We start from the raw sequence: 114,228 nt of genomic DNA, 5'->3' as shown, positions 1-114,228 counted from the left end.
CAAAAAGCACTTTATCTCTTAAAGCTCTGATGGGCAAATATTTCTTAAAAAACTGCAGATATATTCTCTCCTCAAGAAACTTCTCTTGAGGTTGAGATGAAACGAGCCCAGAGCCTCAGAGTCTGCTGCGTTTTGACATTTCCCCATTTCCTCCCCTTCAACCAAAGCTCAACCAAAACGAGAGCGGAGACCCAGTGTGCATGTCGTGAACAGCTTTGGAAGGTCTGCCTCCCTCCTTCTACCTCCGTGTCTGTTCTCAGTCATCTCGGTCCCCTCCTGGGGAGGCTGGGTTAATCCTCCCTTGTCCTCTTCAGCTGCTGAAGCCTTGCAGGCCTCTGCCATCCTGGCGGTGCCCTGGTATTCCCATGCCAGCTCCTGCCTGTTGAAAGGGATGCTGGCGGAAGGCACAGTGGCTGAGTCCTGGCATAGAGCTGCTGTTGAGTTTTCTGGGTGGCAGTGGGGGGAGAAGGCGGAGCATGGAGCAGAGCCACCTGCCCACTGCTGCCTTTGGAGTTGGAAATCGCTATCCTCCGTGGACCAAACTTTACACATGAAAGTGCATTTCCACCAGCTGCAACTTTCACTCCATCTGTTCAGCAGCCCCAGCCCCTTGGCTCTCCAGATGGGCGCCCAGCCTCCTTCCTGCGCTGCTGCCTTCCCACCCCCTGCACCCAGCCTTTCAAGCCTGGCTCAGTTGCACTCGTCTCTCTCTCTTGGGGCCCTGGGTGTTACTGCAGCTCTGCCCTGAAAGGCCCCCTCTCATTTTGAACTCCTCCTTGAGAAAAGAGGTTTTAAATGCATCTGGCTGAACTTCCTTCTTTTCTCCACCCCTTTCTTTTCTCTGTTTCTCATCCTGAAAGTTGCATCAATTAGCTCCTTACCTACTGGACTGATAGTTCTTCCAAACTCTCTTCTGTGGATTAGTTAGGCAGTGAGAGCATGTTACCAGGGCCAGGGGCCTATTTAGCAGTCCTTACCTGGGCCTGGTGTTTCTTTGTTTTGGGTTTTTTAAAAATAATTGTTTGTTTATTTGTCTGTGCTGGATCTTAGCAGTGGCACGCAGGATCTTTAGTTGCAGCATGTGGGATATAGTTCCCTGACCAGGAATCAAACCCAGGACCTCTGCGTTGGGAGCATGGAGTCTTAGCCATTGAAGCACCAGGGAAGTCCCTGGGCCTGGTGTTTTAACAAGAGACATTTTCCCAGTTATCAGGCCAGTCCCGTCCACCTCTACCCTCTGCCTTACCCAACCAGGGGTCTCAGGCACACCTCATACTAGTCACCAAGAGAAGGAAGGATTTCCAACAGCTCAGCATGGCTCTCACCTGATACTAGAGCAAGGCTGTCCTATCCTCGGAGAGCCAGGAGCCCAGTTCTGGTATATTCATTCGGTTCTTTGCCTGTTCTTCTAATCCTTCTGTATGCCACATCCTATGGACATGCTGGGAGTTCAAAGTTGACTAGGATCAGTACTTACCCTCTAGGGTCTAACAGGGAGTCGGGTAGATAAACCATTGCATCTCAGAAATGCAGAGCTAACAACAAAGGTGTCTGGGCAAGGTGAGGCTTGAGCTGGGTAGAGTGTGGGAAGATGAAAGGAAGTGAAAAGGGAGGTTTGGCTCTACTGCCAATTGGGAAATACGGTTTTAAACTGCCTGGCTTCTCCCCATGCTCCTGCTCTTTTTTGTCTTACAAACTTTTAATTTTATATTGGGGTATAGCCACTCAGCCACACATGTATCCAGTTTCCCCCAAACCCCCCTCCCATCCGGGCTGTTAGCAGAATTCCATGAGCTATACAATAACATTAGTAGGGTTCCATGTTCTATACAATAGGTCATTGTTTATCCATTTTAAATACAGTGCTGTGTATATGCACTCCCTGTCTTTCAAACTCCCTGTCTTCCCCCCCATGCTCCTTCTAATCAGCTCAAGTGAGAGCACAGGAGCAGGTGAGTGGCTCTGCAGTGAGGCATCATTTCAGCTCAACTGGAAGATATTTTAAAATGTTGTGTAAGCTGCCAGCTTGTTCGGGGTGGTGTACTCACCTACAGGATCACAGGAACTGAGAGTGCCAAGTCAGACTCTCATCAGTAACACTCTGCTAGGTTATTATGGTACTGATAAACGTGAAATACCAGGCAAGTTCAAACAAAAGTATTGTTGATCACTAACCCTGGGCGGCCTGATGCTTCAGGTTTCTAAACATCAAAGGACTTTGATCTGCAGTTAATTCTCAGCTCTGTGTAGAAGGGAGGGAACCAGCACACACATTTTCCCAAGCACTCTTTTTCATTTAGGATGTACTGTGCTGCTATTTTGGTCCACCTATCAGGCTAGCCTCTTTAGCTGTTTGTACTCAGGCTCGTGGTAGAGTGGTTTTTCCATTTCCTGTACACCTCTTAGTCTAGGGCAAGGGGAGTGACGCAAATGTGATTTGGGGGTAAAAACCATAGGGAAAACTATTCTGGAATTAATCATCATAAGGGAGAAAAATTGTAAGTTGTTTTTCAAATGACTTAAAGGGGCGCTGTGGATCATCTCCAAAGTGGGTTCTTTAGCATTAGGTGATGTGTTTCCTCAGCCCTGTAAACCCTGTCAAGAGGACTAAGCACGCATTTCACCTTTTGGAAATGGAAGAACAAGTTAGGGAAGGGGGGCAGCTTGCAGTGGGTCCCTGGGTGTGTCCCAGGGAGATTAATGAGAACTCAAGTTTCCCCAGTTATGGTTGTGTCTTGGACCCATGCCCTCGGAAGGGCAGAAGGCAACCTCCTCAGGAGACCCATTGCCTCTGCTGTCTGGTCCCACTTGGCGGTGGAACAGTTTGCACATTTTATAAGTGGTGCTGGTCACTCTCCCCAGATGTCCTGGCAGAGAAACTGTCCTGGGTCTCTGCGGGATCGTTCAGCCCTTCCCACTGAAAACACACCAGCTGTCTTTAGGAACAGCAATCTCATATTTATTGAACTCCTCCTTTCCCAAAGCTCTTTAGTTCATGACATTTTATCCTTACAACACTCCTGGGGAGAGCTTAAGCCAGAAACAAGTCTCCCCATATCCAGAATAGAGAGCCCCAATTCCACTGAAGTGCATCAGCTGAAGGTCAAATGACTCCATGGGAGGACAGGGCCCAAGTGAGCTTCCACTTAGCACATGTCAGAGGTCAATGAGCTAAATCAGTGGTTCCCTGATTTAGCTTTTGGATTTCCTGATCCAATAGGATTTTCAGGTAATTGGGGGTGGGGGTTGTTGATAATAGGTATACTGGTTTTTTATATTTTCAAGTAAGGACTTAAAAATTTTTTTAATGTCATATGGTTTATAAAAGGACACTTTTGTAAACAAAAGTCCAAAATTTTAGGAAAAGCTAGCCACCTCAGAATAAAGGATGCTTCTTTAAGAAATGATAGTTGGAAATCATATCACTATATAGGTAATAAGAAAATTGATTAATTTCAGAAAATGTTCAACATAAAACATCCTATGGCAATACATTGTAGGTGCATCATTATGACTGTTGGCTTGAAACACCCTGGTCTGTTTGGGGCTTGTATTCCATAATGCAGTCTACTGAAACTCAATGTCACAGAAGCACGCTGACAAAGATGGAAGCAACCTGCAATGAGGTTTTACATCATCTAGAACATTCTGAGAGAGTCTAAAAACAACATCCTCCCGACCTGAGCCACTTCTGCCTTCCCTCTGCAGGGCCAGGAAGAGAGCAGGCCATGGGGGCCAGAAGGCTTTCCGCAAGGGCTGTGGGAGGGAGACAGACTTGGCAGCTCAGCTCCGAGGTCTGCTGCTCCCAGGATGTTTGGGCAATGGCTTCCATCAGCCAGCTCAGGAAGCTTAGAATTGACTCTTGAAGAACTTCCCCCTACTGGTGAGAGCTGAATTCCAACAGGCACAGTCCTCAGACTGGGAGCCACAGGGCTGTGCCTGCCACAGCATGAAAGCTAGAAAGAAGAACAAAGAGAGTCTTGGAATGAGGAGTGGTTTCATCCCGTGCCTTCCACCTGAGCAGCAAGTTCATGAGGGCTAGTGGTTTTCTGTCCAAGTATAGCTGACTCCCTGCTATTTCTGGGGAGAAGTGGAAGAGGGCAAGAGGTTCAAGACATTGTCCAAGAGGAAGGACAGAATATTACTTCCTGCCTACTTGCGTGTTTTGTCATGATGTGTGGGTGGCCAGAGCTAGTAGAAGCATCATGTTTCAGCTTAGGGACTGATTAGACACCATTTCCTCCTACTTGGGACCCTGAAATTGCCGCGTTCATACGGTAGTCCTAGACAGAATGTGTCACTCTTTCAGGAAGGCTGAGAACTCTCTGAAATTTTAATGTAAGTATGTGGGTATAAAACAAGTGGTCACACATATGTCAAGCAAGTAGGTTAATTTTGCTGTAAAAAGGGCCCACATCTCTCTCATATTCTCATAGGGGCCCACTGTAATTATATTCTCATTTAATGAAAACTGATTTCCCAATCAGAGTTACTGTATAACGGCACCACTACAGAATATGAGAAAGCATCATCTGTTTAGATGGAGGGGTGGGATCGAGTTTGCAGAGAAACCCAAGAAGAGTAACATACCCAGTTTCACATCTAGCTTTCTCTAGGCCCCTCCAACACACTTTATCTAGAGTTGTGAGGGTTAGCAAATAAAAGTACAAGATGCTCAGCTAAATTTGAATTTCAGATAAACAGCACATGCCTTCTTAGTATAAGTATGTCCCATGCAATATTTGAGACATATTTATACCGAACAATTTTGTCTTATTTATCTTAAATTCAGATTTAGCTGGTGTTCTGTGTCTATCTGGAAACACAGCCTGTGGCATGAGTCACTGTCACTTGTTTTCATGGGCCCCTCTTTTCCTAGAAAAGAAGACAATCTCAGATGCATCACCACTTGCAATTCTGTGCCCAGGGCTTCCAGGTACTTTTGCTCAGAGCCAAACATTTTGTAATTTCCCTTTTGGCCAGGGTGAGATGCAATCCCAGACTTGATCAGCAGGGGGCACCATTTTCTTAAAATAGATCCCCAGTGACATTTCTAGGGACTCAGAAAGGGGACTATTGAAGTTTCTGTGGCTCTGTCTTCCCTCTGGAGCTTCCCACTTCTCCCCACATCACCACCCTGCCAGAGTTATCTCTGTGAAACAAGAATCTGATCCTGTCGCTTCACTCCTTAAATCACTTCCAAGATTCCATGATTAACTCCCTAATACACTGTAAAAAGCCCTTGGGGATCCCACTGGAGTCTTTTCCCTGCTTCATCTCCTGCTGCTTCCACCCTACCTGATCCCACACTCCTCACACTTCTGCCACCCCACCCCCACCCCACCCCATTCATCGTGAGCTGTTTGCAGCTTCCCACTACAGTATTTGCTGTCATGCCTTTGTACTCACAGTTCCCTCCGCTTGGAATTCCATTTTCCACTTGATGCTTCTAGCGACTCCATTCATTCAACACATTTCACAAGCGTGCATTGAGACCGGTCCTGTACAAGGCACTCTGCTGTGGGCTGGAGACACTTGCAGGAGGCAGCTGACTGGCGCCTTTCCCTTATACATCTCATGATCAGGGCAGGGGAAAAACAACACATAAGCAACCAAATCAACAACATACTCAGACTTAGCTCGAGGGATAACTGCTTTGGGTCCTCTGATGGCTTTCATTTTAAGGGTCCCAAATTCTGCCCAGTCGTGTGGATAAACATGGATGAATGAAAAGAACAAGCTTAACTCAACAGGGAAGCGGACGAGGTGGGCAGATATGGTGGGTGGATATGTGGCCTATGAGAGCACTGAGGGTACATCCCACCTACAGGGGACAGTGGCTTTTCACCTCCTCTGGATTGTAGCCAGATTGGTTATTTCAAAAAAAAAGTCGGCAATATTGACTTTTATGTGAACTCTGACAGTTTTTAAAATTCTTTGCCTGCTAAACTAAACGTGCCTACAAGTCAGATTTGGCCTATGGCCACCAGTTTGCCACCTCCCTTATTGCAACACTATATCACTGTCTTACATCTGGTTAGTATTTATATGAATTTTCTCCCCGAAGACTGTGTCCTTATGTCTTTATCCCCTAACACATAGTAACTGACACAGGGTAGATGCCAGTCAAACATCAATAAATGTCTATTGGGAATTTGGGGAGGAAGAAGGAGACAAACTAGAAATAAGTTTGTTGATGGAAATTCTTAGTCCCACTGCTTTAGGCATGGGACAGATGGAACAAGAAAACCTGAAACAATTTATTGCTGAGTGTGTGTGTGCTCATGAGTGTGAGTTCCCATGTTAGCAGGTGTGATAGCTGGAAAATATGTCTAAGAACCATCAGCTCCTTTCTGAGTGAGCTCCCAAGCCATCTTTCCCCATTCTTGGCGGATGAGGGGGAGGAGAAGAATGCAGGGCTCAGGGTAGACTCCTGGCTTCCTTCCAGGACCTGTAGTCACTGGCACAGAGATCAGAAAGAGCTTATAGAGGTTTTTGGCACAAACTGATACATCCTCGGGGGAAGGTGTCTGGCAGCTGCTGCCACCCACTGCCTGCCCGCTAGAGTGCCCACTGCATAGCAAGCAGTTGTAGGGGTCAAAGTAAAACACTTTCTCTTCTCACTTGTCCAAAGTGAGATCATCAAAATGACCTCTCATCCTACATTGGGGGATCAAAACTCCCAACTTAAAGAGAAGGGTGAGGATGGCTTCGACTCCCCATCGCAGCCTCCAGAGACAGAGAGGAAGCCTGACCCCTGGAGCAGTCTGCTGATTCTGCTAATGGTATGCTGTCCTTTTTATCAAGAGAGGATGCTGCCTTGTACCCACGCAATGGAGCATTCTTGCTGCCCCAATGAATAAGGACATATCTTCAGAAAACAGAAATCTGAGGCTCAGAAAGTATATTTTTTCTGATTCACAGGAGAAGTAACCAGATCAATCAGGAATCACAACTTCCATCTTGGCCCCGAAATCTCTTCTGGGACCTAAAAAACTGTAATTTTCTGGATCATGGAGGGTGGAGAGGCAGCCTAAAGTACATTGGAATCACTCTTTAAGCTGGATTATGGAAATTTTTGCTGCACGTTTCTCTCTCTGGTGAGAAGTATCTTGAAAGCCAAAGATCTATCCAACCTCCAGTGTGCCTTTTGCACCCTACCAGAGCTTGGCCAGCCAAAAGCTTTGAAGCAAGACCTTCCAGGAAGCAATTTCTCCCACAGGCAGTGCTGACTCAGCCCAGACTCCAAGCTCTCAGGCTGGACCCTGGCCCAGAGTAGCCAGAAGGGGCAGAGGTGCACAGGGGGCTATGATCCTGGGTTGTATGATGCTGCCTAGAAGGGGAGATGGGGGTGCAAGACTAAATTGCACCCTAAATTGAACCCTAACTTTGAACCCTAAATTGCTTAAGCTTTTGCTAAGGATAAGGGGAGGGAGACTCAAATAGTGGCTTGAGTCCTCTGGGTTCCAGCATCCTTGGACAAAAACTATCTTTCCTCAATTCCCAGGGGTAGGGATGATGGCAAATTTAATATCTTTAATCTGGAAGTAAGACCATTCCCTGTCTCATTTGTAATCTGCCTGGGATCGGGGGTGACTGACCATCTATCTGGGGCCTCCATCTGACTCTCCAACATCCCCTTTCCCCAAAGGACCCCATTTGGATTAAAGGGAAACGTGCGCTCCCTCGGTTCTCTTCACTTTCTCTACAAACTGCCTAAGATTCCTCCCATCTCTGCCGCTGCCTGCCACCCTCCTGCCACTTCCCCTTCAGTCCTTCATGTCATTTTCCTCTCCCCATCTCCTTCCTTCTCTCTCTTTCTCACTCTCCCCCAGTTCTGACAGCGAATCTTTTCCCTGGCACAGACCCTCAGCTTGCTTGCCAGCCCTGCTGGGTTACTCGTCTCATTTCTGTAGCTTCTGTCCAATTAGCTCTCTGGCCAGGCTCATCGGGAGCCCTCTCCTCGGGCCCTGCTGCCTCCTTCCTTCCTGCTGCTAGCAACGCTATCACCTGTGATTCATTTCCATTTGGGAATGGGGGTAGAAAGTTGGTTGGAATAACCTGGGATGTGTTTGGCAATCTATTCTTTGTTCTTCGTTGAGGGCCCCAGCAGAGTTAAGAGAACTTTAAGGAAGAGAACACCCTTCTCTGGACCATTAAGGACTCCAGGATCTAGTTTTAATGAATGGGAGATCAAAAGCTTTTTAGAGTCAGCTGTCCTGAAAAACAAGGGCCCAATGACCGCGACAACTGCAAGCCTTGCCACGGAAGACAAAGCTGTGACTCAAAGGCATCACGTAGATGCTTTCTTGCTCATCCACGTTCCTGAGTTTAATGTCATTGGCTTGGGAATTAACTTTGAGACTTTTCCAACATAGATAAAAATAGAGCTCATAAATGCCATCCCAAGCACTTTCTGATAAGGTGGCCTTTTAAGGGAAGACTGGGCTCCCGGTGGATGGTGTGAGTCAAGGAGCCGCTCTTGCATTATGTTCAGAGTTTTTACAGGCTTCTGACCAGCCTGTGGCCAAACAGTGGATGCAGGAAGAGGAAGCTGATGGAGGCTTCTGTGCCTGAAACTATAGGATCCAAGTTCCTGAAAAGAATGTTTGCTCCTCTAGCTCATTCATTTATTCATCACACAAGCACTTATCTGAATACTCAACTATGTGCTAGAAATGTTTCCCTGTACTGGAAACACAATAGAGGAAAAAAATGGAAATTCTTGCCCCAAGGAGCTTATCATCTAGTGAGGAACAGAGAAGGAATCAGGCAATAGCAATACAGGAGTTGCAGTGAAAAGAGAAATATGGGAAGGCCTAGCTCAGGGCTAGGTAACATGCACAGCTTTCTGGAGGAATAGATAGATGAATTGAAGCTGGAGAATCAGCAGAGAATTAACCAGGAGAAGATGAGGTTAGATCAGGGAAAGGTGTGGAGGAGACTGTTCTGGGAAGAAGTAATAGTATGTGCAAAATGAGAGAACTTGGTGTTTTCAGAGATGAAAGCAGTTCTTTGTATGACAGGAAACTCAGTTGCTGGGTACGGTGGGAAGCGTAAGACACAGCCTGGAGACTGAGGCATAGGTCACTGCTAAAGAGCCTCTCACCTCTGTTAAGGTTTTTATATTGAGGGCAATGAAGGGTGGAATGCAAAGAAATTACTTGATCAGATTGGTTTTTTAGAACTCTCAGTCTGGCTGCAGAGCATAGAATAACTGGAAGGGTGAAGACCTTCCATGTTTTTTCTGGCTTTAGGATCTTTATCTGGTTGGTCTGCTTTCCTGCCTCATAAATAAAGGTTGGAAGCCCAGGGAGGAGGCTGCTGTGATCCTGGGAAGGATGAGGGAAGTGTCAGAGAAGATAGAAGGAAGTAGGCAGAACTGGGAGATAACTAAAGTATAAAACTCTCAGAACTTGGTGCTGAATTAGAAATGGACTTGAGACGTCAAGGATTCTTTCCAGCTTCTAGGCTTGAGCTACTTGGTGAGATGAGAAAACACCGAAGAAGAAGCAGGTTTTACATCTGCTGGATATTATGTGCCTATGGTCCATTCAACTGAAGATATCAGGCTGATAGTTGGATATGTAAGTCTGGAGCTCAAGAAAGTCCTGGCTCAAGATAGATTCGGAATATTCTTTAGCAGATGGATGGCAGTGGAGCTGTGAGGGGAAAAAAAGGAGCCATCTCAAGGCAAGTGAGGACAGTGTGAAGAGGAGAGGAACTGAACATAATCCAAGGAAAGCTGATGTTCAAAGGATGGCCAAAAGAGGAGCCTGTAAAGAGGCTGAGAAAAAGTAGCCAGAAAGAAAGAAGGAAAACCAGGAGTAACGGTCTTCTGTCATTGGCCTCCAGCATTCATTTCCTCCTTCTGCCAAGAGAGCCCTGAATTTCCTCTGGGGAATTCAATCCTAGCCTGTTCTCAGTTCCACAGTTTGGATCATAGGGGAGACATGCTGGCTGGCTCTTCCTCATCCACCTGACCCCCTCCCCACAGCCCTCCCACTTGCTCTCTGTACTCCAGCCACACAAATTTTCCTTGAGTTCCTAAAAAACTCCATGCTTTTTCTGGCCTAAGGGATCTTTATCTGGTTGGTCTGCTTTCCTTCCTCATTCCCCTTCTGCACACTCTTTGCCTGCTAAACTTCCTTACGTACTTCCAACCTTCTTTGACATTCCTTACACGTCTAGGGTTTTCTGTTGTACGTTCACTCATTCAGTATGTACTAAGCACCTTCTGTCTATGAGTCAGTACTGTGTTGAATTCTGGGACATTACAGAGAGCCAAACAAATGGGCTGGAGCCAACAACTGATTAGAGGAGACTGATGGTAAAAAAGTAAACACACAACTACAAGTTATTGTTAGTGCTGTAAAGGAAGTAAACTTAGTACCAAGATACCAAGAAGGTCCTGACCACTGAGGCTGGTGATCAAAAAAGGTTCTCTGAGGATGTGAAAATTAAACTGAGACCTGAAATAAGAGGCAGAACCAGCTAATGCGAAGAGTTAGGGGAAAAGCGTCAAGGCAGGGGGAACAGTAACGACAAACGCTCATGGAGGGAAAGAGCTTGATGGGTTCCAGGAACTGATAGATGGCCAGTATGGCTAAAATGAAGATGGGGGAGAAAAGCAAACAGGGAACATAGTTGACATGGTGAGACACTTAAAGGCGGTGGTACAAAGTCTGGGTCCAATGGGAAGTTATTTAGGGTTTTTAAGCAGGGGGGGGGGCAGCATGATCTGACAAGTTTCAATTAGATTGCCCTAGTTGCAGAGTGAAGAATAGATTGAAGGACAAGCATAGAATTAAGAAGGCCAATTAGGACCCTATCACTGGGGTTAAGGCAAAAGAGGATGTTGGCTAGAACTTGAATGGGACTGAGGAGATGGAGAGAGGTGGACAGATCCAAGGGATGCTTTGAAACTAGAATTAAAGGGAATCCCTGATGGTTTACATGTGAGGTATTAGAAGAGGACTCAAGGATGATGCTCAATCTTTGGCCTGAATGAGTGAAAAGAGAGCCAGATTGGCTTGGCTTGGACTGCCCCAGCCCCCTTTGCTGCTCCCCTCTTCCTTGGAAACCCTGAGGCAAATCTTCAGAAACCCAGAGCTTGAGAAGCAAGCTGTTTAGAAACCACTGGGCTGGAGACTCTCAGTGTGGTCCCTTCTAGTTTTGAAATTTTAAAATTCTAAACTGAAAACTCTTTGTGACTAGGGACAATATTTCTATTCTTTTGACTTCTCCTGTAGTTACCTTGGTAGAGCTCCGTACCTGGGGAGCATTCAGTAAGTGCTAGTTGACTGTTCATTTGGGCACAGATCTTCCATAATTGAATTTTAGATTAAATTCCCCCTTTAAAATAGGATTCTGATGTAGAATAAACTTTCAATTGAAATCAATTCACCTTGATAAAGTAGAGCCATGGCAAGGATAATCTAAAATTACAAAATCAGAAGTAACTTCTATTTGAGTGGAGACAGAGAAAAAATTGTTTTTGCTAAACAAATTATCTAGATTTAGGTAAATGTTATTTTAGGGCAAATAACATCAGGTAATGGATCAAGCCCGTTCAGAATAGAACCAAGAAACCACTGAAAATAATTCATAACACTGAATATAACCTATATTTTATTAATATATTCTTTGTTGAAAACAAATATTGACGCTTCAAAACTTATTTTGAAAGAATGACTAGGTAATTCTTAAAACCATTTTAAAGATGAAGGAGGGCCTTTAATGGTGGTCCAGTGATTAAGATTCCATGCTCCTAATGAAGGGGCCATGGATTAGAACCTTCGTCAGGGATAAGATCCTTACATGCCACATGGCCAATAATAAATAAATAAAGCTAAACAAGATGGAGATGGAGCTGTGTGGCCAGTCCAGGACAAAAATCAAAGACAGGCTGGACTGAAACTTGCCATTTCCTCTCCTCTCTTTCCCACTGCATCTGCTCTGCTTGATCCTCCACTGTTCAGACATCATCTTTCCTAACCATTTCTCCAGGTTAAAAACTCAGAATTTCAATATCTATAAGCTCATTGATCAAATCCTCGGATAAGTATACCATTTCAAGTCTTTTGTTTTATAAAAGAGGAAAGTAAAGTAACAGAATGTCTTTTATACGCCAAGCATTTCTGAACAAACATGTCCTTCAGTGCTGCTTATTGCCCTATGATGAATGCCCATTTCACAGATGAGGTGGCAGGGTTGGTGGTCCAGCATCTGACTCTCTTCCTGCTTGGGATAAGTACCCTGCTGTGGACAGCATCAGTGAAAAGAAGTGCTGAAGGTGACACCATGGACATTATGGCAGCGACACCTTTTTCATTTCCCACCCCCGACCCCCAACACCACCACCACCAAGGTGGTCAGGGCCTGGGATGTGGTCTAGGATTAGTCAACAGGGTGCCACTGCCTGGGCTCTGGGTTTGCAGCCTGAGGCATACAGATGGAAAGAAGGTTAGCTGTCCTTTGCAACAGCCCAGCAGGGGCAAACGTGTCTGGTGGTGGCACTCTGGCAGTGCTCAGTGGTTGGACCTCCTGGCCATAAAGTCCTGCTGAAGAAGATTTTGTTCTTCCTCTATTAGTCCTTGGTTTCTGCTGAATTTCCGATTCTTCCACTCCTGATAATTCTGGGAGCCAGAGATATGTCTTCAGTAAATTCCAGCTGGGGCTGATGTAGCCAGCATTCGGGCAGTTCTTGCAACAAGAAACCTGACTGTCTCTGAGGAAACAGACTCCAGGGAGCTTGTCAGGGGCCCCACCTAGCAAGTGTCAATATTCTGGCCGAGAAGCCCATGCTGCTTCCTTGGTTCCATGCTTCCTGAACAAATCTAAAGAAGGGCATAGCGGAAATGAGCAAGGATGGCACACCTATTAGAGTGAGGCTTGAAGACCAGCGGGCATGTGAACACTTACCCCAGATCCACATTCAGTTACACATCCAAAAATAAGTGGGGTCTATCCTAGTCTGTGTATAGTGATTGTGATATGTTCAAATATGATTTCAGACAATTCTCACAACAACATGGTGTGGTGGACATTATTTTCTCCATTGCTCATATGGAAAAACTGAGACTCAATGAGGTTTGTCCAAGTTTATATTTAGTAAGCGTTAGTGCTGGGTTTGAACTTGAGTCTCCAGGCGAAGCGCCTGGAGCTCATTCATTAAGCCACAGCTGTTGCACTATGAAATTTAATCAATAAATATTTTGTCGCTGTCAATTTTCTATTAACCCCATCGCAGCCCTAGCACGACCTAATCAGTGCGTTCTTGTTGGTATGCTTCCTTGAGTGTAGTCTTACACCTGTATCTCAGGGGGTGTCATCTGCCTCTTTAGACAGGACTATGCTGGCAACCCACTCCAGTCTTCTTGCTTGGAAAATTCCATGGACAGACAAGCCTGGTTCATGCGGTCACAAAGAGTCAGACACACTGAGGGACTGAGCACACACACATGCCGCTGCTAAGGATCATCCTTCCTGCATTTCCCTCTCCTACGCCTCTACTCATCTGTGCATTCTTGCCTGCTTCTACCTCCCCTACCCCTTCAAGAGAAACCATGCCTTTGCTTATTGGACTGTAAAATGGAACTGAAGGTCCTCGTAGGCAGAATAAATACCAGACATCTTAGGGGTCTTTGGGACAGATTCCTTGCCCAGACCTGGCTCATGATGGCCAAAGAACGCTATGTCATTTGAGTTTTGGATTAAGAAAACGAGTTCTGCGTGTTTCCTACCATCACAAAGAGCAGTGAATTGAATTGGTGCCACTGTAAGCTTGATTGTTGTGGCATAGATAAAAGCCTCATTAAGTCCCTCATGAGGAAGAGAATTTTATTTTGAGGATAGAGGAATGGGGTAGGGGGTTTCTTGCTTGTGGTTACAACAACAAAACAGTCAATGGAGGAAATAATTAAATAACTGGACTCCCCCCGCCCCAACCAATCCTCGTCAAGAGACTGGGTGAGTTTTTAATTAGTGCTGCATTTTCAATAAATCCATATCTGTACGTGGTGCTGATTCTTTCCTGGATAAGGAAAGATAATAATGAGAATCCTATTTTTCAGTCCCACACTAAAGGGATGCCTAGTATATTTAATCATGCTGTAGAAATCCTGGCAGCTTTCTCTGAGCCCAGCCTCTGCTCTAATTACATTTCTAGATTTTAGTAAATTGAAAGGGAAAATGTAGGAACAAAATAATTAAAACCGAAGAGGAAGTGCATATTAAAAAGGAGAAGCTGTTTAAAATTCTTCCACATAGTGCTTCCAAGGACGTCTACAGTCATTTAATCAGATCCACACCAAATCAAAGCCCTTTGTACAGAGGCTGGTGAGATCACGTCTCAGGTGGGCGGTATGGTCCACACAGAAGAATGGGAGCCTCATCACACCAGGCTACAGATGGGCATAGACTTGTACGTCCTTCCAGATCTCTGAGATTCAGGGCCAGCTGGGACAAGCTGCTGGTGCAGACTCACCAGCTCTGAGGAGTCACTTCCCAGGTCCCAGGCAGAATCTCACTAAACTGTAATGATCAGCCCCAATTGTGAGGTAGCTAAAGTATGTTGACCATGCCTCCAGTTCTCTCCTTCTGCACCCCTTCCCCACCTCCATGCTTCTCCCCTCCAAGAAGTGAGAGTGAAAAGCAGTGAAAGCGTTAGTCACTCAGTGTCCGACTCTTTGCAACCCCATGGACTGTAGCTCACCAGGCTCTTCTGTCCATGGGATTCTCCAGGCCAGAATACTGGAGTGGGTTGCTATTTCCTTCTCTAGGGCATCTTCCCGACCCAGGGATTGAACCCAGGTCTCCTGCATTGCAGGCAGATTTGTTACCCTCTGAGCATCCCTTCCCCACTTCCATACTTCTCCATCCAAGGAGTGGTACACTTTTTCTTTCTTCCCTACCATCCTGTGAAATCTGAAGTCAAGAGAACAGTAAATTAACAGCTTCAGTGACACTAGGAATCGATTCTTTGTAACTGGTTACTGGGTTGCCTGTGGGGCACTCTACATTTATTCAAGGACCAAAACCCTTGATGCCTTCAGATAATGGAATGAAATGTTTGTTATGATGATTATGATGAGTGAGTGAAATCTAGTTGGAAAGTTTCAAGCATCAGCCTAATAGGTGACAAAGCACTTCTTGTTTTAAGTGGTACAGGGATAGTAACCACATCATTGTTGAATTTAGGATCTCCATTTAAAATAAAATTTTTTGGCTGTGCTGGGTCTTTGTTGCTTTGTGTGGGCTTTCTCTAGCTGCAGTGAGCAGGGGCTACTCTTCGTTGTGGTGTGCAGGCTTCTCATTGTGGTGGCTTTCTCTTGTTGTGGGGCACAAGGCTTTAGGAGCACAGGCTTCGGTAGCTGTGGCGCACAGCCTTAGTTGATCCCAGGCACGTAGAATCTTCCTGGACCAGGGATTGAACCCACATCTCCTGCATTGGCAGGTGGATTCCTATCCATACACCACCAGGGAAGTCTAGGATCTCCATTTCTTGATCATTTTGGCTAAAATATGGGTTGAGGAAGCTTTAGGAGTGTTTTGTCTGTCATTCCAAGGATATTTTGTAGGGTCTGCTTGTGTATTTGAAAGTGGACAACAGTCTGGCACTGTCACAGCCTCCCATGTGGTTTGGCTCATGTACTTTCCAGCTGTCCCTGCTGAACAGACTCACCAGCCAAGGGGCCCCAGGACACATGCGGCAGGACATAGTGAGCACTGTGTCCTGGAGACAGTCCCACAGAAGCAGAGCTTCCAGAAGCTTCCAGTTTTCACAAGGCAGGGTTCATACTTTGTCACCCCATGACCCACAGGTTTATCTGGTTGCTTTTTTGGATAAGACGCTTCCTCACATGTTTGTGTGTGTGTGTGTGTGTGTGTCTACATAATGATACAATCTCAGTATGGAAAAGAGACAATGCCTGCTCCAGATTATTTGGCTCGATTCAGTAAGAATAAAATTTTTAAAGTTTAATCTTAGGCAAGAATTGTAGCAATAACAAATCAAATATTCCATCACTGGTGAAGGCAACTTCTTTCTCCCAGGGCCCAGATGCTCTGAGACCTTTTTTTTTTTTAAGGTTTTTTTAACTGCACTATGCAGCATTCAGGCAGAATCTTAGTTCCCTGATCAGGGATCAAACCAGTGCCCCCTGCAGCGGAAACACAGAGTCTTTCTTAACTGCTGGACTGCCAGGGAAATCCCTGAGATATATTTCTTTTACTCAACTCAGCAATCAATGATAGTCCTTAGGAGACAGGATGTGAGACCAACTGGGGACCCAGGTGTCCAAGAAAATAAATTGTTCGTGAATCAGCTTGCTATCAGTTAAGCGACCTACATGCCCACCTTACCGCAAAAGAATGGGCCTTTTTGTTTTTGTTTCCGAAAGCTCAACTTTTTAAGTTACTTAAAAGTCTCTAACATCATCAAAAAGTTCAAAATATTTTACTGACACAGAACTGATTAGAAAAATGAGGTAATATATGTAAACGTCTTTAGTAATCCACAAGCTGCTAGTGAATATAAGGTGCTGTTGTTAAATGTCTTTATTGTTACGCTCACCCGACTCCCAATCTTGGTGAGCCGCTGTTTCGTCCTCGCACCTCCGCGCAGACTGCCGCGCCCTACACGCGACCCTCTGCGAGTTCCCGCCTCTTTTTTCTCAAGCCCCTCCTTCCCTTCAAATCTTCGGGCCCTGGCGACACAAGGGACGCATGCGCAGTAGGAAAGGTAGGCGGAGTCTTGAGGCAGAGGGAGGAGGAGCTGGAGAACCTAAAAAGGGGAGGGGAGTCGGAGTAGAGGAGGCGGAGGCCGCGCGGGGTGGGGCCCCGGCGGGTACGCGCTCGCTGCGTCGACGTGCTGACGCCATGACGCCCCGACCGGTGTGTTTCGGTGTGTGTGTGTGTGTGTGAGTGTGCGCGCTCCTTGTGTGTGTGTATTTGTGTATCGGCGGTCTCGCAGGTCCCGGATGTTGCGGACAGTATGAGGCGAGCGCAGGGGGACGGGGACCAGCAGCTGTCGCCGCCGCTCTCAGGTGAGTGGGGGGAGGAGAGTCGAGGGAAAGGGTTGTCCTGTCTGAGTGGGGGGGGGGGTGTCTCCCTTAAGAGGTGACTGACCCCCCACTCTCCGCCCCCCCACCACCCCGCGCCGCACATAGACTGTTTTCTGCCCCATTTCCCACATCCCGGATTACATGGCCCGCGAATGCCAGCAGTCGTGCCTTCTCCTAATCCCAAGCATTCAGGAGACACAAACGCGCCCCCTGCCTTCGGCCCCCCCCATGATTTTCCCAGTCCCATCCCCCTTGCCAAATAGTGAGCTGTCGCCTGCGGCGAGATGGGTGACTGCGCATGCTCGAGTGTGAACAAGCTAGGGGTGCTTGGTCGCTGCCCTCGGGGCGCATGCGCATCGCTGTGTTGCAGGGACCTGCGGGATAAAGAGCCACTTGACCGCGCGCCCGCCTTCTTCCTAGGCAGTGGGCTAGACTTGGTGCCAGATAGTGGGCCTGTTGCTTCTCTCCAAAAGGGAGGGTTTAAATTACTTGAGGGAATTTGTGACAAAGCACCTTTCGCGTCTTGTGTTGTCATAGGGATTCCCAGGCTCCAAACGCCTCCGAGAGCAAGCGTTCCCTACGCTGACCCTTCTTTGGAAACTGCCATTGGAACTTACAGTTCTAGTATTCCTTTTCTTTCCTCGGATTCTTCCATCGTCATGTTGTATCGCTAATGCAAACCTCCTCTAAATTTAGGAGTAGGTGGCAATTGTTCTGGCAAGGGATTTTGGTAGCCTTTCTAAGGAGGACTAGGGCCATAAAAAAGAAAGTAAGGGGGGTTTCCTTTTAGTAAAATTACTTATTCTCACAGAACCAGATGAAGTAAAGAGTATAAGGCTTAGCGTAGTAACTGTACATCAAGACATCTATGTACTCTGATCTCTAGCCCTCCTCGGTGTGACCTATTTGCCTCTTTTTTGGTAAAAGATCTTTTTTAGTGCTTTCGTTTTTAGCTGTACATTATTGATGTTTTGAATAGCACATGAAAAAAGCAATCTGAAACTACTGGTGAGCGATAACTTAGCCAGTGGAAGTTTTAAGTAACAAGAATGGTGTTTCTTTCACATTTGCAAATAACAAAGAGCAATTTTTAAAATGAACTTTAAGGTGCAGTAATATCTCAGTGATCTAGAACCTGTGTTTTCAGTTGGAAGATTATACATGGTCCCTTGATTTGCTCCTATGTTGCCACTCTTGAATATTCGCTGCCATCAGAACAGGGTGAAGAGATGATAAACTCTTAGAAGCAAAAGGTTTGCTGAATAGCATTGAAATGAATAGTTAAATTGTTGGCGGGGGTGGTGGTGCACATTTTCTGTGTTCTTTTAGTTGTCTTTGCCAACCTTGCTTCCTGTCTGGATAACTTAGGAATGGGACATATTATTCAGTTCAGTTCAGTGGCTCAGTCGTATCCGACTCTTTGCGACCCCATGAATTGCAGCATGCCAGGCCTCCCTGTCCATCACCAACTCCAGGAGTTCACTGAAACTCATGTCCATTGAGTTGGACATATTATTAGGAAGCCTTATTTTCTCTTTTCTTTCCTTTGTGTTCTTTCTTTGATACTCATCTCTCAAGGCTTTTTGGGGGAGAAGGGGTTGTCATTCTTAACTCTAGGGCCTTAAGTTCTTGGGCTTTAAAGTATATATATATATTTTACTTCCTCATTTTACTGTGGCCTTGGCATGGTTCAGCTGTCTTTCATGCTGTTTTCTGTTGTAATGGTTACAGCTGGAGCCAAGCAATGACATAGGAAGCACAAGAATTTGGGGGGCATATATCTTCTTGTCAGAGAAGGCAATGGCACCCCACTCCAGTACTCTTGCCTGGAAAATCCCATGGATGGAGGAACCTGGTAGGCTGCAGTCCACGGGGTCGCTAAGAGTCGGACACGACTGAGCGACTTCACTTTCACTTTCCACTTTCATGCTTTGGAGAAGGAAATGGCAACCCATTCCAGTGTTCTTGCCTGGAGAATCCCAGGGATGGGGGAGCCTGGTAGGCTACCATCTGTGGGGTCACACAGAGTCGGACACGACTGAAGTGACTTAGCATGTATCTTCTTGTATCCTTTGAAAGAGCTGGACATTCATCTTTTTTCTTGTGTGAAGACTGAGAAGTATAAGTTATTGTGACCACCTCATGCTTAGGCTGGGGGTGGTTGATGTCCATTTGATACTTTGGGACTTATCCTTTTAGAGCTCTTCATAGTGGTTAGTTTAGTGCTTGGAGATGTTCAATGTTGCCTATGTCCAGACTTCTGTCAGGTAGTTTGGTAAAATCTTTTTTATTTCTTTAATTTTTAAAAATTTTTGGCCATGCATGCAGCATGCAGGATCTTAGTTCCCTGAGCAGGGATTGAACCTGGGCCACCTGCAGTGGAAGCACAGCCTTAACCACTGGACCACCAGGGAAGTCCCCTAGTCTGGTAAAATTTGGAAGTAAAATGGAGGTAAATAAATGTCCTTTTTTCTTCTCAGTAGACTTCTGTCATATAGGGTGCTTTCTTTTTATCTGGTTGAATTTACTGAAGTCTCATAAAAAAGTTGTATGGTGTGAAGACATGAAATGCTTTTAGGTTAAGATAAGTATTAATTAAATAATTCAGATGGGTGCAGTGTGTTCAGTTGCTCAGTTCTGTCTAACTCTTTGCTGCCCCATAAACTGTAGCTCCTCTGTCCTTGGAATTTTCCAGGTAAGAACACTGGAGCATGTTGCAGTTTCCTACTCCAGGGGATCTTCCTGACCCAGGGATTGAACCAGCATCTGTTATGTCTTCTGCGTTGATAGATGAATTCTTTACACTAGCGCCACCTGCTGCTGCTGCTAAGTAGCTTCAGTCGTGTCCAACTCTGCGCGACCCCATAGACGGCAGCCCACTAGGCTCCTCTGTCCCTGGGATTCTCCAGGCAAGAATACTGGAGTGGGTTGCCATGGGAAGCCTTAAATTGGTGTAGAGCCTTGTTTAAAAAAATAACTCTTTAAAATGGGTAACACATGTACACACATACGATACAAAAATCAGAAACTACATAGAGTATGTCCTCCTTTCATCCTTCTAGATACCTCCCTTGAAGGAAATTGTTTCCTGTATCTTGTTTACCTTGCATAGATAAGGCTTTTACATGCATATGCAACTATATATTCTTTGGTGTTTTTGTTTTTATTTGTTGTTTACATAAATGGTAAGATTCTATACCTACTATTCTGCACTTTGCTTTTTTCACTTAGTATATCTTGGCTGTCATTTCATACAGTACATAGAGTACCTCTTCCTTTTTTTTTTTTTAACCTCTTCCGTTTTGAAAGCTGGCAGATATTCCGCTGTATAGATGTGCCATTATCCAGCCAGCGTTTATTGGATAGTTAGGTTGTTTCCAGTGCTACAGTTAATTCCTCATGTGTCCTTTTTATGTACATCGATGTCTGTTGGATTAATTCCAGGTGGAAAGCTATATGGATTTTTAATGTTGTTAAATATTGCTAAATTGCTTTTCATAAAAGTTGTATTAATTTATATTCCTGCCAGCAGTGTGAGTCTGGCTCTTTCCTCACCAGCACTGTACTATCTGATTTTTTAAGTCTTCCTGCAGGAGACTCCCCTGGCAGTCCAATGTGGAAAATCCATGCTTCCAGTAAGTGGGCATGGGTTTGATCCCTGGTCAGGGAACTAAGATCCTGCGTGCCTCACAATTCAGCCAAAAAAAACAAAACAGTAACAAAAACAATAAAACTTCGTGCACTCTTTTGTGTGAGATTTTAAAGTTCATTATGTACCTTGTTAAGCTTCATTATCCCCAGGAGTTGTGGATAAATATTGTCACTGTTTTGCAGACCAGAGGTAGTGGTGAAAGATATTGTTGGACTGAAGAATAATCTCATGAGAATAAAGTCATATGCCTGGATAACGTGGCTTTTTAAAAGCAATGCTAGGAAGACATGTACAACTTGTATTCTAATTTCTCCCTATCACACTTGCTGATTGTTTCTCCATGGGAAATTCTGTAACCCCATAAGTGATGTTTGATGATCTCCCTTTGAGAGCTGTGACTCAAGATTGTTTATACAAGTGAACTGCTACTCTGTTGAGAAATTAAAAGACTAACTCAGTTATTTGAGATGCTTTTCTGAGTGCCTGCACAGAATATTGCTGCTAGTACTCTGAAAGATAGTTGCAGAATGTGTGCTTCACTATGAATTGTGAGCAAATAGAGGAGAGTTCATTTGGGAGGCCTTCCTGGAGGAAAGGAAGTGCATTTTGAGCTGTCTAGGTAAAAAATTGTAAACATACAGAAAAATGGAAAGAATAGTACAGTTGTCATCTTTATACCAATTACTTCCTAGATTCCAACAGTTTTTCATGTTTTACTGTATTTGTTTTATCTGTATATGTGCATGCGTGCATACTCAGTCACTTCGGTTGTGCCTGACTCTTTGTGGCCCTATGTGTAGCCCACCAGACTTCTCTGTCTATGGGATTCTCCAGGCAAGAATAATGGAGTGGGTTGCTGTGCCCTCCTTCGGGGGATCTTCCCAACTCAGGGATTGAACCTGGGTCTCTTGCATTGCAGGCAGATTCTTTACTGCTGAGCCACTGGGGGAGCCACTTTATATGTGCATATGTGTTTGTATATAATATATAAATCTTTACATTGTAGACATCATGACACTTTAATACTTTAAATACTTTAGTGCATCTTTTTAAAACAGACATTGTTTTAGTTCATTGATCTTACAATACATTGTCACAGCGGAGGCAATTAACAATACTTTCCCAGTACCATCTAATATCTAGTTCATGTTCAGGTTTTCCCAGTTGTCTCCAACACAACACTTGTTAGCTATTGGTATTTTTTTCTCCAAAAATGTTTCCTTAGTCTCTTTTTAAATCTAAAACACTTTATTTAGGATCAATGCAGTCTTTCCTTTTGAAGAGACCAGGCCATTTGTCTTGTATAATATATCACTTCTAGAGTTTTCTGAGAAACTGGAGATTCCTCTCAGTTTCATGTAATTTGTTCCTTTATCCCTGTATTTCCTTACAAACTGGCAGTGAAGTCTTGGCTAGATTCAGTTAAACATTTTTGGTAATAATACTTCATAGGTGATGCTGTGTACCTCATGTCACATCACAATAAGAGAAACATCATGTCATAATGTCTGACTGTTAATGGTGATGGATTTGTTTGTTCAAGATGATAAATACCAGATCTCTCCATTGTAAAGACTTTGTAATTAGCAGGTAGAGTAGTGACACTTTGACACAATACTCTTATGCTTCTTCAGCAGCCTTTATCACCTACTGATAACAGTCTTTGCCTGAATCAACTATTTCTTTGGCTATTACAAAGTGGTAATTTTCTAATTCTAACATTCCTTTTATATTGATTAGCCTTCCATCATCTGTAAAGATATCTCTCATCAGTTAGGAATAGATTATAATTTCTTCCCAAAAGTTCAGATAAATTCTTAATTTACTCAGAATCCTTTAGCAATTTTCTGAGTAAGAAGTTGGTATACCTCTAATGATAGGAAATGAATTTTCTTTTTTTTTTTTTTTTGCTCTGTTTTGGTATCTTTATAAACTCATGGATTTTAATTTTCTCTGTGTTTTACCAATAATCACAGACTTTTTTTTTGGATGCTCAAAATGTCCCATGTTTGACCTTTGGGAGCCTTTTACACTTGGTGTATGAGCTTCTAGTAGAGGAAGTCGCTGAATGACTTTCTTTTTTCTTGTCTCAGATGTCCCCTCACCTTACCTCTGTATGCTTATATATCTATACTACACTTCCTTCCATTTTAATAAACTGTGTTGTTAATCTCCGTATGGAGCTTCTGTCCCCAAATTCTAACAACTAAAGGTGTCTTTTTTTTAACACAGTGCACCTAGTGTTTGATTCATTTCTGTGTCACTGGCATTGTTGGATTCTGAATCTTAGACCTCACAGCTTTCTTATCTTGAGTACTCTTTGTGAAAAACAGCTAGTATCTCTCAAGAGAGCATTGCTTCCCAACCCCACATCACAAATACAAGGTTAGCTATAGAAGAGACTGGATTTCCCTGTCGGCTCAGACAGTAAAAGAATCCACCTGCAATGCCGGGAAACCCGGGTTTGATCCCTGGGTTAGGAAGATCCCCTGGAGGAGGGCATGGCTACCCACTCCAGTATTCTTGCCTGGAGAATTCCCATGGACAGAGGTGCCTGGCGGGCTACAGTCCATAAGGTAGCAAAGGGTCAGACGTGACTAAGTGACTAAGCATAGCACAGCATAGAAGAGACTGTGGAATTTCTTTTCTCATGAGCAAACTTGCTTTTTTTTTCTGAGATGAAAGGTATACAAGATGAAATTTATAAACTGATAATTTGTATATAATATTTTCGAGATGTGGGGTTTTGAGCATTATATACCTTTGTGTGTACATGTATAAGTGTGTGTGTGTCTTTCCTCCCTTTTCCTTATTCACACACATTTCTCCAACACAGTTGGAGTGTTATATAAGATTATGCTGTAATAACATATATTTTTCATTATCACAAGATTTCATCATGAAAAAGTGACAAATTGTTCATAATTAAGGAAAATTTTCAGATAGGCCATGAGCTCTAATATCTAGCTGTCTTAACACAGGGTCTGGAACAGTACTAAATCCTGTGGATTTCTGTTGTGTGCTGTGGACTCAGAAATGTTGATGCATCCTCAGTGTTTCCTGAAAACCCATCACACTAATAAAAGTTAATACAAGGGAAAGATACAGTGGAGCTGTATTCTAAACCTGTTTAGGGTCTAAACTAATTCCTCAGTCAGTCAGTTCAGTCACTCAGTCGTGTCCAACTCTTTGCGACCCTATGGACTGCAGCACGCCAGGCCTCTCCCTGTCCATCACCAACTTCCGGAGTTTACTCAAACTCAAGTGCATAGAGTCGGTAATGCCATCCCACCATCTCATCCTCTGTCGTCCCCTTCTCCTCCTGCCTTCAATCTTTCCCAGCATCAGGGTCTTTTCCAGTGATTCGGTTCTTCACATCGGGTGGCCAAAGTATTGGAGTTTCAGCTTCAGCATCAGTCCTTCCAGTGAATATTCAGGATTGATTTCCTTTAGGAGGGACTGGTTGGATCTCCTTGCAGTCCAAGGGACTCTCAAGAGTCTTCTCCACACCACAGTTCAAAAGCATCAATTCTTCGGTGCTCAGCTTTCTTTATATTCCAACTCTCACATCCATACTTGACTACTGGAAAAACCATAGCTTTGACTAGACAGACCTTTGTTGACAAAGTAACGTTTCTGCTTTTTAATATGCTTTCTATGTTGGTCATAACTTTTCTTCCAGGGAGCAAGCATCTTTTAATTTCATGGCTGCAGTCACCATCTGTGGTGATTTTGGAGCCCAAAAAATAAAGTTTTCACTGTCACTGTTTGCCCTGTTTCCCCATCTATCTGCCATGAAGTAATGGGACCAGATGCCATGATCTTAGTTTTCTGAATGTTGAGCTTTAAGCCAACTTTTTCACTCTCTTCTTTCACTTTTATCAAGAGGCCCTTTAGTTCTTCACTTTCTGCCATAAGGGTGGTGTCATCTGCATATCTGAGGTTATTGATATTTCTCTCGGCAGTCTTGATTCCAGCTTGTGCTTCATCCAGCCCAGCATTTCTCATGATGTGCTCTGCATTTAAGTTAAATAAGCAGGGTGACAATATACAGCCTTGACATAGTCCTTTCCCTATTTGAAACCAGTCTGTTGTTCCATGTCCAGTTCTAACTGTTGCTTCCTCACCCGCATACAGATTTCTCAAGAGGCAGGTCAGGTGGTCTGGCATGCCCATCTCTTGAAGAATTTTCCACAGTTTATTGTGATCCACACAGTCAAAGGCTTTGGCATAGTCAATAAAGCAGAAGTAGATATTTTTCTGGAACGCTCTTGCTTTTTCACTGATCCAGCGGATGTTGGCAATTTGATCTCTGGTTCCTCTGCCTTTTCTAAATCCAGCTTGAACATCTGGAAGTTCACGGTTCACGTATTGCTGAAGCCTGGCTTGGAGAATTTTGAGCATTACTTTACTAGCGTATGAGATGAGTGCAATTGTGCAGTAGTTTGAGCATTCTTTGGCATTGCCTTTCTTTGGGATTGGAATGAAACTGACCTTTTCTAGTCCTGTGGCCACTGCTGAGTTTTCCAAATTTGCTGGCATATTGAGTGCAGCACTTTCACAGCATCCTCGTTCAGGATTTGAAATAGCTCAACTGGAGTTCCATCACCTCCACTAGCTTTGTTCGCAGTGATATTTCCTAAGACCCACTTGACTTTGCATTCCAGAATGTCTGGCTCTAGGTTGGTGATCACACCATCACGATTATCTGGGTCGTGAAGATCTTCTTTGTATAGTTCTGTGTATTCTTGCCACCTCTTCTTAATATCTTCTGCTTCTGTTAGGTCCATACCATTTCTGTCCTTTATTGTTCCCATCTTTGCATGAAATGTTCCTGCCTTAGCAGAAAATGATTTATAAAACTCTTAACCATTTAGTGATGTTTTGAGTAACTTACGGATTTCAGGTTACTCAAAGCCTGACAATAACAGTATTCTGATATTTATCTGAAATTCAGTTTTCTTTTTGCCATCTTGTCATATTTACTTTCAGATTTTATAAGCTTATTCTCAACCTGGTTTCATAACAGTACTGGCTCCTTACTAAATTTTGGTTGTGTATTCAGGGAAGCACACCTGTTTCTTGTGTTTGTTTTCAGTTATGGTGAATCATTCCAGTAGCTTCCTTTACTTTTGTTTTTGACAAGCTCCTGTTATAGTAAAAAATGATTTTGAAGCTTAGCCTCTTTAGGAAACACTTGGCCCTTCATTCTTGCAACTATGGTCATGTTTTAATAGAATTGGCAGGAGTTGTACAGTTGCTGTGTGTGGCAAAGTTGGTCATACAGCTTTGGGAATGCTGGATGCAGACCTCAAAATGGGAGTTATACAGTTGGACAGTAACCCTTACTTGACCGTGAAGACCTTTATTCTTTTTTTTTTTTAACAATTCAAAAAATTAAAAAAATTTTTTTACTGTGCCGTATGGCGTATGGGATCTTAGTTCCCCAACCAGGGATCAGACCTGCACTCCTTATAGTGGAATCATGAAGACTTAACCACTGGACCACCAGGGCAGTTCCCGAAGACCTTTATTCTTTAGTGTTGCTTTCTAAGAAGCTGTTGGCGTAAATCTTTGGGCTGAGGCACCAGCTATATCAAAGAAGAGCTTGCAGTAGTTCTCTGAAGGCCTCTAATTCCTCCTAGCAATCTGTTTATTTGTAAGGAAAAAGATATATATGTAATCATTCACTGTGATTTGAGGTCTACACAGTCCTTTTCTTGGTATTTAAAACAGGTACTACTTTCAATTTCTATGATTTTGACTACTTTAGATACTTCATACGAGTGGAATCATGTAGTACTTGTCCTTTTATATCTGGCTTATTTCACTTAGCATGATATCCATGAGGTTCATCCATGCTGTCAGAATTTCCTTCCTTTTGGAGACTGCATAATACTCCCTTGTTTGTATATAATTACATTTTGTTTATCCATTCATCCACCAGTGGATACTTGGGTAGCTGCCACCTTTTGCTCTTGTGAATAATGCTGCTCTGAACATAGGTGGACAAATATCTCTTTGAGACTCTGGTTTCAATTCTTTTGGGTTTATACCCAGAAGTGGAATTGCTGAATCATATGTTAATTCTATTTTTACATTTTTTGAGGAACCACCACACAGTTTAATGTAGTGGCTGCACTGTCTTACATTCTTACCAGCAATGTACAAGGGTTCCAGTTTTTCTAAGTCTTTGGCAGTACTTGTTATCCTATGCTTTTTTTACAAAAATAGCCATCCTAATGGGTATGTTTTAATGTGTTTTTTAGCCTTATCTTTTTTTGAAACTAAGTTTAAACTTTAAAGATTTTTTTTTTCTTTTATGATGTACGTTTTTTGTGAGGTAATAGTTATATACTGTGTTTTCTTCTACAAGTTTTAAAGTTACACTTTTCACATTTAGGTTTTTAATCCATCTAGAATTTATTTTGATGCTTGGTGTTACATAGAGATCTAATTTTTTTCATTAGGAAAACCCAAAATAGGGTTAATTTTCTTTCCATAAAGATCACCTGGTGGCCACCACCGTGTGTTGAATATTGATGTTTGCCCACTGCAACTTTATGATAACATTTCAGTTCAGTTTAGTTCAGTCATGTCTGACTCTTTGCAACTCCGTGGACTGCAGCATGCCAGGCTTTCCTGTCCATCACCGTCACTCCTGGAGCTTGCTCAGACTCATGTCCATTGAGTCCGTGGTGGCATCCTACCATCTCATCCTCTGTCATCTCCTTCTCCTGCCTTCAGTCTTTCCCAGCATCCAGGTCTTTTCCAATGAGTCAGTTCTGAAGCTCAGTCCTTCCAATGAATATTCAGGACTGATTTCCTTTAGGATTGACTGGTTTGATCTCCTTGCAGTCCAAGGGACTCTCAAGAGTCTTCTCCAACACCACAGTTCAAAAGCATCAATTCTTTGGCGCTCAGCTTTTTTTATAGTCCAACTCTCACATCCATACATAACTGCTGAGAAAACCATAGCTTTGACTAGACTTACCTTTGTCGTCAAAATAATGTCTGCTTTTTAATATGCTGTCTAGGTTGGTCATAGCTTTTCTTCCAAGGAGCAAGTGTCTTTTAATTTCATGGCTGCAGTCACCATCTGCAGTGATTTTGGAGCCCAAGAAAATAAAGTCTGTCTCTGTTTCCATTGTTTCCCTATCTATTTACCATGAAGTGATGGGATCTGATGCCATGATCTTAGTGATGGCATGAAGTGATGGGACCAGATGCCATGATACCACTTAACGTGTTTCCAAATATATGAGGGTTTGTGTTTGTGTTCTCTGTATTCTGCACTATTGGTCTATTTGCATATTTTGCGCTGATACTACACTGTCTTAATTGTCATAGCTTTATAATAGTTGTTCTGTCTGGTAGGGCAGGTCTCACTACCTTGTTCTTTTTCGGTTCATCAGCCTCTGTGACAAACCCTGTCAGATTGGTGTGGTTTAATGATACCATGCTGCTGCTAAGTCGCTTCAGTCGTGTCCGACTCTGTGCGACCCCATAGACGGCAGCCCACCAGGCTTCCCCGTCCCTGGGATTCTCCAGGCAAGAACACTGGAGTGGGTTGCCATTTCCTTCTCCAGTGCGTGAAAGTGAAAAGTGAAAGGGAAGTCACTCAGTCGTGTCCAACGCTCAGCGACTCCATGGACTGCAGCCTACCAGGCTCCTCCATCCGTGGGATTTTCTAGGCAAGAGTACTGGAGTGTGGTGCAATTGCCTTTTCCGAATGACACCATAGGCTGTCTAAATTATATTGACATGATATATAAGGGCCTTCTCCAAGAGAAAGAAAATTATCAAGCCTCTCTTATATAACAGCTGGTTATTAAGTTTGTCTCTTAGTCTGAATGAACCAATAATTTCCATTCAGTTTTTAATTTTGTTGGAGTGATATTTACTTTGATATAAGAATATTGTCTTCAAATGGAGGGGAGCCTTGTTATAATTTGTTGTCTCATATAAGGACCCAAATTAAATGGTTTTTGTAATGACATTGAGGTTCTGTGGTATTAAGACTCTCTTGATCATAAGAAAAATAAGCCTATTTAAAATAGCTCATATAAAAGATTTATCAAAAGGAAATAGCTGTTATAGAATCCAAGGAAAAGCTGACCAGGGCTTCAGAAAGGGCTGGCACTGAAACAGTTCAGATATTTTAAGCAGTTAGACTTAATAGATTCTAGTGTTCCACCACATACAGACCTTAAGATCCATGAAGCTTAATTCAGATTCCCGAGCAATATTTGATTTCATCAGTCTAAGGCTTGACTTCCCCCAGACCAGATATCTGCCTCAGGTTCAACTCTGGTTGAGGATACACAAAGCAATTTTGAGGGTGGCTGGAATCAGAGGCAAGTTCTCTTAAGCAGTGGTTCTCAAAACTTTTTGGTCTCAGACTCTTTACACTCTTAAAAATTGAGTTTTGAGTTTTTCTTTGTGTAGTTTATATCTGTTCATAGTTACTAAATTAGAAATTAAACATAAAGCATTTAAAAATATCAACTACTTTAAATATGTTAATACAAATAATATATTTTTATGAAAAACAACTAAAAAGTTAGAAGTGGCAGTTTTGGATTTTTGTGAATCTCTTAAATATCCAGCTTAATAGAAGACAGCTAAACTATCATGTCTGCTTCTGTATTTAACCTGATGTGATAGATTGTTTTGATTGAAATATATGAAGAAAATATGTCCAGAGTACTTGTAGTTGGAAAAGGAGCGTTTTCAGACAGCTGTGCATATTCTCTGATACTACACCAAAACTTGATAATCAGTAGTTTCTTCATAAGTTACATTGCAGTGTGGAATCTGAAGTCATGTTGTATATTAAAATTCATTGGTCTTTCTTGTACTTTAAATAGATCTTTAACTGATACTTGATTTTATGATATCATACATTGGTTGTTTGGAAATGCTGGTTCATTGAGTTAAACATCTTCCAAATGACACATTTCATAATATGATACCAAAAAACCCACATTAGCTAATATTCTCCTTCTTATCAGAAAAAATTTTAAGTATTGGGAATCTATGCAGCTACAATATTTCCAAGATTTTAATTTTTGATTAAAAGCTTTTGTTTTGCCATTAGTTACAAATATTGTCAGTTGTATTTGTATCTTGTATTTGTATTTGTATCTTGAAGTGACAGAATCAATTCATTTTCAAGAAAACATCTGCTAAATATTCATGTCTGAATAACCACAGTTTGCCCTTTGTTCCAAGTAAAAGTAGTATTCCATGAAAAAAGCAGTTAGGTTAGCTCACAAATCAAGAGTCACAAGAGGTTTTCCTGGAGACTGCCAATGTACTTGAGTATCCTATAGAAGTGCTATCTACACACTTCCCATTTCATCATGCAGAATATTTAAAAGACCCATACAAGGGCTCAGATTTAATAAAAGTAATACTGCTTCCTCAGGAATATTTTCAAGTGAAATTGACTTTTTAAGAAGAATAGTCCCTGATGGTAAAAGACACGCATGACTCTAGTACAGTTTGATGCTGTTACCTTTCTTTATACTAAGGCACTGATTTTGTATACCAGTGCAAATGCCAACACAATGAAAAAGGCAAAAATTTCTTAATACTGTGAAAATAGTTTCAACAAACTCACTGAAAGGGACTTTCAGGGATTTATGAACTACACTTTGGGAACCACAGTGGGTAGGATAAAAAAGGTCTATTATTTGAGGTACAGCAAGTGTTTCATGGTAGAATTTTACTGGATTGCTAATACTGTTACTTAACAATATTTAATGTGATGGAGAAATGAAGGGATACTTCAGTTCAGTTCAGTCGCTCAGTTGTTTCCGACTCTGCAGCCCCATGGATTGCAACACGCCAGGCCTCCCTGTCCATCACCAACTCCCGGAGTTTGCTCACTGGTGTCCGTTGAGTCAGTGATGCCATCCAACCATCTCATCCTCTGTCGTCCCCTTCTCCTCCTACATTCAATCTTTCCCAGCATCAGGGTCTTTGCAAATGAGTCAGTTCTTCACATCAGGTGGCCAAAGCATTGGAGTTTCAGCTTCAGCATCAGTCCTTCCAGTGAATATTCAGAACTGATTTCCTTTAGGATGGACTGGTTGGATCTCCTTGCAGTCCAAGAGACTCTCAAGAGTCTTCTCCACACCACAGTTCAAAAGGATCGATTCTTCGGTGCTTAGCTTTCTTTATAGTCCAACTCTCACATCCACACATGACTACTGGAAAAACCATAGCCTTGACTAGAGGACCTTTGTTGCAAAGTAATGGGATACTTGAAAGATTCTAAAAAGTTTCAGATTTTTTGTTGAACAGAAATAGTTTCCTAGTAATTATTGTTTTCAAACAGCAGAATTTAAGGCATTCAGATTTTCAGCTAGTCCTTCAAACATGTCATAATCGTAGGGTAACCAATTTTAATATGGCTTACGGAGTTTCCCTTGTGGCTCAGCTGGTGAGGAATCCACCTGCAATTCGGGAGACCTGGGTTCTATCCCTGGGTTGGGAAGATCCCCTGGAGAAGGGAAAGGCTACCCACTCCAGTATTCTGGCCTGGGGAATTCCGTGGACTACAGCCCATGGGGTGGCAGAGAGTAAGACACAACTGAGTGACTTTCACTTTCAGTTTTTCACTATGGGAGTTCAGTCACATAGTAGCACGTGTAGCTTAACACTTTTTTTTCAAGCAGTTGAATACATTAAAAAATCTGAGCTGCCAAATCTGGTGCTCTGTGACAACCTAGAGTGGTAGGGTGGGATGGGAGGGAAGTTTAAGAAGGAGGGGGCATCCGTATACCCTGTTGCTGATTCGTGTTGATATATGACAGAAACCAACACAATATTGTAAAGCAATTATCCTTCAATTAAAAATAAATAAATTTTTAAAAAAATTCTGAGCTGCAAAAATTGCTTTTGGGAAGATCTTGCCTTTCCAGAAAAGGCATAGAAGGGAAGGTTAAGGCTGGGAATCTGTTATTGCAGCTTTAAATCTTTTGGTCATTTAAGAGTCTTGTGAAAGAAAACACCCTTCCCCCCAAATTTAAATATGTTTTATGACAGAGACAGGACTGGTGGTGTTAACTGACTTCAACAGATACCTATTGAGTGACTATAAACAAAAGGTTTGGTAAAAGGTATGTTCTGAAAGGAGTGGGGAATTAAACCAGTATTATATATTCTGTTGTGGTATTATATAAAGCACTGTATAAAGTCGTTCAAGTTTTTCTGTAAGATGTTATGGAAAAACCCGAATGACCTTTTAGGCCAACCCAGTATTTTGGTGTTTAGAAAAGAAAGAGGGACTTCCCTGGCTGTCCAGTGGTTAAGACTTAGTGTTTCCACTACAGGGGGCACGGTCCCCCATGCTGTGTGGTGCAGCCAAAAAAACAAAAGGAAGACACCATTCAGTTGGGAAAGTTAGGGTGGAAAGACTGTCTTTGTAAAGGGTGCATTTGAACTGGGCTTTGAAGGGTAGGTATTTTAAAGGCAGGAATTTTGATAGGCAGAAATAAAAAGTTAGTTCAGGCAGAAGGAATGTCAAGAGCAAAAATGTGGAGGTGGGGAAATGCATTGTTAGTATAGGGTGTGTACTGGAAATAATGAGCAGTGTAGTGTAGCTGAAGGAAAAGACACATGGGAAAATAGGAGATAAGAAAGGAAAGTCAATTGGCTCAGAATATGGGAGGTCTTCCCTGGTGGCTCAGAAGGTAAAGCGTCTGCCTACAATGCGGGAGACCTGGGTTCAATCCCTGGGGCGATAAGATCTCCTGGAGAAGGAAATGGCAACCCACTCCAGTATTCTTGCCTGGAAAATCCCATGGATGGAGAAGCCTGGCAGGCTACAGTCCATGGGGTCGCAAAGAGTCGGATACGACTGAGCGACTTTTGCTTTCTACCAAGACTAGGCAGTTAGGGTTTAATATGGTAAGTGATGGAGAGACTTTGAAATTTTTTGAAAAAATAATATGATCAGAGTGTGCTTTCAGAAAATTTATTTGGCCTCAATCATTTATTAGTTCATTCATCAAAAAAATTTTAATAGTTGCTCTGTGCCACTTAAGCATGAGAAATGCTATATATAATGGTGAACCAAACAGAAAATCCATATTTGAGAATTTCCACTCTAGGAAAGGAACTTCAATAAATAAAATATAATTACAAATTACTGTAAATGTTATGAAGGAAGGGAGTAAATTACCATGGGGGGTAAATGGGGAAATTAAGTTTAATTGAGGAATCTGGGAAGGCCTTGCTGAGGAGTTAAATTTTTAATCGAGTACTTGCCTTGTGCAAGATGATGTTCTAGGTGCTGGGGATATAGTGAAGGAACAAAACAGATAAAAATCTCTGCTCTCATGAAGTGCATATTCAGGCAGTAAACAAGATAAATAGAATATATGGTTATGTTAGAAGGTGGTAGGTCCCAAGGAGAAAAATAAAGATGGAGAAAGAGATACTGAGTGTTTGGTTGGAGTTGGGTATTGCAAGTTTAGATAGAGTGGCCAGGGAATGTCTCATTAAATCACTACAAAGGTAATATTTGAGTAATATCTGTAGAAGTAGAAAGTGGAGGAGTAAATCAGAAACTCCAGGCAGAGGGAGTAGCAAGGGCAAAAGCCAGGAGGAATATATGTGTCCAACATGTGCAAGAAACAAGCAGGGAGGCCAGGGTGACTGGAGTTAGGTGAACAAGGGAGAAAGTGGTCGAGATAAGCTTGGAGAGGTTAGTAGGAGTCTGGGATCTGTAGTCCTTAACTGCATGTTAGAATCACTTGGGGAGCTTTTGAAGTTCTAAAGCCTGGGCTGCACCTTAAAATACCTAAATAAGAATCTTTGCAGGTGGAACTCAGTGGCAGAAGTGATGGAGAGAAGTATTTGAGAAGTATGTCAGAGAATCTATCAAATTTTAGAGTGAATGTGGGGGTTTGGGAGAAGAAAGTGTCAAGGATGATTTCCAGGTTTCTGTCTCAAGTACATAGGTGATTAGAGATATCACTTACTGAGATGGAAGCAGGGGATAGAAATGGGAGGAGCAGGTGAGGGTTTGGAGGGAAGATCAGAAGTCAGGATCTTCAGTTTTAGACCTGTTAAAATTTGAAATGTGAATGAGGCTGAGTATAAATATATTAAATAGGCAGAAATGTGAGTGGAGCTTGAAGTAAAGTCAGGATTTCAGTTAATTATATATAACCTGCTTGCTGATGGTCTTCAAAGTATCTAAACGCATCATACAGGATACATTTGATGTGGAAGGAACTGCAAGTCTGGAAAGTGGTTACTGTTCCCGCAATCTGAACAAGAAATGGTGCTGGTGTGAACTAGGGTGGTGGCATTGGGACTAGAAAAGAAGGAGTAGGTTGGAGATTTGGAAACCTCTGAAGCCCCTAGGTAGTGGGGATGGACAGTAGACAAGGAATGAGAGAGCTTTGAGATGTCAAGCCTGGGTAATGGTCTGTTGTTGCCTAGTCACTAAGTTGTGTAGCCCACCAGGGTCCTCTGTCCATGGGATTTTTTAGGCAAGAATACTGGAGCGTGTTGCTGTTTCCTTCTCCAGGGGATCTTCCTGACCCAGGGATTGAACCCATGGCTCTTTTGGCAGACAGATTCTTTACCACTGAGCCACATGGGAAGCCCAGTCTGTTAGCAGATGTAAATAAAGTGTTTGGCTTTGCATGTATTGACATTTAAGAGAGGCTGCTTAGCAGGCAGGCAGTTTAATCTGTTGGAAGGAGCAGGTGAGCTTTGCAACATAGACCTGTGTTTCATTTACATAAAATTAGTTCACCATGGGAGTGTAAAAAATTTTGAAAATACAACATCCACAGTCTTTATCATGACCTGTCAGGCCCTCTGTGATAGGGTCCCTGTCTATTTTTTGTGACGTTTTCCTTTGTGTGCCATGTTCAAGCTGCACAGGCTTTCCTTCTGTTCCTCCAGTATGCTCAGCTAGGTCCTCCTTCAGGGCTTTCGTACTTGTTTTCTCATCGTGAGTCTTCCCTTCCTCTTGGTAAATGTAATAGAAGTTCAGAGAGAAAAATTCAGAAGTTAGCATCTGGAAATTAGAAACAATTCCAAGAGATCCTTGGATGAGAGTGTGAATGACGGCCTGAAATGGAACGGCTGTGAGAGCCATTGAAGTTGAAGTCCAGTCAGCAAAAGACAGCCGAGTACCGTCTTGGTCTTCGTGTACTTCAATATTCAAATCTGTTGATCAGAGGTGCTAAATAAGTGGATTTCCCCTCTGCCTCCTTGGTCTGATGATGGGATGATAGTGGTGGTCGTTGTTGACTTGACTTGATGACTCATTGCTGTCCTGTCACCACTTACAGAGATGTCCTCTGAATAGGTGAACACTTCCTTCAGAGAAAGTTGTGGGTAATTATTTCAGAAACTTCTGGCATGAATAAACAACATGTTATGAAAATAATTATATGTTGACTTCAGTACATTGTTAGGGACTATTTTTCTTCCTAAGCTAGTGTTTTACTTCTTAAGTGATAAAGTGAAAGTGAAGTCGCTCAGTCATGTCCAACTCTTTGTGACCCCATGGACTGTAGCCTACGAGGCTCCTCCCTCCATGGGATTCTCCAGGCAAGAGTACTGGAGTGGGTTGCCATTTCCTTCTCCAGGGGATCTTCCCAACTCAGGGATCGAACCCAGGTCTCCTGCATTCCAGGCAGACGCTTTAACCTCTGAGCCACCAGGGAAGCCCTGAGTGATAAAGAGTTGTATGTTATTTCAAATCTACCATCTATTTTTTTTCAGAGTGAGAAGATTTGCTTTTTTGATTATTAAGTTGTGGAGAGAAAAAGAGAAAAAACTTTAAAATTTTCATGTCATTAAAAATAATCTTTTAAAGTAACTACACAAAAATAGTGTTATATGGGTGCATCATATTTTATGTGGCGAATTCCCTACTAATGAACTTCTTTTTTCTCCAATTTTTGCTTATAAATTATGCTGTGATGAATTTTTTTTTTTTTTTTGGTGATGAATCTTTATACACTGATCAGATTGATTCCTTAGGATGGACTCTTAAAGTGGAAGTGGAATTACTGTGTTGAAGGTTATATAATATTCCATATCCCATAATTATTCTTTTAGTATCTTTATGGTTGAAAAGATAAACAGCATTAAAGGACATTTTAGTAAAGGGGAAAAAAATCAATTTTATCTTTTTGCCAACTGTTTTTGTTTTGGTTTTTATGTGCCTGTTTCAAGTTCTCACTACACCTACCAAAAGATAATTGAGGGTAGGGAAAAACACATATAGTTCTGGGCATCCTATATTAATGATCATGTAAGGAATTCTAAGTAACATTTGTTAACTGCCAAGAAAGTGACAATAAATATGATGGGAATTCAGAGTGAACGGAGGTGATTAGGAAACACTTCAAGGCAAGGTGAAGTCTGACCTGGATCCAGAAGAGTGGTATTCACATACGAGGTAGGAGCGTTCCTAGCCTTCAGAATGGAATAACAAATTTGAGGAACGTGTGTATGAGCTGACAAATAGGCTAGAGAGTAGGTGGTTAGACTAATCGGAAAGGAGGGTTCCTGCTGTGCTGTAGTGAGAGGCTTTATGGGAGTAACGTTCTTTTCCAGAGGACTGCTTTTATTTTTAGTACATCTGAAGTTGTACAGTAGGGAACTTTAAGATAAAGCAGATAATGTGGTCCAATTTAAGCAAAATAAAGTCTCTTTTTACAAGAAATATAGGTTATTTATTTATATAAGTGAATTATTTGAGTAATGAACTTCCTGTAGATCTTAAAAGTTATTATCACACGCAAATTTTTTTGTGACTCTGTGATGATGGATATTAACTAAACTTATTGTGGTGATAATTTCACTATATATGTGTATATCAAATTATGTTGTGCAGCTAAAACTAACACAGTGTTAAATGTTATATCAATAAAAAAGTGATACTTAAATATTCACTTTATTATATAGCTTGACAGACATGTTGCAGCTTTTGTGTAGCTCAGTTTCTTCTGTAAAATCAAAGGGTTTAAACAGGGTGATTGCTGAAGTCCTTTCTGGCACTTGAAATTGTTACATAAACTTTAAAGAATACCTTGATTTTATGAAATAAATTGACCTGCAGTTAGATTGATACTCACTTCCACCTCCATAGGCACAATAATGCACCTACATATCTGTGGGAGCAAAACCCATGTCTCATGGCTCCCCAGGTCTAGATTCATTCACTTTTGGAAACTCAGTTGTTCTCACCTTGTATTTCTAAATGACAATTACAGATTTTCATTTGAAAGAATCTGTGGCCTAAGATTGTGCCTCAAGAGGATGCTGTGAGATTGAGAGGAACTATTACATAATAATAGTTTTAAATGATCCTCATGTAAATTATCTATAGGAATTTATCTCATGCTGGCTTTCTTTTATTCTGAATTCACTTCCATGATGTCTTTAATATATGGCCAAGCTCTGTAAATACACTTTATTATTAGTTCAGCCCATATGCAATTTTGGTTATACATCTATAGGAAAATTTACATAATACATTCCAAAGTGAAATGTTTAGGATTTCTGCTTTTTCTGTTTTGACTTATTTACACCACTTTTCACCTCCTTTAGTATAGATACTTGAAAACTTACTAGTAGTTATAAAAAAATTGTATTTAACTTTTTGGCTGCACTGGGTGTTTGTTGCTGTGCGCAGACTTTCTGTCGTTTCAAAGAGCCGGGGCTACCCTTTGTATGGGCTTCTCATTGTGGCGGAGTACAGGCTCTAGGGTGCTCAGGGCTTCAGTAGTTGCTGCATATGGGCTCCAGAGCACAGGCTCAGTCATTGTGACATAGGGGCCTAGTTGCCCCACAGCATGTGGGATCTTCCTGGACCAGGAATCAAACTGATGTCCCAATGTTGCAAGCCGGATTCTTAACCACTAGACCACCAGGAAAGCCCCTGACTAGTGCTTCTTCAGGCTAAGATTTTCTCTTTAAAGTATACAATCATGTTAAAACTAATCTGTGGTATACTTTAAGTATCTCCTGCATAGCATCACATTCTTTTTACCGAATCATTTTCGACCAGTGGTGCCTTTTAGATGGAACCAAGGTTGTAAGTTTGGCTGTCTAGCTCTTTTGACAAGCCTTATCAGGATGCTATTAACTTGGTGGGGTTTTCAGGATTTAGGATCCATTTCTTAGTTTTTCAAGTGCACTTGTTTTTTTTGGTGCACCAAAGTTGATTGGTCTCAGAGAAAAGTGGCTAGCCAAGCTCACATTGGGCTGAGGGATAAACCAGGATGCCTTTTTTTTAATTATGTATTTAGAGTTCCAAAGAATATCAAGGAGAAATAAGAAAGCCTTCCTCAGTGATCAAGGCAAAGAAATAGAGGAAGACAATAGAATGGGAAAGACTGGAGATCTCTTCAAGAAAATTAGAGATACCAAGGGAACATTTCATGCAAAGATGGGCTCAATAAAGGACAGAAATGGTAGGACCTAACAGAAGCAGAAGATACTAAGAAGAGGTGGCAAGAATATACAGAAGAACTATACACAAAAGATCTTCATGACCCAGATAATCACAGTGATGTGATCACTCACCTAGAGCCAGACATCCTGGAATGTGAAGTCAAGTCGGCCTTAGGAAGCATCACTACGAAAAAAGCTAGTGGAAGTGACGGAATTCCAGCTGAGCTATTTCAGATCCTAAAAGGTGATGCTGTGAAAGAGCTGCACTCAATATGCCAGCAAATTTGGAAAACTCAGCAGTGGCCACAGGACTGGAAAAGGTCAGTTTCATTCCAATCGCAAAGAAAGACAATGCCAAAGAATGTTCAAAGTCATCTCACAGCTAGTAAAGTAATGCTCAAACTTCTCCAAGCCAGGCTTCAACAATACATGAACCATGAATTTCCAGATGTTCAAGCTGGATTTAGAAAAGGCAGAGGAACCAGAGATCAAATTGCCAACATCCGTTGGGTCATTGAAAAAATAAGAGCGTTCCAGAAAAATATCTACTTCTGCTTTACTAACTATGCCAAAGCCTTTGACTGTGTGGATCAAAACAAACTGTGGAAAATTCTTCAAGAGATGGGCATACCAGACCACCTGACCTGCCTCTTGAGAAACCTGTATGCAGGTCCGGAAGCAACAGTTAGAACCGGCCGTGAAACAACAGACTGGTTCCAAATAGGGAAAGGACTACATCAAGGCTGTATATTGTCACCCTGCTTATTTAACTTATATGCAGAGTACATCATGAGAAGCACTGGGCTGGAGGAAGCACAAGCTGGAATCAAGATTGCTGGGAGAAATAGCAATAACCTCAGATATGCAGATGACACCACCCTTATGGCAGAAAGTGAGGAAGAACTAAAGAGCCTCTTGATGAAAGTGAAAGAGGAGAGTGAAAAAGTTGGCTTAAAGCTCAACATTCAGAAAACTAAGATCATGGCATCCTGTCCCATCACTTCATGGCAAATAGATGGGGAAACAGTGTCAGACTTTATTTTCTTGGCCTCCAAAATCACTGCAGATGGTGACTGCAGCCATGAAATTAAAAGACACTTGCTACTTGGAAGAAAAGCTATGATCAACCTAGACAGCATACTAAAAAGCAAAGACATTACTTTGCCAACAAAGGTCCATCTAGTCAAAGCTATGGTTTTTCCAGTAATCATGTATGGATGTGAGAGTTGGACTACCAAAGAATTGATACTTTTGAACTGTGCAGCCCCTTGGACTGCAAGGAGATGCAATTGGTCCATCCTAAAGGAGATCTGTCTTGAATGTTCATTGGAAGGACTGATGTTGAAGCTGAAACTCCAGTCCTTTGGCCACTTGATGCGAAGAGCTGACTCATTTGAAAAGACCCTGATGCTGGGAAAGATTGAAGGCAGGAGAAAGGGATGACAGATGATGAGATGGTTCGATGCCATCACTGACTCAATGGACATGAATTTGAGTAAACTCCAGGAGTTGGTGATAGACAGGGAAGCCTGGCGTGCTGCAGTCCATGGGGTCGCAAAGAGTCGGTCACGACTGAGCGACTGAACTGAACTGAAGTTACTTTCTAGTTGTGGTGTGCAGGTTTCTTACTGCGGTGGCTGCTTGGTTGCAGATCACGGGCTTTAGGCGCTAGGCTTCAGTATTGAGGTACATGGTCTTATTTGCCCTACGGCATGTAGAATCTTCCCAAATCAGGGATTGAACCTATGTCCCCTGCACTCGCAGGCAGATTCTTAACTGCTGGACCACCTGGGAAGGCCCCAGAATGCCATTTTATTAAGGTACATGGTGAAGGTTTTCTTTGGGTACATTGAGGGGAAGTCCTTTCCATCACCTAGAAAACTTGTGTCTGCTCAGTCCTTTCCCCTCCTAGTGTCACAGTATTTTTAAAAATAATAATAATAGCTAACGTTTACTGAGCGCTTAGTATGTGTCAGCTTCTGTTCTAAGCATTTTACTCATTTAGTTGCTGTTGTTTAGTTGCTAAGCTGTGTCCGATTCTTTTGCGACCCCATGAACTGTATGTAGCCCGTTGGGTTCCTCTGTCCATGGGATTTCCCAGACAATACTGGAGAGGGTTGCCATTTCTTTATCCAGGGGATCTTCCCAACCCAGGGATCAAAACCAAGTCATCTGCTTTACAGGTGGATTCTTTACTGTTAAGCCATTGAGGAAGCCTATTTTACTTGTATTTAGCTCATTTAATTTTCACAGTAACCTTATGAGGGAGGTATTCATCTGTATTTTACAGGTGAGGAGTCTGAGGTATTCAGTTCAGTTCAGTCTCTCAGTCGTGTCTGACTCTTTGCAACGCCATGAACCACAGCATGCCAGGCCTCCCCGTCCATCACCAACTCCCGGAGTCCACCCAAACTCATGTCCATGGAGTCGGTGATGCCATCCAACCATCACATCCACCGTCATCCCCTTCTCCTGCCCTCAGTCTTTCCCAGCATCAGGGTCTTTTCCAGTGAGTCAGCTCTTCACATCAGGTGGCCAAAGTATTGGAGTTTCAGCTTCAGCATCAGTCCTTCTGGTGGACACCCAGGACTGATCTCCTTTAGGATGGACTGGTTGGATCTCCTCGCAGTCCAAGGGACTCTCAAGAGTCTTCTCCAACACCATAGTTCAAAAGCATCAATTCTTTGGCGCTCAGCTTTCTTCACAGTCCAACTGTCACATCCATACATGACAACTGGAAAAACCATAGCCTTGACTAGATGGACCTTTGTTGGCAAAGTAATGTCTCTGCTTTTTAGTATGCTGTCTAGGTTGGTCATAACTTTCCTTCCAAGGAGTAAGCGTCTTTCAATTTCATGGCTACAGTTAGCATCTGCAGTGATTTTGGAGCCCCCGAAAAATAAAGTCTGCCACTGTTTCCGCTGTTCCCCGTCTATCTGCCATGAAGTGATGGGACTGGATGCCATGATCTTAGTTTTCTGAATGTTGAGCTTTAAGCCAACTTTTTCACTCTCCTCTTTCACGTTCATCAAGAGGCTCTCTAGTTCTTCTTCACTTTCTACCATAAGGGTGGTATCATCTACATATCTGAGATTATTGATATTTCTCCCAGCAGTCTTGATTCCAGCTTGTGCTTCCTCCAGCCCAGCGTTTCTCGTGATGTACTCTGCATATAAGTTAAATAAGCAGGATAACAATATACAGCCTTGACGTACTCCTTTTCCTTTTTGGAACCAGTCTGTTGTTCCATGTCCAGTTCTAACTGTTGCTTCCTGACCTGCATACAAGTTTCTCAAGAGGCAGGTCAGGTGGTCTGGTATGCCAGTCTCTTTCAGAATTTTCCACAATTTATTGTGATCCACACAGTCAAAGGCTTTGGCATAGTCAATAAAGCAGAAATAGATGTTTTTCTGGAACTCTCTTGCTTTTTCGATGATCCAGTGGATGTTGGCAATTTGATCTCTGGTTCCTCTGCCTTTTCTAAAACCAACTTGAACATCTTGAAGTTCATGGTTCACGTATTACTGAAGCCTGGCTTGGAGAATTTTGAGCATTACTTTACTAGCGTGTGAGATGAGTGCAATTGTGCGGTAGTTTGAGCATTCTTTGGCATTGCCTTTCTTTGGGATTGGAATGAAACTGACCTTTTCCAGTCCTGTGGCCACTGCTGAGTTTTCCAAATTTGCTGGCATATTGAGTGCAGCACTTTCACAGCATCATCTTTCAGGATTTGAAATAGCTCAACTGGAATTCCATCACCTCCACTAGCTTTGTTTGTAGTGATGCTTTCTAAGGCCCACTTGACTTCACATTCCAGGGTGTCTGGCGCTAGGTGAGTGATCACACCATCGTGATTAATCTGGGTCGTGAAGATCTTTTTTCTACAGTTCTGTGTATTCTTGCCACCTCTTCTTAATATCTTCTGCTTCTGTTAGGTCCATACCATTTCTGTCCTTTATCGAGCCCATCTGCATGAAATGTTCCCTTGGTATCTCTAATTTTCTTGAAGAGATCTCTAGTCTTTCCCATTCTGTTGTTTTCCTCTATTTCTTTGCATTGACCGCTGAAGAAGGCTTTCTTATCTCTCCTTGCTATTCTTTGGAACTCTGCATTCAAATGGGTATATCTTTCCTTTTCTCCTTTGCTTTTCACTTCCCTTCTTTTCACAGCTATTTGTAAGACCTCCTCAGACAGCCATTTTGCTTTTTTGCGTTTCTTTTTCTTGGGGATGGTCTCAATTCCTGTCTCCTGTACAATGTCATGAACCTCCATCCATAGTTCATCAGGCACTGTCTATCAGATCTAGTCCCTTAAATCTATTTCTCACTTCCACTGTGTAGTCATAAGGGATTTGATTTAGGTCATACCTGAATGTTCTGTTGGTTTTCTCCACTTTCTTCCATTTCAGTCTGAATTTGGCAATAAGGAGTTCATGAACCAAGCCATAGTCAGCTCCTGGTCTTGTTTTTGCTGACTGTATAGAGCTTCTCCATCTTTGGCTGCAAAGAATATAATCAGTCTGATTTTGGTGTCAACCATCTGGTGATGTCCATGTGTAGAGTCTTCTCTTGTGTTGTTGGAAGAGGGTGTTTGCCAAGACCAGTGCGTTATCTTGGCAGAACTCTATTAGCCTTTGCCCTGCTTCATTCTGTACTCCAAGGCCAAATTTGCCTGTTACTCCAGGTGTTTCTTGACTTCTTACTTTTGCATTCCAGTCCCCTATAATGAAAAGGACATCTTTTTTGGGTGTTAGTTCTAGAAGGTCTTGTAGGTCTTCATAGAACTGTTCAACTTCAGCGTCTTCAGAGTTACTGGTCTGGGCATAGACTTGGATTACCGTGATACTGAATGGTTTGCCTTGGAAACGAACAAAGATCATTCTGTCATTTTTGCAGTTGCATCCAAGTACTGCATTTCAGACTCTTTTATTGACTATGATGGCTACTCCATTTCTTCTAAAGGATTTTTGCCCACAGTAGTAGATATAATAGTCATCTGAGTTAAATTCACCCATTCCAGTCCATCTTAGTTCACTGATTCCTAGAATGTTGATGTTCACTCTTGTCACCTCCTGTTTGACCACTTCCAATTTGCCTTGATTCATGGACCTAACATTCCAGGTTCCTATGAAATATTGCTCTTTACAGCATCGGACCTTGCTTCTATCACCAGTCCCATTCACAACTGGGTGGTGTTTTTGCTTTGGCTCCATCCCTTCATTCTTTCTGGAGTTATTTCTACACTGATCTCCAGTAGCATATTGGGCACCTACAGACCTGGGGAGTCCTCTTTCAGTATCCTGTCTTTTTGCCTTTTCATACTGTTCACGGGATTCTCAAGGCAAGAATACTCAAGTGGTTTGCCATTCCCTTCTCCAGTGGACCACATTCTGTCAGACCTGTCCACCATGACCAGTCCGTCTTAGGTGGCCCCATATGGCATGGCTTAGTTTCATTGAGTTAGACAAGGCTGTGGTCCATGTGATCAGATTGGCTAGTTGTCTGTGATTGTAGTTTTAGTCTGTCTTCCCTCTGATCCCCTCTCTCAGTGCCTACCGTCTTACTTGGGTTTCACTTACCTTGGATGTGGGGTCTCTCTTCACTGCTGCTGCAGCAAAGCACAGCCGCCGCCCCTTACCTTGGACGCGGGGTCGCTCCTCTCGACCGCCGCCCCTGAGGTATAGAGAGGCTTTTTTTTAGTAACCTGCCTGAGATCACTAGTAACTACTGTGTTCTAAGCAAAAGATCACTTGGCAAGCATGAAACTTAGCAAAGAGAAGTAAAAATCCTTGAAGCTATTCTATCTGGATCATGATCTATTCACTCATTCCTTTTTCAACATTTACTGAGCACCTATTATTAGCTGGGCACTGCCTAGATACTTGGCTTACTAAGGTGAATGTAACACAGTTAAGTGCCCTCCTGGGACACTTAGTCTAGTGGGAAAGACATGTAATAGCAAGAGAGCTACACTTTGAGAGTGAATAGGAAGGAAGCATTTAATTCTACTTGGAAAGATTAGAGTAGCTGTTTACCTCTCCAAAGAAGAAAGAAAGGCATTCTAGGTGAATGCCTAGAGGAAACCTTAATGCAGAGATGGTATGGTCAAAACAGCTTACTCAGCAGGAATGAAATAAGAAAATCTTACAATTAAGATAGTATTGCAGTATACTAATGTTCTGAATTAATTAAATTGGTGCTTGTTCCTGGAGATCAAGAGAAACAGACAAGTTTGGGATGTATATCTGAGGTAAAATTGATAAGACATGATGATTAACTAAATTGAAGGGGAGGTGGGGAAGTGAGGGAGAGTAGGAAGCTGAAGCTAGTCTAATGTTTATAGCTTGAGGACTTAGATGAATGGTGGGATCACTGGAAGACAGTCAGATTTTTTGAGGAAGGATGGACCTCTATTTTGGATTTACTTAGTTTGAGATGCCAACCAGATAGCCATGTGATGTCTCATGTCTCATGGATGTCTCATGGCAGGAAGTTGGTTTGGATTGCAGAAGAGCTAGGCAAGAGAGTCTGTGGTAACTATAAAGCCATAGAAATTAATGAAATGGGGGTTACTGTAGTGATTTTGATTGTCTAGAAGGCAGGGGCAAAAAAAAAGACGGGCCATTATTCTTCTGTTTTCAGTAAATCCTTGTTAAATTTTTAGGTCCTTTTTTGTCTGCTTAAGTAAGTGCTTTAGTAACTCTTATTTGTGGTTATGTTAAAATGCACTCAAAAACTGTTGTTTTTTTATTGTGGTTGTGGTTACATGTCAATTTTGTCAAAAATTTTGTACACAGAAAGGTACATTTTATTGTATTAAAAATTGCTAAATAAGTAAGTGCATCCAGAGTTTATTCCAGAGTTCTGTGGGTACTTTTCTCTTGTGTCCTTTTAATGGAATCTGTTGAGAACTTTTCATAATGCCAGAATCTCATATTAACAGATGTCTCTAATCTTTCTCTCCAATTCTTTGACCTAGCTGACAAATATGAAAATGAGTATATTTAAATGTACCCATCCTTCTCCTACATTGTTTATTGCTCCTTGAACACAGAAGGCAAGAAAGGCTCTAAAGAGTCTACAGATTGTACTTACCCAGCCATTTTCCCCACCAAAAAATTGTGAATGATTTTTCACTATAGATATCTATAGTATTTTTTTTAATTTCTTTTTGGATATTTTCCTCTCCTTTCAGGTATGTGTGGTAGGAATTGAAATAAGGTTATAATTTCATTCTAGAATAAAGAATGAGGATTTGTTGTTGTTGTTGTGTAGTCACTAAGTTGTGTCCGACTCTTTGTGACCCTGTGGATCCCGACTCTTTGCCAGGCCCCTCTCATAAAAATAGTTTGAATTAGCTAAAGTAATGTCAGTTGGGAAACTCAAAGTTTATAGACATGAGATATTTATAGGAGTAATTGGGTTGATTATAAATTATGTGGAAGTCCTAAAGACACTGAACGTGTAGTTTCAATTTTTAATAACTTGTTGTGCAGCAATGGAAAACTCAGACACCTCCCTTTCTCCGTTGGACTGTGCCTTGACAATGTTGCCTTGTAGGAAGTACATGCTCGTTAAAAACTTACACAGTGGGGCAAAGAAATAAATTACTACTTACTTTTGGAAGTAATTTGCATTACACTGTCTGATTGGATAAACTTTTCTGGCAAGTATGGACAGTAACCAATAAATATGCACTTTGGTTGTCAGATTGTCTACAGCCAATTTTGAGCCATTTTCTTTTACATCACAGTAGTTTGCCATTTAACATAGCAACCCAACTAATGATTGCTTTAGTTTGTTCTCGACAGTATGTGCAAGCTCAGTGTTAAATTGAGTGTCTTTGGGTATGATTTTTGGTTTCGTTTCAAGTAGTCATTTTTCTCTTCTTGATCCATTGCCACTTAATACCAATCTCAAGTCCAAGAAACAGATTCTTAAGTGTCTTGGAAACAGTAGACTGTATTGAAGGGTGTAATTTCATCTCCACCTGAGACCTGCCTCTTTGATTATGTGATTGTAATATTTGTTTTTTCTGTGGTTTATCATTTTTATTTGAAAACTGTTAAACCTAAAATTTGTATCTACTAATTCGTGGAGTTCATTCTGTTAAATGGGACATTGAACTCCAATAGGTAGACTTTGCTAGCACCTGGAAGACTAATCTTTTTTCAGTTGCAGCCAATCTTAAAGGGCCTGTAGGTAAGGGTTTTTTCTTTTTTTGATTGTCGTTGTTAGTGATAGAATTTTGGGACTTCCCACGTGATTTTTTTGATAATATCATGGGCAGGATCCTTGCCAAGTAACCCTTATATTTGACTTCATGTCCCATTTAGTTCAACTGCTCCTTCCTTTCCCAGTTGATGCCTTGTTGGATACCTAGATTATCTGGTCTGAACCCAGAGTCTGGAGTTGGGCCCCACTGATAATTTGTGGTGTAGTCAGAGCAAGCGCTGAGAAGACTTCTCTCATTTTGAAAGATGCTTCTGGCCCTAGTGTGAGACTTGCTATGTTTGGTGAGTTTTACGTGTAGGTATATGTAAGGTTGGCTTTGATTTGAGTGCTTCCTGTTGATGCTTAAAACTGTGATGCTTTTTTATATTTTAGAGATCCCCTGGTAAAAGAAGAAACTGGTGGCAGTTTTCTTAAGAGATTTAATATTGGGTGTGGTTGATTTACTTGGGTGAGGAAAGGAAAAAATTTGTTAGGAGTAATCTCATAGTGGGTGTTCCTAAATTGTTTTCCCACTTTTCTTATAAAATTAGAGGGAGCTTCTGTTGAAAACAGACATACTGCATTAGATATACCTCATTTTCCTGGTTCTAAAATTAAAAAAAATTTTTTTTCCACATTTCAGCGAAAGACCCAAGTTGTTCCTCCCCCTATGGGATAGCATACTACAACTGCAGATGTAATAAGTATTTAAAATAGCACATTATAGAAAAGTAAACTTTTATATATATCTGTTTTTAGAAACTCATGTGTTCCCCCTGGAGTTCCCTGATGTTTACTTCAGTTCAGTTTCTCAGTTGTATCGGACTGAGATACAGTTGCAAAGATACAGTTGCAAAGATACAGTTGCAAAGACAGACTCTTTGCAACCCCATGGACTGCAGCACTCCAGGCTTCCCTGTCCATTACCAACTTCCAGAACTTGCTCAAACTCATGTCCATTGAGTTGGTGATACCATCCAACCATCTCATCCTCTGTCATCCCCTTTTCCTGCCTTCAGTCTTCCTTAGCATCAGGGTCTTTTCCAGTTAGTCAGTTCTTCTCATCAGGTGGCCAAACTATTGGAGCTTCAGCTTCAGCATCATTCCTTCCAGTGAACATTTAGGACTGATTTCCTTTAGGATTGACCGGTCTGATCTCCTTGCAGTCCAAGGGACCCTCAAGAGTCTTCTCCAATACCACAGTTCAAAAGGATCATTTCTTCCGCACTCAGCCTTCTCTATAGTTCAACTCTCACATCCATACATGACTGGTGGAAAAACCATAGCCTTGACTAGATGGACCTTTGTTGGCAAAGTCACATCTCTGCTTTTTAATTTCATGGCTGCAGTCACCATCTGCAGTGATTTTGGAGCCCAGGAAAATAAAGTCTGTTGTTTGCATTGCTTCCCCATCTATATGTCATGAAGTGATGGGACCGGATGCCTTGATCTTAGTTTTTTAAATGTTGAACTTTAAGCCAACTTTTTCACTCTCCTCTTTCACTTTCATCAAGAGTTTCTTTAGTTCTTCTTCTCTTTCTGCCATAAGGGTAGTGTCATCTGCATATCTGAGGTTATTGATATTTCTCCAGACAATCTTGATTCCAGTTTGTTCTTCATCCAGCCCGGCATTTCTCATGATGTACTCTATAAGTTAAATAAGCAGGGTGACAATATACAGCCTTGACATAGTCCTTTCCCTATTTGAAACCAGTCTGTTGTTCCATGGCCAGTTCTAACTGTTCTTCTTGCCCTGCATACAGATTTCTCAGGAGCCAGGTAAGGTGGTCTGGTATTCCCATTTCTTGAAGGAATGTTCCACAGTTTGTTGTGACCAACATGGTCAAAGGCTTTGGTGTAGTCAATAAAGCAGAAGTAGATGTTTTTCTGAAACTCTCTTGCTTTTTCAGTGATCTAGCAGATGTTGGCAATTTGATAACTGGTTCCTCTGCCTTTTCTAAAACCAACTTGAACATCTGGAAGTTCACGATTCACGTACTGTTGAAGCCTGACTTGGAGAATTTTGAGCATTACTTTGCTAGCATGTGAGAAGAGTGCAATTGTGCAGTAGTTTGAGCATTCTTTGGCATTGCCTTTCTTTGGGATTGGAATGAAACTGACCTTTTCCAGTCCTGTGGCCACTGCTGAGTTTTCCAAATTTGCTGGCGTATTGAGTGCAGCACTTTCACAGCATCATCCTTTAGGATTTAAAATAACTCAGCTGGAATTCTGTCACTTCCACTAGTTTTGTTTGTAGTGATGCTTCCTAAGGCCCACTTGATTTTGGACTCCAGGATGTCTGACTCTAGGTGAGTGATCACACCATCGTGGTTATCTGGGTCATGAAGATCTTTTTTGTATAGTTCTTCTGTGTGTTCTTGCCACCTCTTCTTAATATCTTCTGCTTCTGTTAGGTCCATACCATTTCTGTCCTTTATTGTGCTCATCTTTGCATGAAATGTTCCCTTGGTATCTCTAATTTTCTTGAAGAGATCTCTAGTCTTTCATATTGTATTATTTTCCTCTATTTCTTTGCACTGATCACTGAGGAAGGCTTTCTTCTCTCTCCTTGCTATTCTCTGGAACTCTGCATTCAAATGGCTATATCTTTCCTTTTCTCCTTTGCCTTTAGCTTCTCTTCTTTTCTCAGCTATTTGTTAAGGCCTCCTCAAATGACCATTTTGCCTTTTTGCATTTCTTTTTCTTGCGGATGGTCTTGATCACAAAACAGATTTCCCAACCTGGGGATCTGGCAAAGGGACTGAGAATCCCCAGGGAATTTGACTTTGGAGGCAGTGGGATTTGATTACAGAACTTATACAGGACTGGAGAAACAGACTCTTGGAGGGCACAAACAAAACCTTGTGCGCACCAGGACCCAGGAGAAAGGAGCAGTGACCCCACAAGAGACTGACCCAGACTTTCCTGTGAGTGTGCAGGCGTCTCTGGCGGAGGCGTGGGTCGGCAGCAGCCTGCTGCAGGGTCAGGGGCACTGAGTGCAGCAGTGTGTGCTCGGGACCTTTAGAAGGAGGTCGCCATTTTTCTTCATTACCTCCACCATAGGTTGGTCTCAGGTCAAACAATAGGGAACACAGCCCTGCCCATCAACAGAAAATTGGATGTTTACATGGTACTTTGTAAATACTTCTTAGTGAACTAAGATGATAATTTCAAAGTGAATGACACTCATTAACTTAATTAACAGATACTTTATTGAGTATCTACTCCATGCTAGACATTGTACCAATTATTTAATAATTAAAAAAAAACAGTTAAAAAATACACTAAGAGTTATTTCTGTGTGTTCTGTTAACACTTTTATCAACTCTGAGATCATGTACTATCCCATTTAATTGAGGGATAAACAACTGAGTTAATAGGGATTCTTTGCCAGTGCAAAATAAGGAGCTAAATTGATTCTCAGTGTACTGATAACAATTTTTGGGTGAAAGTAGCTAGATCATATGTGGCGGAATTTAACCATACATGCTGTTAAATCCACTTTTGATCTAAGATAGAACTTGGGTCTCCTTGTGATTCATAGATCTGCAGTCCCAGTTGCTCACCTACTCTTTGTGCTTCCTTGTACTCAAAGATGTGGGAGAATTGAGCAGTCAGTCACGGGGGGGTATATACTGGTACAATATTTCGTTGAGCAATTTGGCATTATCTCTCAAAAGAAACAATGCTTAGACTTGAGGTTGCTTGCATTTATATTCAGATACACCTGTGTGCTACATTGCAGTAGCAAAAACCCAGAAACCACACATCAGGGTACGGTGGAATTCTTTGCAACCTTTGGAAAGATTAAGGTACATGTGTGCTTCCAAGGAGAGAGGGAGAAGGAGAAAGAGTGTGTGTGTGTGTTTGCTGGCACATGCTTTCTTTTTTGGTTTTGTGTGTTTTTTACTTGTTTCTGAGGATCCAAAAGAAAACATTGGTGTCTTTAGGCTTAGGAAGAGGATTTGGGTGTCTGGAAGGTAACTTTTACTGTTCAGTTTTAGCTTCCTATAACTTTCAAATTATTTATACTGAATACGTGTTGCTTTTAGTTTTTAAAAAGCATATATGAAGAGAGGCAGATGTAATTTTAAGTTTTTCCAAAGGGTCATAGAACTTTAACTCTGGCAGGGACCTTAGAGAACCTTGGATAATTGCCCTCAATTTAAATATAAGAAAACTTAGATTTAGGAAAGTATCAGCAACACCTACGCTAGAATTCAGATCTCAAGGACTTCAAGAGCTTATGACTATAGTGATGTGTTCTGTTCTTATTCTGACAGTTTATTTAACTGATGTCCATTTCTCATTGTGAAGAATTGATTTTGAAAGACACAGTAAAATGTTGACCTTTGTAAGACAGATCTTAATGTAACTACCTCTGGCAATAAAGGTAAAGTGGTAGTGTTAACTCTTACCTACATTTGTAACTTATCCTTAAAAGAGAATTTATTTATGAGTTCTGTAAGTTTTTAATATTTGAAATGAGTTCAAACCTTCTCTTTTTTATTTGAGTACTAGCTGACTATCTAGATTTTTAAAACGATTTTACTGGGTTTTTGTTCCACCTAATTTTCAGGAGTGAATAGATGGAGAAATACTTTTTGTGTCTTCTAAGTGCCTTGCTGTTTAAAGATCAAGTATACTGAAAAAGATGATAGGGAAATTGTTTAATGGAGGAATTTCATATATTGAAGATGAATTCTCAGTTCTTTAAAATATGAGTTCTTCTTTTAACTATGCTGCTGCTAAGTCGCATCAGTCGTGTCTGACTCTGTGCGACCCCATAGATGGAAGCCCACCAGGCTCCTCCGTCCCTGGGATTCCCCAGGCAAGAACACTGAAGTGAGTTGCCATTTCCTTCTCCAGTGCGTGAAAGTGAAAAGTGAAAGTGAAGTCGCTCAGTTGTGTCCCACTCTTAGCGACCCCATGGACTGCAGCCTACTGATGCTAAGTCGCATCAGTCGTGTCTGACTCTGTGCAACCCCATAGATGGAAGCCCACCAGGCTCCTCCGTCCATGGGATTTCCCAGGCAAGAGTACTGGAGTGGGGTGCCATTGCCTTCTCCATCTTTTAACTATAAATTGAGTCTTTTAATTTTCTCTTAATTCAAACCAAGCGAAGAAATTGATAGTGCTGAGACTGGTGGTTTAGCTTGAGACTGGACATCCAAACTGCAGTCAATGAATATTTTTTATGGTTGATTGACTTTAGGGTCCAAGCAATGATTTTTTGTTTTGTCACTAAGTTCAAACAATGTTTTGTTACTAAGTCGTGTCCCACCAGGCTCTTCTGTCCATGGGATTCCCTAGGCAAGAATGGTGAAGTGGGTTGTAGCCACTTTAATTGTGTTGTAAGCGCAGACTGACCTGTGGAATTGGTCAGACTGACCTGACAGTTGACTTAAACAGTTGAATTAGGTATGACTGGAAAACAGTCATTTTACTGGATATTCATTACATCCTTTTCTATCTCTAGAATATTTTCCCTAATTCCTTTATTCAGCAGATGTCTATGAAGCACCTTCTATGTGCCAGGCACAATATAGGATTCTCTGGGTGCATGAGTATTCAGGCTGATAGCAAAGCGTATTCAGGCTCCCTTGAATCAAGTAGTATTACAACTTTTCTTGGTTTTTTAGTATCACCCAAAAGGGATTTGTTACAGTTTTTGTTATTATGTATTTCTACATCTCCAAAAATGCTTTTATGTGTACCTTTTCTTTTATTACTTGTAAGCCAGTTTCTCATCTCAGGAAAAACAGATCTCAGCTCCCAGTCAGTCCCGTTATGATCAGCTGTTTTCCTTAACTGGTAGAAAATAAACTGTGTACTATGATGCCGTCTTAGCGGTCAGAAAAACTAGTAATTTATTTTAGGCAAGATAGAATCCAGGCTTGATATTATAATTTTTAAAAAGAGAAGCCTGCTGCTGCTGTTGCTAAGTCGCTTCAGTCGTGTCCAACTCTGTGCAACCCCATAGGTGGCAGCCCACCAGGCTTTGCCATCCCTGGGATTCTCCAGGCAAGAACACTGGAGTGGGTTGCCATTTCCTTCTCCAATGCATGAGAGTGAAAAGTGAAAGTGAAGTCGCTCAGTCGTGTCCGACTCCCAGCGACCCCATGGACTGCAGCCTACCAGGCTCCTCTGTCCGTGGGATTTTCCAGGCACGAGTACTGGAGTGGGGTGCCATTGCCTTCTCCAAGAGAAGCCTAAGTGGATGCAATAAGATGATTTTCAAAGATCAAGGATGGTTTTGTTAAACATTTTTGCAGCCAGAAGAAAAAGAAGGTTTAATTGTTTCTTTTGGACATAAACAAGAGAAAGACAAGGGGACTGCTTCTGACTTTGAACTGGGTGTTATCTTCCCAGAGCTCCCATTGTTTAGGTTCTGGTTTCAGATTTGCAGGACCAGAATGTCAGTATTATAAGTGCATTCAGAAGATGATCAGGCTATATAAACTGTAGACAGTGTAGAGAATTAATTCACAGAAAACAAATCCATGGACAAATAAGGATGGGGCTGTTACTTTGATTGTGGTCACTGAACACCTTTTTTAAAAAGAGATGACTGTTGAGCTAAATGTAAATAACAAGCAAGCAATATGAATATCTAGAAGTGTCTTCCAAGCTGAGGGAAAATAGTGCTAAGGTCTTGAGATGGAAAACAGGCTTGGCTTATTTATAGAAAGAAGGCCAGTGTGTTTGGAGTAAGGGGTAGGTGATGAATTTGGCATAATGGGCCAGTTTCTCTTAGGACCCTATAGGGCTCCAAAATCACTGCAGATGGTGACTGCAGCCATGAAATTAAAAGGTGTTTGCTCCTTGGAAGAAAAGCTGTGACCAACCTAGACAGCATATTAAAAAGGAGAGATGTTACTTTGCCAACAAAGGTCCGTCTAGTCAAAGCTGTGGTTTTTCCAGCAGTCATGTATGGATGTGAGAGTTGGACTATAAAGAAAGCTGAGCACCGAAGAATTGATACTTTTGAACTGTGATGTTGGAGAAGACTCTTCAGAGTCCCTTGGACTGCAAGGAGATCCAGCCAGTCCATGCTAAAGGAAATCAGTCCTGAATATTCATTAGAAGGACTGATGCTCAAGCTGAAACTCCAATACTTTGGCCGCCTGATGTGAAGAACCGACTCATTGGAAAAGACCCTGATGCTGGGAAAGATTGAAGGCAGGAGGAGAAGGGGATGATGGAGGATGAGATGGCTGAATGGCATCACTGACTCAATGGACATGAGTTTGAATAAACTCCGGGAGTTGGTGATGGACAGGGAGGCCTGGCATGCTGCGGTCCATGGGGTCGCAAAGAGTCAGACATGACTGAGTGATTGAACTGAACTGAACTCAGGGTCAGGTAAATGAGACAGAATTTTATTTTAAGTGTGGATAAATGGAAGTGTGACATGATTTGATTTACTTTAAAAAATGCATGTATTTATTTATATGGCTGTGTCAGGTCTTAGTTGCGGCATGTGGGATCCTCATTGGATCATTCAGGATTTTCTTTGCTGTGGAAGGACTCTTTAGTTGTAGCGCATGAGCTTAGCTGCTCCACAGCATGTGAGATCTTAGTTCCCCAACCAGGGATTGAACCTATGACCCCTGCATTGTTAACACTGGTTTACTTTTTTAAAGTTCATTGTGGCTGCTCTGTGGCGAATAGATTGTCCCATAGAAAAAGCTGGAAGATCAATTAGAAACCAGGTAACACTGGTTCCGGTGAGACAAAACTGCACAAAAGTGGATGAACTTTGAAATGGATTAATGTGGAATACATTAGGGAAGCAGTACAGCTGACAAGACTTGTTGATAGATGGGATATGGAAAGACAGGGGTTTTGGCTTGAGCAACCGGATGGAAGATGGTGCCGTTTAGTATTGTAGTCATGTTAGACTTCTCAAATGAATATGATTAAGGAATGTTAGAAATTGTGCTTTTTAATTCTGTAAGCTTCTGGCAAAGGAGAGAGATCTCCTCTGGAAAAGACAGTGTTTGTTTGTTTTTGGTAAACTCGGAAAACTCTGACATATTAGAACAGTAGAGATTTCATTAAAAAAATTAACGATGATTAGGTGCTAAAATATAGAAAGTTATTTTAAAAGTATTAGGACATAGGATTTTTTTCCCAGGTTCTAGTCTTGAAAGTAGGCCTGAGCCTATCAACGGTTTGCCCAGGTGTTAATAATAATGGTGCTCAGAATTTGTTAGAAGAAAAGAGCACACTTTTCAACAGAGTTACTGCTTGAAAATGAAATCAGAATTGAAAGGTAGGATATATAGTTAGGTATCTTTTATTGGGGTGTTTATCCAATTCTTCCATGTTGAATAATCCTTGATCTAAGAATCATCTGGTCACAGGAATTAAAGTATTGGATTAGAAGCTGAAAGACTTGGAGTTCTGAACTCAGTCCACTTTCTTAATAGTCATGTAACCATGATAGCTATTTCAAATCCTGAAAGATGATGCTGTGAAAGTGCTGCACTCAATATGCCAGCAAATATGGAAAACTCAGCAGTGGCCACAGGACTGGAAAAGGTCAGTTTTCATTCCAATCCCAAAGAATGCTCAAACTACCGCACAATTGCACTCATCTCACACGCTAGTAAAGTAATTCTTAAAATTCTCCAAGCCAGGCTTCAGCAATACATGAACTGTGAACTTCAGGATGTTCAAGCTGGTTTTAGAAAAGGCAGAGGAACCAGGGATCAAATTCCCAACATCCGCTGGATCATCGAAAAAGCAAGAGAGTTCCAGAAAAACATCTATTTCTGCTTTATTGACTATGCCAAAGCCTTTGACTGTGTGGATCACAATAAATTGTGGAAAATTCTGAAAGAGATGGGCATACCAGACCACCTGACTTGCCTCTTGAGAAACCTGTATGCAGGTCCGGAAGCAACAGTTAGAACTGGACATGGAACAACAGACTGGTTCCAAATAGGAAAAGGAGTACGTCAAGGCTGTATATTGTCACCCTGCTTATTTAACTTATATGCAGAGTACATCATGAGAAACGCTGGGCTGGAGGAAGCACAAGCTAGAATCAAGATTGCTGGGAGAAATAGCAATAACCTCAGATATGCAGATGACACCACCCTTATGGCAGAAAGTGAAGAAGAACTAAAGGGCCTCTTGATGAAAGTGAAAGAGGAGAGTGAAAAAGTTGGCTTAAAGCTCAACATTCAGAAAACTAAGATCATGGCATCCGGTCCCATCACTTCATGGCAGATAGATGGGGAAATAGTGGAAACAGTGGCTGACTTTATTTTGGGGAGCTCCAAAATCACTGCAGATGGTGATTGCAGCCATGAAATTGAAAGACGCTTACTCCTTAGAAGGAAAAGTTATGACCAACCTAGACAGCATATTCAAAAGCAGAGACATTACTTTGCCAACAAAGGTCCATCTAGTCAAAGCTATGGTTTTTCCAGTAGTCATGTATGGATGTGAGAGTTGGACTATAAAGAAAGCTGAGCGCCGAAGAATTGATGCTTTTGAACTGTGGTGTTGGAGAAGACTCTTGAGAGTCCCTTGGTCTGCAGGTAGATCCAGCTAGTCCATCCTAGAGGAGATCAGTCCTGGGTGTTCATTGGAAGGACTGATGTTGAAGCTGAAACTCCAGTACTTTGGCCACCTTATGTGAAGAGCTGACTCACTGGAAAAGACCCTGATGCTAGGAAAGATTGAGGGCGGGAGGAGAAGGGGATGACAGAGGATGAGATGGTTGGATGGCATCATCGACTCGATGGACATGGATTTGGGTGGACTCCAGGAGTTGGTGATGGACAGGGAGGCCTGGCATGCTGCAGTCCATGGGGTCGCAAAGAGTGGAACACGACTGAGCGACTGAACTGAACTGAACCATGATAGATTGTAACCTCTTAACTTCTGTTTCCTTATTTGTATTGTCTGTCTTTGTTTGTTTGTTTGTTTCCTTATTTATAAAATACTTGCCCTGCATGCCTCACAGTTCTGTTAAAAAAATCCCAAAGAAAATCATGAATGTGAAAGTATTTTGAAGACAGTGAAGCACTGACTACTGCTTGTAAGGGAATGGTTATATAGTTTAAAGCACTTAACCACAAAAGGACCTTAGAAGTCCTTTTAAAGACGACAAAAAAGTGCTTGCTTTGGCAGCACAAATACTAAAATTTGAACAATACAGCGATACAGAGAAGAGTAGCATACCCCTCCCCCACAAAAAAGACAAGGAAGGTAGTGGTGGGAGGGTTCAGGTTATATCTTGACTGTGAATCTTGAGGTTATGATTTCCATTAAACTGTAGTAGTACTCAGCTCTATAAACCTATTGTATGTGGCCTTGTCATTCTTAACCAAAATGACTTGTGAAACAGAGAACCACAGATTAATGCGATGAGGATGATATAATGAAAGTTTGGTTTTGCTCTCTTATTTGGTAGTTAGAATTTTATTCCTTGCCATAATGAAAATGAAAGGCAGCAGAATGTGGTTAGTATTTTTTACTTAAAATTTTCCCCCTTTATTTGCTCTTTGGGCTATGGAGTGGGCTTTTGTTTGGTTTACTTGGAGTATCGTTTTCTTAAGAAAGGAGAAGTGTACACCTGCCAGAGGCTTGCTGGCAGCTGAAAGCAGCTGTTGGTCAGCAGGAGAAAAGCTGGGGGAAAAGCAGGTTGGGGAATGGAAAACGTAAAGCAAGAGGGAGGAAAAACAGATTTGAAGGCGTGCTCAAGAAAAAGCATTTAAATCATTTTCCAAAAGGCTCAAGTTTTCTTTTTAAAAATCTGTCTTTGAGTTCAGGTACTATTCTTTGAGGTGATTGAAGAAGGGGTTGGTCTTAGAGGAGAGTGAATGAAAGGGAAAGATGGAGGACAGGTTTTCAGGAGGTTAGAGGTAGATGATGAAGAGGAAGGAGAAGGTGCTCTGTGGAAACGTGAGAACTGACTGAGCATGTCCTGGGTTACTGTATGTTATTCTTACTGAAGTATAAAGTCAGTCCCTTTACTCCCTCTGCTTAAGTAACACTAGTGCTGTGTTCCCATTAACTGGGGGCAGTATTTAACCAAGAGCTAAGTTTTTTATTATTGAGAAGATCTGGACTGAATTCATTGGCTTTTTTGGTTTGGTTCAGACTATGTTATTGTGTATTTAATATATTGCTCTGATGTTGATTTTTTTTTTTAAAGCTTTTCTAACCTACTGTTCCCTCTGAATTTATTGTTTTTGAGGGGACGGGAAAAAAAGGCCTAACAAGAAGTAGAGAGATTGTGACACCTTCAGTTGAAGTCCTCCTGATTGACTTTCTCAGTTTCTTTTTCCCACATCACTCCCAAGAGACAATCTCTAATCTCTGACCATGAATTTCGTGTCCATCCAGTACAGGGTGTGTGCGTGAATGTGTAAATTCTATCACAGTCACTTTTTTCATTTATTCTATTTTTTTCAAGATCCACGTGGATCCACATAGATCTAGGTACCTCGTTTTAGCTTTTTACCCTTCTGTATGAATATTTCAGTTTACCAAATCCCCAAACCTCCATGATGGATATTTAAATCGTTTCCATTTTTCTTTTTGCCATTACAGACAAAACTTCACTGAACAACCACCTCATACAGTTTTTTCCTCCTCCTTCCTTGTTATTGCTTTTTTGGTTTGAGTTTTGTCCAAAATATCTTACTTTAATTCTCCCATTTTGCCAGTTTTCTTTTACTAAGACCAGAGGCTCTGAAATGTTCTTTTCCTATGGATTCTCTCTGGACTCAGATAAATATGGCAACCTTTACATTAATGTTTTGCATTTTTATTGTTTCATATCCAGTAGCTGATTTTCGTATACATCAGTGACTACTCACCTTTTCCCTTTCTCCATTATATGTTTTATTACTGTTTAACTTCTAGAATATGTCTCACGCATTAAATGTAGGACTAGTAAAATATGTCTCACCCATTAAATGTAGGACTAGTAGTGAGTGATCTCCAATCCAGTTCATGCAATTCTTGTATTGTCTTATAAATTCAGCATGATCCAAATGTAGCTGATACTTACAAAAGAGTTTTTTGTAGCATTCTTAGCCAAAGTAAACATTTTAAAAGTGTCAGCCTTTACCTTAGAACTATTACAGGTAAATTTTGTTTAGGGATCATATAATTCAGTGACCAGTGTCTTACTTGTATCTTTTTCTGGAATCTTTAATCTACTGTGTGGGTGCGTGCTCAGTCGTGTCCACATGGCCTGTAGCCCGCAGGACTCCTCTGTCCGTGGAATTTCCCAGGCAAGGATACTGGAGTGGGTTGCCAGTTCCTTCTCCATTATCCACTATACTTTAGTCATTATTGTGAGGTTGGGTGTATTTTTAATTTTTATGTTGCATGTTTTTACCCCTTTTAAAAGCTGGGTTCCCATTCAGAGCTTTGAGCACTTGGAATGCTAAAGTGTTATAAAGGAAAACTGGTTCTCTTCTCTAATAATACACCCCCCCAACCCCTACCACCTGCTGAAGTGTTTTAGTAGGACTTCCTTTCTTGAATATATCAACTTTGTCTTTAAGACACAATATATGTCTTTAAGAATTTATGTGCTAAGTATGTTTAAAAGCAGTTGATAAGACCTTAAAATGGAAATGTTAGTAATAAATATAACTAGAATATCAGGTGCCTGTGTATTTTCTTACAGATTTGTTTATGTCCTTAAGAAATAGTTCAAGTCACAAGTTACTGTGGTTGGAAAGTAACCTTTGGATCTGGGCTTGTTCTGACTTTATTGTAGGTGAAGTGTTCCACGGAAAATATAACCTCTGTATGTTCAGAAGTATCTGTCTGATCACCCAGTAGGCAGTTTTCAGTGAATTATAGCTTCCTTATCTTGTAATCACCAAGTTTGAATGGAGTTCCTTACCTGCTCTTTATCACATTAGTCCTATGTTTTATGCTGCAGAGAAATGCTTCTATTTTGAATCTTTCTTTAGAATAAAAATATGTTCTTATGTGGAACACCAGCACCATGAAGTTTTGTTTTTCCTTCCACTCTAGAAACTCTGCTATAAAAAGTTTTAGTTCCTAAGTCAAAAATAATTTTTTCTTTGAACCGTAGTTACCGTCTTGGGATATTTCATCTGGATCCATAATAGAAGACTTTACTGTTTCTGTAGGCATCAAAATATGATATAAAGAATCTTCTTCTTGAATTATATTTTGTTTGCATAATTCTTATTTAAAACACCTTTTTCCTTGATTTTATGAAAATATGCTCACTAAAAAAAAAACTTTAAAATAATAGAAAGTATAACTAAAGGAAGCAATCCCTCAGTCTTTATGCCACATCTGGTTGAGTAGTTCCCTTAGTGGTTACGGCGACTTAGTTCTGCACCAGCAGTACAGGAGAGCACTTGTCTCTCTGGGCTTTCCCAGCATTGTCATCATTAAAACATGCCATGCACATTTGTTTTAGGGGAAGATACAATTTAGTTCATATTGACTTTTTATTTACCTATAAGTCAGTAGTGATAAGAGTGGAAATCTGAATCTTTTTAGTAAAACTTTGTTAATCAAATTTGATTTATAGAGAGGGGAAACCTTTTTTTCAAATGTATAACTTACTGTCTAATCTTTCAAGGATAGAAATCTAAAGCGCAGATTAATTCAATCATTTATTAAATAAGTATTTATTTCTGATTTTCCATGTGCCAGACACTGTCTGGGTATAGCAACAAAACAGACATCTGCCTTCTTTTACATCTCAGGTAAAGTATGGTAGATGACTTTATGTGCTGTAGAAAAAAAATGAAGGAAAAATAAGACTGTGGCTGTAGGGGCTGGGGATGACATGTTTAAAGGTGTCAGGGAAGGCCTCACAGAGCTGGTGATTATTAGGGAAAGCCCCACAGTGGTGAGGTTGTGTGCCAAGAGAATATCTGGGGAAGGAGTTATCCAGGTAGGATAAAGGGCAGGTACAAAGCCCTAAGGCAGGAACGAGCGTATTCTGTCTGAGAAACAGCAGCAGAGAAGAGCAATGTGGCTGGAACACAGAGAGCTCCAGAGAACATAATTGGAGATGAGGCGAGAGAGGTAATGAGGTCCAGATTGTGCAGGGCCTTTTCAGTTATTTTAAGGACTTTGGCTTTTACTCAGAGAGAGATGGAAATCATTGGAGGTTTCATCCATGATTAAACTAAAAAGGTAATGGCAAAAAATACTTATGTTCAGAAGTTTTTGTTTTTTCTTATAATTTGGGTATTAACTAGTGGCTCCTCGTGAGCCACAAAGATTTAAACATTTGTGTCAGTACTGAAAATTTCCCAGAAATACAGATCTTAAGTATTACATTTAAATTCAGAGAAAGGAAGTATAATAGGAAAGCCTGTCTATAGATATTCATTCCTGGGTGGCCCTGCTTTATTACTGAGTTCTTATCCTGAATTGTCTTGCAAAAAAAGTCAAGGATGTATTCTGTGGAAGACACTGTATTCACCCTTAGACATTGGAGGAGATATACGCGTACCGTATATACTCTATTTTATGTTAATGCCTTGTATAACCACCGTTTATACCTATAAATACCATTGCTAGCACCCAGAAGAAGCTTGCTGTGTTCTAGATCATAGCCCCTTCTAGATCATAGTCCCTGCCACTGCTCAGAGGTGTCACTGACCTGACATTTGTGGTAGTAGATGATTGTTTGTGATTTCACCACGTAGGATTCATTGCAGACCAATATAACTTAGTTTTGTCTGTTTTTGAACTTTATGTAATTAAATGGAATAATACTACATGTCATCTTTTATGTCTTCTTTCATAACCCAACTATATGTTTGTAAAGTTCATCTGTGTTGTTACGTAGAACTGTAATTTAATTGCCATGTATATATATTCCTGTCATGAATATATCACAATTTGTGTATCTGTTCTGTTGATATTTTTGTTAGTAACATTGCTGCTGTGAATGTTCTCATTTATATGTGCTGATGGACATGTGCAGGACTTTCTCCAGGCCATATTTGGGGGTGCAATTGTTGGATCTTTAGTTAGGGGCTTCCCAGGTGGCGCAAGAATAAACTGATTTCCAAAATGGTTGTACTGATTTGTCTTTCTACCCACAGAACAGGGTGAAAGTGTTCCTGTTCCTTCTAGTCCTTATCACTATTGTCGGACTCAAATTTTGCCTGTCCACTAGGCCTAAAAGTGTGCATTCTAATTAACTGAGAAACCAAAACATTAAACACAGTTGGTGTTCAGTAAATATCTGCTAGATAAATTTGACCTGACTCTTGCTATTTTAAATCTTCTAATCACGACTTGTCCTCTTGTAGATTCAGTAGTTCAGTATGGTTTTTGGTGAGGGCTCAAATCCACTGCTGATAGTAACTAGACTTGGTTAACCAAAATAAGAGGAGCTTATTTGTACCAGGGTAGCAGTTAAAGATAATATTTACATTTTCAGGAAAAGATTCTGTTTTTTAGGAATCACCAATGTAGGCAGTATTTCCTTTTCTCATAAAAAGGAAGATAGCACCAGAATTTTCTGCCTAGCTTATGTTCCTAGAAGCCTAGAAACCATTTTTATCCCTATTTTTGTTTTGAATGACTTTGTAGGATATGGTAGATTATTTAGGGTGGTAGTGGTTAGCTAAGATATCTCACCAGTCTTCAACAGCAACCTCAGTGTGGCAGCTGTTTATTAAAACCATAGGATACATAGCTTTGTTTAAATGCATCTTGCTTCAGTGTAATTGACCCACAGAGCACTTTTTATAAAGGGTATGTTACATGAAAACTTGATAGTAATTCTTTAAGCATTTTGTGAAGTTGCTGGCAAAAATGATTGCTCTCCTATTATAAATGTTGACATGGGGCAAGTCACTTATTTCATTATTGCTGTATTCATAGGCCAGTTCATTAGAAGAATTAACTTGAATTTTTCTGACTTTAATTTCTAAGTATAAACTTTTTGAGAAATGACTAGAAACTAGAGCACTCAGAACTAGTGATGAGATAACAAGAATGGTAATTTTGACTAGTAAATCCTAGCTAATGTATTACTTGCTTTTGTAAAATTTTCTCTTTTCAGAATAGCCTAAGTAAAGACTTGTATGAGATTCAGAATCTTAAGTCTGATTCATCATCTCTATTTCCCACAGAGATTTCCTGTTAGACAAGACAAATAAGAGTCTTCCTACTGACTTGGTGAGTTTTTACATAGTTTTATTTTAAACATAGTTTATAGTTTTATTTTAAACATAGTTTAAGATAGATCATGAGGACAGAAGTGGAATGAAATGCATAGAAGTATTTATCATGACTTAAAAAAATACACATCTTGAGTGTAATAAACTCTCTCATTTCAGTGCAAATAGTGTGTAAAGTTGGAAGTCATACAAGGTGAGAATGTAAGTTTTTTTTTTTTTTAATAATGACCATTACAACCAGTGTTAAACATTTTTCATAACTGGTTTCAAAAGAGGTTTTATTCTAAATATTCTTTCCTGGAGTAAACCAGAGTTATTTATTCAGGTCTTCTCTGGTGACTGCTATATATAGGATAAGGCTTTACACTAGTGATGGAGACGAGAAAAGGTGTTTGGATTTAAAATTTTAATTAATGGTTGATAATACATGATCTGGACATTTTTAGAGTAAGATTATTTTTCTCCCTAGAAAAGATCTTCAGAGAAATTTATATTCTAGCTTATAAAAAGAGATACCTTAAAGCAATTCATGGGCTTCATTTTACTCTATATAAAAGGAGTTTGATTTTGAGCAAATTATCTTTGTGTATGTACCTTAGAATTCATCTTTCTATGTGTAACTTAGATATTTCTGCCATTCTAGCTACCATCTTGAAAGTTTTGCTTGTGGCATGAGGTTCTTACCTTAAATGCTTATGTATGTTTTTACACAGTTTTATTGGGTAAAATAGGTGTTATTGCATTTTAATCTTTTAAATTCTGCCAAATCATCAGGAGCCAGGAAATTGTGTTAAGACAGACATTTTAACTTTGACCTGTTTTGTCTGCCTGTGTGGTTTTACTTTTTCCTTGCGTCATGAATTTTGGAATGAACACTTAAAACCGAGAACTTGCTGCTCATCGTTTGTCCCATTTAGTTTAGTTAGAACCTTACCGTTACCATAGAAATTGGCTTATTTTTAAGAACTTTGGAAAGGAGAATTTATTTTTTGCAGGTGGTTTTAGGTAGGGAACATGGATCCAATGTAAACAGTCATCAGATTTCTCTACTTAAGACCACACTTGAAGGAAACGAAAGCATACGTATACCTCAGTATCTCCTTTGTAGTTAGAGAGAGGTCTAGATGTCTCTCACTGAAAGTTTCCAGAGAATACTGAATTCCATACTACTAGGTAGTGGTTGTTGTTCAGTCGCTGAGTCGTGTCCACCTCTTTGCAAACTCAGGGACTGTAGCACGCCAGGCGTCCTTGTCCTTCATTAGATCCCGGAGTTTGTTCAAATTCATGTCCATTGAGTTGGTGATGGCTATTTAACCATCATATCCTCTGCCATTCCTTTCTCCTTTTTCTCTCAACATCAGAATCTTTTCCAGTGAGTTGGCTCTTTGCATCAGGTGGCCAAAGTATTAGAGTGTCAGCATCAGTCATTCCAATGAATATCCAGAGTTGATTTCCTTTAGTATTGGCTGGTTTGATGTCCTTGCAGTCCAAAGGACTCTCAAGAGTCTTCTCTGGCACCACAGTTCCAAAACATCAGTTCTTTGGTGTTCAGCCTTCTTTATGACCCAGCTCTCACATCTGTACGTGACTAATTAGCTTTGCTTATGTGGACGTTTGTTGGCAAAGTGATGTCTCTGTTTTTTAATACACTATCTGGGTTTGTCATAACTTTCCTCCCAAAGAGCAAGTATCCTTTAATTTCATGACTGCGGTCACCGTCTGCAGTGCTAGATAGTATGTAGTCGTAAATGCTGAAGAGGATTGGTTGCCCTTGTAGTAGACCAAATCCTCTGGAGCAGGTGGGTCTTTTCAGCTTCTGAGTTAATGAAGTTATCCCAAATTGTATACCTCAAGGCCAGTTTAGAATTTCTTCTTTGGTATGCATTGTTTGGCCCCTTCTCTAGCCAGATTGTGTTAACAAGAAATATTTTTTAAAGGTTTGACTAAAACATTGGTGGGCAAAGAGAACTGCTTGTTGAATATGGCTTCTCTAAAGGCCAGAGGACCCTGTGAGGTTATGCAGCCTCTGCCTATTTGTTTCATAAAATGACTCCTTAGTTTTTGAATTCATTACAGATTGGACATGCTTAAATTGTATTAAGGCCAAGCCACTCATCTGTTTGCTGTTTGATTTTATAAGGTTCTTCATAATTGTAGTTGAGAGGAGAAGGTGAAAAACTGTAACTTCTCAAATCTCAAAAAAGCTTTATATAATTATATAATAGTCTCTTAACCAGAAGGTTTTGTCCCTCTTCTTCTTCCTCTTCCTTCTTCTTCTTTTTTTAAAATTCTGTTCCAGCTCTTGTTTTAGACTAAATTTTCTCAACCTAGAGCAGAAGTCTTTGATAACATGTGGGATGTGTTAAAATCTTCATTTTCCCTAAGTTTGCTCTTTGTGGCCCTAGAGATTTTTGCCCAAGCCATTCAGTGGAATCAACACATTATTATTAGTGAAGAGAGAGAAGTTGCTGATTGTTTGGTTCTGCCTATCTAACTTCTTTTCTAAAGGTGTTTTCCTTTGGAACAGAGATCTGCTTTGAAGTGAAATAGCCCCTTTATAGTCAGATTTGTTTGCTGATTTGAATTCATGTCTTTCTATTTTAGCCATCTCCCAAATAATGGATTTTGAAAGTGATGTGTGGAGAAGCTTAATCTGATGAGCACTATCTGCCTTTTTTTTTTTTAAAGCAGTTGGAGGAAGTTGGCTTTTTGTTTGTTTGTTTTGTATTTTATCCTAGCAGGGGTTTAGTAGTTAACACCAGCACATCACCTGATGAAAGAACCCAGACTTTGTGAAACTGTGCTTGTTGCACTCATGGTTTATTCTGCAGGATCCTCCATTCAAGTGGAGACAGGAATTTTTTTTTCTTTTACGTTATTATGTAAATGTATTGGGCCTGAATTAAAAAGCGAAACAAAAACCCAAGAAGTCTTTTTAAGTTCTAAGGAGATATAGTCCTACAAGACTGTTGAGTGGCACCTCCCTCTTTCCAGGGCAGACCTCTGCATTTGGAGCAGAGCATGCCCTCCCTGGGGGTCTTCCCAGGTGACGCTAGTGGTAAAGAACCCACTTACCAATTCAGGAGACATTAGAGATGTGAGTTCGATCCCTGGATAGGGAAGATCTCCTGGAGGGCATGGCAGCCCACTCCAGTATTCTTACCTGGAGAATCCTGTGGACAGGGGAACCTGATGGGTCCATAGGGTTGAAAAGAGCCTGACATGACTGAAGCAGCTTAGCATGTACCCACGCACATGCTCTCCCTGGACATATATTTCGGGTAGGGGATTATGCTAATAGGTCTATATTAACTTCTCTTATATAATGGATAGTTTTTGGGGAGAGGGAATGATTCCCTAGCCCTTAACTTAAATTGGCAATGAATTTTTTCTGCTCTTTAATTTTTTTTTCCTAACCGGAAAAGTTGCATCCAGATTGAGAATTATTCCATATTTTAACCTTTGAGCTGGCTGCTGAGGTCTCCTTGGGGACAAGGACACTTTGTAGTTATTTATAACCTATAGAGAAGGGCAGTAAGACTGTAAAGTCAGTGGGGCAGTCTGTTGTTTATTCCTTTGCTTTCACTGACTTGAGATTCTTTCATATATCTTCTTGTTCATCTTCATTTTGACTTTGGATGAGCCTTACTAGCCAGGCTATTTCTATAAAACTCTTATCTCATAACACATTGAGAAGAAGAAAAAAAATAGCCTTTTTATGTTGAAAATCATACCTAATCCTCACAGTCATTTCAGAGTCCATGCTTGCCTAAGAGATCTGTAAACTGGGAAAACCTAAATGGTACTGACATGCATATGTAATACTATACTTGTTTCTGAGTTTTCCTTATGTATAGTAGTTTCTTCTAAGTTTTCCTTATATGCAACAAATATAAGAACAGTTGAACTCTTAGATAAATATTTGACTATGGTAGAAAATATGTTCTGCATCATAGCCTGGTATAGAAAAAACTTAGTAATGTGTCTGGACATGTTTTAAAGGTGGATGTGTCTATCTCTGTGTCTCTCTCTGTATATTTGTTTCTATACACATGTTTGCACATGCATATATTTAATGTTAATTATCATTTCTCTACATGTCAGTTTTAAGGGAATCAAACCCTGTGTCAGACATGAAAATATAGATCAGTTCTAAGTAAATGCTAATAATCTACCTCATTTTTATCCATATATGGGAATTTTACCATATAGAATTTAACTTGGAATAACTGAGAGGTCTAGCATGAGTTTCTGACAGCTGCTATAATGATACTTGCAGGATTGACTTACACTGGAAGATGTTTGTCTTAACCGTTGTGGGTTCAGGAACTTCCCATTTAGCCCTGCACATTTCTCTTTTTTCTCAACTTTTCTTGGATTTTTTTTTTTTTAATCGAAGAATGTAGTTTTGGAATGTATTAAATTAGTTCTTTAAAACTGAAGATGAACCGTTAAGTTTTTTTTTTTGGTAGTGTAATTGTTTTACACTGCTGTGTTGGTTTCTGTAGCACAGTGAAATGAACCCGCTGTATGTATGCGTGTGTCCCCTCCCTCTTGGACCTCCCTCCCACGCCCTCCGCCTCACCCCTGTAGATCATCACTGAGCTGAACTCCTCAGCAGCTTCCCGCTAGCTGTTTTACACATGGTAGCGTATATATGTCAGTCCTAATCTCCCGATTCGTCTCACCCTCCTTTTACCTCTCTGTGTCCACGTGTCCATTCTTTATGTCTGTGCCTCTATTCCTGCCCTGGAAATAGGTTCATCGGTACCATTTTTCTGGGTTCCACATATATGCATTAATATATGATATTTTTCTCTTTCTGACTTACTTCACTTTGTATGACAGACTCTGGGTCCATCCACATTTCTACCAGCCACCCAGTTTTGTTCCTTTTTATAGCTGAGTAATATTCCCTGGTATATATGTGCCTCATCTTCTTTATCCGTTCATCTGTAGATGGACATTTAGGTTGTTCCTTGTCCTGAAAGTGAAAGTGTTAGTCATAGCTGACTCTCTGTGACCCCATGGACTGTAGTCCATCAGGCTCCTCTGTCCATGGGATTCTCCAGACAAGGGTATGGAGTGGGTTGCCATTCCTTCTCTAGGGGATCTTCCCAACCCAGAGATTGAACCTGGGTCTCCCACATTGCAGGCAGGTTCTTGACCATCTGAGTCACCATGTCCTGGCTGTTGTAAATAGTGCTGCAGTGAACACTGGGGTACATGTGTCATTTGGTGGAGTACATGCACATATATATATTTTTTACATGTGTCATTTTAAATTGTGGTTTTCTCAGAGTATATGCCTAGGCTTAGTTGCACTGTGACATGTGGAATCTTAGTTCCCTATCAGGGAGTGAACCCTCATCCCCTACGTTGGAAGGCAGATTCTTAACCACTGGACCACCAGGGATGTCCCTAAAATATTTTGTTTTAAAAGTATGCTTGGATTCCTATAGCTGTTACTCATTCAGCAACTCCTGTTAACTAGAGCTCATTAAAGAAAAATATGATCCCAAAAGACAGTAGTCTAGTTAGTCAGTAGCAATTTAATTGAACAAATATTTATTGACTACCTATTATGATACCATTTTAGGCATAGGGGAATGCTGTTCTCTCATTGTGCTTTAACTTCTTAATGGGAGAGACAGTAGACAAGTGAAAATATAAAAACAAGGCAATTTCAGATAGTGGTACTAAAAAAATGTAAGTTCGTTTACTGAATTTGTGAGTCTTTCTTGTTTTGTAAAGTAAGTTCATTTGTATCATTTCTTTTTAGATTCCACATGTAAGGGGTGTCATAGGATATTTCTCCTCTGTCTGATTAAACTCATGGTTGCCAGGGGGAGGGATAGTTAGGGACTTTGGGAGGGTCATCTACACACTGCTGTATTTAAAATGGATAACCAACAAAACCTATTGTATAACACATGCACCTCTGCTCAATGTTGTGTGCCAGCCTGGATGGGAAGGGGCTTTGGGGGAGAATGGATACATGTGTATGTATGGTTGAGTCCCTTCGCTGTTCACCTGAAACTACCACAGCGTTGTTAACTGACCATATTCCCAATACAAAATAAAAACTTTGAAGTTAAAAAAAGAAAAAAGAAATGTAAACAGGGTAATGTGATGAAAGAGGCTATAAGTGAGGACTGCTTCTGAACCCGTGGTCAGGGATGACCTGTCTGTGGATACTACATTTGACAGGACACCTAAATGACAAGAAGAAGCCAGCTGTGAAAATATATGAGGAAAGAAAGAGCTTTGGGAAAGAGCCTGATGTGTTCACCAGATAGAACTAAAGGCCTGAGTAACTAAAGCCTGATGACTGAGAAGAGTTAAGTGTTAGGTGAGGTCAAGAGATATACTGAAGCTTTGACCCTCATGACAAAAGGCAGATTTTATTTGGATAACAGTGGAAACCACTCAAGAATTCCTGTCTTGTTTCTCATAAGGATCTGATTTATAAGCTGTCTCATACCTTAGAGGAATTAATTGTAAAGTCTGCTGATTCTCTTTAAGATATTTTTATTCACTATTTGAAAAGGTAATATAGTCACGTGGTTCAAAATTCAGTAAGTACAAAAGGGAACATAATGGAAATTCTCCTTCCCACCCAAGTACCAGTTTCCTTCCTTGGAAGTAGCCAGTGTCCCTAGAGTCTTGTATAGCTTTACAGAGATATTTTATACACACACACTAAGTATTTTTGTGTGTTTAGATAGAAGGAGCTTCCCCATACCTTTTTAAAATAAATAGTATTATTACATTGTCTATACCATAATTTATTTAATTAATCCCCTGCTGATGGACTTTCAGGTTATTTCCTTTTTTTAAGTTGTTGTGATTGCAAATAGTGCCACATTGAAAAACCTTTTATATTTGTCATATTAAATGTATCAGTAGGATAAATTTCTATATGGAACTGTTAGATCAAAGGGTATATGCATTTCTTATTCATTTCGATATATATTTCCCTTCATGGACTTTATAACAGTTTATACTCCAATCGGAAATGTTCTCCTTACCCTGCTGCTAAGTCACTTCAGTCGTGTCCAACTGTGTGACCCCATAGACAGCAGCCCACCAGGCTCTGCCATCCCTGGGATTCTCCAGGCAAGAACACTAGAGTGGGTTGCCATTTCCTTTTCTCCTTACCTTAGGCAATTGTTATCAAACATTTTATGGCTGGGTGAATTAATGTGTGGTTTACTCTGCATTTATCCATTATAAATGAGAGTTGAACTTGTTTTCACATATTTAAGAGCCATTGATATTTATTTGTCTGTAAACCATTGGCTGTTTTTTGCCTATTTTTCTGTTAAGCTGTTGATCTTTTTCTTCTTCCTCTTTAGAGTCACTCAATTCTAAATCCCCATGTTATAGAATTAAAAAAAAAATACAGTGTTACATGTCAGTTATATCTCAGTTTTTTTAAAAAAGCAGTCATCTTTAACTTATAAATTTTAGGAAGAGTGTACCTGACATGAGACATGAGAAACCCCAGGCTTCCTTTGCTGATTGAAATCTCTCTTGATTGCCCCTGGTTTCATTTTAAGAAGTGTCTCTAAATTTTTTTTTTTTAAGTGCATTTAGTATTTTATTAGACTACATTGAGGGCTTCCCTAGTGGCTCAGATGATAAAGAATCCACCTGCAATGCGAGAGACCTGGGCTCGATCCCTGAGTTGGGAAGATTCGCTCTAGGAGGGCATGGCAACCCACTCCAGTATTCTTGCCTGGAGAATCCCAGTGGACAGAGGAGCCTGACTGGCTACAGTCCATAGGGTCGCAAAGAGTCAGACATGACTGAACAACTAAGCAGGGCACCGACTAGACTGAACTGCAAAAAGTTTACTCATAACAGATATTCAAAAGTCTTTCAAACCTTGCAGCAGAGGAAATCAGTATGTCCTGTAATTTATAGGGTAATGAGAAAGAAGATGCTACCTCCTGGGCTGTACATGATTAAGGATATGTAACGGAAGAAATACAGACACTCCTTTGAGGTCCCAAAGTTTCTTAAAAATGAATACACCCAAGTCTTTCTATAGTTTTGTGTGTGTGTGAACAGTCTTTTTGGCATCTTCTGTTTTGGAAAACGCAGACGTCTCTCAAGTTTAAAATAGTTAACGACATTGAGATTTTTTCCTTAGTTGGAAACTGTACCAGGCTTTAAACCATGAAAAAAAAAAGTTACAGGTTTTTAAAAAGTCCCTAAAAAACTATGCTTTGGCAAGAAGCCATATTCCCAGCCTTCTAGCTTGTGCATGTTTATGTATTAAACCATATGAAATTGCCAATTTTTGACTATCTTTGGCCTACAAAAACAATGATTCAGTCTAGTATCTCCATAATTTTATCCTGTAATTTTAAGACTGATGGATATAAAGATACCATTATGTGATATGCCTGTATTAACTGTTTTTTTAAAAAAATTCTCTGGATGATGTGGATTAGATTGAAGATGGAAGAATGCTTATAAGGAATAAAAGATTTGAAACTGCACAAGCTGTCAGGAGAATGGATATGTGTATATGTATGGGTGATTCCCTTTGCTGTTCACCTGCAGTTATCATTTATTAGCATTGATAATTTCACCTGGAATTCTCAGTTATTAGCATTGTTTGTTAATCAGCTAAACCCCAATTCAAAATAAAAATTTTTTTTTAAAAATCCTTAAGGGTTGAATCCTTTTTCCACTAAAAAGAAAGAAAAAAAGAAAACTACACAAGCTGTCTGTATAACATTTTGCAGAGAATGTCTAGCCTAGCTCTAGCATATACCACAGGTTAAATTATTGGGATGTTTCTCTCTATTGTACAGGGAATTCATCTTCTATCCTGGAATTATCCTGATTACATAAGAATTCAGTTCGAATTACTGATTTATGTTTTCACAATGAAGGGAAAAATAACCAATCTTTTTCATCTTATAGAATGAAGATACACTCAGAAGAGGTGTAGACTCACAGGTCAGGATTTAATGGAGTGAACAGGAAAATAAATGGTAGTATATTACAGATAGGGCTTCCCAGGTGGCGCTGGTGGTAAAGAACACAGCTGTCAATGCAGGAGACATAAGAGAACTTGGGTTGGATCCCTGGGTCGGGAAAATCCCCTCGGAGAAGGAAATGGCAACCCACTCCAGTATTCTTGCCTGGAAAATCCACGGACAGAGGAGCCTGGTAGGGTACAGTCCATAGGATTGCAAAGAGTCGCACACGACTGAAGCAACTTAGCGCACATGTAACAGATACGTTCAGCCTCCGAGTTGTCAGCATACTGGGAAGTTTGCTAAGCTTTGGAAAATAAATTTCTTGTTAGAGAACTTGGAAAGTCTTGTTTTAACTTGTTTGAAGCCAGGAACAGTCTATGTTGATGCTTGTTGTCTCCTAAAAATTCTCAAACCATGACCCTCAAATAGACCTCTTTTCTAAAATTGTTTTTCTGCTGGGCATCTGTGGCAATTGGCATGAAGTGCTGAAGAGTTCATGTACCACCAGACTACTTTGCTGATGAGCATGTGTTTGCACATGGTGCCTACTCTTGAGTGAAATTAATTAGACTTGTGCTGTCCTAGTCAGTTTCCCTTCCAGCAGGTTGTGTGGCTAGAGCTCCTTAGAGTCTAAAACTGATTCTCTAGTTCTACTGACTGCTGGGTTGGACATTTTTAAACAATTGGAAGACGGGTGGGTAATATTATTTAAAAAAAAAAACAAAAAACACACAAAGACTTGTGTACAGAATAAATGAGAAACAAAAAAGATAGGAAACAATGACCAAGACAAGTTGTATTTTATTTTCTGGTTGTGATAATGGACCATAGCTCTGTAGCAAGTTAATCCATTAAAATAAGCTGGCTTTTAAACTTGTTTTTTTCTTAGGCCTAGAGAATTCCAAAATTATTAATTTTTAGATAAGTTTGAAGTATTTTTTAAACTTTAACAATAAACTCAAATGAGTATTTTATGATCCATCAATATTGAGCTGAGCCTGCACCTCACACCCACAGAGCCAAGTTTTATGCTCTTAACTAACATGTAAAATTCACATCTTCATTGCCAGCCTGCCCAAAAGATAGTTTTAATCAGGAATTTTGAAATTCCATTCTGGTTCCTACTGGCAGTAATGGTAACTGGATTTATAAAACTGCCTAAGGTGCGTTTACTACTAGACAAATAAATGGGCTTCCCTGGTGACTCGGATGGTAAAGAATCTACCTGCAATACAGGAGATACCCCGGGTCCATCCCTGGATCCAGGAGGATCCTTTAAAGAAGGGAATGGCTACCCATTCCAATATTCTTGCCTGGAGAATCCCTGGACAGAGGAGCCTGGCAGGCTGCAGCCCATGGGGTGAGAATGTGTTTTCCATCAAATGCAAGCCTATCTTGATCACAGGTCTCTTTTCTTGATATTATCATGAAATCTTGAATCGCATAAACCAGGGAGGCCCAAAGACCATTGCCCTGCTTAGTTTGCTGGCTTAAGTAAAATAGCACATTATGTGTATATGTCTTAACTTCATCTGTGATTACATGGGATATTTTAATTATAAACATATGTAGGATAGTGTTAAAACCAGTAGGGACTCTGGTAATACTAGTGGTATTACTCTGTGAGGGTGCCCTATATTTTACTAATACTGTCCCATGCTTATTACTTAAGTAGCTACTGAATGTGTATGAGTTGAGTAGTTTGGGGGCAGGGGAAAGTTATTCATTTATACCTCTTTCTATGAAGGATTTGAGGCAGTTTCCAGAAATACTTAACATATCAAAGAGTAAACTAAACAGTTTAAGGACTTATAGCAAAATTAGTAACAGTGTTAAGAAAATAATAAAGCTATAGTACAGTAATAATATGAGCTATATAGAATGAGCATGTGAGCCTGTAGTTTCAAGACAGATTTGTCTCAGAGCTTCATTGTAGGCAAGCACAGAGGACAAACACAGACATTTAGAAGATTCATATTGTCTGTCCCTAACTAAAAATAAACCAGGAGTTCGGGAGAGAAATTTCTCCCTTATATATTATAAACTGGACGATGTGGCACCCCACTCCAGTGCTCTTGCCTGGAAAATCCCACGGATGGAGGAGCCTGGTGGGCTGCAGTCCATGGGGTCGCTGAGTCCGGCACGACTGAGCGACTTCACTTTCACTTTTCACTTTCATACATTGGAGAAGGAAATGGCAACCCACTCCAGTGTTCTTGCCTGGAGAATCCCAGGGACGGGGGAGCCTGGTGGGCTGCCGTCTGTGGGATCGCACAGAGTTGGACACGACTGAAGCTACTTAGCAGCAGCAGTAGCAGACAGTGTATGATATAATGAAATAAGTATATCATTTTATACTATTCCTACAATTAATATATTTTAAAGATAAAGTAGAACAGTACAAAGGATATTATACACAACAGTAGCTGTCATCCCAAATTAAATGACATTTGTATCGTCATATTTGCCTTAGGTTGTCATAATTTTAAAAGAAATGTGAGAGATCAACTTGAAATGTCTTGCATTCTTTTCCCAGCTTCATTCTTTCTTGCTCCCTCATCCTGAATCTGCTACATAGCTTGTCATTGATTTTTTTCACTTCTACTGTATGCATTAAAACTGAACATTGAACAAACTAAGATCATGGCATTGGGTCCCATCACTTCATGGCAAATAGATGGTGAAACAATGGAAACAGTGACAGACTTTATTTTCTTGGCCTCCAAAATCACTGCACATGGTGACTGCGGCCATGAAATTAAAAGACACTTGCTCCTTGGAAGGAAAGTTATGACCAACCTAGACAGCATATTAAAAAGCAGAGACATTACTGATAAGGGTCTGTCTAGTCAAGGCTATGGTTTTTCCAGTAGTCACGTATGGATGTGAGAGTTGGACCATAAAGAAAGCTGAACACTGAAGAATTGGTGCTCTTGAACTGTGGTGTTGAAGAAGACTCTTGAGAGTCCCTTGGACTGCAGGGAGATCCAACCGGTCCATCCTAAAGGAAATCAGTCCTGAATATTCATTGGAAGGATTGATGCTTAAGCTGAAATTCCAATCCTTTGGCCACTTGATGCGAATAACTGACGCATTTGAAAATACCATGATGCTGGGAAAGATTGAAGGCAGGAGGAGAAGGGGACGACAGAGGATGAGATGGTTGGATGGCATCACTGACTCGATGCACATGAGTTTGAGCAAGCTCCTGGAATTGGTGACAGAGAAGCCTGGCGTGCTGCAGTCCATGGGGTCGCGAAGAGTCAACACATGGCTGAGCGACTGAACTGAACTGTATGCAAATATCTGTAAATAATATATAAATCTTAAATTTGTGTAAATAATGTACCGCACAAGACATTCCAAAACTCTTTTTCATTAGTATTGTGTTTGATCTTATCTCCTTGGTGCAGTTCATTGCTTTTAAATCCTGAAATAGTTTTTCATTGTATGGAAATAACCCAATTTAGTTACCTATTTCCCTCCTACTGGATTTTTAGTTGTTTATAACTGCCACATTGAATGACCTTGTCCATGTCTTCTTGTGCCTATGGGCAGTTTCTCTAGGGCAGTGGTTCTCAAAACCAGCACATCAAGGTCACCTGGGAACTTGTTCAATTCCCTTCAGTCGCTCAGTTGTATCCGACTCTTTGTGACTCCATGGACCACAGCACGCCAGGCCTCCCTGTCCATCACCAACTCCTGGAATTTACCCAAACTTATGTCCATTGAGTCAGTGATGGCATCCAACCATCTCATCCTCTGCCATCCCCTTCTCCTCCTGCCCTCAATCTTTCCCAGCATCAGGGTCTTTTCAAGTAAGTCAGTCCTTCGCATCAGGTGGCCAAAGTATTGGAGTTTCAGCTTCAACATCAGTCCTTCCAATGAACACTCAGGACTGATCTCCTTTAGGATGGACTGGTTGGATTTCCTCGCAGTCCAACTTTCTTCTCCAACACCACAGTTCAAAAGCATCAATTCTTCGGTGCTCAGCTTTCTTTATAATCCAACTCTCACATCCATACATGACTACTGGAAAAACCATAGCCTTGACTAGACGGACCTTTGTTGGCAAAGTAATGTCTCTGCTTTTTAATATGCTTTCTATGTTGGTCATAACTTTCCTTCCAAGGAGCAAGCGTCTTTTAATTTCATGGCTACAGTCACCATCTGCAGTGATTTTGGAGCCCAAAAAAGTAAAGTCTGTCACTGTTTCCCCATCTGTTTGCCATGAAGTGATGGGACCGGATGCCATGATCTTAGTTTTCTGAATGTTGAGCTTTAAACCAACTTTTTCACTCTCCACTTTCACTTTCATCAAGAGGCTCTCTAGTTCTTCGCTTTCTGCCATAAGGGTGGTGTCATCTGCATATCTGAGGTTATTGATATTTCTCCCAGCAATGCAATCTTGATTCCAGCTTGTGCTTCCTCCAGCCCAGCATTTCTCATGATGTACTCTGCATATAAGTTAAATAAGCAGGCTGACAATGTACAGTCTTGACATACTCCTTCCCCTATTTGGAACCAGTCTGTTGTTCCATGTCCAGACTTGTTACAAATAGAAATTCTTGAACCCATTCCAAACCTGATAGGTATACAGTGTTTAAACAAAGAACTATTTTATTTACTTTTTGTGGCTGGTATTTTTATAGGATAGTTGGTCTTTTTCTTATTTATTTTGTAGAAACAATTTATGTATTACTTGTGTTAATACAGCTAACTCTTTGCCATGTATTGTAAGCGCTGTTTGTTTTTGGCTTTGTTCATAGTACTTAAAAATTGTATTCACCACTGTTTTTAATGTCTTTTATGTTTAGAAAGACCCTGAAGGGGAGAATTTTGAGTTGGATTTGGTTTGCTACTGGGACACCCTGTTGAGATGTGTAGCAATTATTTAGGAATGGTCTGAGGCTTATGAGAGAGGTCAGAGTTGGAGATGTGGGAAAAAGACAGAAATTATATAAAGACAGAAATTTGACGCTGTTGTGAATAAAATTACCACAAAAGAGAATGTAGTTTGAGAAAATGATTCAATATTAAACCATGGGAACAACAGTGAAGTAAGAAAATCCAATAAAAGATATTGCAGAATGATCAGAAAACAGAGAAAGCAAGGAGAAGAATCTGGAAAATCAGATACTGGTGAAGTGTAATGAGAGATTGTTAATGCTACAAAGAAAGGAACACATCTAAGACGGGTAAATGTTGCCCTTCGAGAGAGCAGCTAACAATAGGTTAAGAAATAGAAGACTGTTCTTTTCTTTTTAAATTTATTTTTAATTGGAGGATAATTGCTTTACAATACTGTGTTGGTTTCTGCCATATATCAACGTAAATCAGCCATAGGTATACATAGGTCCCCTCTTTGTGAACCTCCCTCCCAAGGACTATTCTTTTTTTTTTTTTTAGGACTATTCTTATTAATAAGTTTGCACTGAAGTGTAGAAGATAAGACAGTAGTTGGAAAGATAACAAGATTATTTTCCTTTAGGAGTATTTGTATTTGTACCCCCAAGGGAAGGAGCCAGTAGTAAACCTGTGTGTGGTGTTCACCATGCTGTCTCCTCTTTAGCAAGTCACTCAGTTGTGTCCGACTCTTTGTGACCCCATGGTTTGTAGCCCACCAGGTTCCTCTGTCCATGGGATTTTCTAGGCAAAAATACTGGAGTGGGTTGCCATTTCCTTCCGTGTTTTCTGTGTCTCCTGCATTGCAGGCATATTTACCTGTTGAGCTATCAAGGAAGCCCCTACTTTAAGTACCCTTTGAGTAAATTCATTTGGTAAGATAATTATCTTATAATTATATAAATTATATATGTTATATAAATAATTAAATTAGTTTTGTGCAGAAAATTAAAACAGGATTATATCCTTGTGATGAGGAGATTGCCTTAGGTTAGGTGATGTTCCCTGAAGTTAACATTGAATGCTAAGGAGTCATTTGAATGATAACGGGAAAGCATTCCAGGCTGGAGACAAAGTTTCCAGTCTTTGGAAGGTCAAATGGAAGTAGTAGGATAGTATGCTAATAAAATTCTCTTGCTTCTTCCATCAACCAGGGTGAAGAAATAGAAGTTTTTGTCCCCTGACTTCGGAAATCTTGTTTAACCTTCAAACTGGCGATGTCAAGGGTTCCAAGCCCTCCACCTCCGGCAGAAATGTCGAGTGGCCCTGTAGCTGAGAGCTGGTGCTACACACAGGTAGGCACTTCTTGGGAGGATTTTGGTGGACAAAAGGAGTCAGGTTTGTTTTCTGTGTTGGCTTTCCTGCTTTCTCTGAGTCATACATGTCAAATAGATAAAGTACATGTCAGCTTTCCGTTCCTTGGTTTTCTACGAGGAATCTGAATGGCCTAGGCCGCTGTTTTTCACAGGAGGTTGAAGGAGGGGAATCTTTGAAACTAGATCTACTCTCTACATCTTCCTTGATGGTAATGTGTGACTTTGTTGGGCAACTCAAGGGGATACTAGGTTTGAGATTTGCAACCCCAGGCAGTGGTATCAATATCTAAATCATTAAACACTGCTCTGAGCAGAGGTTCATTTTAGGTGTGGCTTAATCACATGCTTTCCCAGCATTGTCTGTGCTTCTCTCATTTTCCATCCAGTATTTCTCAGAAACTGAAAAGAAAAGCAGTGGAAGCAGTGGATCACTGTGAGATTTCTTAAAATGTAGATGAGGGATGGAAAAGGCTGAGCCTCTATGCTGGCCGAACAGTGCTATCTTCCTATGGGATTATGCACAGGGAGGGAGGGGGAAATTATCTGATCTCCAGCCTGTTTTTCAGGTTGCTCACTTCCTATATAATTACTTCCTGGTTTTCTATCAACAGATCAAGGTAGTGAAGTTCTCCTACATGTGGACCATCAATAACTTTAGCTTTTGCCGGGAGGAAATGGGTGAAGTCATTAAAAGTTCAACCTTTTCATCAGGAGCCAATGATAAACTGAAATGGTGAGGAAGAATACATTTAGCTGTAAAAACTTTTCTAAAAGTTGCCTGTTTTGCTTGGCTTCATGGAAGACTGACTGGAACATAAGATCCTTGATGGCAGGGACTTTGTTTTGTTCTTTATTTATTCCCCAGTATCTGATACATAACAGATGCTCACTGTTATGTTTGTTGAATTAGTTCGGTGAGTGTATCAGGGTCAGCAAACTCCAATGGCTGTGGAGTAAAGTCAGTGAGTTAAGAGGACCAGTATTGTAAATAATATCCGTACCTGGTGTGAATGTTGACCACTTTGCAAACTAGTTAGTGTCCTAAAAGAAGTGGTGGCTACGGCTCCCCCTGATGATAGCCACATGTGAATAAGGTCTGAGCATTGCCAGATTCTCTGATTTTTCAAGAAAAACAGAAAATCTAGATTTTATAATGTAATAGCTCTTGATTTTTAGATTGCCTGTTTTTAAACAAAGGAGATTTATTTACTTGTAACTGGAATGCCCAGGGTATAGGATATCTTTTAAGGTAATTTGATCCAAGAGCCAGCCCAGTGGTTAGATTAAGGATCCCAGCACTCTCTGCTCTGCCCTGCTCTCCACACTGTTTGTGGAGAGCATCTCAAGATTAGCTTCCCTTGTGGTTGAAAGTTGATTGGCAGTAGCAGTGGGCATCTTCCACTACCATCCGGCAGGCTTTAAACTTGCTCTGAACTGTGTGGCCAAGAATGTGTCAGATGTGCACTGATTGGTTTAGATCTAGGTTCCCTCAGTTGATCCCTGTGGCAAGGGAAATAGGATCTGGGAGGCTGGGTCAGTCCCTTCCAAACTGTGTCTTCTCTTGAGCAGCAGGCTGTTATGTATACAACCATGTACTCTCTACAAAGACCAGAATACGTGTCTATGAACCACCATTTTAACCTCTGTTAACCCACTGAAAAGTTCAATGACTTGCCATTCATTTAGTATTTGTTGGCCATGTACCTTAAGTAGTGAATTACTAGGTGCTGAGAGAATTCTTAGGCATTGTATTTAAGCATTCTTAGGCATTGTATTTAAATTCACATCTTCAGCACAATGTGTTGAGATGTCTATGGCGTCTGCACTTCCTAGAGAAGCAGTAAATTGGGCCACCTGTTGAGAGAGTGTCATAATACTGGCAAGGCCTATGGATACATACGGCCTATGTATTATACGTGGTAAAAGTGTCTGAACCACATGCAGTTCAGCTAATGACATTTACAAGTTAACTGAGTTGAACCTGTTAAATTCTGTCTGAATTTAGTTTTAAATCCATTGGTAACAGATTGGCATCACTGACTCTACTTAGAAGTCTGACTTGGAACTCTGCCCCACATAATGGGAGTTTACCTTTGTCTGTGCTTCCTCCATATTGCCTCTTTTATTTTAATCTTAAGAGTATTATTGCCAGATTGATAAAATATCTATAAAAGATAACTTATTTCTCTATAGAGTTCTTTTTCTCTCCCAAATTGGTATTGAAAGGCTCACTGACTTTTTTCTTCCTGGTTTCACTGCAGTCCCCAAAAAATAAGGGGCTGCTTTTCCTGAGATTGAGGATTAAAATAGATTGAGACTCGATTGAATTTCAAAGTATTTTAGGGGGAAAAAGTGATTTGGGAGATTATGAGGAAAGAGGCGGAGATGCAAGGGATATGTTGTCAGATTCTAAGATGCCCCTTTATTGTTTACTTTTTAAAAGGTGCCTCAGGTTGCGCTAGAAAAGTGATTTCTAAGTGGTCATTTAACTGAATCAGAACATCCTGCTTTGGGGCCTGGGTTTGTTTTTTAACATCTCCTGTTGATTCTTATGTTCTGGTTGCCTCCTATCACTTCATGAGCCTGCGAACATGGATGCTTTTGACTTTTTTTTAACTTCTGTTTTGGGCAGGTGTTTGCGGGTAAATCCAAAAGGACTAGATGAAGAAAGCAAAGATTACCTGTCACTTTACCTGTTACTCGTCAGCTGTCCAAAGAGTGAAGTTCGAGCAAAATTCAAATTCTCCATCCTGAATGCCAAGGGAGAAGAAACCAAAGCTATGGGTAAATGTTACCTTTGTTTGACTCTGTTTTCACATCCAGCAACTTTATACATTGACAAGTTGTGGATTTGATTTGATTTTTTTTTGAGTAACCCTAAATATAACTTTTTTTTTTTCACTCCAGAGAGTCAACGGGCATATAGGTTTGTGCAGGGGAAAGACTGGGGATTCAAAAAATTCATCCGTAGAGATTTTCTCTTGGATGAGGCCAATGGGCTTCTTCCTGATGACAAGCTTACCCTCTTCTGTGAGGTGAGTCCTTTTACCCTGCTGTGAGAGTAGCAGTTCCCAGACCTGATGGGTATTGGTAGATGTATTGTTATCAAGGATGGAGAGTGAGAAAATCCCCCAATGGAGTGGTGCTGCACGAATATTATTTACACGACTGACTGAAAGCTGTGCCATGTTTTCAAGGTTGTTGGGCAACTCAGTTTTCCACTTGTCATTATTCTGAAAAACGAAGATTGTGTATGTTCTATCTTGGGTCATGATTCTGGCTTTTCATTGCAAAATTTTTCAGAAAGCGTTTGGAAGGACTGTTACTTTACACTGAGGAGAATGACCAGCAACTGGATAAGCATATTTGTTCCTTGAGCTTTCTGGCTCCTCCTTGAATATGAGGTCCACATGTGTTTGATAGAGCACTTTCTTTTTGCTCTTTGAACTAGATGACTTTTATTGGTTGTTGAGTGTCTCTGGTTTGTCTTGCTGAGGGAGTTGTGAAATAGGAAGGTAAGAACCATTTTTTTTTTTAAGAGTGCAGGTTATGTAAAGCTAAGTCATTGTTAGTGAAGAGGGTTATCTGTAGTCATTTAGGAGAAGCCTTCTAAGATTCCCAATGACCTAAAGAGCCTTTTCAGGTTTATAGGAGAAGCGTAGAAATAAAATTCCTTGAGAGTGAGTTGGAAAATGGTTTCTTTAATGAGTGTATACTAATTAGTCGTTTCATGCTGTTATTAATGCATTTATAAATACTAATAAGCTTACAGTGTAAGAAACGAATAAAACCTCTAGTCAGCTGGGATGTTGGTGTTCCTTGTACATTGTGTGGTCAAGGACCTGATTCCTGATCACTATCACCAAGAGAATGTCTCCTGTGCTTTCATGGGGAGGGTGCAGGCAAGTTTCCCAACTAACAGTGTACTCTGTCAAATAATAGGCCCACATTGCGACTTAACATTAACAGTAGCTCCAAAGGCATAGCATGTCACCACCTGCGCAGTGGGGAAGGTGTCCCTTAGGAGTCTTGCCCTGTTGTAGAAGAGGCTTGGCCAGCAGTAGCTGGCTTCTTTTCCAAGTCACAGCTCATTGAATATTTTCATAGAGTTGCTGATGATTAGTAAACCTGGGAGGTATAGTTTATTAAAATACTACACTGAATACATAAAATATAGTTTGCATAATAGCTACCTTTTCTCCTTTTTAATTGCTAAGTGAAAAGAAATAAGAAAATACTAGAGTGTAGGTGTCTGTAAAAATACATGAAATGTTGCAGTTATTTTTTATAAAATTTTGCAGTTATTTTTTATCTTGGAATTTTCAATTCTACATAAATCCAAGTAGTAGTTACAGATCATACTCAATTGCCCAAGTGGAGAAATGAAAGCAAGAACAATTGGGTGGTTTCGTGTGAGATTGAATGTCATATAAACAAACTTTCGAATATTCACCCACCTTAGAGATCCTGTATTTCAGAAAAAATTTAAAATAGTGGATTCTAATTTCTTTTGGAAATGAAAGCCAATCTTTGAACTATTCTCTGAAGGAAATCACCTCTAAATAATGCATCTGGTGTCTTAGGCAGTACCAGAACCTTTATTGCCACATTTTTAAGTCTACAGTGCGTCCAGCGTTTTCTTAGATGCTCTCCCCAGCACTTCACCCCGCCCAGATCCATTCCATCTGCTTCAGCCCTTGTATTGACATTCTTGATTTGGAAACCAGTTGACCTGCCCTCACTTGGCAATTTCTCATCCTGTGGTTGAGTCTGAGATGCTCTCTCTTTGCTTCCCCATATGAAATTCTCTTAGGAGAAATTCTGTGGTTAAGTTTAGAAATGCCTTACTGACTTAGAAGGGAAGTGAGATGACACTTTGGAAATGAGGAGATGTTGAACAGGGAAACGTCTGGCTGGGTTCTGCTGATGCCATCGGTTTCTTACCATCGGACCAGGTGTGCCATCTGTTCATCTCACACTTCTCTGTTGGCCACAGGTGCTGAGTGTTGCTTCTCGTTCTTGGGCTTGTGCCTAGTGAGACTCGTTTCTGTTCCAAGACTCTCTGTGGACTTAGTAGCGTTCAGCGTTGCAAGACAGTTGCGTAGGTGTGTGTGTTGGATGTGTGGGTTTTAAAAATGTCTGCAGCTCATCTAAGTTCTTAGTGCATTTCAGAGCTAGATCATCCTTTGGTGAAAATTCTGTCCCTTTGACCTTTGCTCCCTTCTATCAATGGAATATTTATTAAAAAGTTTATTTGTTCATATTTATATTTTATTTATTATTGGTTTAGTTATATTTTCTTACAATTTAGAGGCCTTTATGAAGTTGATGTCCACATACAGATTTAAATTATGAGTACTCCACTGTTCTATTCCTTACCCAGTTTTTGGCCCAGGTACTTCTGTACTGTCCTGATGTCATAAGTACAGTTGTTTTGTGAATACTTTTGGTCTGTTCCCAGAGGCCACAAGAGGAACTCCTAAGGTGAAAGACTGAGAATCACACATTTGTGTGTTGGGCTATATTTCAGTATAACTGTATAACCGTTAATGAAACTGAAAAATGCCGAACGGGTAGTCTTGTTTGTAATGTGCCACACTGGGTTCACTTTCGGTTCTTACTGATCTTTCTTTCTGACTGTTAGGAAATGTGGTGATTTTTCCAAGTTGATACTGCTTAGTTAATGCATTCCCTCAATTGTCTTTTATCACAGTCCTTTGAGCTGGGTTAGTTCTTTTCGATTCATTTTATGTTATTGGGGGAGAAGCAGTGCCTAGGGAGGTTAGGTAATTTTTCCTGACATTGTGCAGCAAATTGGTAGCAGCTCTCCACTTTCCATCTCTCGTCTGCTGTGCTGCACTAAAGTGGACCTGAGCACCATTCACCCTAGGAAACATGGGCTCTACCAAGTTTTCTTTGGTAATGAAAGAATCATGAAAGCTTTACACTTTTAATTTTCTTTTTAATAATTTAGACCACAGAAAATCTACTTGAAATGCTTCACTTCTGTTGATCCTCTTTATTTGTACTGAAAACAGGTAGCTGTTAGCAGTAAAGATCCATGTATTCCATCTTCATTGTATATGCCCCTGACAGGTAGAAGATTCCAGTGCCTGTTTGTAATGTTGTAATTAAAGTTTAAATATTAAATACCATATGAAATATCTAGATACTAGTTAATTATTAAAATGTCTCTTTCTTTAACAAACAATATCTCTTCAAAGCCTGGGAATATATATTTTTGCCAAATTTTAAATATGTTGGTCTATTTTTTCTTTTACTATTTATTAATGGATTATTTGTATATATTAGTTGAAAGGAAATGTTAATAATAATTGATTGTTCTTGACCTACAAAAATGGTGACTTAATGTGTACTATCATAGGTTATAAAACATGATAATGTAGTAAATCTACTACCCAACCCAACATTACTCCCAGTAACTTAGAACCGACCTATATATGCTTCTCCCCTATCCCTTAGACCTGTTGTCTCCCTACTCAGACAGTGATAATAAATAGCTCTTTTGAATTAATCATTCCATTGTTTATTATTTATATGCCTGAACAATATATTGTTTAGGTTTGCTTGTTTTTATGAAGATGGTCTCAGGATGTATGTAGTTATCTAGGACCTGCTGTTTTCACATTATGTTTCTGAGATTTATTTATATTGTGAATGTTGCTATAGTTCGTTGATTTTAATGCTGTGTGGCATTTTGTTGTGTGTTCACACACCATCTGATCGGTTTGTTTATTCTTTCTCTTACTGACAGACATTTAGACCGTTGCTGGTCTTCTGCTTAGAAGTAGTGCTGCTGCTGTGTTGTTGTTGTTGAGTCACTAAGTTGTGTCCAACTCTTTATGACTCCACGGACTGCAGCACACCAGGCGTTCCTGCCCTTCACTCTCTCCTGGATTTTTTTCAGACTTATGTCTAGTTGGTGATGCCGTCCAGCCATCTCATCCTCTGTCACCCCTTTCTCCTCCTGCCCTCAATCTTTCCCAGCATCAGGGTCTTTTCCAATGAGTTGGCTCTTTGCATCAGGTTGCCAAAGTATTGAAGCTTGAGTTATTGTATCAGTCCTTCCAATGAATATTCAGAGTTGATTTCCTTAAGGATTGAATGGTTTGGTTTCCTTTCTGTCCAAGGGACTCAAGAGTCTTCTCCAACACCACAGTTTGAAAGCATCAATTCTTTGATGCTTATCCTTCTTTATGGTCCAACTCTCACATCCATACGTGACTATTGGAAAAACTGTAACTTTGATTATATGGACCTTTGTTGGCAAAGTGTCAACTGCTGCTATAAACAGTCTATATACAGTCTGTTTATTTTTTTGATTGTTTTAATTATATGAAAGTTAAAAATGTATTTCCAGTATTTTTTACCTTGACTTTCTATGTTTGGACAAAATATACAAGAAATGACATAATCTTTCATGAAATTTTCTTTTTTAAGGAAAAGAATTGACTTTAAAAGTGAGGCCCTTTTACAACTTGAAATTTAGAGGGTTATAGAGCCTTCCTGAGAACATGTTCATGCAGTCATGTCTAAGACGACATTAATGTCACAGTCACGTCATCTTCACAGCTGCAATTCTGAATGAGTCTCCATAGTCAACTTTATAAACATTAAAAAAAAAATCTTTAGTTTTTCTCAGAATGGTATCATTTTAGTGTCATCATTTGCAGAGGAAAACAATCCCTTTCTAAGTTAAAAGTTTGGGCTCTGAAGACTCATTTGTAAATGCCATTTAAAATTTATTTTTAATTAAGCGTATTTAATGTTGGTAAGAGGTGCCAGACATTCAGAGCTCTAGAGACTCCAGGCATCCATATATCTGCAGAACAAGTCTGGCTCAGACAGTAAAGGTACATTCTCCTTCCTGCTGTGTTCCTGTCTGTGTCTAGAAAGAAGAATTACCCCAGTGAGAGGAGTCACTGTCTTTGGGCCCCATGCATTACCAAGTACACATATAACCACCACAGAGACTACTGATAACCGTAGTTTGAAAATCAGCTTAGCTCTTGCCAGTTCATTTTACCCAGTCTAGTAAACTGCCATCAAGTGTTGATGACGTTGGGCTCCTGTCATACTGGTTTAATTCAAGCTTAGGAGCCCAGTGCCAGATGTATTCTCCGTTCCTTTCCCTGGCCATCCCATAAGATTCCTGCCTTTCCTCATGAGGAAGTTGGATTTAACTGGGCATGTCCTTGGTGTTTTGTTTGTTCCTTTTTAAATCAGTAGTATTTTGAAGCTAAAACTGGAAATAGGCTGCTTCTGCTTTTGGTGTTAACATTATATCAAAGAAGTAAGGATGTTAATAAGAGAAAGTTGCTGAACCAGATTAGAGATCTGACACGGGACAATCTCTGTGGGGTGGTTTGTGTTGGGTCCTGGGCTGTTAAAATAATATTGTATTCTGGCTCTGATAAATGTGCTACTAATGCTGAGCACATTCATAATTGATTAACTCGGCTGCTTCATTGTTCAGGACCATAACAGCTAGTTTGAAACAGATGAATAAACTTCTTGACCTGAGAGTAAACATCTCACTCTTATGCAGAAGGGGCCACCAGTCATTTGGATGGGGCGTTAACCGTCTCTGGGTGTATGATTGCATTTAAAGGATGACTTGCATCTTGAAGGTTAAAAGAAATTTGAGTCATTTAGGATGTTCCTTAGTTGTCTTTCTCATCTAACTCATAGGAATAGCAAGAGTGGGGAGCTGATTCTCAAGGTTTGTGAATTCTACTTTCTAATATTTCTAACCTAATATGATATAGGAGAGGAAGCATAGCTAGGGTTGTCAGAAGACTGAGATCTGTTGGGTCTCATCTTCAGCTTGGTAATTTACACTTATTTTATAATGTTTTATATGGTTTATAAATTCCTGTGATTTTTTTTTTAACTAATTAATTTGACTTTGTGGAGTCTTGGTTGTGACACACAGGATCTTTCGTCACGGCACATGGTCTCTGTAGTTGTGGCGTGCGGGCCTGGTTGCTCTGTGGCATGTTGGATCTTAGTTCCTTGACCAGGGATTGGACCTACTTTCCCTGCATTGCAAGGTGGATTCTTAACCACTGGACCATCAGGGAAGCCTCAATCCTTGTATTTTGTATTCTGACACATTTATCTGAATTTCATTGACCTATCTAGAAGTAGCAGGGTTTTAGATTCTTTAGACCAAACAGTTAAAACATGGCTGGTGCTGAAGCCAAGTGGCCAGTTGGATTTCTCTGTACACTCGTCATCATTCTGTTGCAAAGCTATAAGAACATGCCTAGCTGGAGCCAATCACCTTATGTGTCACAAATGACTGAGTAAGCATGTAAATAATGTGGGATACCTACCCAGTTATCACTACCCAAGATCTTCCAAGCTCTATCCTGTTCATTAAACTAACGTTGGTGAGGAAATACCAGTTATTTACTATGCCCTGTGTAAGAGATGGACCATAAAGGCTGAGCACCAAAAATTGATGCTTTTGATTTGTGGTAATGGAGAAGACTCTTGAGAATCCTGTGGACTTCATGGAGATCAAACTAGTCAATCCTAAAGGAAATCAACCCTGAATATTCATTGGAAGGACTGATGCTGAAGCACCAATACTTTGGCCACCTGATGCAAAGAGCCCACTCACTGGAAAGGACTCTGATACTGGGAAAGATAGAAGGCAAAAGAAGAAGGGGGCAGCAGAGGATGAGATGGTTAGATAGCATCATTGACGCAACGGACATGAATTTGAGCAAACTTGAGGAGATGGTGGAGGACAGAGGAGCCTGGTTTTCTGCAGTCCATGGGGTCGCAAAGACTCAGACACGACTTAGCGACTGAACAGCAACAAAAATAGAAGCTGTATTTTATGTTTATGTTCTAGACCTAACTGAAATAAGTGAAGTGCTTTTAGGCTTATAAGGTTCTTTTCTCTAGAGAGTTTAATTTAAATGGGAGTTTCTATAGGAGTTCTTTGTATTTAACATTTTGCTTAGGGAAAACAAGGTAAATATTTAAGGCTTAACATTTGTTTCTGTCTTGTTTTTTCCCTGTGGTGATTTGACCAGGTACTTCCCTGTTGGCTCAGATGGTAAAGAATCCACCTGCAATGCGGGAGACCCGGGTTCAATATCCCTGGGTTGGGAAGATCCCCTGGAGAAGGGAATGGCAAGCCACTCCAGTATTGTCGCCTGGAGAATCCCATGAACAGAAAAGCCTGGCAGGCTACAGTCCATGGAGTTGGAAAGAGTAGGACACGACTGAGCGACCAACACACATTCAGGGCAGGGAAGGCAGAGCTTATGAGACATTTGGAAGAGAGAAGTTTGTGGGGCTCTCTCCTCATTGTCCTGAGATGTTGTAGGATAGTATGATTGTGATAGTTTAGAACTACTTGATCAAGAGGATAAATCCTTGATTAAAAACCAAGAGAATATGACTAAATTTTTATTTAGTTTCTAAATGTACTGCAACAGCAAGGTGAAAGTCATCTCTCTTCCTGCTGAGACGAAAATTCCTGATACCAAAAGCTTTGGACTGTGTTTTCTTGTCTTTCACAGGTGAGTGTGGTGCAAGATTCCGTCAACATTTCTGGCCAGAATACCATGAATATGGTGAAGGTTCCTGAGTGCCGGTTGGCAGATGAGTTAGGAGGACTGTGGGAGAACTCCCGGTTCACAGACTGTTGTTTGTGTGTTGCTGGCCAGGAATTCCAGGCTCACAAAGCTATCTTAGCAGGTTGGTATTTATTCATGGGGAGTTTCATTTTGGTTAAACAGGGAAAAATAGTAGACTGCATAATCACCTTTTGAATAACTTAAACTTTTTGAACTAGTACAGAAAAACTTCAGCTAAACATATTTTTATATTGTGGTGACATTAGTTGTCAAAACCAAAAAGACTTTCCATAAAAGTGCTACCTCGCTTTTCTCTCTGTAGTGGACTTAGACCACCATTTTCAAGGAATGGATGATGATGTGTATTAGATGCCTTTGCACCTCGAGGGAGATGTCCAAACTCTGGTTAAGAGCAAGTATTAGCCTCTAGACAGGGACTTAGGATGTAATGGAGAAGATTCTGGACTCAGAACTAAACCACCACATAGCCAGGTCCCCAGCCCTGGAGGTTGTAGCCGTCTCTTCCATACAAACAGTAGAAGAATGAGAATGTTGCCAGTGACATGGAAGATCAGGTCTTGTTCTAATAATAGGCCCTTGGTCTTTAAGACCAGAAAGACTGACTCCCAGGAGGGAACTGATAAAGCAGACTGATGGCCTTTACCTCACAGGGAAGCATAGCTTTCAAACTTATATTCAGGCTAAAATATGTGAGAGGAAATCACATGAACCTTCAGGCAACAGATTTCTTAGCAAGACCCCTGGCCTTGTCATTCTAAAATGCATACCTGGCAAAACCTCAGTCTGGCTCAATCTAACCATCCTACTGTGCCCCCTCTCAACTGAATGGTACTGAGAATTGCTAAAGGAAGTCATTAACGCTTATGTTAGTGTCTCCACACTCAGCCAGACCCCACATTACTGCCAAGACCTCTTTCTACAGATACTAGTCAGCTCCCTTTCTTTTTCTCAACAATAGACGCTTCAGACCTTTACCACTGTCCTTTAATCTCCATCTCCTGAAAAATGACCTTGCTACTTCTTCCAGGAGAAAATTGAGGCCTGTATCTCTTGGCTCTTGGCTCTCCCCTTACCTGCATTTTCTCTGCATTCTCAGTGGAGGAGGAGTGTCCAAAGCAAACTGTACTTTCTACTGCTGTTCTGTTTCATACGCTGCCTTCTCAGAAGCCTTACTCTGCTGGTTACACCCTTGTTATCTGATATGTTCCTCATCTCTTTATCCTATTGCCTGTTTGCTCTCAGGCTAAATCATGCTCAAGCTTCTCCCTCTAGTTATCCTCTCTCTATTTTCCAGAGCTAAGTTTCTTGAGTTAGCATATTACCTCTCTCGACTCTTTCTTCACACTTATCCTCAGTTCACCTGCATGCCACAAAAGCAGTTTTCCAAAGTTATATTGACCTGCTAGTTCCTAAATTTGAGGAACTCTTCAGTTTATGTATTTTTTGACTCCTGGTTTCTCTTACTGGCTCTCTGGCTACTTCTGTGTGACCTTCCTCTTCACCCACCCTTTAAATATTGTTATTCCCTAAGAATCTGCCTTAGTTCTCTTTTCACTCTGCTTAATCTCCCTAGGTGATTTAACATCATCTTCTGTCTATCCACTGATCCCTATAGGCATCTCTTGGCTTTGGATCCTTCCAGAAAGCACCAACCCTTAGTCTTCAGCTTCTGTGATGTATTTATATGTACCATATAGTCTATAACCTTTCAGAGATAAGAACAGTGAGAATTGATATTCTTTTGTAGTTAGATTAAAATACTGAGGTTCAGAGGGTTAAGATTATATGGTTCAGTTCAGTCGCTCAGTCATGTCCGAATCTTTGCGACCCCATCAATCGCAGCACGCCAGGCCTCCCTGTCCATCACCAACTCCTGGAGTTCACTCAGACTCACGTCCATCGAGTCAGTGATGCCATCCAGCCATCTCATCCTCTGTCATCCCCTATTCCTCCTGCATCAGAGTCTTTTCCAGTGAGTCAACTCTTCACATGAGGTGGCCAAAGTACTGGAGTTTCAGCTTTAGCATCATTCCTTCCAAAGAACACCCAGGGCTGATCTCCTTCAGAATGGACTGGTTGGATCTCCTTGCAGTCCAAGGGACTCTCAAGAGTCTTCTCCAACACCACAGTTCAAAAGCATCAATTCTTACGGCGCTCAGCTTTCTTCACAGTCCAACTCTCGCATCCATACGTGACCACTAGAAAAACCATAGCCTTGACTAATGGACCTTTGTTGGCAAAGTAATGTCTCTGCTTTTGAATATGCTATCTAGGTTGGTCATAACTTTCCTTCCAAGGAGTAAGCGTCTTTTAATTTCATGGCTGCAGTCACCATCTGCAGTGATTTTGGAGCCCAAAAAGATAAAGTCTGACACTGTTTCCACTTATATGGTTAGAAAATGGCAAATTTAAAATTAATCTTTTCTGGCATAAATTAGGTCAAAGTTCTGGGTACCTGTTAGCTGAAACTCCAATATTTCATCTGTTCCTTCTCTCTTAGGTAGAGATTGATCGTCTCAACTTTCACCAAAATCCTTGATTTATTAGACAACATGATAAAATTTGAGTTCCTAGTCATTTTACTACTCTCATGGTTGAAATTGCCTTTACTTATTTTTCATAGTGTTCATTAGACTAGAATGGGCATGGTATTTTATATATACACACACATACATACATATATATATATTTATATATGTATGTGTGTGTGTGTGTGTGTGTGTATATATATATATATATATAGTACTGTGAGGCACTATATAAATACATACAGAAGCTGAAGACTAAAGGGCTGGTGCTTTTAATAAAGAGGAAGTGTCCAAAGCAGAGATGTCTAGAGGGATCAGTGCACACTGTTTAGAACACTGTTTCTGGACCTTTCTTTGTGATTCCCACCCTTGAGGAAAACACTAAGAGACATTAAGGAATAAGATTTTGTTCTGTTAAGATCTGAAGGGCCATAAATGACTGTGGTACCTGAGATGGTTTTCACCTTTTTGGGTGATCTCTGTTGATAATGCATGGCTTTAAGGAGCAGCCATAAATAAGTCTGTACTTCATGTAGCTAATGAATGCCTTTTAGTCCTGTTCTTGACCTCCTTGCTATGTGGACTCTGAAAGTGAAGAAAGCAGGTATCACTGTTCCAGACAAAAAACGTAGGTATCAGGACACCCTGCTTAGACCATGAACAACCTTCCATTTGAACCCCCAGATCTACCCAGAGGATATCATTGTCATCTAACATAGGTAATTTGAGTAATCTCCTTGAAATATCATAGTTGGAGTGGAGCTAATAAATTACTTTGAAGGGAGTGATTCTTTTTTTCCTCTATGTATTATTATTTTTTCCCCTATGTATAATTATTCACTCATTGATATAAAAAGAAAGGAATTTTATAGTTCTGGCATAATTAATATAAAAGATCATTTTCGTAGCAGTGGGATAGGAAAGAAAATGGTCTCTTCTCCTGGAGTTCTGTGGCTGTCCAGTGGTTAGACTTGATGCTTTCACTGCTGTGGGCCTGGGTTCAGTCCCTGGTTGGGGAACTAAGATCCCTCAAGCCACTTTGCATGGCCCAAAAAAAAAAAAAAAAAAAAAGATCTCTCCTTCGTAACAGATGAACCAAGAGATTTTGGTGTGATAATCATATCTGTGTCTGTTTTCCTTTCACTTTGCAGCTCGTTCTCCAGTTTTTAGTGCCATGTTTGAACATGAAATGGAGGAAAGCAAAAAGGTATGTAACAGGCTAGAAATACGTCTTTTTAGCTAGGTGGCTAGAATCAGATTATTTCCCAATTTGGAAGCAGATTTATTTTCCTGTTTTTTTTTTTTTTATTATTATTATGTGATTAAAATGGAGTACAGTACCCTGAACAGACAATTTCTAAAAGCAGAGAGAGGTGGTCTGGAAACATTCTGGGTAAAGCAGACTCACTGTTCCAAGCAGATCATTCAAATAGTCTTGAGTTGAGGTATTAGGCATGTGTTTTGAAAAGAAACGTGAAAAATCAAAGATATAGTTGTCTTGCTGTGTGTTTGAGAAACCAAAGGTGGTACATAAGATGGCAGAAAAGGCTATTAACAATCAAGTAGAGCAAAGAGAAGTTTCTATTGATGTTAGATTTAATATGATATGAACTCCTCTCTTCCTCAGAACTTAAAATCATGAAGATGGTTAAGGAATTTTGTTCTGTTGGAATGTTTCTCAATTTTAATTTTTTTGGCATAGAATCGGGTTGAAATCAATGATGTGGAGCCTGAAGTTTTTAAGGAAATGATGTGCTTCATTTACACGGGGAAGGCTCCGAACCTCGACAAAATGGCGGATGATTTGCTGGCAGCTGCTGACAAGGTGGGATAATAGGAAAATAATAACAAGACTGGGAGTTTTGGTGACCTCTTGAGCTTCATGACTGGGCTTTTATGTTGCTTTGTGGGCAGGATGAGCGTTTATCTTAGTTTGGTCAGAACAATCCTGGTTCATACTTGTGTTCCAACAGTTATCGATAGCACCTTTTTATTTTCAAAGGTGTCCTCCTTTTAATGGTAAATTATATGGTCACCCTCACCATGGAAAAGAAGTGAGATTTACCTGTCTTCTCTTGCCCATCTCAGATTTAACTCAGTGATTTGAAAGATTCAGATTAACATTTGGATTTATGATTTGGCTTTGTAGTTTACAAAATGTTCTTGAGTTCATTAACTTTTACTTAAGCTTTGTCAATAAGAATAACTTTTACATAGTGTTCTGGTCATTTGCAGCTTTTCCCTAAGAAGTTATTGAAATACATCATATTCAAAATTGTAAGAGAGATACTTCTACCATAAACATACACTTTGATTGTGAGACACATTTTTGATTTGAGAAATGTTAAAGTGTGAAAATAATAATGTAGATCTTAGCCTTAATGAATTGTAGTGATTACTAAAACAACAGGCAGGTGATTCCCAAGATTGAGGGGGGAAAGGTTAATGAAACTCTAAGTCAAACTGGGGTTTTTGTGTTGCTGTTTTACAACCAGATTGCTCAGAACCTTTTTGTGTTAGTGCGCACTGTGCGCTTTCTAAAAAAGAATACGGTGAACAAATTTCTCCAATTTCATTAACCCAGAATCACTGTTCTCAAGGATCACTTCCAGGGATTAGTGTTCCCCAAAACACAGTTTGGGAAACTGACTTTCATTGTGTAGATACACCAGACAGAGCAGTGACCTGTTCCTCCAAGGCCCTGTGGTCTGAGGAAATGGGGGGGTTGGGTGGGGGAAACAGTTGCTGTTTATCCTGTGGAAACTTTTCTTCTGCTAGGGAGCAGTTGAGGCGAGAGTGTTAACGGGCGCGAGCCCAGCCAGCAGTAGACTCTGAGAGAGGTGGTTCTCTGCTGCAAGTGCCTCCTTTTCCTGTCCTGCTGCTGCAGCAGCTGCCTGAGGGTCCCAGCTGTCTCTGACCTGAAGGTACTAGAGCCTTCCCAGGATTCACTCAGGGGAGTCATCTCCTTCCTCCTCCCTTTGCACCCCTGAGGAAAATGTGTTTTACAGTGGTGGTTTTATCTTTACTGATCATCTTTTTGCTGTGTTTATAGAGGATGAGGCATGTAAACCCAATCAGTGCCTCCAGTGGAGAGGATTGAATAATAACTGTATTGTTTTATCAACTTGCAAAACTTTCCTAAGTATGATTAGGCATTTGCAAACATCCTGTACCCTTCCAGTCTAGCTCGGTTCTAACCAGAGAAAACTTGGCTTTCAGTGGAAACAGAAAGGAAGCATTCGCTGTGAGGTCTGGGAAGTAGAACACATGGCCTGGATGGCTGCTTTTCATACGCTGAGTTACACTGAGTGCGCTTCGTCTGCCCTCTAATAGTCTTTTGGCCACACTACTCCATTTGTGGGATTTTAGTTCCCCAATCCGATTTTGAACCCAGGACCTCAGGAAGAGTGCTGGGTGAGGGTATACATAAATGTTTTAGAAATGAACGTCTAGGTTAATACTGGGCACATCCTGAGAGCGTGGAGTCCTAGCCACTGGGCCACCAAGGAATTCCCTGGCCTCTGATTTTCAGTGAAGCAGTCACTTGTGCTTGTACATACCAGGCAGTTAGCCCTCTCATTATACAGCTCCTATAAAGATGAATAGTATCACAAGGTCCAGTTTTTAGACAGAAGTACTAAGAGTTGTGCATCCTCAGAGCCAGGTTTAAACAGCTGTGTCCCTGGGCTTTCATTCCTGCTCCTCAGCCAGAGAGCCTACTGGGAACCTGCTGTAAGTTTAGAGAGCTTGGGGTCAGCCAGAACTGACATTCCAAGGGTGGTATTTTCAGTGCAGTGTGTAAGAAAAGCAGTTGGATCACAGCAGTGCTTTAAGTTTATGAATGAGAAGTAACTGAAGAGTTCGTTTTTCAAGTTCCTTTCAGAATTTCGCATTAGATAAGATAATCTTTGCTCTAAGCTTATTTTAAAACATTTTTACCTTTACACCTCCTTGTGAGCTTCAGGAAAACAGAATAATAAATTTTCACGGAAGGATCTAAACATCTAGAATTTACCCAAGAGACTAAAACAGCTTCTTCTGAGCTTTTCCAGTCTCCTGGGGACATGTGTAATTAGACCAAAAACAAAACAAAACACGTTGCCCAGGCCTGGGAGACAAAATTTCAACCTCTGGGGTAAGTACTGCCATTAGGCAGGTTTTTCAGAAGCATAATTAAGAAAAAAAAGCTGTCCCCAAGGGAAAAAAATGGCTACTTTTGTCTAATTATGCAGTAGGGATCAGAGCTATTCACAGCAAAAGTCCTTTTAAAAGAATATATTGAGAAAAAGGGTAAGATGAATATTATTTGCAGCACTGAGTGAAGACTGAATATTTACTCAACTTTTTCTGGTCTTCTAAAACAAAAATGGCAACCTAATTTCTTTCTTGTCTAGTGTCATTCCTGTTTTCCATGGAAACTGTTTTCCAGTTACTCAAATGTAAGAAATTAAAGCTGCACCAAAACCAATAAAACTCTCTTTTTGCTGCAGGAAATCACAGTGCCAGCAGATGTGCCTCCTCACCCAGAACTCATAAAAATAAAATTGTCCTGGTTTGATTGTCATGATTCAGCCCAGAGGAGTATTGTGTCATTGAGTTCTGAGGCCCTCAAAATGGGACCTGTACAGAGACTGGATTCCCTCAGACCAAATCATTCTCCTGTGAACTAATTAGTGACAATTTTATTTTGTGCCTCCTTTTTTCCCTGTCTTCCCTCTGCCCTGAAGTTCCTTAGTGTAAGTTCATGATATATTTGAGAGCAAGTAGTACAGTTGGATCAAAACAAATCGAGTAGATTAGATGTGCCCAATATTAACCTGGACCTTCATTTCTAGAACATTTACTTATACCCTTTATTTGAAAAATAGGAAGTTTTTAAGACTGAAACTAAATCCAGGTTCTCTGTTGCTTTGTTCTTCTACCCTCAGAATCTTAACCTCAACCCCAATAAAATAGGGCTCCATTTATCCTTTTCTATTGAAAAGGAGACCTTTGGTTGACAGGAACAACTGCAGGCAGAGATGCTGGGAAAAGGCACCACAGGGCTCCTTTCACAGCCCGATATCCTGCTGGGCTGGTGGCAGTACTTAAGTAGAAAGGGCTGTGCTGCACCCTAGTCTGGCTCTAAATAAAAGGATTGCAGAAATTTAAAATGTAATGTCCCTGTTGACTTGAAGCAGAAAAATGCCTCATTGTAAAGGTAGGTGGTGATTGTTTAAGAGAGACTTTAATCGTAGTCAGGGTAAAGGAAAACTTGAAGATGTGGGTCTATTGCATAGACCCATATTGCTATTTTTCTAATAGACTTTAGAACTTGAATGGCAGCTCTGCAAGTTATTTTAGCCATCTTCATCTCAGCCTTCAGCGTATGGTTATGTTTTATAATTGCCTTTTCATGGTCTGTGGAGTTTTATTCAGGTATCCAGTTACATGATGGTATGGTTGAAGAAAACTGCTTCAGTAGCAATCAGCCCAGAGCCTTTCCTGTTCTGACAACAGCACGCTTGTGTTTTACAGTACGCCTTGGAGCGTTTAAAGGTCATGTGTGAGGATGCTCTCTGCAGTAATCTCTCCGTGGAGAACGCCGCAGAAATTCTCATCCTGGCTGACCTCCACAGCGCAGATCAGTTGAAAACTCAGGCAGTGGATTTCATCAACTAGTGAGTTGCCATCTTCAAAGTTCTTTCAGGATAGTTGGGTTAGCTAGCGAATGAAAAAGAAAGACTTTGAATTGGTGAGTGAAACAGATGAGTAACTTTAAGCTTTCAGGAGTAAGTAGAGAGTGTCTATCTTTTCCTTCAGCTTGACAGTGTGAAAAATGGTTTTGCTTTCATCAGTCTAATCTGATTGGTGAGTGAAGTGTTTTACTACCTTGCAGGATGAGAATTGATGAAAATGAAAACTCGCTGGTCTGAAAGAACCTTTGTCCCCCAAAGCAGTAGCGTCTTTACTTCACACTCACCAGCTTATTACAAAAAGACTAGCAGATCTCTGGGAAAACAAGTGGATTTTATGAGTTACTAAGGGTGTCCAATGGTCAACTGCAGAATGGGGAAAAGAGAAAACATAATTAGGAGATGAGGTTGTAGAATACTGTTTTGAGAAAGAAGTATCCATTCCAGTACATCTGTTCCTTCTTCCTAAATGACAAGTGACCTGGCCATATTACTTTCTCAGTGGGAAGTAATTCTCAGTGGGATATGTTCTACTGCTTTGCCTGATGAGTGGCAAAAGTTGGGGAAGAAACCCCAAGAAGAGAATCCCCTACAATAGCCGTATTGGAGTAAGACAGGTCTAAGGTTGCAGGGTAGATGAGTAAACATCATTTAACACAGAAAATGCCTTCAAACAAGGAAAGATGTTCTGTAAGGCTGAAGGACTATTTTGAAGGAGTTAGTAATGGAGGCAAAATGTTCCTTATCCTGAGTGCTCACTCTGTACTGGACACTTGCTTGGTGCTTTTTAGATGTTAACCATTCAACGAAGTGTGGGAATTGGCCTCTCTTTTTCAATAATCAGATAAGCCTCAGGCTGTGATCTTTTTTGTGGTTATGGGACTAGTAAATGGCAAAGCCAGATGGAAACTCAGAGCTGTCCGATCCAGAGAACTCCTGCTCTTTATCAGCATCAAGGAATATAAAGAGCCTTGATGATTTAGAGAAAAACCTGAAGAACATTTCATCTTTTGTAATTGAGAATATAGTGGCTCAAAGTTCTGTTTTCAGACTTAGAAGAGACAAGAGCTGTGACCTGGTCACCTGTCTACCTATTGTCTAACAAGCAAATTCTCTTGCATGTTAAGGGTTCTGTCTGAGTGTGTCTTGCATTGACACCTAGACAGCAAACCCTGGGAAACTGGGCTCTCTAGATGGCTGTTCAGTTCATCCTTCATGTACTCCTTTGGTAACCCATCTCTCACATTTCTCCTAGCCATGCTTCGGATGTCTTGGAGACCTCCGGGTGGAAGTCAATGGTGGTGTCACATCCCCATTTGGTGGCTGAGGCGTACCGCTCTCTGGCTTCAGCACAGTGCCCGTTTCTGGGACCCCCACGCAAACGCCTGAAGCAGTCCTAAGATCCTGCCCGTTGTAAGACTCCGTTTATTTTCCAGAAGCAGCAGCCATCATGGCTGCCACTGACCACCAGGTAGACAGCGCAATCTGTGGAGCTTTTACTCTGTTGTGGGGGGAAAAGACTGCATCGTGGCCCCAGACTTTTAATACAGCACTAAATAAACTTGGGGGAAATGGGGGTGGGGGGAGGGAAGGGCCCAAGACTCGGGGCTGTTCTACCTAATGAAAACCCTGTTGCTGCGTCACTGTGTCCCCTTTGGCCCGGCCAAGGTTGATACTGTGGGGATTCAGTTTAGGCGCTGGCCCTGAGGACATCCCCGCGGTGGTACTTTGGAGAAACCTGTCTGCATCTGACTGAGCAGAACAAATCGTCAGGTGCCTGGAGCAAAAAGAAAACTTAAAAAGGACATGTAGTTTTAAGAGAAGGGAAAAGGAAAGAAGAAAGGATTTTTGCAGAATTTCTCAAAAAATCAGTTTGTGGATTCCAGTAGTATTTATGTTGAAAGAAATTTTAGTCCATCCCGCTGTGCTAAAACTTGGATATTTGTGAAAACTCCTCACTACCATGCAAGTTATCAGAAGAGCTCTCTTGTGGTTAGCACTTACTGTTTGCAAGAACAGAATATGTCCTGTTGCCCTTTGATGAAAAATGGCCAGCAGAGGTGAAAGGGGAAGGAGAGTATTTGATCTAGAAGATGAGTGTTCTGATGTGGTAGCTTTTGGAAGAAATCTTTATTGGTGTTGAAACTGGAAAAAATAGTTTATCCAGAATTCATACTGTCTTGACAAGAACTATGGTTCTCTGTTTTTAGATATTGTGGAAAATGTTTTTTGGCATTTTTCTCTGATTTTATTTCGTCTCCCCCACTCCTTTTTCTAAAAAAAACCCACAAATACACACACAACAATAACAGAGCAAAAAGAAGAGAAAAGAAAAGGAAACTTTATTATTAATGGTGTGTGAAAAACCTCCCAGCCCAAGATTGCTCAGCTGTTTGTACCTGACTTGCCGCCTGCATAGGAGCCAGTCCTGTTCCTTCCAATTCACCCCTCTTCCTGCAGGGGAGAACTTCCAAATGTTAAATTTTTTTTTCTTTTTGAAAATATAAATAATTACTATTTTGTACTGTGTGGTATCTCTGGTCTTTTGTTTCACTCACCTGGCTTGTCTTTTGGGTCTGAATTCCTTAAGGGATTTTGAAGGCCTAGTTTGATCCTTTAACTTGCAGAGGTTATGCTCAAAATGTCTAAGCAGTAGGGATTCATTGTGTGTCCCTAATCTCAAGTTTCCTTTGTGAGCTTCCAGCATCTGCCAGCCCCTTGTCTTTCCTGAGTATCTCACAGTCCACATCCTAATGAGGGATCAGGCTCCTACTGCCAAGGCAAGTAATAGAAGTGGGCTTTTCTGCACCCTACGTGTTTTAAGACCTAACTCCCAATCTCCCTTAACTAACTATAAAATATCAAGGGGACATGAATATGGAGATTTAATAAAGGGAAATTCTTACCTCTGACTGGTTCTGTCACTGGCTGGATGTGTTTTCAGAAAACTTAGTATCTGAATTCCCATTGAGCTCACAGGAATGCCCTGGAGCTCCCCTCTGCTTTCATATGGCAGGGTTGCACAGGACAGAGGGGTACACTGGAGAATCATTAGCCATGGGGCCAATGTGTGTATTATTTGACCTTAGACGGAGACTCAAAGCATTTCACCTTCCATTGTTCTCCAGTGACTTCAGCCTTCGCAAACTTTCCAATTTTCATTTTATCTTGCCCCTCCTGGAATGAAATAGATACGACTGTTATCAGTATATCATTTCCCTAGTGGTTCAGACGGTAAAGCATCTGCCTACAATGCAGGAGACCTGGGTTCGATCCCTGGGTCGGGAAGATCCCCTGGAGAAGGAAATAGCAACTCACTCCAGTACTCTTGCTTGGAAAATCCCATGGACAGAGGAGCCTGGTAGGCTACAGTCCACAGGGTCGCAAAGAGTCGCACACGACTGAGCGACATGACTTCACTTCACATTATCAGTATAATCAAAGGCAGGATTTGTTCACTAGAAACCACTCCTCTGCACTTCTTGGTTTCCTCCTAAGCGTCACCTGAGTGAGCAGGTGCCCAGTTCTCCATGTCCTGGCTGCCATTTTCCAGATGAGCACACGGAGCTGGGGGCTGAGGTGCTCCCAGAATCTCCTCTACCCACGCTGTCTCTCAGGTAACTGCACTGGCTCAGCACGGCTCAGGTTTCAGCAAACCTTCCTATAACGTGTCTCATTTGAACTTCACAACAACTTGATGGGTTTGGTAGGACAAGTGAGAGGTAGCATCTTCCCATTTTATAGATGAGAGAAATTGAAGCCCTGAGGGACATGCCTAAGGTCACACAACTTGAATAAGAGTTGTAATGATACCCTGAAAAGATTATGTAAGTAACTGGGGGAAGTTCCGTATCTGAAATGTGAGGTAAAGCTTCGTGTGGGGATAGCAAGAGCAAAAGCTCTATAAAGGTGCCTCAGCTGGCCTGTTACTCAGAGGATCCAGGAAGACAAACCAGGCTTCAAATTTGCTTTTCTTCATTCACAGAAAGCTGTGGATTGGGGGTTTGTGGTTTCAGGGACTGTGTCTTCAGGAGGGTAGCAATTTGGGCACCAGGCTCCTGGCAAGATAAAAGTCTCTTCTGAGATTTCCCAGTATTTATGGGATTTCCACTATGGGCTTTACTGTGGAAACAGCGGTTAGGATTTTGGGTACAGGTGAAGCGGTTCGATGCTTATGCTGTCGTCATTTTTTCTGGACGTGTTTGTTTTTGTTTAAAGATACAGTTGAAGCCATCTGGTTATGACAACATCAGAGCCCCAGCACGCTGTTTGTAAACCTCCCACTGCCACCACCCTCTCCTTTAGCTCCCCAACATCTGAAATTTAATTCAAGTTAACTCCACAATCTGGGGCATGTGCTGTCACTGCAGAGATGTCCGTGCCAGTGGAACAGTTGGAGATTTCAATTCCACTAGGATATGGCTTATTTATCAAAACAGTATTTCAAGCACATAGTTTCACAGAACCTTTGGAGTTGCAGTTTCAGGTCCAAATACTATCTGGCATCATTCCCCAACTACCCTCCTTCCTTGTTGTCAGCTCCCTCTAACTGGCCATTCACGAAACATTTTTCTTGTTCTTTAAGCGAAGGTTAAACCTGTATTGATTATTAGGCATCTCAGGCACCTTTATGGCATTTAATAATTTAGGTAAGAGATGTTTTGCTTTTCCTTATCACTTACTTGTCTGCTGGCCTATTTAGATCTTTAAAAGGTTCCTCTCTTCTTTTTTAGATTCCTGCCAGGGACCTCAAGATTCTTTCTTAGGCCAAAAGATCTTTGGTTTGACCAGCACTCTGCACAGTCATTTACAATTCTGGCTTAAACCTATTGTGGGTTCTCCATATTGTATGAGTCTGTGCAGATGAAAGGAAACAGCTTGTATGTTTATGAGCAAAACAACAAACTGGCAGGGGGTGGGTGGGGAGGGGGGGTGGGGGAGTTGAGCTGCACTTTGAAACTGACTCTTGCTTTGTTCTGGCTGTTCAACTCCTATAAAAGAGCAGCAGCTAAATCCCCCCAACATGACTATATTGGATCCTTTGGGTTATCATTGTCAAAGAAAAATTCTTGGCTGGAACCCAACCTTATTTTCCACAACTAATTATCTTTTTAATCAGCTTGGGCCTGTGTGTTTCCTTTATCCCATGACTTTTCCCTGAACTCTGCCCTACATCATTTAGATTCATTTCTAATGGCTTGCTGACTAATCCAGCATTCAGGTGAGTGTTGTTAGATTGCTCTTTATGAATGTTTATGCACGGAGTGGATGTGTTTCCCCTCTTGATTTCGGAAGTGACTGTGCCACATTGGGCCCTTTGACCCAATAGGTGGACACCTCCTGGAGACAGTGAGCATGGAAGCAAATGTAGGATGATCAATATTTGGGAAAATGAGCTGGGAGAATGAGCAGCTTTCACCTCCAGATGAGAGCAGAAACTTGAATGTTGTTGACTGATGGGATCTTTATGCCACTAAGCCATTAGCAAGATAATCACTCCCCCTCTGTAAATCCTGTAATGCTGGAGTGGAAAGTGGCGTCTGAAATATTGTTTGGTTCTGATTCCTGCAGCTCTAGGAAAAGAGAATCTTAGACTTGAGGGAATTCAGTACAAGCAACAGAAATGACTAAGGAGTTGAAGGGGATCAACTCTGGGGGAAGAACATTAAGATGAAATGGGCATTACTCAAGTATGGGAATAGCGGAGTTCTGAGCGCTTGCTGTCTTGTCTTGTGCAGCTCCCATTCATCCCAAGGTGATAATGTAACATCCTCAAGGTCATTCAGCCTGGCTTTTGGCCAAGAAGCAACAGAAGGCAAAGGAATAGCTTTGGGGCATAGGCCTGCAGACCAAAGAAAAAGTGAAAAATCTAAGAATTTGCTTAAGTGGACACACCAGCTCATAATGCTCAGTTGAAATGGGGTGAGCTTTAGCCAACTCAAGACCCTAAAAGATGAGCTCTTTACAAACTGCTGGGATAAAAGGGGCCCCCACATAATTCATCTTCTTTTCATGTGTGAGAAAACATATCCAGAGAAGTGAGATACTGAGGCCACTGACTGAACAAATGATGCCTAAGCATCTAGAAAGTGCCAAACACTGTGCTAGGCTAGGCTTGTGGGCGAATAGGGTTTTCGCTCCAGTGATCCAGTCTAACAAAGAAGAGGGGAGTGGCCCCCAGAAACAAAGCCAGAAAGTCAAAGCACCGAGGACTGAAAAGCTATTGAATTTAACAATAAGGTCAGCGGTTCCCTTAGAGCAGTTTCTGTCAAGTGGTGGAAGCAGAAGCCAAGACTGATGAGAAGGTAAGCAAACATGGCTTGAGTATAAGCTACTCTTTCTAGAAGTTTCGCAGAGAGGAAGGGAATCTCTCCCACTCACTCTTAAGAACTTACATCTCAATTTAGTCAACACTTTTGTCTAGAAGTAATGGTGTACAGGTTCCATAAAATTACAGACACTTTAGTGGCTGATGGCTTATAACAAAAGCCATGTCTGTAGAATAATTACAGCCTCAAATTGAGAAAACAATTACCTTCAAGCCTTACACTGTTGAGAAAAGTGAAAGTTGCTCAGTTGTGTCCGACTCCTTGTGACCCCGTAGACTATATTGCATGGAATTCTCCAGACCAGAATACTGGTGTGGGTAGCCAGTCCCTTCTCCAGGGGATCTTCCCAACCCAGGGATCGAACCCAGGTTTCATGCTTTGCAGGCGGATTCTTTACCAGCTGAGCCACTAGGGGGAAGTTCAAGAGTACTGGAGTGGATAGCCTATCCCTTCAGGGGATCTTCCCAATCCAGGAATCGAACCAGGGTCTCCTCCATTGCAGGTGGTTTCTCTACCAACTGAGCTATCAGGGAAGCCCACAGTTCTGAAAATGATTTCCTGAAAATAGACTTGTTTCTATACTTTATCCTGTCCATCCTCCAAGTAAAAGTTGGCTTCACATTTATTATAGACCCTTAAAATGTTTCTGTGGGTAGTGGTTTGGTTCAGTGGTGTGCTACTAAAAGTATAATATTTACTTACCCAAAATACAAGCCCTGGTTGGTAGCACTTATCAGTTTCCATGGTGTAAATACTCCCACTGTGGCCATTTCAAGCTTCAAAGTGATACTGCTGGATGCAGACTTGGAAGGGGAAGCGCAGCTCCCTGTTATCAGTTAGTGCCACCATACAGATAATAGTAGATGTATATAACCTCAATCCATCAGTTCAGTTCAGTCACTCAGTCGTGTCCAACTCTTTGTGACGCCATAAACTGCAGGGTGTCAGGCCTCCCTGTCCATCACCAACTTCCGGAGTCTACCCAAACCCACGTCCATTTAGTTAGTGATGCCATCCAACCATCTCATCCTCTGTCGTCCCCTTCTCCTCCTGCTTTCAGTCTTTCCCAGCATCAGGGTCTTTTGCAGTGAGTCAGTTCTTCATATCAGGTGGTCAAAGTATTGGAGCGTCAGTCCTTCCAATGAATATTCAGGACTGATTTCCTTTAGGATTGATTGGTTTGATCTCCTTGCTGTCCAAGGGACTCTCAAGAGTCTTCTCCAATACCACAGTTCAAAAGCATCAATTTTTTGGCACTCAGCTTTCTTTATAGTCCAACTCTCACATCCATACATGACTAGTGGAAAAACCATAGCTTTGACTAGACGGACCTTGGTTGGCAAAGTAATGACTCTGCTTTTTAATGTGTTGTCTAGGTTGATCATAACTTTCCTTCCAAGGAGTAAGCGTCTTTTAATTTCATGGCTGCAGTCACCATCTGCAGTGATTTTGGAGCCCCCCAAAATAAAGTCTGCCACTGTTTCCATTGTTTCCCCATCTATTTGCCATGAAGTGATGGGACCTGATGCCATGATCTTAGTTTTCTGACTGTTGAGCTTTAAGCCAACTTTTTTACTCTTTCACTTTCATCAGGAGGCTTTTTAGTTCCTCTTCACTTTCTGCCATAAGGGTGGTGTCATCTGCATATCTGAGGTTATTGATATTTCTCCAGGCAATCTTGATTCCAGCTTGTTCTTCCTCCTCAATGCATAGGCAATGGTAAGGTATAAGACAAATAAGATGGATTTTGAGTATTCACTACTTTTGCCGTTAGTTGTATATTAATAAAATTTGATTTTTAACTGACCGTTTTAACAACCAGCCCTCAACAATTGGCTCTACAGAGCCAGTGTGAACCAGCTCCCAGCATACCACTGGTGTGATTTCAAGCTTGTCCTGCAACTTCTATGTACTTTATTTCCTGTTATCCTGCAGCACTCTAGAATGCACTTACTAGTTTAATGGTAAAATGAAGTACTGTCTCTTTGGAAATTTATAGATAGATTGACGTTGATACGTGAACCAATAGTCATATTACACATTTTAATCTCTCTGGGTAAATAAATACTTTTATTTCTATCTCTCAGAGGTATTGAAAGTGTTTATCGACACACTAATGGAAAATAGGCGCGCACACACCCCTCAATAAATTATCCAGTGTAATCTTAAGTCATTCCAGGGATGTGGTCTCCACATGGTATCCTTCATGTCTCCATTACCTCTGAACAAAAAGAGGCATTTGAGCGTGGTCAGCATACAATGGATAGTCCCCAGGGCCTTCTACACCCACCAGAATTTAAGAACCTTGCATGGGTTTGGCCTTTTAAAAATTAATTTTTAGAACCCTTTTTGTTTTCTTTGCTAAAAATTTGGTATGTGATGTGCCAGAAGCTACACTAGTTTCTAGGGATAAACAGTAGGAAACTAACTGCTCCCTGCCCTCATTGGACCTGACAGTCTAGTGGAGAGAGAAGGCCCTTAATAATCTCACAAATCCATAATACCAAGCTATGGGGAGGGCTCTGAAAGAAATGTATAGGCACCTTGAGAGCCTGGAGTAGGCAGTTAATCTCTTCTGGAGGATCCAGGAAGGCTTCCCTACGACAGCTTTTGGAAGTAAGAGCTGCAGAATAAAGAGCTGTCAACTTGGTACAGTTGGAGAGTCACATTCCACACACAAGAAGTCACCTGCGTGAAGCCCAGAGTCAGGAGGGAGCATGGTGCTTGCATTCTGGGAACCAGGAAGACTGAGTGGCTGGAATATGGAGAAGTGCGACAGCAAGTTAGAAGCCAGACCTGGGCAGGACCTTCAAAGGTCACATTCAGAGTCTGGGTGTTTATACTAAGAACAGTGGGGGAATCTTGGAAGCACTGTATTAAGGAGGAGGGAATGACAAGATTTTCATTTTAATAGATCTTTGGCTTGAGTGTAGAAAAGTTAACTGTGAGTGGGGATGGGGGAAGGCAAGAAATAGAACTTGAACCACAGAGGTGGCAGAGCTGGAGAAGAGATACTTTCGAGAGAGGTTAGGGGACAGATCTGTCAGAACTTGATGACTGGATAGAGAAAGGACAAAGGTGATTAGGTTACCCAAATAGTGACCAGTGGGAAAATAAGCAGGGAAACCGGATAATCAAGTTCATTTTACTTGTTGATTATGAGATGCTTTGAGAAATTCAAATGGAGGTGTCATGCAGGCTACTGACTTTGTGAGCCTAGGATTCCAAGGAGAGAAGTTTCTGGGAACCGAGGTCTCCTGCATTACAGGCGAATTCTTTACCAGCTGAGCCGCAAGGGAAGCTCCAGAATACTGGAGCGGGTAGCCTATACCTTCTCCAGCGGATCTTCCCAACCCAGGAATCAAACTGGGGTCTCGTGCTTTACAGGCAGATTCTTTACCAACTGAGCTATCAGGGAAGCCCGAGTTTCACATGAGATGCCTTGAGAAATCCAAATGGAGGTATCTTGCCAGCTATTGAATTTACAAGCCTAGGATTCAGAGGAGAGAAGGTTCTGGAATATACTGGTTTAGAGGTGTAGTTGGATCATCAAGGAGTATAGAGTGAAGAGAAACGGAGGTCCAGGAGTAAACCCTAAGAAGTGCTTATATTTTAGGGCTGGTTTAAAAAAAAAAAAAGATAACGCCACAAAGGAGAAGAATCAGCTAGAGATTGAAATACATGTCAGGGGACAAATACAAAACTGTTAAAAGTGTCAAATCCTATAGAATAAGAATAAAATCGCCCGTTGGAGCTAGCAACATGGAAGTCATTAGTGACTTCAGCCAGGTCCATTTCAGTGAAGGGACCTGACTGGGGCGAGGTGAGGAGTGGTGGGTCATGAGGAGTTGAGAGTACAGGCAAGTCTTCAAGGTATGGCTGTGATGGAAAAAAAAGAAGTTGGGGCAAAACTGAAAGAGGAAAACGAGTAGAGGGAGGAGTTCCATTTTACCTGTTGTGTGGAAGAGAGAAGGCTATTTCAAGTCGCCAGGAGGGATCCAGTAGAGAGGAAGCACTTAAAGCTTTGTGATCCAGCAGAGGAAGGATCACCTGGGCAGGAAAGTCTGAGAGAGCTGAGAGGAGAAGCAGACTGGTGGGCACAGGTAGGAAGACTAGGGACACCCTCTCTGGGTGGGAGGAGAGTCCTGCAGAAAGGGGGTGTGTCTCATAGTGGGAAGCTGAGCAAGGTCGTATCTGGTGACTTACATGTCATCATGTGTTAAATAGGAGATAAGGTCAGTGGCGGAGAATTCCTGGGAAGGGTGTGGGGGTGTGATTGGACCTAGTTGCTGGGGAGGAGTTGGTGAGAGTCCAGGCAGCACTGGGGGTCCAGCTAGGGTTGGTGTTCAGGAGCCTGGCTCTGATCTCTTGCCACCACTCATGATCTTGGCCAAAGCGCCTGCAAGTGTAAGCCTTAGTTGTTGTTGTTTTTTTTAATCTGTGAAATGGGTATATTTCATAGAGTTCTTGGGAAATTAATGAGTAACATATATCAAGTCCTTAACATGGGGACTGCCATTCCTGGGCTCCAGAAAGGTAAACTGCTGCTGATGTCGTTGTTATTGCTGGGTACTCTTGTTGGTCCTACCCTAAGCCATATGTAGCCTTTTGAGTCCATTGCTGTTTAGGATTTCTTGAAATGGAATGTCAGTCTGCAGTGCGACCCTGAAACGGGCCCCTTTGAGAGAGTGGGGATCTTCTGAGGGAGCATTACCTGTGGGAAGAGCATCCTGCATGGGCTGGCCAGCCCCACATCCTGCAAGTTCTGAGGCCCTCACCTGCCGTAACGGGGAGTCTCAGGAGAGTCTGCCAGCACCAGTCTTTCAGTCGCCTGGGCCAGCTCTTCCATTCTTCATTCACAGTCACCACTGTCATTGTTACAATTGCCAAAAGCTGGGAGTGCTTGAAATTGGGCATTCCAGAGAGGAAGGTAAGAGGCAGCTCAGAAGCACTTCAGCTTGGAGGTGTGAAAACGGCCTGCGGGGAGGATGTCAGTCACCTGGGGGCCCTGAAGCCCTGGTCTTGGATGGCTGCTGCCTCGTGAGGGCCCAGGGAGTGACGGATGATGCATACCTGCTAATCCAATCCTGCTTTTTTTTTTTTAACACAATTTTCCATTTTGGCTTCTTTTCTTTTTTCCTTCCTTTTCTGCTCTCTGACCTTCCCTCCTCCTGGAGCATGGAAGCTTCTATTATTTCTCCCCTGTTTTCCTAGACATTTCTCTCCCCTGTCTCCAGTACCACTCACTAGAGTGACATCTTGAGCCTGATCCTGTCGCATTAAAAAAAAAAGAAACTCTGCCTACAACGAGCCCTCCAGTGCTGATCTCCGCTGAGATGCAGCAGATGGCAGAGCTTGACTGAGCAGAGCAGGCTCCCTCCTACCCCTGACCTGGGAGCTGCCAAGACTGGTAAATGGGGCATTTATATACCTTTCCACACTCTAGTATCCTCCACCTACCCCTGATTTCCCCAAACAGCATCCTCCTTATTTATTGCAGATGCCACAGGGCAGGGTTTCAGCTGCCTCTTGACCTGTGTCTTCCCTTCTCCTTCTCTCTGTTCCTGTGAAAGACTCCCATGATAGAGTTCAGAGCTATCAGTGAGTCACAAGATTTACTGCCAGGCCCCATGTCTACCCCATGCCCTTGGACCTTCTCGAAGTGTGGAAGAAACGGGTCATACACCCAGTTCCCGGGAGTACCAGCAAGAGACCAGAGACCATCCAAGTTGCTGAGAAATTGGTCCACTGGGTGGAGGTGATAAAGACAGATGAGATGGGGTGGGGCAAAGTAAGGTAAGAGAGGACACTGTAGGCTGCGTCAGCCCTGGGAGCACGCTTGGCTGACTGCTCTGGGAGTTTAACTCTGCTTCTAAATAAAGACCCTTTGGCTACCTGCATTCCCCAAGCCTTGTGCCTACCAATCAAAGTCCCAGGGGAAATACCTCGGGGCTTCTGGAGTGTGGAAGTGGGATTTGGGGCACAAGGAGCAGTAGGAACGCAACCAAGAGCTCTGCTTCTCAACCAGAATCAGTAGATTCCTTTGTATGTGTCATCTTTTGTAGACACGACAGACTTCTGACCTTCCCTGTGGATCTTTCTTCCTGCACATTCCTGCCCATGGCCATTCTCCTTCCCTCGTACCCAGGCTTGGCCAGGCTCAAAGAGGGCTACAGGCTAGGACTGTGCTCAGGGCAGCTGTGCCAAACACAGTTCGACTGCTTTACATCTTCCAGCTCACAGCAGCCCTCTGACAGGTAAAGATCACCCCAATTTTACAGATAGGGAAAGGAGGCACAAAGATGTCCAATAACTTGCCAAAATTCTACAATTAGGAAGTGGCAGAGCAAGGACTTGAATCCAGGCAACTTGGTTCCAGCATTGGTGTGCTCAAGTGCTGCCTTCCGCAGCCTTCCCTGGACAGAATGAAAAATCAGCCCTCTCCCCCATGGCTGTGAGCCCAGCCAGATGGCAACAGTCCTACATAAACCAGATCGACTGCACCAGAGCTGCTCCTTGACGGAACCTTGTGAGCAAGTGGGGGAAAGAACTGCCATCCAGGCCCAGAGGGCTTAGGGGACCTGAACAAGGTCACATGGCAACCAAGCCAATCACATCCTGACTAGGGAATGGCCTTGCTCTGACCCCAAGGTAGGCGAGCCCAGTCTTCCTGGGGCTGGACAGGCCATCCTTCCTCAGGTGGGACCACTCCTCAAGTCACGAAGGGGATCAGGGGTGAGGAAGCCTGGTATCAGGAAAGAGCAGGTACTGGGTTAAGAGATGAAAGACCCTGGCTTTTCCTGTGACGCCCAATGCCCCTCACTGAGTCCCCGGAGCTAACCCAGGTCTCTGAAGACCATTCTAGAAAAGACAGCACACGCTAACGGGACAGGTGGGAGGAGAGGTGTGCCAGCACTGACATGCTGCCTCACCTTCCCTGCATCCCCTCTCCCCCAGCCAGGAGGACCCAGGCTGCTGGAGTGAGAACAGTGCGGCAGCTTGTCCCCCCGTTGTCACTTCCTCTCCCAAGCTGGCAGAGGGAAGGCTGTGATCACGCCTCAGCGCACCGTCCAATGAGGCCCATCAGGGATGACCTCCCAGGGAGAGGATGTGTGCAGGACACTTTTGAGCAGATATGCCTCAAAGGAAGGCCTTCATGCCTCTGGGGAGCCTCCAGGCCAGGTGGACAGGGACACAGCACCTGCCCTCACGAGTCTCCAATCTGATGGGGAGCGACAGTTCCTGTGTCCAGTTTCCAGTTAATCTGGGGCGACACCTACTTTCCTGCTGGGACAGTTCCCAAGTTGGCAGTTACATAGCACTCCAGACTCAACCTGAGTCAAAGGTAGAAGCAGGCTCTTTTGAGAGGACCGTGGATGCCAGGGGATACCAGAGGAAGCAAGGTGGAATGGAGCGTTGAGGCTGGATGCTGGCCGGGAGGAGGAAGATGGGAAGGCCAGAGCCTGGGTACTGGGGAACAAGTTCGATGACAGTGCTCTTGGCTTCAGCTTCAAAAGGAGAACATTTGGGTATGGAGTGGTGGGGACTCATGGCTCCTACTTTTTTCCTTGAGTTTTTTCCTCTTCTTGAGGTTTCTTGCTTCAGTCCTAGCCATTGACATCACACTGACCACAGTAGAATATGTCCCTTAAGGCTCTGGTTCAAGTGTGAACTGAAGCCTCTTCCCCTGATGATCTGGCCCCATGGAGACCAGCTGGAACTTTCAGAGGCTTTATTAAACAATATTTGTTGAATGAATAAATACTAAGGGAGAACAGAAGGGTATTAATGTATTATATCCACAAGGCTTAAAAATAGCCCAACTCACGGAGTCTAGATTTCTGAGTCTGCCCCGCCAAGGCTTGGCAGGCTCCGGCCTGGCCTGGGCCAGTGCCTTCTGCTTTCACAGGGAGAAGCCAGTTGAGGGCCAGCACCAAGTTGGGGGTAGGGGGCTCCTTGCTAGACCCTAAGAAACCACATGGTCCCTCTGCAGCCTACGTAAGTCACCCCCTTTCATCTCCCTTCCCAGGTGGATAATACCTCTTGAGTTCACAGGGGCATTGCTTTTCCTGGGTGGAAGCAGAAGTGCCCCTGTTTCTTAAGCCAGGCCAATTCAGGAGAAATTAGAGCCATACCTGCTCCTACCCAGACTGGTTTGGGGAGCTCAAACCTGAGCTTATACAGCCTGTGCTGGTCTCAGTATAAACACAAAACCAACATTGACAGTTTCGGGTTCAGAAGCCTGGTACTCTGTCCCCAAGGGCCTGGTTTGCCTCACTCCCCGCTTGGCAGTCAACTCACCACACCAGAAGCATGGGCTGCACAGGCTGCTTCATACAGTTTGTGCCCACCCTTGTGGGAGAAACGCTCTACAAGCCCAGCTCCCCAGAGTGATGTAAGGGCAGCCCCTACTCTGTCAACAATCCCCCTCCCATTACATGCCCCCTTCTGCATTGGACTTCCAGAGCTGTGTTGTTGCAGGTAATTAAAGGGTTTTAATTAAATTAGGATCCCATCTGGCTGGGACCAGTCAGGCCCTTAACGATGATTGTACGTCACCAACCTCAGAATGTGGACAGGGACTCAGACGCATGGGGACTAAATTTGGGGATGAGGGGCCTTTCAGACAGGGATACAGGATCCTTCTGGGCTTCTCAGGGGCCCCCTGCAATGCGGCAGCAACTTGTTACACCCGCCAAATGGTGGCTGTGCCCCTCAATGCCAGAGAGGGGGCAGAATACCAGAGCTTTCCCAAGTTCCTTCTTGTCCGTGTGTTGATAAAACCTCTCGGAAGGGTGAGAAGATATGTGAGCATTTTCTCATTTCTACAGACGAGATCCTTAGCAGTGAAGCACTCAACCACATCCAGTGAATAAAGTGGGGCTAGACCTAACTGTTAGAAATGGAGACCCAGTAAGATAAAATGTTGATTTTTCTCTTACATAAAAGTCTGAAGGTAGAAGCCTAGGACTGGTATGGTATTTCTTTTTAAAAATTATTTATTTATTTGGCTGTGCTGGATCTTCATTGCTGTGCAGGCTTTTCTCTAGTTGTGGTGAGCGGGGGCGCCTCTCTAGCTGCAGTGAGTGGGCTTCTCGTTGCAGTGGCTTGTCGTGGAGCACAGGCTCTAAGGCACGCAGGCTTCAGCAGTTGCAGCACATGGGCTCTAGAGCACAGGCTCAGTAGCTTAGTTGCTCTGCTCTGTGGCATGTGGGATCTTCCTGGACCAGGGATCGAACCTGTGTCTCCTGCATTGATGGGCAGAGTCTCTAGCTCTGAGCCATTAGAGAAGCCCCTGATATGATATTTCTATTCCACAAAATTTTCAGGAATCAGCATCTTCTTCCAGCTCATTGGTCTGCCACTTCTAGGGTATGGCTCTTATCCCTCTTGGTCTAAGATGACAGAGTTTCAGCAATCACATATATATTCCAGGCAGCAGGATGAAATGAAGAAGGGGCAAAGTCTTAAGATTTTTGGAAGTTGCCAAATAACTGGCTTACATGTCATGTGCTAGATCTAAGTCACATGGCCACATCTAGGTGCAAGAGAGGCAGTGAAATGAAGTTGTTGTTTTTGTTTTTTTAGGCCTCCAACTGCCCAGGTAAAAATGGAGAATTCTATTACTATTAATATGTAGAAAGGGGAAATAGATATTAGTGGTCTCTGCCACATGCATTATGGGTACCCAAGTCTCCTACCTCTAGCCTGGGACCTTTTCACGTCTCCACACTAGGAGTAAGGCTGAAGTGAACACAAACCCATATCCAGAAACAAACAGGAGAAAGTAACATTTGTTGAGCAACTCATTTAATCTTCCCAACAATGTTCCAAGGAAGGTAGACCCCTAGATATTCACATAAGGAGGCTCTGGGAGATTGTGTCGTTTGTCCAGGGCACCCAGCTAGCAAATTATAGACTCAGAAGTGGGGTCCAGATACATCTTTCTGCAACTGTCATGTTGGCAGTTCATTGGTAGCCTCTGTGGTTCAGGAGGAGCTAGTTTGTTCCCTTGGGACCATCTAGCCAAGTGGCTCTGAGATGAACTGGGAGGCTTTGAATGAGACACCTTGGCTTGGATTGTTATCAGGTCAGCCTTTGAGTTTGGCAGACCAACAGGAAACCAGGCTCCTGTGGAACCAGAACCAAGCGCCCAGCTGAGTGCCAGTCTCCTGTGGCATTGTGCCTTGGAAATTGTGGCAGCTGCCTCTCCAGGACTTTGGTATAATGGGCAAGTGCTGCCCGCAGCCAATCTTGGCTCCAACTAGCGGGGCTAGTGGTCCCTCTCCTCACCCATCACCCAGCCCCTGGTTTTCCTGGTGGTACCAGAGGACTCAGAGCCTTTGGAAGTAACATTTCTCTCTCCTATTCCCAACCTTGACATTGGATCACTTCCCAGCACACAGCAACTGGTTCACTGTGTCTCCCACAACCCCCTACACATACCCCCTTGATAATCCAGAACTTGGTCACTCCACCCCCAAACATACCTTTCCCCAGATTTCCTACCCACCTACCACCTCATTCATCTCTGAGCAATGGGCCTCACCACAGAAGTCTGCCATATGCAAGGTCACCAGCATTCCTGCCAAGGATGGGAAAGAGGGTGACTCAGTTCCTGCTTGCTCATCCCTGGGAAGAGGGTAAGGAGGAAGGGTGGAGAGAGGAGGGAGGGGGGACCTAGGCACCCATTTGCTTTTGCCTTAAGCTTCACCAAAAGGACGACTCACCATCACTGCCAGTTGACATATATTCCCTCTTATTAGCTTCACAGACCACTGGGAAGGTTCACCCCATTAGAGATGGGGATGCTGAGGCCCAGGAGGGGTTGCTTGCCCAGATGTGCACCAGGATGAGGGCAGAGGCCACCTCCAGCTGTTCCAATACTTAAAAAAGAACAAGCTTTCCCTGCTGCATTGATACTGCATTTCTTGCTCTCAGAGAGACTCCAGTCTGATGAGGGAGGCACAAATCCTGGCGTCAGAAGCTCTTCAGTCTGACCTGGGAGGTACAGACCCTGGCCCCAGGGGCTCCCCAGGCTGGTGGGGATTTACAAGTCATGTCCCCAAAAAGCCCCCAGTCTGGAGGGCTTGTCCCAGAGGCTCCACTCAAATGGAGGCGATAAGGCCCCTGCCTTTGGCCAGCTCCCCAGCCAAGTTGAGCAGATTGGAGAGCAGGGCCGCAAGAAGAGCAGGCAGCGGCGGCAGGGTGTAGGCAAAGATAGGCACCTGGAGCTTCTCTCTGGGACAGGAGACCGGTTTGTTCCTGAAGAGTTTGCTCTCCTGTGAGTT

The 114,228-nt window shown here is 41.6% G+C and overlaps 1 protein-coding gene across 6 annotated transcripts; it reads left to right on the top strand.

The window, feature by feature from the left end:
* Positions 1-16,862: 16,862 nt before the first annotated feature.
* On the top strand, positions 16,863-99,132 carry SPOP (speckle type BTB/POZ protein). Of its 6 annotated transcripts, none has more exons than XM_086355469.1 (11): positions 16,863-16,896; positions 62,498-62,543; positions 77,604-77,744; positions 78,377-78,498; positions 80,398-80,549; positions 80,673-80,800; positions 88,328-88,505; positions 92,085-92,140; positions 92,636-92,758; positions 96,451-96,593; positions 97,864-99,132. In XM_086355469.1, exons 3-11 carry the CDS (start codon positions 77,667-77,669, stop codon positions 98,006-98,008), a joined length of 1,125 nt encoding a protein of 374 aa, XP_086211595.1. In that variant the 5' UTR covers positions 16,863-16,896; positions 62,498-62,543; positions 77,604-77,666; the 3' UTR covers positions 98,009-99,132. The 6 variants fall into 6 exon arrangements, with proteins under 6 accessions (XP_086211595.1, XP_086211598.1, XP_086211594.1 ...); XM_086355468.1 differs by having other exon boundaries at positions 16,884-17,048; XM_086355472.1 differs by lacking the exon at positions 78,377-78,498.
* The last annotated feature ends 15,096 nt before the right edge of the window (positions 99,133-114,228 follow it).

The sequence above is a fragment of the Bos grunniens genome, chromosome 19 (genome assembly GCF_055505025.1).
Source record: "Bos grunniens cultivar Pamir isolate PY7600 chromosome 19, Bosgru_T2T1.0, whole genome shotgun sequence".
NCBI classification, from domain to species: domain Eukaryota; kingdom Metazoa; phylum Chordata; class Mammalia; order Artiodactyla; family Bovidae; genus Bos; species Bos grunniens.
The sequence above is the reverse complement of the archived record's forward strand: the minus strand, read 5'-3'. Positions and strand labels throughout refer to the sequence as shown.

What these genes read in the sequence shown, in the direction of transcription:
- SPOP (XM_086355469.1), top strand. Translation starts at nt 77,667, where the DNA reads ATGTCAAGGGTTCCAAGCCCTCCACCTCCGGCAGAAATGTCGAGTGGC. An exon ending in AGCTTACCCTCTTCTGTGAG is followed by an intron (nt 80,801 to 88,327) that starts GTGAGTCCTTTT and finishes TGTCTTTCACAG; the next exon opens with GTGAGTGTGGTGCAAGATTC. An exon ending in TGCTGGCAGCTGCTGACAAG is followed by an intron (nt 92,759 to 96,450) that starts GTGGGATAATAG and finishes TGTGTTTTACAG; the next exon opens with TACGCCTTGGAGCGTTTAAA.